We start from the raw sequence: 144,179 nt of genomic DNA, 5'->3' as shown, positions 1-144,179 counted from the left end.
ATTTCAACCAAACTTGGTACACAGATTACTTACCCTCTGGAAACAAATACTGTGGGGGTAAGACACTCCTAACACCCCTGAAGGTGCATGTTCTGTTAAGGTACAGCCTGTTGTGCTTTAAAATGGCTTCTATGGTACTGCCATAAAACGGCTTCTACAGTACAGCGCAGTGGAGTTGCCATGATAACGGCTTCACAGTATTTCACAAGGGGGCTCCCTCTGGTAAGGGGGAAAATCCAACATTAGAAATTACATTTGGTCAGGATATGTTCAACAACTTTGATTATTTTTTTAGGACAAATGTATGGCTTTTGGGGGCACAGGGAAAACATTTATAACTAATTTAATTGTCACTGAAATCAGGGTTTTTTCTGTCTAAAACAGGATTAGGATGAAGAAATACCCAGGCAACGCCAGGTTATCAGCTAGTTTAGAATACAAATCACATTGGGCTTGATCTTCCTTTGCTGTACTTGTTCTCATGCTTAAGTGTCATCAGAAATTCTAAGTAATAACACTGAAAATAAAGGATAAAGAGGAATCGGTGTACTTCAAGACATGGGGAAGATTTTATGATTCTCTAGAGAAAAGAAGCTAGAAAAGAAAGAAAGGAGAAGATACCAAACCCAGACAATGAAAAAAGGGGGGAAGAGGGGAAAAACAGAAAAGAAAATATTAAATATGGAAGTATATATTCAAGAGCGATATATAGAGGAGGGGAAATAAAACATAGTTAGGATAGATTAGCAAAGGTAAGGGAATAAGAAATGATGCTAAATTATATTTGGGTTTGCAGAAATAGCATCCCAAGAAAACATAAACTGAGATTTGAAAGAGACACCTATAATAACAGAAAAAGAAAGGGAGAAAGAAGGCGAGAATGAGAGGAAGAGAAGGGAAAGAAGAAAGGTAAAGAGAGGAGGGTGGAAGAGAGAGAAAAAGAAGGAGAGTGGGTAGGAAGGGGAAGAGGAAGGGTAGGAGTAGGGGAGAAAGAAGGGAAGAAGAAAGAGGAAGGAGAGGAGGAAGGAAGGAAGAAGAGAAGGGAGGGAGGGAGAAAAGAAAGGGAAAATAAAGTGGTGTTACAACAAGCACAAGGGATGGTAAATAAAGCAACCCAAAATTAATCTATTAAATGGAAAAACAAATGTATAAGAATGACAAACGTAAAGAAGAATAACAATTATGTGAATGTATACTTAAAATGGTATGTAAGAGAATAAAAAATTTAAAAAAATTGAAAAGAAATTCTAAATAATAGTTTTGTAGAGTCTGTCCTCCCTGGGATGTTTTCTCCCGCTTAAAGAAAAAATTACTTGTACTTATAAAAAATGAAGAAACAACAAAGCAAGTGAAAAGAAGGTGATAACAGCAGCAATCAGAATGCCAGCTGTAAAAGGTTCAGACACCCAGTCTTCCTCCAGCAATTTAGCCTCATCTTCTTACTAAATCTAACCGACATCTCTTTTTAAAAAACAGACAACACCAAATTGACTTGAAGTAGTTGTTTTGTTTTTATTAAAAGGGCAAATTTATGTTTGTGTCTGCCAAAGAATTATGTGCTAGTTAGGAAATAAATGTATGATTCCAAAGAACTGCACAAATATTTCTGAGACAGCCAGTCAGTTGAAAAATGTTTTATTAGTCATGTGTTATAATTGATGAAATATGTACAATGTTAGTGTGTGGGAGATTAATAACAATAAAACATTTTTAAAAGCATCATCTTAGACAAACTGTCATCTTTCTAATCAGCCTCCATGTTTCCAGTGTCTTTTTCCCGGCTTCGAACTGAACCAGTTTGATATTTCTTCCAACAGTCTCCTGGTTTCAGGTCTGATACCTTAATTTCTACAGCAGTGTTTCTCAACCTTGGCAGCTTAAAGCTGCGTAAACTTCAAAGTTGGCTGGGGAAATCTGGGAGATACCCAAAGTAAAATTAATTAACAAATAATATTATGGTTTGATATCAAGTGTCTGTCGGGGTTCCAAATAGCATCCAAAATTAAATCAGAGTGCGAGGCAAAGTATTGGTCAAAGTTCCAATTTATTAAGAGAGCCATGTTGGCACATCTGGAAAACCCAAATCTGAAAGCTTCCCGGTTTTCCCCACCCAGTTGAAAGTTCCAGATCTTGCACCCACGCCCACAAGTTCATCATATGGTCCAATCTTCCATTGGCACGCTGGTAGTTCCACCCATCCAGTTCCAGTCAGGTGTAGAGGTTCAAAGACAAAGGATGACCTTGGCTTTCTAGAAGGAATTTTGTTATGGCTACATATCATCTAACTCCATACAATCCCCCTTCCATTTTCCCACAATTGAAAATGCATAGTAGAATCATAGAAAGTGTGGCAGGCCAAAGATCCAAAAGAAAAGACGGCTGCAGGTCTGACAATGTCAGTGTATGCATACTGTATGTTCAGAAAGATCTGAAGTCAACCTCAGTATAGGTCATGGAGAGTTCCAGAAGGTGGAGGATGTTGGTTGGCTGGTAGTTGCTCTACCAGCTCATCATCTAAAAACAGGTAATTCATTTGCCTTCCTTGTGAAATGGCTCCAGCTAGCCCTCATCGGCAGTCCCAGAGCAAGAGCTATCTCCATTAAATAACCGCACCAGCAAAATTAAAGGAAAGCAATCACCGTTAATGAACCCTGAAGTGGAATCAATGAGCCAGCATCAAAGAGGCTTTGTCAAATTAGGGACGGGAGGGGTGGGGATGGATCCTCTGATCCAGTCTTCGTGACATCCTTTCAGTGGTGGTGATGTCCCGTGAAGAGAAATGCTCATGTGGCCGGTGGCATGAGGAATAGTTTGCCTCCAGAAGTTATGGTTGCTCCATCACTAGAGGCTTTGAAGAAGAGACTGGACAGCCATTGTCTGGAATGGTAGAGGGTCTCCTGCTTGAGCAGGGGGTTGGATCAGAAGACTTCCAAGGCCCCTTCCAACTCTTATCATTCTGTTCATTTCTTTTTACTTTTAAAACGTGTTATCTTTCGAAGCAGAAACTGTGCTTGTCCTTAAATAAATGTGGTCAGAATCAGGGTAGTGGAAGGGTGAAAAATCCCATTTTGTCCCTGCTGTTGTGATGGCCTGCTAGGGCTTAGGAGAGTTGGACAGTCCACAGAGGTTCACAGCATTGCTTATTTCCTTTTCTTTATTTGAAAATACTGGTTTGCAGAGCCGGTGCGGAGGCAGGGCACCTGGTAAGAAATGTTCTTGTGCTATACGATTACGCAATGCAGTCTACACAGGCAGAACCACCATGAAATGCAGCAGAAGTAATAACATGGTGCCTATGGAAACCGGTGTCTCCATGGTCACCTCTCTGCCATGCGCCCAGATTCCTGCTCCACCTGACTTGAGTTTTTGCTCGAGTTTTATGGGCGGGGGGAGGAAGCAGGCTGCAGCAACCCGAACAGCATCCTGTAGCCTGGGGTGGGCCACCTTTTGAGGACTGTGCTTTACACATGGGAGAAGTGGCCAAGAGCCACCAAATGGTTCAGAGCTGCACTCCACGTTGGTGAGGCTGGGTCTGTTGGAATTGCTTTGGGTGTATGTGTGTTTTGAAACAGGGATCATTCTGTTTTAAGAGTAAGGCCATAGTTTTTCCTGGAGGAGGAAGAGAAGGAAGAGGAGGAGGAGGAAGAGCAGTAATAGCAGCAGCAGCAAGATGAGAAAGAGGAGGAGGAAGAGGAAGAGGAGGAGGAAGAGGAAGAGGAGGAGGAGATGGAGGCAGAGGAGGAGCAGCAGCAAGAGGAGAAATAGGAGATGGAGGAGGAGCAAGAGGAGAAAGAGGAGGAGGAGGAGGAACAGGAGATGAAGGAGGAGGAGAAAAAGGAAGAAAGTAGATGATGACTTGGTGGCTTTCCCATCCCAGCTCTAGTTTGATCTCTAAGATAACGGAATGACTCATGAGACAGAAAATAAATATGGAGGATAGCTTGATATCAAGTATCAAATACTTGTTTGAAGGTAAGCCCAGCTACCCAGAAGAAGACAACTAAAAGCGATGAGATGAGCTGGTTGAGAAACTCCATGAATGGCAGGGAACCAACTTTCTAGTTCACTCCAATAAATAACTTGTGTTTGGTCACACCATCACACCCACACCTGATAGCGCAGCCATTCTGCAAAGAGACAAGTCAACCCCCAGGTATCCATTCTGCGAAAGCGTCTCCAGGGTGTTGAGGAATCAAACGATGACCCAGTAGCAGTTTGAAAGTCTGTTGTTCACCCTTCAGGGTTGCCTATCTATCTATGAAGCCCCACAAAGTCTCCAATCCTCAAGTTACATCTACTGAGTACCTGGTAATCCTGCACTGACGTCCACAATTGAACCCAAGATTTCTGTTCCTAAGTGGCACAATTGTTAAGTGCAATTTGCCCTGTTTTAAGCGAATACTGAAGTTTTAGTGAATACTGCAGTCGTTACGTTAGCAACATAGTGGTTAAAGTGACGCTGGCTTCCCCATGGCTTCTCAGAAGGTCATAAAAAGAGATCAATGGCCCCGGAGCACTTGCAACCGTCAGAAATACATGCCAGTTGCCAAGCATTTGAGTTTTGATCACATCACCACAGGGATGCTGCAAGGGTCATATGTGTGAAGCTGGTTATAAAAGTCACTTTCCCCCTCCCCAGTATCCTTCTAACTTCAAATGGTTCTTAAATGAAGGATTACCTATTGTGGCCCGCCAGCTGCCAGGGGAGCAGGCAGGAGACTCGGATGATGAGGAGGTTGGGGAGGAACCTGGGCCAGTTCTGCAGGCTGGGGAAGACTCTGATGGACGCTGTGCATCCGACGCAGAGATAGAGCCAGGGCCATCTTAACACTTTCCAGCTGCCTTTGGAATCAGAGATAAGTGGGAAAGAAGACCAGCTGGGGCCTGTTCCAGATGAGCGTATGCACAGAGCTGTCAGGAGAGGAGAACAACTGAGGAACAGGGGCTGGCTCTGGAAGAAAGGCACACGTAGACGCTGAATGGCATCTCCCTGCTGGGGAATAAGTAGAAGCAAAAGGGGAGTGGTGGTTGCAGGACACAACAGTTCGTATTTCTTTCAGAATTTCGTGCTTCAGAGACTTCTTGCCAGGAATTGAATTTACAGCTTTGCGACTGGAAGCGCTCGGCCTGGCAATTATCCAAGAACTGATAAGGTCCGTTATTGCAATTAACTCTTGGAAGGATTATTACCTGAACTTTTCTGTGCTTGAATGCCATGAATTCACAGTAGCTAAATAAAGAGGGTTTTTTGGGGACAAGGGGTCTGTTTCTTGGTTCTGTTAAGGCTGGGTCAGAACACGATCTATAGAGCAAAAGCAATTGGAACCCTCTTCAAGCTGAATTGCCTAGTAGCCACGGAGGAAAGAAATCAAAAAGTGAAAAATTTTAATTCAGACAGGATCAGTGGTGGGATTCAAATTTGTTTACTGCCGCTTCTGTGGGTGTGGCTTGGTGGGCGTGACCTGGTTTGGTGAGTGTGGTATGGCTTGGTGGGCGTGGCATGGTGGGCATGGCAGGGGAAGGATACTGCAAAATCCCCATTCCCTCCCAATCAGCTGGGACTCGGGAGGCAGAGAATGGATGGGGCGGGGCCAGCCAGAGGTGGTATTTACCGGTTCTCCGAACTACTCAAAGGTTCCACTACTGGTTTTCCAGAACCGATCAGAACCTGCTGAATACCAACTCTGGACAGGATGTAGGAAAAGATGCAGATGACTGAAGATACTGGAAAGGGATGGGCTGGGTGGGAGGGAGGGGGGTCAGGCATACCCAACCTGAGATACCGGCAGGAAACAGAATCCAGGTTATTGGAAAACAGACTTTGATCTCCTTCGATGTTCTCCGTGCACGTAGCAGGATGTTTTCCCGGCCTTGAGATGGAAGCCTGGAAAGCCTTACGCAGAGGTCCTGTGTTTTCATAAAAAATGACTCACACGGCCCTCGAATACACAAATATATAAAGAAAACAAGCAGGTGGCCAGGCTGCTAATGTCCTTTCCAGAATAGCTATTGAGAATTTATCCCGTTCCTTCCCTTGCAGCTATTTTGTTTTCCTCCCAGACAGACCCAAGAGTTCCTCCAGGTCCCTTGTGAGTGCTTTTGTTGCTGTTGTTTGGACGGGCATTTGTTGTGTGTTCTGGTGCCCCCAGGGCCCAGGGTTGGCAGATGCTGCTTCACGTTTCCCAGTTGAGCTCTTTGCTTTACAGAGCTTTCCATGAGTGCACTCAGTGTGGATTGATGATGTCATGGAATCGCAGACCAAGAACACTTTGGGGAAATAATCACTTAGCATGAAACTTATTCCCTAGATCAGGGATCAGCAAAATGCAGCTCTCGAGCCGCATGTGGCTCTTTCTTCCCTCTGCTGTGGCTCCATCACCGGTTGGCGCCACAATTTTGAGAGGAGCTTCCGGTGGGGGGGGGGGAGAGAAAAGCACAGTGCACCAGGAGAAGACTCTATGGCAAGGGGAGGGTTTTCCAGTTGTCTCCACAATTGATAGGGCTTTCGTTATGACAGGTAGGGGGAAAAGTACGCTGCACTAGGAGGAGACTCTATGGTGGGGGAACTGAACTTCCGGTCAGCTCCAGAATTGAACAGGGGGCTTCAGAATGGTCCAAAAAATTGAACAGGGGGCCTGCAAATGGTCCAAAATATGGCCAAAAAAGACATATGCATGCCGGCCAGCTAGTTTCTGGGTTTCCACTGCTCTGGCACATATACATGCATACACATTTCAGTTTGGGCACTCGATGCCGAAACGGTTCACCATCACTGGACCAGACATAGCCAATTCCCGTAACCGTTCTTCATATGCTTGAGCTCCCAATGGTTTTTAACCTTGCCAACTTGGAGAGGTGTGGACGTCACACTCCCAGAATTCCCCAGTCATCACAGCCAAGCTGGTTGAGGAATTCTGGGCGTTGAAGTCCACGCTTTTTCAAATCGCCGAGGTTGAGAAAAACTGATCTAAGGCTTTTTGGCTCTCACTCGCTCAAAAAGCTGTAGCATTAGCAAATGCTGTTTGCTGAAGGGAAGGATCAGCAGTAAAATTCTGGCCAAGGGCCCAAATGACAAATACTATACACAAAACACTGGAAGCTATATGCAAACATTTCTTTAAAAAAAAAATACTGATTTGCGATGTATGCTGGAAGGGATTTTGCTTAGCTGCAACCATCTTTGGACTTAGCATGATGATATGTCAGCTGTATGTGCCATGCCATCCCTGTCCGGTCCCGATACAGATGTGAACACATGCTAATCCAGAGTACAGATTCAAATTGTGTTTGGGGAAGGAAAATCTAATCTCCCTTCCCCAGCTTGTAATTGGTTCAAAAAAAAAACACCCCCCACTAGCACAGAGTTATTAAAGAAAAAATACATTAAAAATGAGTTTAAGGCTTACTCTCATATTCCTTGGTAAGGCCACACTTGGAATACGGCATTCAGTTTTGGTCGCCATGATGTAAAAAAGATGTGGAGACTCTAGAAAGAGTGCAGAGAAGAGCAACAAAGAGGATCAGGGGATTGGAGGCTAAAGCATATGAAGAACGGTTGCAGGAACTGGGCATGTCTAGTTTAATGAAAAGAAGGACTAAGGGAGACATAATAGCAGCCTTTCAATATTTGAGAGGCTTCCACAAAAAAGAGCGGTCAACCTATTTTCTAAAGCACTTGAAGGCAGGACAAGAAGCAATGGATGGAAACTAATCAAGGACAGAGCCAATCTAGAACAAAGGAGAAATTTCCTGTCAGGCGTGCCTCACTCAGTATCCAAGAAAGAAAACCCCCAACTCCATTTGAGTAGAGATAAAGGTACTTTTGCTGGACATGAAATGAAAACAGCTAAAGTGAAGCAGGATCTGAAGCGAAAAAGCGCGAAAGTGTACATATCAAACGTTTGCCCAAGACCCTCCCTCCAGTTACCCTAACCCAATGTCCCATCTGCAACTCCCAAAGGTGTCGTGTGGGGTGCATCTTCAAGTGGCCTCATTCATTTGGTATGCAGAGAGGGTTGACTTTGACCAAGCCCAAACACAAGCCATCAGCATGCGTAGAAGATGGTGAGAACAAAACTCCCTTCATGATAACTCCTCCAGTACCTAGTAATTTCCCCCCAAATACCACAAGCCTCCACCCTCCCCGATACTCTGGCAGCCGATAGCAAGCAAGCAAAGTAGAGGCTGACATTAACAATGAATCAGTGGAACCAACTGGTTCCAGAAGTTCTCGATGTTGCAACGCTGGAGGTTTTTAAGAAGAGATTGGGTCACAATTTTCTGAAATGGTATATAAGGACTCCTACTTGAACAAGGGGTTGGGCAAGAAGACCTCCAAGGCCCTTTCCAATTTTTATTTTATTTATTTAATTTAGCTGTTGGTATATTTTTGCATTTGTTTGTTTTTCCCTGATCTTGTCTTGCTCTTTTCGATTCTGCTGGTCATTGACTGAATAAATATGATTGAGTGAATTAAAGAAACAAACATCGTTCCATGCAATAAGATTCATCTATAATAATTCGAACTACTTTTAGAGTCATGCGTCAGACCTCACCTCGACGTTACGGCACGCCTTTATAAATTTGATGCAAAAATTTTGCCACCTGATAAATGACTTTAGGGTTTCTGTCTGTTAGCTGATAATTTAGGGAGGGGAAAAAAATCCATCTGAATGCCCAGGGAAAATTTTAATTAAAGGAAGCAGCAGCAGTTGAAACAGTCTGCAGCCTACAAACTGCAAAGCCAGCACCTATTTCTATCCTGATAAACATCAAATAATTAGGCCTCTCAACATGCCCGAAAATGTCTGATGATGCCTTATTAATTGGTTGGTCTTCATCAGTAAAAACTGATGAGAACAGGCAGGGGTGAAATCAACTGATCTTCGTTACTGGTTCACAAATGTGAGCTCAGTGTCCCAGGGTCACGTTCTCACAAGCCAAATCAATGGAGAAGCCATTTGCGCTTAACCACTGTGTTAACTAACGTAACAGTTTCAGTGGTCCATTTAACCACTGTGGCAAGAAAGGTCGTAAAATAGGGCAAAACTCACTTAACAACTGTTTCACTTAGCAATAGAGGTGGGCTCAATTGTGGTCGTAAGTCAAGGACTCCCTGTGTTGAGCTTGTCCCATAGTGGATACTTAGGAGGGACGTGGTGGCTAAGTGGCCAAGATGCTGAGCTTGTCGATCAGAAAGCTCGGCAGGCCAGCGGTTCGAATCCCTAGCGCCTCGTAACGGAGTGAGCTCCCGTTACTTGTCCCAGATTCTGCCAACCTAGCAGTTTGAAAGCATGTAAAACTGCAAGTAGAAAAATAGGAACCACCTTTGGTGGGAAGGGAACAGCGCTCCATGCGCCTTCGGCATTTAGTCATGCCGGCCACATGACCATGGAGACGTCTTCGGACAGCGCTGGCTCTTTGGCTTTGAAACAGATATGAGCACCACCCCCTAGAGTCGGGAACGACTAGCACATATGTGTAAGGGGAACCTTTACCTTTACCTTTATAGCGGATACTTATCACAGGCTAAGAAAACTTTTCCAGACTTGGTGTTTTAACACACACACACCCGCCCCCCTGGAGAGATAATCCTGATCTCTGCATTTTGCAACGCCTGTAATTACTTTGCTTCAGGGACCAATTTTTTTTTTGCCCACCTGTGACCTTCCTTCCATCACCAAAGGCATGGGAAAATGGCTCATTTGTTGACGTTTCTAAGGAATAGCTTCAAGGGAAGGGAAATGAGTACTGTCTGCCAATGATATTCTCTAACTTACCCTCCCCCAAATGGATTGAGAAACTCCAAGGACTCAGTGATGGCTGAGGGCTTGTTCTATTTACTGCTGTAATGATTTTGCCAAAGAATGTGTCAGAAAGGATGGCCAAGTCATCACACATAACAGAAGTACAAGAGTTGGAAGGGACCTTGGAGGTCTTCTAGTCCAACCCTCTGCTCAGGTAGGAGACCCTATACTGTTCTGGACAAATGGTTATCCAATCTCTTCTTCAAAATCTCCCGTGATGGAGCATGCACAACTTTTGAAGACAAACTGTTCCACTGGTTTATTGTTCTCACCATCAGCGAGTTTCTCCTAAATGCCAGGTTGCTTCTCTCCTTGGTTAATTTCCATCCATTGCTTCTTGTCCTGCCTTCTGGGGCTATGGAGAATAGGTTGACCCCCCTCTTCTTTGTGGCAGCCCCTTGTTCTCTCTATCCACTGCTACCAAAATATGGGTTTATATAAGCAAGAGAAGACTCCTGCGAGTCCCTTGGACTGCAAGGCGATCAAAGTCCTAGAAGAGATCAACCTTGATTGCTCTTTAGAAGGCCAGGTCCTGAAGAGGAAACTCAAATCCTTTGGCCACCTAATGAGAAGGAAGGACTCACTGGAGAAGAGCCTCATGCTGGGAACGATGGAGGGCAAAAGAAGAATAGGACGAGAGAGAATGAGGTGGCTGGATGGAGTCACCGAAGCAGTCAGTGTAAACTTAAGTGGACTCCAGAGAGGACACGAAGGCCTGGAGGAACATTGTCCATGGGGTCGCGATGGGTCGGACACAACTTTGCAACTAAAAACAGCAAATAAGAGATTGAAGACCCTGCAAACTTCACACAATTTTAGCAGAAGAAACCGAATGGCAGGATTGTTGCCTTCAATTCTTGTGTTTGGTTTCAATTTGCCAGTTTAATATCTGGCCTGTTTTTTGTCTGTAGCACCACAGGAAAAAAAACGCATCTCAGTACCAAACTGGAAATGTTTTACTTAATGCAATGCTAGGCTAATTACAACGGTGGGAATAGGGGGAAACTGATGCATAGGAGAACAGTGCTCTCCCCACAGAGGCATTCAATACAAAGTCTACTGCATTGCCATTTTCCACAGAAAATGCATTTGGTTCCGTGCCTTTGGAGTTATTGCTATTGACAGCTCACTCCCCCCCCCCCCCCCCCATGGTGCTCAATACTATAATAAATAAATGAAGTTTTTTTTTAAAAAAAAACAGCAACTCAGAATTGATATAAAACAGAATAAAACTGCAGGTTAGGAAATACGCGAAGTGAAGACAATTGTTAAGTGAGTTTTGTCCCATTTTAGGTCCTTTCTTGCCACAGGGGTTAAGGGAATCAGTGCAGCTGTTAAATTGGTCACAAGGTTGTTAAGTGAATTTGGCTTCCCCATTCACTTGGCTTCTCAGACGGTCACAAAACCGGATCACGTGACCTTTTGATCACATGATCCTGGGACAATGCAGCCATCCTAAATATGAATCACTTGCCCAGCAGCTGAATTTTACTCATTTGACCACAAGGATTCCGCCACAGTCATTATCATTAGTCACTATTTTCAGTGCTATTGTAACTTTGCTTCTCTCCTTGATTAGCTCCCATCCATTGCTTCTTGTCCTGCCCTCAGGTGTTTTGGAGTCAACCTATTCTCCAAAGCCCCTGAAAACAGAACAAAAAGCAACAGATGGAAACTAATCAAGGAAAGCCTTAATCAGACCACACTGAGAGTCCTGCATCCAGTTTTGGTCACCACACTATAAAAAAAGAAGTTGAGGCTCTAGAAAGAGTGTAGGAGAAGAGCAACCAAGATGATTAGGGGACTGGAAGCTAAAACATACGATGAACTGTTACAGGAACTGGGCATGGCTAGTCTAGTGAAGAGAAGGACCAGGGGAGACAGGATAGCAGTCTTCCAATATTTGAGGGGTTGCCCCAGAGAGGAGGGGGTCAAGCTATTTTCCAAGGCACCTGAAGGCCAGACAAGGAATAATGGATGGAAAATGACCAAGGAGAGATTCAACCTGGAAATAAGGAGGAATTTTCTGACACTGGGAACAATCAACCAAAGGAACCGAAGTTGCCTTCAGAAGTTGTGGGAGCTTCATCCCTGGAGGCTTTCAAGAAGAGACTGGACTGCCATTTGTCAGAAACAGTGTAGGGTCTCCTGCTTGGGTGGGTGGGGGTTGGTCTAGAAGACCTCCAAGTTCCCTTCCAACTCTTGTTATTCTGGTAGACAGCAGTAGTGCAGGTGACATTCACGGCAAGGCTTCTTCTTAAGTGTTGTGGCCCGCCAGAGGATCTGGCATCAGATTCGGACAGTGAGGAGGTTGGGGAGGAACATGGGCCAGTCCTGGAGTCTGGGGAAGGCTCTGATGAGGGCTCTGTGTCGGAGGCAGAGAGGGGACCAGAGCCATATGCCAGTTATCAGCTGCCTTCAGAGTCAGACATCAGTGAGGCAGACAAACAGCCGGAGCCTGTTCCCAGTGTGCGCATGCGCAGAGCTGCCAGATGAAAGTAAAGAAGCTAAAAAACAAGGGTTGACTTGGGAGTAGGGCCACAGGTGGACGGTGAATGGCCCCTCCCAGAGGAAACAAAAGAGGAGCGAAAGGGGAGTGGAGTTTGCAGGAGACAATTAGTTCATTCCTGCATTCTTGCCAAGTAGTCCGGCGTCTGAAAGATATCGGCCTGGCCATTCTCCAAGCCTGATAAATGTCGGTAATTGTGAACTGTCTTGAAAGACTGAGGGCCGGAACTTTGCTGGAGAGGAATTCATTGTAAATTAAATAAAAGGGGTTTATCGGCACAAGGACTCAGCTTCATGCTGCTGGGGAAGCCTCGGTCAGAACATTAAGGTCCCCTTCTCTTCAATTCTAAACCTATAAACCAGGGGTGTCCAAACTTGGGAACTTTAAGACTTGTGGACTTCAACTCCCAGAATTCCCCAGCCAGCCATGCTGGCTGGGGAATTCTGGGAGTTGAAGTCCACAAGTCTTAAAGTTCCCAAGTTTGGACACCCCTGCTATCAACCCTCAGCCTTCAGCTCTGTCCTGACTAAGAGAAAGCAATGGAAAAGTCATGTTTTATGTCTCTCGATGTGAGTGGCGGATGAGAGAGGACGCGCTTGGCCAAAAGGAGCGGCAAAACGGCTCTCCGCCATCCCTCTCTCTGAAGGAAAACAAACAGCCTAGTTAGATCAGGCTGAGGACGAGATTAAAAAGAGCCAAAATGTAGGTCACACAAAACTATTGCGACACAGTCGGGAGCTCTTTTTAGGCAGCTTCCAAGCCGAGGCTCCCATGTTCTGGAAACTCCATTCCCAGGGATTGTTCTCGGCTCCCCCTTTATTTTCAAGCAGGATGTCATCCTTTATCAGTGGCGGAGAGGACAGGGCAATTTGTCTCCCTTATTTTTCAAGATATCTACATCCTGGGAACGAACTACGTGGGAAAAAGAGCCTGGTTATTTTTTTTTCAAGGCACTTTATGTTTTTCAGTCCCACCCCCAAGTTGTTGTTATTGTTTGCTGTTTCTTCTTCTTCCCCTCCCCCACCCTCCCCCTTTTCCCTCTTCCTCCTCCTCTTCTCCTTCCTCTCCTTCCTCCTCTCCTCCTCCTCCTCCTTCTTCTTCCCCTTCCTCCTCCTCTTTTTCCTCCTCGTCCCCCTTCCTCCTCTCCTTCTCCTTCCTCCTCTCCTCCTCCTTCTTCTTCCCCTCCCCCACTCTCCCCTTCCTCTTCTCTTTCTCCCTCTCCTTCCTCATCTCCTCCTCCTCCTTTTTCTTCCTCTTTTCCACCTCCTTTTTTTCTTCCTCTCGTCCCCCTCCTCTTCTCCTCTGTCTTCTCCTCCTCCCTCCTCCTCCTCCTCCTCTTCTTCTTCCTCTTCTTCTTCCCTTCTCCCACCCCACCCTCCCCCTTTCTCTTTGTCCTCCTCTTTGTCCTCCTTTCGTCCCCCTTCCACCTCTTCTCCCTCTTCTTCTTCTGCCTCCTCTTCCTCTCCTTCTCCTTCCCCTCCCCCACCCTCTCCTTCCTCCTCCTCTTTTCCTTCTCTCGTCCCCCTTGCTCTTCTCCTTCTCCTTCTTCCTCTCCTTCTTCCTCCTCCTGCTCTTCTCCTTCCCCTTCCCCACCCCACCCTCCCCCTTCCTCCTCTTCTCCTTCTCCCTCTCCTCTTTTTCCTCCTCTCGTCCCCCTTCTTCCTCTCCTCCTTCTCCTTCTTCCTCCTCCTCCTCTTCTCCTTCTCCCTCTTCTTTTTCTTTCTTCCCCTTCTTCCCCCTCCTCTTTTTCCTCCTCTCATCCCCCTCCCACTGCCCCCCTCCTCCCTCCCCCTTTGGATTTTGAAAATATTTTCAAGCAAGTTGCATTGCAGAAGGGTGGAAAGATTTAAAGTGGCTCCTTTGATAGAGACAGCTGAGAGGAAGGTCCCACTTGTGTACTTAAACGTTCGAACGCGCCGTGAAAATAGCTGGAGCTGCTGGCACTCTCCATCCTTCATTCTTTTCATTAAAAGAGTTGAAGAATCCACTGGGGAGCAGGGAGAGAAAGAAAGGGGCGGAGGGGGAGGGGAGGTAGGAGAAAAGTGGGCCATTGTACTGCAAAGGCAATTCCTCCTCTCCCGTTGAAGAAGTAACTTTCCGGCTGCATTCCATCTTGTGACGCTTTGCTTCCTGATCCAAGAATGGCACGCGGGAAAGACAAGGCAGAAGGGGAAGGCTATTGCCAGATGCGAAACAAAGTGAAACATGCTGCCAGAAACACCAACGTGCAGAGACAAACGTGGAATTAAGAAGAAAAGCTGTCTTCGACTTACGGTCACAACTGAGCCCCAAAATTCCGCCGCTAAGTGAGACATGTGTTAAGTGGATTTTGCCCCATTTTATGACCTTTCTTGCTACCATTGTTAAGTCTATCACTGCAGTCGTTAAGTTAGTGGTATGGTTTTTTTTTAAGTGAATTGCTGCGGCTGTTTAGTGACATGGTTGTAAAAAGTGAATCTGGCTTCCCCAGTGACTTTGCTTGTCAGAGGTTTGTAAAAGGGGATCGCAGGACATTGTTAAGAGCCTCGGTGGCGCAGTGGTTAGAGTGCAGTACTACTTCTGCTGACTGCCAGCTGCCAGCAGTTTGGCAGTTCGAATCTCACCAGGCTCAAGGTGGACTCAGCCTTCCATCCTTCCGAGGTGGATCAAATGAGGACCCAGATTGTTGGGGGCAAGAGGCTGACTCTGTAAAATGTTAGGGCTTTAAAAGCACTGTGAAGGGGTATATAAATCTAAATTCTAAGCTCTATTGCTATTTTCATTTGAGCAAGGCTGCCTTGGGCTTCCATCCTTCTGAGGTCGCTAAAACGAGGACCCCGATTGTTGTGGGAGAGCGGGCATATGATGACTCTGTAAACTGCTTAGAGAGCTGCAAAACTACTATGAAGCGGTATATAAGTCTTAAGTACTAAGAGCTAGTGCTATTTTCATTTGAGCATTTAAGAGGACTCTGATGGCAAGCAACCAAGCTCAATTTGCTGACTCTGTAAGTTGCTTAGAGAAGGCTTTAAAAGCACTGTGAAGTGGTATATAAGTCTAAATTCTAAGCTCTATTGCTATTTTCATTTGAGCAAGGCTGCCTTGGGCTTCCATCCTTCCGAGGTCACTAAAACGAGGACCCAGATTGTTGGGGGAGGGGGCATGTGCTGACTCTGTAAACTGCTTAGAGAGGGCTGTAAAACCCTCTCTTGCTATTATTGTAGTAATATTAATTAAGGTTAGAGACAGTTTGGGATAATGTTATGGCTAGAAAGTGGGAGGCTGTGAGATCTATTCATACCATCGACACAAAGCCAGCTGGGTGACTTTGGGCCAATCTCTCTCTGTCTCAGCTCTACAAAGCAGGCAATAGCTGGCCACTTCTGAAAATGATGCCTAGAAAGCTTCAGAGCTTTGATGTATTGACAGCCAGTTTGGTCTAAGGGTGGAGGTGTTGGAGTTCCATTCCTGTATTAGGGATTAAGCCAACTGGATGACCTTGGGCCAGTCATTCTGTCTCTCAGCCAATGAAAGGAGGCAAGGATAAACCATTTCCTAAAATCTTGCCAGGAAACTGAAGAGAGAGGAGTTCAGGCAGTGCCAGGAGTCAAGATTTATAGGAAGAGGAGGAGGAGGAGGAAGAGCAGAAGCAGAAGAAGAAATAGAAGAAGTAGAAGAAATTATTTTCACATAATAAACGTTTGGGGCATTGATGAACAATCTGAAACTTCATGAAGGGATTGATAAGCAGAAAATAATTCAGGGCACCTCTGAGTCAGTAAATTTCTTTTTCCGAAAAGTTTTGCCCACAGTACAGACCACTTTCTTCAAACTCCCCACAGCATCTTTCCCTACCCCAGTTTTGTTCCTGTTCTTTTCAGTTTTCAGAGAGTTCTCCTGATGTGGAGGGAAGGAGGGAATCACAGCTCTTGTTACATATTTTTATTCCAAAATTCCTTTGAGCTGGAAAGGTTAAAAGCAGAATGGTGAATGAATAAACAGATTATACACTCCTTAAAGGAGAAATGACTTAAAAACTAAGAACCCCTTAACTAGAGATCCCTTTACTAATTTAAATCCTCAATATCTGCCACACATCATGTAATATTAAAGAAACACAGGGCATCATAAGAAATTGGGTTTAATTTAATAGCCTTTTAACTACAAAGATTCTTGCACAATTTCAGTTTGTTTGCAGAATCAGACTAAATGTGAGTATTTTGACTCTGATTCAGCTGTTCTTAACTGCGTATCTCATAAACTCAGCTATTCTGAAATTACACTCACAGTTCCTGCCCAAAAAGTGGCATTTAAGCTGAATTCATAATAATACACGGAGAGTAGAGTAGAAAAAAATCTGCAAATGTTTTTCCATTACAAGTGACAAAATCCTAAATAGGTATGCTTGTGTTTGGAAAACAGTAATTCTTTCTATAAACAAGAAATGAAAGAGCCAGCATTCATTTTAATACTCATGTACATATTTATAAATAAAAAATGTTTCCACAATTAATTTTAACAGCTTTACACTGGATACATTCTTTTTCACTGAAGAAACAGGCTAAAACATTATGTACAGTTGATAAAGAGGTCACCGTGACGGAGGAAGGCAGAGAGAAAAAAATGGGAAAAAGTAGAAAGTTCTATTTAATTTACATAGTAATCAGATGATGAATAAAGAGGAGAACTTTCATCCTATGTGCAAAATTTCCTAGCTGCTAAAATGCTCAAAATGTTGCATCAATAAATTGAAGCTGAAAAGTGAAGCCAGACGTAATGACACATTACATACTATTTGTTAGCCATCTTTTACATTATGATAGAAAGCCAGGGACAGATGTTCAGAATCCATTCTGTCAATAAAAATAAGAGAAACTTAAGTGTCCTTAAGTCCTGGAAAGTGAGATTGTATTAAGAAAAGGCTCAGGCTGATTCCTCCCTAATTCACTGGGATATAATAGGGAGGAGAGGAAAAGTGAAAAATTCTGCTGTGTAGCCTATCTCGATAAAGTACAATTGTACTATTCCCGTCGAGTCAATTGCCTGATCCGATTGACCATGGAAGACTGACAATCGTTTGCCTGTTAGTCTGTTTGCATCTCACATGTATTACTTTTACAAATATGGCATCTAATCCTTCTTCCTCCACCTACTTTCCCCAAAACATCCATCCATCCATCCATTGAATAATCCATCCAACAATCCATCCAACAATCCTTCCAACAATCCTTCCAACAATCCTTCCAACAATCCATCCAACAATCAATCAATCAATCAATCCATCCATCCATCAATCCATCCATCCAATAATCCATCCAACAATCCATCCATCCATCCAATAATCCATCCATCCATCCATCCATCCATCTATCCATCCATCCATCCATCCATCCATCCATCCATCCATCCATCCATTAGTTAGCTTTTAGGTATACTGTAGATTTGAAGCAGAGCCAATAGCATACCTGTTAGATAACTTTTGAAGTGTTTAGAATTCTATAGAATTCTTTATTGGCCCAGTGTGATTGGACCCACAAGGAATTTGTCTTTGGTGCCTATGCTCTCAGTGTACATAAAAGAAAAGATACATTTGTCACGAATCATAAGGTTCCACACTTAATTATAGGGTACAAATAAGCAATCAGGAAACAATATCAATATAAATCGTAAGGATGCAAGCAGCAAAGTTACAGTCGTGCAGTCATAAGTGGGAGGAGATGGGTGATAGGGACGATGAGAAGTTTAATAGTAATAGTAATGCAGACTTAGGAAATAGTTTGACAATGTGGAGGGAATTATTTGTTTAGCAGAGTGATGGCGTTCAGGAAAAAACTGTCCTTGTGTCTTGCTGTTCTGGTGTGCAGTGCTCTATTAGTTAAGACTTAGAAACAGGAATGGGGTGCAACAATAGAGGACCCTTTAGATAGGTTTCAAACAGTTTATTAGCCAATATTTCTTTATCCCGCCTTGAAAAAACTGTATAAAAGCTTGTTTAATCCTTTGTTCTGAGTCCTGGAATTTTTCTGGCTGGGGCCCCTTTTATCGAAGCACTTCAATACCAGCTATTATTATGGTGTAGTGAACAGATTTTCGTATTTCTTCGTTGTTTAGCAATATTTAGCCGTATCCAAACATATAACTTGATGAAAAAAGAAACAAAATCAACAAAAATAGCAATAATTTAAAAACCTCAAGAAACATTATAGGCACCGTTAAGCTAAAGTAAATCAAAGGTTAAAGGCTTATTGAAGCACCTCTGCTTTGGCCTCTGCCGGTAGAATTGCCTATTCCTTTATTTCATAATCAGGCCTGTCCTTTTGCACAGAGGAGAGGTAAGAAGAATGCAAAGGTGTTATTTGGCTAGTTCAATCTGGTGTTTGCAAACTGGTTGTTAAATTCTCCGGCTTCCTCCCTGGAGGTGACCAAGGTCTAGATTGAATACAGAGCATATGATTGCCTGCAACAGATCTGAGCAACTCCCCCAGGTCACTTGGCACTCGGTGCTTATATTCTCACTATCTGCATCAAACATACCTGTGACCCCTGTTAACACAGATATGTTGTTGTGGTCAACAGATATGTTGTTGTGGCGGCGCCCAGGAGTAGAGCCTTCTCTGTGATGGGCCCAACCCTCTGGAATGACCTCCCCCCCGATATCAGAACTACTACCGACCTCCGCTCCTTCCGACAGAAACTTAAGACCCACCTGTTCCAATTAGCTGGCCTGGCCCACTTATAGTCCCATTTATACCTCCTGGCAAATATTTTATCCCGGGATAGTTTTTAGGGGTTTTTAATGTATTTTTAAATTTTTTAAACTTTTAAATTTTAAATCTAACTTTAACTATTATTGTACAGTAAACTATATGCTACCTCCTCCAGCCACATCTATATCTATTTTATATTTATATTATGTATATTTATTGTTTTTAATATGACTGTACACCGCCCCAAGTCCCTTCTGGGAGAGGGTACGGTCTAGAAATCAAATAAAAGTTAAAAGTTAAAGTTAAAAAGTCTGGAGGAAGTTTAGCCCAGTTTCTCACCGGGCAAGATTCAAGAGGAGAGTTAAGTTAATGTTCTGGGCTAGGCTTCCCAAGAGCATGAAACAAACTCCTTGTCCCATTTTAAATAAACCCCTTTTATTAATTGACTGTGAATTCTGCTCATTCACATCCAGCAAAATCTTTCGAGGGAAGATTTACAGTCACAGACCTTATCTGGCTTGGAGAGCTGCCAGGCCGATATCTGCAAAACTTGGCAAGGAGTCCATTAGCATCTTACTATTATAACTGTGTTATTTGTATCTTATGGTTTATGTTGATTGCTTTTATTTAGTATCCTATGACTATCACTGAGTGTTGCACCTTATCATTTATGATCATTGTATTTTATGATTATGATCATGATTTATGATTTGTTGGTTGTATGTATAATGAGAGTTTATGCACTGGAGGCAAATTCCTTGTGGGTCCAATCACACTTGACCAATAAAGAATTCTATTCTATTCTATTCTATTCTATTCTATTCTATTCTATTCTATTCTATTCTATTCTATTCTATTCCATTCCATTCCATTCCATTCCATTCCATTCCATTCCACTCAGTTCAGCAGTTCAAATCTCACCAGTTCAAGGTTGACTCAGCCTTCCATTCTTCCGAGGTGGGTAAAATGAGGACCCAGATTGTTGGGGACAAATATACTGACTCTGTAAACTGCTTCGAGAGGGCTGTAAAAGCACTATGAAGCAGTATATAAGTCTAAGTGCTATTGCTATTGCTATTGCTATGGCTATTCTACTCTACTCTATTCTACTCAACTCTACTCTATTCTTAGTATGGGCGAATGTTTTTTTTTAAATCTTACATTAAAAATGTAGATAGATTGGGTGATGGGGTTTTTGCCTTCCAAGTAGGTCTTCAACTGACCCTCTGGCCCATGGATTCTCCACCAACAGTTCAAGAAGGGATTACAAATCAAGAAAGACACACACACCCCAGCACCCACCAAGTTTTGAATCCCGTCCCCCTTCACCTTCAGGCGCACCACAATTCTGCCTAGAACAAGTCCTGGGATTGAGCTTTCCAGAAGAGCAAGACAGTTGCTGGAAATAAGCATCTCCTTCTTGAGCAGGCTTTAGTCTGCTCTCATTTCACTCACCCCCACCCCCAAATCTGGTCCCTACTCATCAATTCCAAGACTCCCCCACAAGTCCATGGCTTCCGCGGCTCATCCGAAGTGCACAATTAAGTATCATCAGCATGCTGATGAAGCCTCATCTCAAACTGTTGGATGACCCTCTCAACAGTAGTTTCACATGCATTTGGAATTACATGTGGGAGAGAAATTGGAGAGCACGGGGGCTCAATCACTCTTCCCCCCATAGCCATTAACTGGAACTGCATGCTCAAGGTGGAATGAAGCCCCTGCAAAACAGCGTCCCTGACTCCCAACTCTATTACAGAAGGTGAACCTCCAAGTAGCTCATGCGTGAGAAGCATAATGGGGACACCTCAGATACGGTGGACCTTTCCTGCTGCTAAGGTGAAATGCTATCTACCCACCTCTGAGTCTGCAGAAAAGTACGCCAGCAGGAATCTGCCTGTCCCCTTTTCTCTTCCCTACTTTACTTCCATCAGCCTCTGTTTCCAGTCACTGCCACCAGTTGAGTTCCTCCTTGGCAGTGGGTTTCAAACCCAATAGACTTTGCGTATCTGGAGACTGTTCTTGGATGGGTTCCCAAACAAGAAGAAATATGCTATTTTAATCTGGATAGAACTAAAGGCCACTTAAACTTATCAACGACGGGCTGGCCTGGGAATGAGGTGAAGGCAACGTTAGCAGGATGTGGCAGAGGGGAAAAAAGATGTTGGAACTATGGAGAGGTACACATATGAAAAAGCCAATTAACGGAACAGCAGAGTTGGAAGGGACCTTGGAGGTCTTCTAGCCCAACCCCTTGCTCAAGCAGGAAACCCTATACCATTTCAGACAAATGGCTGTCCAATCTCTTCTTAGAAACCTCCAGTGTTGGAGCACCCACATCTTCTGGAGGCAAGCAGTTCCACTGTTTAATTGTTCTCACTTTCAGGAAATTTCTCCTTAAAAAAGATGTGGAGACTCTAGAAAGAGTGCAGAGAAGAGCAAACCGGATGATGAGGGGACTGGAGACTAAAACGTATGAAGAACGGTTGCAGAAACTGGGCATGGCTAGTCTAGTGAAGAGAAGGACCAGGGGAGACAGGAGAGCAGTCTTCCAATATTTGAGGGGCTGCCACAGAGAGGAGGGGGTGAAGCTATTTTCCAAGGCACCTGAAGGTCAGACAAGGAATAATGGATGGAAACTGACCAAGGAGATATTCAATCTAAAAATAAGGAGAAACTTTCTGACAGTGAAAACAATCAACCAGTGGAACAGAAGTTGCCTTCAGAAGTTGTGGGAGCTTCATCACTGGAGACTTTCAAGAAGAGATTGGACTGCCATTTGTCAGAAATGGTGTAGGGTCTCCTGCTTGAGTGAGGGGTTGAACTACATGACCTATAAGGTCCTTTCCAACTCTGTTAATCTGTTCTGCTCTAGTTCTTCTGTTCATTGAAGTTGTTGTTATTGTTAGTTGCGAAGTCGTGTCCGACCCATCATGACCCTATGGACAACGTTCCTCAAGGACCTTCACACTAGACACACCCAATTCCTGCAACCAGAAATTAACGGTGGACAAGAGCATGTAAGGTGTAAGTACAAGCTCCAGGTGAAAAAAAGAGCTGTAGCAGTGGTAGGATCCCTGCTTTGCATACAGAAAGCCCCAGGCTTGGTTCCTCAACATTTTCTAGATTGCATAAGGCACACCTGCCTGAAGCTTTTAAGACATACGGAGTCACCACCCATGTTGAGAGAGAAGCCATAAATAATTGAATAAACGTCCTGACAAAAACCCTTTTTATTAATTTACTGTGAATTCTGCTCATTCACATCCAGCAAAGTCTTTCAAGGGAGGATTTACAGTCACAGACCTTATCTGGCTTGGAGAGCTGCCAGGCCGATATCTGCAAAACTTGGCAAGGAGTCTCGGAGATCACGAACCAATTAAGGGACCTAATTGTCTCCTGCAAACTCCCCTCCTCTTTTATTTCCTCTGGGAGGAGCCATTCATTGTCCACCTGTGTCCTTACTCCTAAGTTGACCCCTGTTCTGTAGTTGTTCCCTTCATCTGGCAACTCTGCGCATGCACACACTGGGAACAGGCTCCAACTGTTAGTCTGCCCCATTGATGTCTGACTGAAGGCAGCTGATAACTGTCGGATGGCCCTGCCCCCCTCTCTGCCTCCGACACCAAGCCCTCATCAGAGCCTTCCCCAGACTCCAGGACTGGCCCATATTCCTCCCCAACCTCCTCACTGTCCGAATCTGCTGCTAGCTCCGCTGGCTGCTGGCAGGCCACAATACATCAATTTCAAGATACTGCCTTTGTTATGTCAATTGAATGTTTTCGAAATACTTTCCTGGTGTCTGAGTATCCAGAGCTCTTCATCAGGAAGATAGTTTACAAGCCAGAAAAAGGGAAAGTGCGGTCAAGGAAGTGTTAGGTCGTGATGGTAGGAAAATGTACTTGATGTTTAAAGCCATGCACCAGGTTAGTCTTTGATGGATAACTGGAATCTACAGAGATAAACACTGGGTGCTTTCATGACTCAAGGTTGAGGTAGGCTGGACTAAATTCTTTCCTTCAGGACGAACAACAAGCAATAATTATTGGTTGCCCATTTTTGGGAATATAAAAACCAGCTCTGTCAATACAGCTTCTTTGCTTAGCAAAATATATTTGGTCAGTGAAAAACAACAGATAGACTATAAGTCAGTAGTACCAAGCTGGATGGTCCATAAGAACTGGAGATAACTTTCTAGATCAGTGGTTCTCAACCTGAGGGTCGGGACCTCTTTCGGGGTCAAACGACCCTTTCACAGGGGTCGCCTAAAACCATCAGAAAACACATATTTTCGAAAAAATACGGAAAACATAAAATGATTTTATGGTTGGGGGTCACCACAACATGAGGAACTGTAATAAAGAGTCACGGCATTAGGAAGGTTGAGACCCACTGTTCTAGGTCAAGATAGTCTTCCATTTACAACCATTTATTTAGTGACTGTTCGGAGTTATAATGGCACTGAAAAAGTGACCGTGTTTCACACATGTCCATTGCCACAACCCTGTGGTCATGTGATCAAAATTCAGACGCTTGGCAACTGACATGTACTTATGACAGTTGCAATGTTCCGGGGTTATGTGATCACCTTTTGCAACGTTCTCACACACAAAAAAGTCAATGGGGAAGCCAGATTCACTGAACAATTGAGTCACTAACTTAACAACTGCCGTGATTCGCTTAACAACTGTGGCAAAATAAAAGGTCTTAAAAAGGGGGCTTAACAACTTTCTTGCTTAGCAATTTTGGGGTCAACTGTGCTTAAGCCGAGGGCTACCTGTACTGAAAAATGAGCAGGTTTCTCAAAGCTACAACAGTAATTGTGAATGGACTTGGGCTCCAAACATCTTGAGACTTGGAGTTTAATCAGTTGCTGGGGAAAAGATTGTGATACCTGTAGCACAATATATGTATGTATGTAGGTATGTGTGTGTGTGTGTGTGTATGTTCCAGTATAACTCTGGAACACCTCGAGCAATTTCAACCAAAGTTGGTACACAGATGACTTACTCTCTGGAAACTAATACTGTGGGGGTAAGACTCCCCTAAAACCCCTCAGGGTGTGTGTTCTGTTAAGATACAGCCTGTTGTGCCTTAAAATGTCTTCTACTGCACTGATGTAAAATGGCTTCTACTGTACAGCACAGTGGAGTTGCCATGGTAATGGCCTGATAGTACTCCCCAAGGGGGTTCCCTCTGGTAAGGGGGAAAATCCAACATTAGAAATTACATCCATTTTCACCCTATAAATAAATACCCGGGCAACGCCGGGTCATGACCTAGTAGTCCATAAAACAATAGACAGTTTCTCCAACAAGTAAGTCCACCGAACAGATTTAAACCCACCAGGCAAAACTGAAAGTACATCAAAGAAGGCTAACTTGGCAAGAGAAGTTCAGAGTCTCCAAAGCGCAAAGTCAAGCAGGAAGCACAAGGAACAAACACATGGCCATAAACCAAACACATTGTTCCCAGCAATGCCTCCCTCTGCCTGCTGTGATAAATAGCTTTCCGGTGCATCCCATCAAGAAGAGCGGGGTCTTCACTTGAGTAATCTGGCAGATCTCCTTTGCTCTCGTCTTTTCTCTGCCCTGCGTGCTCTTGGATCCACAATGCAAGGCAACTCTTCCTCCTTCTCCTCTTCACTGACCTGCAAACTGTCCCCAGCCCAAGCCCCCTTTTGGCCGGCAGTTCAGAGTCATTCATTAAACCAGTTCCTGATGTGCCAGGAATGAACTCATCCTCCCTCACTTCGAGGAAGAGTCCAAAGGAAACATCACATTACTAAAGAAACAGAAAGCCTATCAATGGATTTAAAAGCTGAAGATTCCCGAGCAGGAAACAATGAAAAAGAAATCAAATTCAATGGGCTGTTCCATGTCTCTGGGTATTTCTTCAACCACGCTTGCTATTCTCCAATGTTGAGTGGCCAGAGGGCTGTTTTATTCATGGAAGGATGCGGTTGATTCATTGGGCTTCATTAGGAGGCAGTTGTAGATTTTTGTGCACTTTGGAGGATTCAAGGAACACCCTCAGTTCACAGCACATCGAATCTATTGAGCTGGAGGGTTGCTCGGCTTTGTGTGAAAATGTGCTTAGAGCACAGACGAGTCTCTTCTCTGCAGCTCCAAGACTGGGAAATGTTATTTTCCAGTGAGATTCCCTGAACTAAATTAATTTGCTACTTGGGAGAATCAAAGTAAAGCTTGCAAGAGCTGATCAATCACAGCAAACCAAAGGACCTTGGATAAGCTTAATTCCTTGGCAAGCCTGCTATATCCCGATCCTAAACATATCTACAGGGACCTCTCTTTGTGCAACACATTTTAGCCTTCAGCCATGATTTATAAATCACAATGGCTGGATTAATGACATGCTAGGTCAAAAAAACCGAACCATGCACAAAGCGGGCACCAAACCAGTAAGAAATCCCTACTGGGAAATACTGTTGAACGTGTTTATTTCACTGGAGGAAGTGCCGGCTGCATGCGCATTAATGTTTGCATGCAATTCCAATTAACACAGAATACAGAATTATAGGACTAGAACAGGGGTCCTCAAACTTTTTAAACAGGGGACCGATTCACGGTCCCTCAGACTGTTGCGCGGCCGGACTCCGGCTAGGTGGGTGTGGCTAGGTGGTCATGTGACTGGGTGGGTGTGGCCAATTTAGCGGTCCGTTTTGCCTTTGCCCCTCCCCTGGATCACGTGGCAGTGAAAAACATCCTGAAAGGCTGTTTTTAAAGTGTTTTAAAAGACTTTTAAATCACTACTTTACAAGCTGGCAGCACAGCTGCTTTTCAAGCCAGCAGCAGCCCCTTCCCTACTCACCCACTGGCCCTGAAGCACGTGGCTGCACTGGCGAGATCACCCCTCAGTCAGCTGGCCCTCCCCTGCACCCTTCGGCAGCAGCCGTGGGATCAGAAGTGCAGCTCAACTGGTGAAGTAACTAACTGGAAGTGCAGCTGGAGTGGATGCTCGTTGGAAGATAAGGCCGATAGTGAGGGGCGGGGTGAGGGGTGGGCTAAATCCCACCACTCCACGGGCCGGAGACTTTGCATTGGCAGGCCGTATCCAGCCCATGGGCCATAGTTTGAGGATCTTTGATTTAGAAGGTACCTCCAGAAAAGGGATATTAATAATATTACAACCTTAAGTTTGTATTCCTGGATATAAATTCTATTGAATTATGGAGGGTCCCCCTATCCCGCTCCAATCCTCATGGAGGTTAAACCTTGATGAATTGTGTCACCTCACTTCAAAATGAGTATCCTTCTCAACAGTGGTGCTCAAGTTGTAGAATTTTGTTAACGGTTATATTATTTGTCATCTGTTTTTATTTAAAATTTCACTGATTATTATGCTATCTTCACAATTGTAGGAGACTCTGTTCGTTTCATTTGCAAATTCTATCCTTGTGTTTGGTTCTAAGCGGTCTTCTAAGATCTGCTGGGAAGTGAAAAAAAAATTTACTCCCTATTTTGAAGAAAGTGACATCCAACCGTTACTAAAAAATCACTTACAGTACAATACAATACAATAGTAGAGTTGGAAGGGACCTTGCAGGTCTTCTAGTCCAACCCCCTGCCTAGGCAGGAAGCCCTATACCGTTTCAGACAGATGGCTATCCAACATCTTCTTAAAGACTTCCAATGTTGGGGCATTCACAACTTCTGGAGGCAGGTTGTTCCACTGATTAATTGTGCTAACTGTCAGGAAGTTTCTCCTCAGTTCTAAGTTGCATCTCTCCTTGCTTAGTTTCCACCCATTGCTTCTTGTTCTACCCTCAGTTGCCTTGGAGAATAGTTTGACTCCCTCTTCTTTGTGGCAACCCCTGAGATATTGGAAGACTGCTATCATGTCTCCCCTAGTCCTTCTTTCTCTTACGCTAAACATACCCAGTTCCTGCAACCGTTCTTCATATGTTTTAGTCTCCAGTCCCCTAATCATCTCTGTTGCTCTTCTCTGCACTCTTTCTAGAGTCTCCACATCTTTTCTACATCATGGCGACCAGAACTGAATGCAGGATTCCAAGTGTGGCCTTACCAAGTGTGGCCTTACCACTTCTTTTTGTTCATCCATTTTAAGCATTCCATATTTTTTTTCTTGTCAGCGTTTGATGCAATACTGTCCAAAGGCTTTTGAGAAATCAAAATCAGAATGTTTTCAGCTTTGAACTTTGCTGAAACAACCAAATCAAGGAGCTGTGAACCTCATTTCTTGAAGGTATGGTATCCATGGGTATCCAATGGACTTCAGTAGGGGAAAGTTAGAGAAACTCAAATTCTTTAAAAGGATGGAGAGGAGGAAAAACAGGAGAAATTGAGGCAGACTTTTTTTTATATCCTTTGACCTTGTTTAATCTATCTATCTATCTAAAAATGTCTGTGTGTGTGTGTGTGTATGTTCCACCATAACTCTGGAATGCCTCGAAAACTTTCAACCAAACTTGGTACACAGATGACACCCTTTGGAAACAAATATTGTGGGGATAAGACACCCCTAAAACCCCTCAGGGTGTGTGTTCTGTTACGATACAGCCTGTTGTGCCTTAACATGGCTTCTACTGTACAGTGCAGTGGAGTTGCCATGGTAACGGCTTCCCAATACTCCACAAAGGGGCTCCCTCTGGTAAGGGGGAAAATCCAACGTTAGAAATTACATTTGGTACGGAAATTCCCCCCTCCCCCTCCATAAATAAATACCTGGGCAATGCTGGGTTATCGGCTAGTTAAAGATAAGAGAATGGGCTCTTGCATTCCTTTGAGAAACTGTCAAATCTACACAGGGTTAGAAAAAAAAAATGCCGTCATCTGGCATGTAAATCTATTGGGCATAGCCATTTCTACTTACAGCCGGTTAGCATTTTTTTTTGTTCTAGCAAAGAATCCCTAGAGACCTGGCAAAGACAGGATCATGTGGTATCTCACCATCTCTGAGATTCTCATTCAATTTTCCACCCACCCATCTACGGGAAGGAACAGACTCCGCTTGTTGTTGCCTTGCTTTCTGGAGCTTGTCCTTCTATGCTGGGAGCCAAAGGGCATGCAAGCATCCAACTCAAGGGCCCAAGCGCTCAACTCAGCAAGAACTGGTAGGAACCAGGCAGAAGTGTCGACAGAAGCTGGCACTAAATCAAAAGGGCTAAGGAAGGCCCGTTTGCTCTCCTCCTCTTCAAAAGACGCCAGGGAACAAGAGAGGATAAAACAGGAGGATGGAATGACAGAAAACACAATTCACTCGATACCAAAGTGTAAAACAAAAGACAACCAAAACTTGAAAAGAACAATGAGAGTTTAAATTTCTTAGCTTGACTAGTCCAGGTAGTTCATCTGTGACTTGTTCAGCAAAACCTTAAGCAAGCAAGCGATGTCTACTAAAATAGTAAGCAGTGTCGGTATATACATGCAGGGTAGAAATCCAAGCAAATTGATTTTCTGCCTTTCAGGGTGCCTTTGTTTAATATGGCCAACTTGCTATTTATGTTAATATTAAAAAACAAACAAACCTATGTTGGTCTATTTTGTTAAAGCTTCGAATCCAATTTCCCCTTCCTCTTTGGCTTTGAACAGCATCAACTTTGCAGTGAAGAAACGAACAATAGCCTCGTCAACGCGACCAGCGCTGTGTCTGTCTATCTACAATCCCAGGATGGCACAGTGGTTAGAATGCAGTATTGCAGGCTAATTCACTGCTCACTCCAGGAGTTTGATTCTGAGCGGCTCAAGGTTGACTCAGCCTTCCATCCTTCTCAGGTTGGTAAAATGAGGACCCAGATTGTTAGGGGCAAGAGGCTGACACAGTAAACCACTTAGAGAGGGCTGTGAAACACTGTGAAGCGGGATATAAGTCTAAGTGCTATTGCTATCTTCCTCCCTCCCCTCCCAGTGGTTAGAAGGCAGTATTGAAAGCTAACTCTGCCAACTGCCAGGAGTTCAATTCTGATCGGCTCAAGGCTGACTCAGCCTTCCATCCTTCCAAGGTCGTAAAATGAGGACCCAGATTGTTGGGGCCAATAGACTGGCTCTGTAAACAGCTTAGAGAGGGCTATAAAGCACTGTGAAACAGTATACAAGTCTAAGTGTTATTGCTATCTTATCAATATCTATCTTATCAACCTCTCTCTCTTCAGTATCTATCTCCTTAATATCTATCTCAATATCCCATCACTCTCTCTCTCAATCTCTCCTTAATATCTATCTCCTCTCTCTTCTATCTATATCAATATCTTCTTTCAATACCTCCTTAATGTCTACCTCATATCTATCTATCTATCTATCTATCTATCTATCTATCTATCTATCTATCATCTATCTATCTATCTATCTATCTATCTATCTATCTCTTTCTATCTGTATACCTCAATATTTACCTCATCTCTCAATATCCCTTCTCTCAATACCTCCTTAATATTTACCTTATATCGTGTGTCTGTCTGTCTGTCTGTCTGTCTGTCTGTCTACCTATCTCTTTCTATTTGTATACCTCAATATTTACCTCATCTCTCAATATCTTCTCTCATCAATACTTCCTGAATATTTACCTCATATCGTCTGTCTGTCTGTCTATCCATCCATCTATCTATCCATCCATCCTATCCTATGTAAACTATCATCTACTCATCAATATCTATCATCAATATCCCATCTCTCTCTCTCTCTGTCATCAATATTTATCTTCCTTAATATTAATATCTATCTATCTCATCAATATCTAAATATCTATCTATCTACCATCTATGACTACAGTCATGGATCCCTCTTACAGGATCAAGCAGTTTAAGAACGTAGGAGTTACTACCACCGGATCACAGGCACAAATCACAAACCTCCGCTGAATAAACCACTCCCAGAGTCGTTTTTTATCCTTGCTGCTAGCTCAGCCTTTGCTTAAAATCTCACGCTGGAACAAAAACGAAATCAAAAGGAGGTCTTCTTGCACCTTCATCTTGCCTGAAGGACAAACGCAGCTCTGAAGCATCCGAACCCTCTTAAGCTGCTTATGTCTTTCATTTGAACTTCAGAAGAGGCATTAAGCTCTAATGACTTTAGTGAAACATCTGAAAAGTCCTGGCTGCTGGCATTAATCAGGGCTCACACCTTTATTGGTGTCATAAAGACACCGAGATGTTAAGAGCTTGTCATCATCTGGATTTAAAAAAAAGCGTGTTTCTGTGCTTTTAAGGACTGTATCAAAAGGAAGAAGCGCGGTTAAAAAATGGCATCGCCCTGCGGTGTTTTTGGTTAGCTACACCAAGCTCCTTGTATTTCCTGCCTCTTTTTTTTTTTTGACCAATGTTCATTTGGAGGATAAACTTAAAATTTTTAAAAATCGTTGGAAATGAAAACGGAAAAACGTTTAGCAAATTCCAAACGAAAGAATCACCTTCAGAGAAGAAAAAGAGGCTTGTTTCCTAAATTCTTTTGAACCGCTCTTCTCTAGCTACACATCCTCCAGATGTTGTGGACATCAAAAACCACGCTAAGTAGCCCAAGACTTCTGTGTCAGGTTTTAAAAAATCAATTTATCATTTACTAAAAAAATTTTTTTTTGCAGTGCGCCATCAGAATGTTTCCTAGATTGACTATTTATTCCAGCTAAAGCGTATAGATCAGGGGTCCCCAACCCCGGGCTACAGACCAATACCCAGTCTGTGGCCAGTTGGAACTCTTTCAGTGCTGTTGTATCTTCAAACGGTCACTAAGAACCACCTGTAGTTCGTACTTACAAGGTTGAAAATTCCTCCAGCCGTATTGCTTGTGGCACCTTTCAAGAGCACATGTGATTTAGCATTAAGTCCTGCTGTAATTAAAGGCGATCATAAATCTGCCCATTTGCTTCAGCGTTTCTGAGAGACAAAATTTAGATGAACTTGGTTTCAGTTTTACAGAAAGACAATTTATTGACCTTGTTGGACATTTTCTTGTATTAGTGGCCCATCAGGCAGAAAGGATAGAACAAGGATGAATAATTCAACACACAAACATAAAGCACAACAGGTGATGGATGATTGGTTTGGTTTTATTCTGGGAAGGCTGCAATTATAGATAGCTGTGATGGCAGCCAAACTAAATATTTGGGCTACTTTATCTTTAAAATTAGGAATGCAGAGATGGATGGAATTGTGAGGTGGAGGGGAGGGGGGTGGGTGGGATGCAACCTTAAAGCTAGTTAAGGTAATGATGCATTTGGTGATATGAAGACCCAGGTGCGGAATGGTAGAACAGCAATCTCAGCCCTCCCATTTCCTCCCCAAGAGGAGAGCAAGAACTATGGGCCCAAAAACGACGGTGCAATGGTGTCCATGCACTGACTCAGCTAAAAAAAAAAAACGAAAGGAAGGATGACATGAGGATGATTTTACAAGCTGTTTGTTTCGTATTTCAGAAACCCCCAACGTGGGAATCTTTTAGGTATGAGAATTTTACTCTTCCAGTTCCTTCACTTTGGGCGGCGCCTGGATTGGGAAAGTTTGGTTAATTACTTTGATATGTCCAGAACCTGCCCACTTCTAGGAGAGCAGAAGGTTACAAAAAGGCGAGACAGCCAAGTTTCGCACTATTATTATGCTTTTCCTGTGTTCAGAAATATGGATAACATCTGGAGACACCTATCAAATTCTTAAGGCTCCCCTTGGGAGTAGCTGGAACAAGAACTTAACTCGTAACTGATAAGAGATGGCTGAATTTTGAAGGGTACCCATTTCAAAGTGCAGGCAGATACTTGTATTTTTTTACTGTACTTTAGAAAATACAGCCGAAAGGATTTGTGTTCCCCTTTAGCTGTTAGGTTTAGATACTGCTTTAGGTGGCACAGGTATGCTGTGTGTCTCGAAGACTTTGTAGCTCTACTGTTCAGAATTCTATCAACCAATTGTTCATAATATGCGCTTTTTAGCCTGAATTTCACGGCGCTGAAATTCTTCAAGGCAGCTTGAAAAGGTGAAAGCATAAAAGTAATGGGGTATTTCTTTTGGGCATCAAAAACACACATGTTCTCTCATTAACCCTTGCCATCCAGCTGATAGTGTTGTTGACCTTCTCCACCATGCCACTTCAAAAAAACAAAAACTTTTGTAATTACGAGCTATTAACAAACGAAGAATTCAACCGGTCAAACTTACAAGCGACTGCCGCTGATAAGGATGCGAACAACAAATGTTTTGAAAAATATTTGTAAACCCTTTAGGAGTTGAGCTTCTTATGCTCCCCCTCCCCCCCAAAAAAGTTTTAAATGGCAGATTTCTGAGCTGTTTTAAGTGCAAAGATTCTAAGAAGCAGTCCCCAGAGCAGAAATAATGTTGGCAAATTACTGAGGATAACTTAAAATGCCACCATAATAATGTAGGAAAAATGTGTTTGCTTCAACCCTTTTTGCAGCTTCTCAGATTTTAGACCATTTAGACGGGAAAAATAATAGTTATTGAAACAGGGGCTCCAAAGAGCACACAATACAAAACTTCTACAACGCAGGGCTCTCTTGGACTACAACTCCCACCATGCACAGCCCCCAAAGGCAATGGAAGGTGATGGAGTTCAACATGCACGGAGACTCTAGGTCCGTGTGGCACGCAGAGCCCTCTCTGTGGGCATGCGTGCCGTTGCCAGCTGCTGTTCTGGATTCTGGCACGGTGGCCAGCTGGTCTTTGTGGGCCCTGGAGCGCCAGAAAATTGCCCGAAAAATGGCCTGAGAATGGCCAAAAACCAAGCATGCGCACACCACCTAGCTGATCTTCAGGTTTCTGGTGCTCCAGTGTGAGCACATGAACGCGCATACACATGTGTTCTGGTTTGGGCACTCAATGCCGAAAAGGCTCACCATCACTGCTCTAGGCTTACATTAAAATATTAATAATACTGTATTCACAAAACTGTTTATATTTTAAAGTATGGAGGTGAGGCCAAAGACGACATGTGACTTGTACTAAGCCTACTGGCATTTAAAAAAACCTCATTAACACCTGCAATATCAAAGGTGAAAAATGTTTTATAAAGAGTCACCGAGCAAAGGGGAATCTACTTTCTGTGGCTGCCAATGCTGCTTTCTTCGGGACTTCAACCACCTATGAAAAATACCTGAAAACATTTACTTTTACCTACCCAACTGTATCAAATTAGGTTCAAAACAAACGTTTTTCTTCTTCTTCCTGCAAGTACATCTTTAAGTCACTATCAAAACATCAGATGGGGAGGGGGGGGGAAAGGGGGAGAGAGAAAGAAAATGCATTAGGCCCTTAATGGAAAGTAGGGAAAATCCTCGCTAGCATGAATAAATGGTTATCTGAAACGGTTGCTTCTCAAGAGAGCAGTAATAGGAAACGAAGCAGGGAAATAATTGAAAAAGTTACAAGGACTTGCAAAGGTATCATTAAAAAACCCACGCTAACTGATATTGCCCATGCAGCCCAAGTGAAGTATTAAAATGAAACTTGAGTCACATGTACAAGTTTTCAAAGGATCCGGGCAAGGTCTCCGCTCCCTTGTTGGCTTGCTTGATCTTCTTTCTGCCTGGGGAGGAAGAGGAAGATGTTAAATATTTTCTGAAGCTGGACAATCACGAATGCTTTCACCAGAGTTCCTGCCTTTTGTCCAGATTTGATAGGAGCGAGGGCTTGAAGTGGTTTCTTCGCCGTTCCCAGCCGGGAGATGCCTCCCGCTGCTTTGGCACATACACTCACATATTCCGGTCCGATCAGGAGCCACAGTCTAATGCTGCTTTGAAGCTGGCACCGCTCCTGAACAGCTTTAGGTATTTATCAGCTCAATAGGTCAAAGGTCTGCAGACACTGGGTGGAGCAGCAATATGCTACAAAACTGACTCTTGTCCTCCTGGAACACAAAGAAGGACACGAATAAAAAGGAGAGCAAGAGGCAACGGTTGTCTTCTCAAATGAAAATGCTGGCTCTAAAACATAAGTCATTTCAAATGATCTAAGCCCCAGAGCTCACTGTAACAGTATTGCCAAAAGGGCATTAGGAGTTGTTAACCTAATTTTGCAAAGCTTGTTCTCCGGCAACTTTGTATTATTAAATAGGGCATATAAAACCTTGGCCAGACCAATTCTCGACTAGAGCTCGTCTGCCTGAAATCCACACTGTATATCGGACATTAATATGATTAAGCAGGTCCGGAGGTATTTCACGTGAAGAGAACTCCACTCCTCTGATCACAATAGAATCCCTTACGCCACCAGGCTCGAAATTTTGGGCTTGGACAAAATGGAACTACACCACCTACGGTCTGACCTAAGCATAGTACACAAAATTATCTGCTGCAATGTCCTACCTGTCAATGACTACTTCAGCTTCAACTGCAATAATACACAGGCAAACAATAGATACAAACTCAAGGTAAATCACTCCAAACTCGATTGCAGGAAATACGACTTCAGCAACAGAGTGGTCAACGCCTGGAATGCTCTACCTGACTCCGTTGTTACATCCTCAAATCCCCACAGCTTCAACCTCAAGCTGTCTACCGTGGACCTCACCCCATTCCTAAGAGGACCGTAAATGCACCAGCGTACCTACCGCCCCTGTCCTACTGTTCCCATTTATTCGTACCCATTTCCTGTGTTCATGTCCATGTTGATACTTATACCTGTTATCTCGCATATGTTTGACAAACTAAATATATATATATAAAAATAGAAAATAAACAAGATACAACTTTAAAGACGGTTAAAAAGCAAACAAGAACTGAGTCCTGATAAACTAAGTACATATAATATTTGAGCTTGTAAAAAATAGCAAAAGGTTTTCTTCCTCGGTCAACATACCAAAAGGATCAGCTAATTATTAGTGCATATTTGAACCTAGCAAGAAAAGATCTGGAAAGATTTCCCTAATTTCTTAAAGGAAGAACATTTTTTTAAAAAATCCTGTACAATGGACTCTCAAATCTTTCATATTTGCTACTAAGTAATCTAAGCTCTATGTTGTGACTTCTTCAACGTGGTGATGGTAAAGGGAACATGATTTTTTTAAATGCAAAGATGTTTGCTTAAATAGAGGAAAAAAAGAGAAAGATTTGAACTGTTTTAACAAGTAATCTAAAAATGTATCCACATCAGTAAAAGCAACATTGGTAGCTTACAAAAAAAAACACAAAACCGGAATTACTGAATTAAAAATAATCAGCAATTAAAGTCCTATTTATATAGTCATTTATTGGCGTATGGAAAGGCCAACAATCACAGTGCACAAGACGGAATCTTAAGAACACAACCACGCTGAAAAGTAAGTTACACAACTATTTGCCTGCCAAATAATTTTAAATGCTTGGGCAAATATTGCTTGGCCCAGTGCCAAAAGGCAAACATCTAAAGAGGCATTCCTTTTACCTTAGTTCCACCCTGCCTTTGACTCCTAAATTCAAGTTCTGCTTTGATGGAAAGCTCACTCTGTCTGGAATTATTAGAAAATATTGTACAGATAGGGTACCAATGGGTTCTGGGTGCTTTTCGATTCAAAGTGTTATCCCTCCAAGGAGGATAATCAGGATAAGTTTTATCATCCTATCCCAGGGGTGTCCAAACTTGGAACTCTGGGGAATTCTGGGAGTTGAAGTCCACAAGTCTTAAAGTTCCCAAGTTTGGACACCCCTGTCCTATCCTATGTGTGGAAGTAGGATTCCACATTCTTAGCTAACGTAATATGTAATAATAAGGCATGTTCCTTATAGCTTATTTGGGATTTAGGGCAAGAAGTTGAATACAGGTGATTTGTACAGGAATTTACAAGGCAAAGATCAAGCACACAAGAGGAGAACATATATGTATTTGTATATGTGTTTCTATCAGATGGGGACTGCAGCCAAGAAATTAAAAGACGCTTGCTCCTGGGGAGGAAAGCTATGGCAAATCTAGACAGCATGCTAAAAAGCAGAGACATCCACCCTGCCAACAAAAGTGTGTATAGTCAAGGCTATGGTTTTCCCAGTTGCAATGGATGGCTGTGAAGGTTGGACCATAAGGAAGGCTGAATGCCAAAGAATGGAGCCCTTTGAACTCTGGTGCTGGAGAAGACTCCTGCGAGTCCCTTGGGCTGCAAGGCGATCCAACCGGTCAGTCCTAGAGGAGATCAACCCTGACTGCTCTTTAAAAGACCAGATCCTGAAGAGGAAGCTCAAATCCTTTGGCCACCTAATGAGAAGGAAGGACTCCCTGGAGAAGAGCCGGGAATGCTGGGAACGATGGAGGGCAAAAGAAGAAGGGGACGACAGAGAATGAGGTGGCTGGATGGAGTCCCCGAAGCAGTCAGTGTGAGCTTAAATGGACTCCAGAGGATGGTAGAGGACAGGAAGGCCTGGAGGAATGTTGTCCATGGGGTTGCGATGGATCAGACACGACTTCGCAACTAACAACAAACAACATATGTGTTTAGGCCAATTAACATTGGAGAAGATCTTGGAGTTAATCTATACTGATCTAGATGCTGATTACTGATGGAGAGGTCTTTTGCTTCTCTTTTGGGTTGGTTGATTGCTTCTTTTGCATAGTCTACATATGTTGTCATTGTCTATGTGTCTATGAATGGCTCATTTTCTGCTACTTAAGTTTTCCAGGCAAAGAAAAATACAATTGGATATTCAATTTGAAATGCTGCAATTTGGAATATAAGCGGCATCTTATGGAAAAGCAACCTCCTAATGGAGCTTTAATAACACACCGATACAAATGCACTTCTTCATTGGTAGGGGAGATTCTCATCAGACTCACAAAAGCCCAAGCGTTTGCCTTTGCGAAGGCCTTCTCTTCTAGCTGAAGCCCAGGCGTATGGTCTGAAACCACTGTGTAATTTACTCTGTTAATTACCCCTGATGTAATCCAGCCATCGGTGTCTCTCTCAAGGGGAAGAGCTTTGGGTAGACAATCGTGAACATGGGCTGACTGCAACGGTGGCAGTGTCCCAGAGGGCAGTGCAGCAAATCCAGGAGGCTTCTGGGTAATGAGATCGGAGTCATGAACTTCAAATCTAGAGAGGATTGGGAGAGGAAAAAAAGGATGGCGTCACAAACGATTCCAAAAACTTTGGAGTGTCCTGTGATCAATTTCTCTGACCTTCTGACAAGCAGAGTCAAAGGGGGAAACCAATACAATACAATAGTAGAGTTGGAAGGGACCTTGGAGGTCTTCTAGTCCAACCCCCTGCCTAGGCAGGAAACCCTATACCGTTTCAGACAAATGGCTATCCAACATCTTCTTAAAGACTTCCAGTGTTGGGGCATTCACAACTTCTGGAGGCAACTTCTGTGCCACTGATTAATTGTTCTAACTGTCAGGAAGTTTCTCCTCAGTTCTAAGTTGCTTCTCTCCTTGATTAGTTTCCACCCATTGCTTCTTGTCCTGTCCTCAGGTGCCTTGGAGAATAGTTTGACTCCCTCTTCTTTGTGGCAACCTCTGAGATATTGGAACACTGCTATCATGTCTCCCCTAGTCCTTCTTAGTCCAGATCCATTCAGTCCTTCCTAGTCCTTCCTAGTCCAGATCCATTCAGCAACCGTGTTCCTAATTTCACAACTGCGACAGGGATGAAATGCCACTGGTTCGGATCGGTTCGCCTGAACAGGTAGTAGAAACAAATGCTATCGGTTTGGGCCAACCGGTATTTCCGTCGATCAGCTGTGATGCCCGATTAATATTAGCTAGAAGCAGGATTTCCTGCTTTCTAGCTAATCTAAATCGTGTGGCACAGCGGATTCCCCCCCCCCCCACCGCTGTTCTATTTACCTTTCAGGCGCGCTCGGTAGCTTGCTCCGCCCACTCGCCCGTCTGTTTTTTGACGCTCTGTGCATGCGCGGGAGGTCCTGCGCATGCACGGAGGTGGCACGTGCGAGCGGAGCGAGGTAAGTAGATCACCCCTGAATTGCGGTGATTCCCTTAACAGCGGTGGCAAGGGAAGTTGTAAAACGGGGCAAAGCTGATATCTTAAGAACTATCTTGCTCAGCCACGTAAATTTCGGGCTCAATTGTGGTCGTAAGTTGAGACGCTCGATCGTCATCCAGCTACCTTTTAGAGACTGGCAGTATGTGTTATACAGGGTCCTCATGGCCGCCTCCTGCAAGGGGAGCACGGGGTCCAATTGCGTCCCTATTAACTTCACCTCTGCTGGGAGGAACACTGTCAATTGTCCCGAGGAAAAGGAAAGAAGCTGCACCTCTGTTTTCTGGATGGGAGAACCGCAGCTGGAGAGACATTTGAAAAAAAAAAAACAATGCATGTAAAGAAATGTAAAGTTGGTGTGATCTGTGATCTAAAGCAGGGGTCTCCAACCTTGGCAACTTTAAGACATGTGGACTTCAACTCAACTCTAGCTTAACACATTTATCACTTAGCAACATAAATTCTGGGGGCAATTATGGTCGTAAATTGAAGACCACCTGTATTCTAAGTCAAAATCAAGTCAGTTCCCAAATACGGATTAACTCAGTCTGCAAACCTGGCAACAATCTGAAAATGCCCCGTATATTTACAGGAGGTGCTCAACATCATGATTCAGGAATGAAAATTAACTTGCTGACAAGAAACTTGAAAAGTGTGACATCCCTGACTTGACTTCATCAATTTTAATCAGGCTGGCAGATGTCAAGCAATTACACTTCCAAGAGACAAGCAGAAGCTTGCTCCAAGGCCTGTAGAAGTAAATATGGCAACTGTACACAAGGGTGTTGATTCCAAAGTGTTTTAATCAACACAAGGGAATAAGGTCCCGACAGAAAATTACCAATAAAGGAGAATATTTATAGCTCGGGGTTGATGTGAGGGGTCCTTGCTGCTCTCTGAGCTTCGCTGCTTTCTTGCAGACAATTCATCACCCAACTAGGTAACATCATCAGTGTAAGAAGGAAACGGGGTGTGCAGGGAGGAGGAGTATTATGGGCTCCTTGGTGCTCTCTGAGCTTGGTTGCGTTCTTGCAGACATTTAGTTACCCATCTAGGTAACGTCATCGGTGCTAGAAGGGAATGGGGTGTGCAGAGAAGAGGAGGAGGAGGAGGAGGAGGAGTACTAGAGGGTTCTTGGTGTTTTCTGAGCTTGGTTGTTTTCTTGCAGATGTTTCATTACCCACTCTAGCACTGAGTAGCAAACTAACACCTAGTTTGGGTAATGAAACATCTGCAAGAAAACAACCAAGCTCAGAGGTGATCAAGGCTCTCCTTAAGAGAAAAATCAGAAAAAAAAAACCCGAAGTAAAGGTAGATTTCCAGAATCTGGTTACACTGACGAATTTCAATGATAGACGTGAATAGAAAAAGAACCTGATTCTGTAATTTGGTTTTGCACTGGATCTAGCAACTAAAATTTCAGATCATTAAAGGCATATATTTACTTACTTACATACTTGGCATTCTAAGCCGCAGATTTCCACGTGCTCCAGGTGGCTAAAAGGTATTGCATCACTTTGATCAGCATCTAACGCCAGCACCGTACCTGCACATCTCTCAAAGCCCTTGAGAGACAACCTGTGTTCGTTGGATCACGGAGAGGGGAAGGCTGGTTATCTTGTTATAAGCTGTTCCGCAGAGTATTTATTCCCGTGGTCTCAATGGGTGGCATTCTCTTAAGGAGGGGACCCTTATGCAATTCAATCGCTTTCTCAAAAAAAGTCTTAAAAACGACACCGAATTTGACACGGTATATTTTTTCCTTAAGCCCTTAGGATAACGGCAATGGGTAAGAAGTAGCACAGCACTCGCTTCGCTTATGCTTCTCAATCTTCAAGGCCTGCTTTGAGTGGAGAAATAAGGGTGTGTGTTTATTTTCATGATCCACCAAAAAACAAAGAGCCGTCGCTGGTTTCCATGTTGATGTTTCCTCCGGAATGTAATCCTTTTCCATTCAACAATTCCAAGAACATGGAATCTTTCAGCAGGCAGAAGTTGGGAACCCTTTCTCTTTCAGGTTCCACTCCTGGCGTGTTTGTCCCAACAGGGCGAAGGATTTCACTTCTGCGGATGGTGTTTATAAATATTGAACACCTGGAGATACTCTGCTTCCCTGAAAATAAGACCTCCCCGGATAATAAGCCCAATTGGGTTTTTGAGCGCATGTGCTAAAATAAGCCCTCGCCATTTCCTAGGGTGGAAGGGGGGTACATGCCCCAAGTGCCCCATATGTACTTGCCAGCTACGTGGTAAGGCCTTGCGGAGGCCGCTCCCACAAACCCTAGCTATCGCGCCCCTTGTCTTAGTAGCGGCCACAAAAAGAGTGGCAGGCCAAGCGATGCCAGGGCTGGCAAGAGTGTGCCAGAAACAGAACTTCCGGGCCTCTCTGGATCAGCTGATCTGCGGGCCGCGGTTAAGGAGCCTCCTGCACCTCAAATATAATAAGACCTCCGCGAAAATAAGGCCGAGCGCTTATTCTGGAGGGGGTCAAAAGAAAACAAGACTCTGTCTTATTTTCGGGGAAACACGGTAGAAATCTCTCTTTGTCCAATGTGAGCAGGACTGGCTGATCTATTTACAGAATCACCTGACAGAAGGCAATTCAGACCTAAGGGGATTATACCAGCAGTTGCCATGTCATCTCATGTGCATGCTTTCATGTTCTGCCAGCAGTGCCTAAAGCATACAGAGGGATGCTTTTCCAATTACGAAGCCATCCAAATTAAACAGAGAGGCATGTTATTCTGTTTGCTTGAGGGAATACATTTCGCTGCAAAATTGCCATCTTAACACGGAAAAGCAAGCAAGTGGTATCCAATGCACTTTTCGGAGGCAGAAAGAGAATTGGAATCACCCTCCAGATGTGCTACACTGTATTCCCCGTTGCAGAATGCTACTGGGAGCATTGGGAAGTGTATTCTAAAACACCCAGAAAGTGTGAAGCTCTTGGTGATTGAGCTTGGTTGCTTGCCATCAGAGTCCTCTTAAATGCTCAAATGAAAATAACACTAGCGCTTAGCACTTAAGACTTATATACCGCTTCGCAGTAGTTTTACAGCTCTCTAAGCAGTTTACAGAGTCATCATATCCCCCCACCCCCAACAATCTGGGTCCTCGTTTTAGCGACCTCAGAAGGATGGAAGGCTGAGTCAATCTTGCGCAAATGAAAATAGCAATAGAGCTTAGAATTTAGACTTATATATCCCTTCACAGTGCTTTTAAAGCCCTAACAATTTACAGAGTCAGCATCTTGCCCCCAACAATCTGGATCATCACTTTACCAACCTCGGAAGGATGGAAGGCCGAGTCTATCTTGAGCCGGTCAGGATCGAATTGCCAAATGGCAGTCAGCCGGCAGTCAGCAGAAGTAGCCTGCAGTACTGCACTCTAACCACTGAGCCACCACGGCTCATGAGCAATAAATCAGCCCTTCTCTCCGCCCAGAATGCAGTCTTCCAAAGAGGCCATACAGTGTTAAGACTGCACAGCCCTCCCTCCCTCAACAGAGGACGGGGATGGAATTGCACCTATCTCATGTTTACAATGCAATCCTTTCAACAGTCCCAAAAAGATTCCATACCTGTTTGCACTCTAATTCAGGCGACTCTGGAGGATACAGGTAAACCCCCAAGTGGCCTCAATGACTTTCAAAGAACTAATAACCAGATGACTGCAAAAAATATAAATCCTTCCCCACCAGGAACTTAGGGATGAAGAGGTTTGTTGGATGAGAAGCCAAACATTTTGAAAGAAAAACAAAATAAGGAAGTCTAGTTGCCTTTTGGAAAAAAAAAACACCTTTGGGACAACCATGGATGATTGAGAATCTCCATAGACTGACCAGGCAAGCCACTTGCATACTGTATAAATACAGAGCAAACCCCACCCTCTTCTAGCACTGATGATGTTACATAGTTGGATAATGAAATGTCTGCAAGCAGATAACTAAACTCAAAGAGCACCAAGGACCCTGTCATCCTCCTCCTTTCCACAAACCCCATCCCCTTATAGCACTGATGACGTTACTTAGTTGGGTAATAAAACACCCTCAAGTAGACAACTAAGCTCAGGGAGCACCAAGGATGCCATAATTCAACCCTGAGCTACAGAGATCTCTCTTCTATTGGATCTAAAAGGTGCCATTTTAGGAACTTATCAATATCATTCTATATAATACATGATCTTTAGTACTCCATAGAACTGTATGTTGGAAAGCACACTTAGAGAATAATGCCATAAAACACCTATGGAAAAATGCAGGTTTATCTCAACACTTCTATTTTATTCATACTAAATCTCAAGTTCAACATTTCCCTGTCTTATAAGATCAAGAAACAGCACAAGAATCATGCTGTACGTAATGGATGAGAATTTTTTAATGTTTTTTTTAATGTTTAAAAAAAATTAAAAAAAAGAAACAGCACAGGTAGCAAGGCTAAGCTCTACAAACAATTAATAAAGGTAAAGGTTCCCCTGGCACATACGTGCCAGTCAATCCCAACTCTAGGAGGCGGTGCTCATCTCCGTTTCAAAGCCAAAGAGCCAGCGCTGTCCGAAGACGTCTCTGTAGTCATGTGGCCGGCATGACTAAACGCCGAAGGTGCACAGAACGCTGTTACCTTCCCACCAAAGGCGGTCCCTATTTTTCTACTTGCATTTTTTTTACGTGCTTTCTAACTGCTTGCTCGGCTGGGACAAGTAACGGGAGCTGACTCCGTTACGCGGCGCTAGGGGATTCGAACCGCCGAACTGCTGACCTTTCTGATTGACAAGCGCAATGTCTTAGCCACCGAGCCACCGTGTTCCTTAGAAGCATTTAATAGTGAGAAAATCAATGCAGGAGATTTAATACAACTGAATGGAGCAAACATTATAGGTATAAATTCCTTTAAAGCATAACACTGTCATTCAACAGATTAAATAATCCATAAAGATAAAATTTATGAAAAAGATAGACAAGATAAAAGGATGCATGGCAATTTATATTTGTAGGCTTGATTTAAATTTGAGTACCTACCCATTACAACCAATGACTTTGTTATAAAGGTAAGAAGGGAGACCTTTAAGGTGAGCGTTGTTATCCACATAAACATATTGCAGTTCCCGAGAACGACCTAAATCTGGGTTTAAGAAACATTAAAAAGAAAACAAGTGATTTTCTTCCTGATAGACATGTTTAAACAAACACATACATGCATACATATACACACACTTTCCTGGTGTGTCGGTGAACATGCCTACCATCTGAGCACGCTAGGAAAAAAAAAAACCTTTTATTAAATAAATGAAAGCCCTATAATAGCCAGACAGGTTCTGCAATGAAAATTATCCCCTAATTTCCACATTTCTGTCTGGGAATATATGCAAATAAGATTCTTTCACAAGAAATAATAGAAGACTCATTAAATGGCTGGAAAAAGAACAATGCAGAGTTCCAATTTTCTTCTGTGACTTTTTTTTCAAGAAGCCTGCCAAGACTAAGCAGGGCTGTTTCATTCCAAGAAAAACAATGACATGACTAAGAATAAAAAAAAACATGCCTCTGCATTTCTCTTTGTGTGTGTGTGTGTGTGTGTGTGTGTGTGTGTGTGTGTTTGTGCGTGCAGGAACCTGTGAATGAAACGAAGCAATTTGATTTACAACGCTGTTGTTTTTTCTTAGCTCCGGGAGATGCAGTTTGCTTCCCTGAAATCAGCCAAAAAGCCCAGACAGTCCTCGACTTACGACCATAACATTTCTGTGGCTAAGTTACCAAGCGAATTTTGCCCCAATTTTGTAATCGTTCTTGCCACAGTTGTTAAATGAATCACCGCAGCTGTTAAGTTAGTCACACGGTTGTTAAGTGAAACCGATGGGAAATTAAAAAAGCCTTGGAAGTTCATCAGAACTTAATTTGCAAAGGTGGGATGTACCTCCCTAATTGAAGCTGCATTTTTATTTCTTTCTAAGCTAGTATTTTATGGTTGGTATGAATTTAATTTTGCCATTAAAACTTTCTCAGGTGTTACAAGATTTCTACAAACTTTCGCTAAACAGTGAAATGGCAGCCTAAACTCATTTAAAAATAAAGCAACAAATAGTTGGGAGTCCCCCCCCCCCCATGGTTCTTCTTTCAATCTTTCATCAATTGAGAATCATGATATATACATATCTGTAGCATCAACACATCCATTATGTCTTTGCTTGTTCCTTTCTCATGAAAACCTCCCCATGACTTAAAAGCTGAGCCAAGGGAAACGCAGCCAAACCACAAAAAGGCTACCTCAATGTTAGAAATGTTCAATCTTAGTAATACTGAGGCGGCTTTTCTCCTTAAAGCTTTAAACTTCTGCAACCAAGACGAGAAAGCAGGGGTGTCAAACTCAAGGCCCGGGAAGTGCTTAGATCTGGCCCACGGGGCCGCCTTGGAAATCGGCCCGCAGTGCCTCTGCCAGCAAAAAGGAAGCTCACATGGGCTGCGGGCAGCCCTCTCAGGCTCCGTTTTCCTTGGCAGAGGGTTGGAAGAGGCGATCACAGTTGAAAATGGAGCTCGGAGCCCGTTTTCGCTGGCAGAGTACTCGGGCCACCAAAGGCGTCCCTGACACGAGTGATGTTGAGCTGGCCATGCCCATCCTGGCCATGCCCCCCCTGGCCCTCCCGAGGTCAAACAGACCCCTGATGCACCGCTCAATGAAATAGAGTTTGACACCCCTGTGATAAAGGATCCGGAAGCTGAATTGTATGACGGATGGTTGAGGGAGCTAGGTATGTCTAGCCTACCAAACAGAAAGGATTAGGGGGGACATGATAACTGTCTTCCTGAGGGCCTGTCAAAGAGAAGAAGGTCTAGTCTCCAAAGCACCAGAGGGCAGGACAAGAAGTAACGAGGGGAAGCTTATAGAAGACAGGTCCAACCTAGAAGCAAGGAGAAATTTTTTGATAGTGAGAATAGTTAATCAATGGCATAACTTGCGTACTGGAGTTTGTGGGTGCTCCATCATTATAGGTTTTCAAGAAGACCATTTTGTCTGGGCTGGTATACTGCCTTGAGCAGAGGGTTGATCTCTTAGTTCCCTTCCAGCCCTACGATTCTATGATCATGTGAGAAACTCTCCCTCCCTCCCTCCCTCCCTCCCTCCCTCTCTCTCTCTCTCTCTCTCTTTCCTAAACATGTCCTTTTCAGACTTTGTAGAAAAAGGAAGGTGGCATCTGAAGTCACAAAAGGAAGTTTGCATGTAGCTTTTTTGCAATTTTTAAAGCAGTACAGTTTGTCTGCAACGTTTCCATTTTTTTCTCCTCCCAGTGTGGGAGATCAAAGACTTTTCACTTGAACAAACTCCATGAGTCCTAAACAAACCCCAATTCAACTATACTTTTGAAGAAACTGTCCTCAAGGCACCGGCATCTGCATTTCACGTGGTTAAAAATGGAACAAAAGGTCTTACATGTCTGCCTTGGTTCCTTTTTTAAAAAAAAAACTCTACCGTGAAAGTAGAAAAGCGATGCAATTCGAGATAATAAAGGAAGCCGTATTAACAAACGCAGAGATTCATTTTATGTCTGTGTGTGTGATTCTTTTTTTAAAACAAAAGGAGAATTGATACAGTCATCTACAAAGCATATGGGCTGGCATAGCAATATCCTAAGCTAGGGTGGCCGACTCAAAAGCCACAGGTGGTCCTTAGCACATTTGCAGTCGCATAGCTTTCCAAGAACACACTGCTAAAATTTGGCAGCAAAATGGCCAGATTCCTGAAGCTGTGATTTTGGGTTTTGTTTTGCTACGCTTTTCCTCCAAAATGAGGGTGAAAGTAAGAGAGAGAGTAAGAAAGTAAAACACTTGAATTCCCACCCTAAAGTGACCTTTAGTACTGATGGAAATTAGGCTGCCAGATTATGTTATTCACTGAATTTCAGCAGAATTTCTTGAGCTGTCTGGTGTGTTTGTGTGTGTGTGAGTGTGAGTGTGTGTCTGTGTGTGTTTTGAGAGGTGAAAATAGAAACACTTTCTTCACATAAGCTTTCTTCTTCCATATCACCTTTAACATCTGAGAAACAGGCCACCCAAACTCATTTAATAGAATAACGGAGCTGGAAGGGACCTTGGAGGTCTTCTAGTCCAACCCCCTTGCTTGAGCAGGAGACCCTATGCCATTTCAGACAAATGATTGTCCAATCTCTTCTTAAAATTATCCAATGGTGGAGTATTCACAACTTCTGGAGGCAAGCCTTTCCACTGGGTTGATTGTTCTCATTGTTAGAAAATTTCTCCTTAGTTCTATGTTGGAATTTCATTCTGATTTCAGACCCTTAAAGTGTCATAAAACTACCTGGCTGTGGTTTTATCTACAGTCCCTAATTTTTAGAAAGTTCCCATCCCTGCCATTCCTTAAAGGATAAAATAAATAGATTTTTATCAAATTTGGACTGGATTCATGCAATATGCTAAACCCTGGTTTGTTAAACTATATTGACTTGAACAAAGCCATTCCTTAAAGCAGGGGTGTCCAAACTTGGGAACTTTAAGACTTGTGAATTCTGGGAGTTGAAGTCCACAAGTCTTAAAGTTCCCAAGTTTGGACACCCCTGCCTTAAAGGATAAAGTAGATTTTTTTTCTGCCTGCCTGCCTGCCAGCCATCTTGCCATCCTGCCATCCATCCATCTACCCACCCACCCACCTATCTATCTATCAGAATAGAGCTGGAAGGAACCTTGGAGGTGTTCGAGTCCAACCCTCTGTTCAAACAGGAGACCCTATACATTTCAGGCTGTCTAGTCTCTTCTTAAAAACCTCCAGTTAACTTAAAAAACAACTTCTGATGGCAAGCTGTTAATTATTCATTGTTAACAATCAAATTTTGACTGGATTCATGTCAACATGCTAAACCCTGATTTTGTATTAAATAAAGTACAGGTCGGAGTCTCACAGCTTGCTATGCCACAAAGACCAGTTTATCAACAATATTGGTTGGGTTTATTTGCATAAGGTGAGAATCTAAAAACTGACATTGCTCATCATTGGTGGAAGGATGTAGGAGGCACCCTGAAAGGCTGAAAACCACATCTACAAGGTGGAATTCAGTGAAGTTGGCAAACTGTGAATTTGGGTTAAGCTTAGAGTTCATTAAAAATTAGCTAATAGGGAATGATTTTGCTGGATTTTTTTCTGTTTTGTTTAACCTGACTTGGGGATCTTGCCATCCTGGTTTATAACATGCGGTATTGTAACTCTCAACATTAGCCCATTCAATTGTTGGGTTCATATAAGCAAACTTTGGTTAGGTAAGGTAAAGGTTCCCCTCGGACATATGTGGTGGTTGTTCCTGACTCTAGGGGGCAGTGCTCATCTCCGTTTCAAAGCTGAAAAGCCAGAGCTGTCCGAAGACGTTCTCCGTGGCCATGTGGCTGGCATGACTCAACGCTGAAGGTGCACAGAATGCTGTTACCTTCCCACCAAAGGTGGTCCCTATTTTTCTACTTGCATTTCTGATCGACAAGCTTAGCAGCCACTGAACCACTGCGTCCCAAAACTTTGGTTAAGCAGAAAACATAAACCTAAACTATGTAAAACTGGAGGACTTTGATTAGTTATCTATCAGATACTTCTTGCTTTCTAATATAAAAATAATCTCAATTTTTCCTCTTTCGTAGCTAGTCCCCTGCCCGTATATTTTAGAATTCAATTCTCCAATAGCCAAAGCAGCACTCACCGAGAGGCAAGAAGGCAAGCTGGTTTCCCGCCATGGACAACTCATTGAGGCTGGGAAGCTGGCAAAGATGGCGAGGGACGTACCAGAGATGATTCTGGTCAGCAGTGAGGTACTGAAGAGAGAGGCACATGTGCAGCTTTTCAGGCAAGGTTATCAAATGATTGGTTGAGATGTCCAGTGTCTGCAGCTCTTTAAGGTCTCCAAGCTCTACAAACACAATGACAAAAACAGCCAAAAGATGTTACATTTCATACTTTACAAGAAACATCTCAAGGAAAATCCAGAATAAACAGAGTTGGGAGGAACCTTGTGGGTCTTCTAGTCCAACCCACTGTTCAAACAGAAGACCCTATAACCGTGATGATAAACCTATGGCACGCATGCCAGAGGTGGCAAGCAGAGCCATCTCTGTGGGCATGTGCGCCGTCATCCCAGCTCAGCCAGCTGGTTGTCGGATTTCCGAGGTGCGCATCTGTGCCAGCCAGCTGGTTGTTGGGTTTCTGGTGCCCTGGTGCAGGCACGCCTTCTGGTTTGGGCACTCTGTGCCTAAAGGTTTTGCCATCACTGCCCTAATGTCAGCATTCCAAATATCATCCAAAATTAAATCAGAATCCAAGGCAGAACTTTCCTCAAATTTCCAATTTATTAAGAGAGACATATTGGCCCAACTGTGGAAAACCTGAATCTGAAAGCTTCCTGGGTTTTCCACCCAGTTGAAAGTTCCAGATCTTGCTCCCATGCCCACAAGTTCATCATATGGTCCAATCTTCCATTGGCACGCTGGTTGTTCCACCCATCCAGTTCCAGTCAGGTGCAGAGGTTCAAAGACAAAGGATGACCTTGGCTTTCTAGAAGGAATTTTGTTATGGCTACATATCATCTAACTCCATACAATCCCCCTTCCATTTTCCCACAATTGAAAATGCATAGTAGAATCATAGAAAGTGTGGCAGGCCAAAGATCCAAAAGAAAAGACGGCTGCAGGTCTGACAATGTCAGTGTATGCATATTGTATGTTCAGAAAGATCTCAAATCAACCTCAGTATAGGTCTGTTTTAGAAAGGAATGTTTTATTTTGACAACAACATTCTACTCCAGTGATGGCGAACCTATGGCACGCGTGCCACAAGTGGCACGCGGAGCCATTTGTCAGGGCACGCGAAGTGCTGCCCTGTCAGCTGGCCAGCGTGCATGGGCGCGCTGGCCAGCTGAGTTCACCTTTTTAAAAGCCATTTTTTGCCCTCCCCATTCTCCAGAGGCTTTATAGGAACCCGGGGAGGGCGAAAAGAGCCTCCCCTGCCCCCCTGGAGGCCCTCCGGAGGCTTCAGGGACCGTCCGGACAGTCCCTGAAGCCTTCAGAATGCTTAAAACAACCCTCTGAGCAACCCGGAAGTCACTTCCGGTTTCCGAAGGCTTCAGGGAAGCCTCCGGACGGTCCCTGAAGCCTCCGGAGGGCCTCCGGGGGGGGGGGGGAAGAGGCTCTTTTCGCCCTCCCCAGGCTCCTATAAAGCCTCTGGAGTCTGGGGAGGGCGAAAAAAGCATGTAAAAATGGGGGGGGGGAGTCGTGCGTTGCATTATGGGTGCGGCATGCCCGCACTTGACCCCCCTGCGCTCCCCCCACTTGTGGCACGCGAGCCAAAAAAGGTTCGCCATCACTGTTCTACTCCTTACTATTCCCCCTCCCAATTCCCCACTAATGAAACAGCATAATAAAATAAGAGAGAGTGTGGCAGGCCAAAGATCCTAAAAGGAATATGACTGGAGGCCTGACACCTATACCATTCCAGACAAATGGATGTCCAGTCTCTTCTTAAAAACCTCCAGTGTTGAAGTAAGTACCCACAACTTATGGAGGCAAGTTGTTCCACTGCTTGTTCTAACTGTCAGGAAATGTCTCCTTAATTCTAGATTGGCTGTCTCGATTAGTTTCCATCCATTGCTTCTTGTCAGGGGCTATGGAGAATGAGTTGACCCCTCTTCCTTGTGGCAGCCCCTCAAATATTGCAATCCAAATTCAATTCAAAATCCAATTCAAGTTTTAAAAAGAGCATCTATATATATGAGAGGAGTTGCAGCAGCATCCATCAAGGGTATCACCAAACACCACAGGAGGATTTGCTGATGCTAAGGCACAAGTTGTGATTGACCTATGTTATTATTACTATGGAACTCCTGCATTATTTGACGTGACCTGCATAAATCAGGAATCCGGGAGTACCTTTTCAAGCTACCAAATTCTATTAAAAGGGCTAAACTTTTGCGAGTGTGAAAGCTTTGCATTTTAATAAAATGTAACGCTACCAGATTCCACCTGGTTTTTGGATATATAGATTAATATGGCTTTCCTCCTACAACAGGGGTGTCCAAACTTGGGAACTTTAAGACTTGTGGACTTCCACTCCCAGAATTCCCCAGCCAGCAGTGCTGGCTGGGGAATTCTGGGAGTTGAAGTCCACAAGTCTTAAAGTTCCCAAGTTTGGACACCCCTGTCCTACAAGGTTCACACAAGCTGGTACTGGCCTCTGTGAAGCGATTGGGATTCTGAGCTGTGGTGGCGCAGCGCTTAGAGTGCCTTATTGCAGGCTACTTCTGCTGATCACCGGGTGCCAGCAGTTTGGCAGATCGAATCTCACCAGGTATATAAGTCCAAATTCTAAGCGCTATTGCTATTTTCATTTCAGCAAGGTTGACTCAGACTTTCATCCTTCCGAGGTGGGTAAAATGGGGAGCCAGATTGTTGAGGGCAATAGGCTGACTCTGTAAACCGCTTAGAGAGGATTGTAAAGCACTGCGAAGCGGTATAGAAGTCCTAGTGCTAACTAAGCAAGAGAATGAGGACACCAAGCCCACCAATTCAGAACTAGGAACGGCTTTATGGCAAGAACAAACATTCTGGAGGGTACACAAGAACAAAATCAAATTAGAAGATGGAGGAAGGAGACCATCGAGCAAGGAATAGCCTTAAAGAAGGAGATGGCTGAAGGATCAGACCTCCCTTATAGCAATAGCACTTAAGACTAATATACCACTTCACGGTGCTTCACAGCCCTCTCTAAGAGGTTTACAGAGTCAGCCCTATTGCCCTCAACAATCTGGGTCCTCATTTTACCCACCTCGGAAGGATGAAAGTCTGAGTCAACCTTGCTCAAATGAAAATAGTAATAGCACTTAGAATTTAGACTTATATACCAGATGAGATTCGATCTGCCCAAACTGCTGGCAGCTGGTGATCAGCAGAAGGAGCCTGCAGTACGGCACTCTAACCCCTGCGCTACTGCGACTCTTATACTACTCAGAGGACCAAGAATAGGTTGAGCTGTGGCGGCGCAGTGGTTAGAGTGCAGCATTGCAAACTACTTCTGCTGTCTGCCTGCAATTTGGCAGTTCGAATCTCACCAGGCTCAAGGTTGACTCATCCTTCCATCCTTCCGAGGTGGGTAAAATGAGGGCTTGTTGGGGGCAAGAGGCTGACTCCGTAAACAGCTTAGAGAGGGCTTTAAAAGCACCGCAAAGCAGTATATAAGTCTAAGTACTATTGCTATTTTTCTGAAGTACAAATGTGGTGTAGCACATTTAACAAAGATTTTTTTCCGACTTTTTTCGCAGTAAGAACCGGAAGATGCTGTACTCTCAGCCATGCCAAATGATTTTATGATCGCTGTCCCTAACAAATAAGAAAGCAATTCTCTTCATTTGAAGCCCCATTAGACACAATAGTGAAAAAGATAGGCATAGGGAAAAGGCACATATCCCTAAATGGGAAACACTCGAAAAACAATATGGGGAAAAAAAAATTGTTTTCTGCAAGGTTTGCCATAAAGATCATAGCCATCACATCTTAATTGAAATCGGACAGTCCGCATTGGCTGTGTTATGGTGAAAAAGAAGCTCCAGGACACTAAAGTTCCAAACTGAAATCCCCGGGGGGAAAAACAAACGAGGGACCATTTTAACCGGATTCAGTAATATTTCAAGACACAGGAACAATAAATACAGCGACATTTGTGTTATACTAATTAGAAGATAGGAACAGATCTGGGTCTATTCTGCAGGTGCTGGAGGAGGAACGGGGAAGGGAGAAATGACAGTTCATTAGGAGGATGGTGTGTAGTACAGGATAATTGAAAGGAACCAGGTGGGATCCAAGTGGAAAGGTTTACATAATAGAAAAGCAGGAGAAAGAAAGAAAAGGTTTATGAGTAAAGTTTTTAGACAAATTTAAACGAGTGGAGTGGAGGAGATAGCAATAGCAATAACACTAAAGAAGGTGCTCATCTCCCTTTCAAAGCCGAAGAGCCAGCGCTGTCCGAAGACGTCTCCGTGGTCATGTGCCTGGCATGATTCAACGCCGAAGGCGCACGGAACGCTGCTACCTTCCCACCAGTGGTGGCCCTATTTTTCTACTTGCATTTTTTATGTGCTTTCGAACTGCTAGGTTGGCAGAATTTGGGAAAAGTAATGGGAGCTCACTCCATTACGTGGCTCTAGGGATTCAAACTGCCAACTTTTCTGATCGACGGGCTCAGCTCTTAGCCACTGTGTGTGTTTTAAGAAATCATTATTAGCTGCGAAAATGTTTTAAGAAAAAGGCACTGTGTCTTCTGAGTCAAATCAGACCAGATCTTTAATACAGACATAGATCAGCCTTCTGAGCCATCCCAAAGCACAGCCTACAAACTACTCAAACCTCAGACGGACAAGCCAAAGGCCCAGCTATTTTCAGACACAAAACATCAGTTTCAAGGCTATTTTTAGTCTCAGGGACCGCCCAGTTCAAAGCTGCCAGTTGGCAAACTGGCAAACATCCAGAAGCGGTGCTGATATAGGGCTTTCCCTCCCAACTCTTAGGGAGAGGCCAAGACAGTCTTCATCTTTGTTGTCTAGCCAGAAGAGTCCTCCTGCAAATAATCTCCACTTCTGCTTATCCTTGGAACGCCAAATGCTGGACTGTATCAAAGACAAACAGTGCAATCCGCCCTCAGGTTATTATGAGAGAGAAACAAGGGCTGAACTTTTAAAAACTACCTGTCCAAGTGGAATTATACTGTTTGTAGTGTTACATTTCAGACTATACTTGTACAGATGCTCTTAAAATTAATGTGGCTTCCTGGAAGGATATGTTATTCTCTGCTATTTAAAAGAAGATACAACAGCACTGGGCCTCTTCAGATCAAGCATTTATTTTAAAAAGCTTCTTCATTTTGTTAAGCTGTCTAGAACAGTAATAAAGCTGTCTTTAAAAAATAAGTCTAATAATTTGAACATTCTATAGGCATTTATAGTTGTTTACTTCCCTTCTTGCAGCAAACAGCCTGATTAGCAGAAGAAGAAAAAATCTGCTTCTGCCTCACAGCATTTTGCCTCAATAGCAAGTTTCACTTTCAATTTCAGCATGGGCTTCCCGATCATCAGCTGTTTCAGGTGCAGGGATTGCTATAGCCTATTGCAGCCCCTGGAAGCCCCATTTTCCCCATTTGCTACATGGAGGTAAATTGCTGGGAGGCAGAGGCCAAAGGATGGGGGGTGGGTGGGTGTACATTCAGTGTATGACACACCCAAATTTTCACCCTCCTTTGGGGGGGGAGGTGCGTCTTATAGTCCGAATAATATGGTAATTCTGCACCTCCAAGGAGCACAGACTGGTAGCATAGTCAGAATCCTCACCAGGTAGCCCTCGACTTGCAACCGTTTATTTAGTGACCGCCTGGAGTTACATCGGCACTGAAAAAAAGAGACTTACCACCATTTTTCATACTTATGACCTTTGCAGCATCCCCAGGGCCACATGATCAGAATTCAGACACTTGGCAATTCACTCATATTTATGATAGTTGGAAAGAGATGCGTAACTCTCAAGACTTCCTGGGATATTAAACTAGTGATATGCAGTGTCAGAGGGATGTGGTGGCTCAGTGATTAAGACACTGAGCTTGTCGATCAGAAAGGTCGGCAGTTCGGCGGTTCGAATCCCTATTGCCGCGTTAACGGAGTGAGCTCCCGTTACTTGTTCCAGCTTCTGCCAACCTAGCAGTTCGAAAGCACATAAAAATGCAAGTAGAAAAATAGGAACCACCTTTGGTGGGAAGGTAACAGCGTTCTCTGTGCCTTCAGCATTTAGTTATGCTGGCCACATGACCACAGAGACGTCTTCGGACAGCGCTGGCTCTTCGGCTTTGAAATGGAGATGAGTACCGCCCCCTAGAGTCTGGAATGACTAGCACAAAGGGGAACCTTTACCTTTACTTTATGCAGTGTCAATACACTGTTATACAGAGAACAGAACATATATAAACTCACTATCAACCAGACAGACCTTAAGGGGGAAAGTGTGATAGTTATGGGTGAACTCTGGGCTCTCAAAATACTGATTAGGGAATTCTGGGTATTGAATTCTAGTACTTTTTAGCAGTGTTTTTAAACTAGGGGCAATTATCTCTAATAATAATATTTATTTATTTTAGATTATAATTTTTTATTTTATTTTTATACAAACAATCCATTCTCTAACCACCAGTATAAAGATTCCCAAATTGTATAATAATTGGTTTGTTCTTTCTCTTTGATAGCCAGTGACAATCTTCTTATTTCTGCACATTCTAATATTTTCCTAATCACATTCTCCTCTGTAGGATCTCTTCACTTTTCCAATTTTGTGCAAATACAATCCTAGCTGTTCTTATAACATGAATAATCAAATATACATTATCTTTACTCTAATTTTCTGGTAAAATCCCCCGCAAAAATATTTCAAGTTTTAAGTCAACATGTTGTTGTATCATTTTTTTCCAGCCACGTATGTATTTTAGTCCAATATTTTTTTGCTTCTGTGCAGGTTCACCACCTCCAAGAATAATAGTGTTTGTGTATGTGTATGTGTGTGTGTGCATGTGTGCAACTAATGACATTATTTGAGACCATAAGGGGTCATTGGGTCAAATAGTTTAGGAACTCCTGTTCTGGAAAATTTTAGATTTGAGAAAATGGTATTTGTAGCTTCTCTTGAGCAGCAGAAACTTGGTACAATCTGTTTTGTGGCCAAAACACTGAAGTCAGACCTTAAGAGGGTAAGTTCGATGGAAAATGACAAGTAAAAAAAAAATGTGGTTCACATCCTCAGAAAGCTTCCAGCAATAAAAAAGATCACATTTTTTCCCCATTCTGCTTCTAAGATACTTCCATCATTTGTCTCAGAATGCCTTTTATTGAATGAGGATGCAGTATCACTGGGAGCCAACATGCTTAATAACAAAATAAGCTTTGCCGTGGTCGAGATCAAAGAAAAAAAAGTTACCAGGGATTAGCATTGGAGCTTATGCAGAAGGAGCTTCAAAGTGAATATTCTTTCTGTTTATAAACACTAACTTTCACTATTGCCTTAGGAAATTATGATTAATCAGGAGGAAGAGATTACGGTAACAAAACATGACAATGTCTTTGCTGTTCCGATAATTAAGTTGTCATAGTGTGTGTTATTGGTACTACTGGTGATTTGCACTGCTATGCCAAACAGTGCTCCATTAATCTTATCTCATTTTAAAAAAGACTGTCACCATCTTCAGTCATCCAGATTCCCTGTGTTCATTAATACAACTGGTCATAATACAGAAGAATCAATTCACAAGAACCAATCTATTTAACTAACTGGAAAATTCTGGCTAGGTTTTACAAGCCAGGCAATGGCATAATATGTTTACTGTTATTGAATTTATTTGCCACGGGGTTATTCTTGGCGGCTTAACTCTAGGTTATAATGTGCTTTATATTGTTAAGATTTAATGTGTGCTACACTTTTTTCAAGTCACGTTTCCTCAAGGCTGCTTGCTGACTCCTAAGTGTATTGCCAGGAGTTGTCAAATCCCACACTTGTAGCATCCTTTAAGAAAAATAAATAAATAACTGCCGGGTTTGCTTGTATCTTTTGATACGAGGTAGAGAAGAATTCAGACCATTTATCGTAGGACTAGTCAGTAACCCGGCGTTGAACGGGTATTTATTTATAGGAGGAAAATGTCCAGACCAAATGTAATTTCTAATGTTGGATTAGCCCCCTTATCAGAGGGAGCCCCCTTGTGGACTACTGTGAAGCCATTACCATGGCAACTCCACTGCGCTGCACAGTAGAAGCCATTTTACGGCAGTACAATAGAAGTCATTTTAAGGCACAACAGGCTGTATCTACAGAACACATATCTTGAGGGGTTTTAGGGGTGTCTTACCCCCACAGAATTTGTTTCCAGAGAGTAAGTCATATGTGTACCAGGTTTGGTTGAAATTGCTCGAGGTGTTCCAGAGTTATGCTGGAACATGCACACACACACACACACACGCACACACACACACACACAGAGAGATTGATAGATAGATGGAGCTGAAAGGCAAAACTGTTTTCCTCGCTATGGTTGACAACAGTGATGAGGAAGAGAGAACAGACTCTCTGTTATGCAGCATAACAAAGTGAGTTTGAAAGTTGCAAAATTTCAAAATCCCCTTTTATCGTGGGTTGCTCCATCAAGCTTCCGAAAGGTACCACAGAATCAAGGCTGTGCAGAAAAGAAAGCCAGTGGACTTGTTTTTTTGGGAATAACAGGCAAATTGATATCATTACTTAATGGACTGGGTAAAACGAACCCAACTCACGCACCTAAAGAACCCTTCGGGTTTTCTAAGGGCATTTGAGGATCTTCCCAAGCAACCTTGTAAGGCAGTTCTGCCTTGTGTATTGCCAATCTGTGGAACCCAAAGATGATGAAAGGCATTGGGCCAGATTACCCTGGACAACCCCTCTTTCCTCGCTGATCCCAGTAATCTACTTGGCTTACTGAGGAACTATGAAACATAGAACAAATGAAAAGATGCCTAGAGCAGTGGTGGAAGAAAACTAAGAGTGAGCCCAACTAACCACATTCCTACATTTGAGAATGTCCCAAAGGTGCTTTTTCAGGAGGCAACTGGACTTTCTGTTTTGTCTTTTCTTTTGAAGACATTTTGCTTCTCATCCAAGAAGCTTCACAATGCACATCACCTCCATCAGATTGGACCAGAAAGGATAGTTGACTTCTGAACTGGAGGCTTTATGTTCCTAGTATAGATGGGTTGAAACTTAGGTGGCTCCACTGTTGTTAACATCTGCTGTCCTCTCTTATTTGAATTTGAATGCTTACAAACTAACAACTGATTTTATATGTTAACTGTTTTATAGTATTATTGTACACCACATCACTTTTTTTGGGGGGGGGAGTGGCTGATCCTAGTTCCTCCAACAAGATATTCCAATCCAGGCTTATCTTCAGGTTTCAGACTACGCAAAGCAGCCCTGTGTGGTTGAGGCCCTGCGTTTTATCCCAACTTCAACAAATCACCCTGTCGTCTCATGTTCCTTATTCACTGCGTCAAAAAGTATCCAAAGCAATAACGTCTATGTTTGAATACCACAGTAATTAAGTTTGTAAACAATTATGTTTGCTGGTAAATTACATTTTACAGCTAATGTAGCCATAAAAGCCAACAGCCCATTGGTAAAGCTAATGCTTGAAAGGAAAATTGAAAAGGCACACATAGCTTTACACGTCAGCAAGAGATTAAAAAAAAAAACTTTACAGCTTCACTTGATTAGCATTTCCCAAGGGATGTTGGAGCATGCGACTGTCCAACACAACTTTTGCGGAATTCAAATATTTTCCGTAAAAGTAGATTTAAAATCCCACTGGTATAGTTCCCAATCTTACCCGATTCAGCATTTTCAACATCTGCATTTCCCCTCTATTATTCTCTCCAACCTCTTGATGAACCCTTCTCTGAAATGGGTTCATTCATTTTGCTACAGGATATATATATCTCTTAACGTACTCTAAATTAGTGTACTGCATTTTTTTTCTTATGCATGTCTGTACATCCCCCAGATTGACAGCATAGATCAACTATATACATATTTTTTTAAAAAATATGCATGCCCCTAATTCGTATTATTTATTGTTGAATTTGTATAAATTCCCAAATGGAATATTTCCAGTATCTGACTAATAGTAACATGTTGGATGATGGCTGCATAGATCTACATTCCTTAAGAACCATAGGAGTAATAGAATGAGAAAAGTGACAAATAAATTAACTCTCCCCTTATGTTTTTTTTTTTAAACCGAAGGAAATAATTTGCTATTTTCAATGGGAAAGCAGCCATAGAAAGATTAATTCTATACCAACAGCAGATATATACATGATAATGAGAGTTCATATTTGCAGAAACGTTTGAGGAAACGCTAATTGGTGCATAATTCTCCCAATCAAAGATCTATAAATGACACTGAAATTTAAAGAGGTTGTGTAGGTTTATACCATTTAATGCAGAAATACTGCTCTAAAACAGGGGTCCCAAACTTGTGGCCCATGGCCCATTACCAGACATGGTCTACTGGTGACTGGGCTGCTTGAGTGGCTGGACAGTGCGTGCACCTGTGCGCACACATCCCCCCATCATGCTAGCATCATGCACATGCTCGCGGCCCCATTCGCGCATGTGCATGCCCACATAAAGGCTAGAGGCACCACGTTCCACCACCACCACTCACTCTGTTCTTCGTTTCTGCATTTCCTTAACAGGTCAATCAGTGTTTTACAGTCTAAAGCAGTGGTTCTCAACCTGTGGGTCGGGACCCCTTTGGGGGTCGAACGACTTTTTCACAGGGGTCGCCTAAGACCATCAGAAAGCACGTATTTTCGATGGTCGTAGGAAACGAGACACCAATTTTATGGTTGGGGGTCACCACAACATGAGGAACTGTATTAAAGGGTCGCGGCATTGGGAAGGTTGAGAACCACTGGTCTAAAGGATGCAAAGGAGTAAGCAAACAAGAAATGTGACATTTCATTCACAAAGTTCCTTCACTTTCTAGAATAGAACAGAACAGAACAGGAATGGGAACGGGTATAGACTCGACTCGACTCGACTAGAATAGACCTTGCATGTCTTCTAGTCCAGCCCCCTTCTCAAGCAGAAGAACCTATACCATTTCAGACAAGTGACTGTCTAGTCCTGGGGTGTCCAAACTTGGGAACTGTAAGACTTGTGGACTTCAACTCCCAGAATTCCCCAGCCAGCCTGGCTGGGGAATTCTGGGAGTTGAAGTCCACAAGTCTTACAGTTCCCAAGTTTGGACACCCCTGGTCTAGTCTCTTCTTAAAAACCTCCAGTGATGGAACACCCATGGTTTCTGGAGGTATTCTGTTCCACTGATTAATTGTCCTCACTGCCAGGAACTTTCTCCTTAACTCCTAAACGTCTTTTGTAGTTTCTTCACTTTTCTTTCTGGCATGTAATGCCCTGTGGCAACACTTTTTACAGGGATGGTGCTACAGGGAATTGCATGCCAAACCAACAAGACATAAGATCAGTTCTTTTTCCTTGCTCAATCCATTGGCTGAACACCTGATTCTCGCAGTGCTCTCTGCTGTCTGTGTATATTGACCCATGTAGTATAGCTATAGTATTATCACTTATACTTCTTACTATCTCCTTTACTCTCCTCCTCTTAGTGATATCATGAGGAGGAGGATTTGGTTGCTTTGCATGTACGCATTGAGACTTTCTGCACTGGAGATACATTCCTTTCCTGTGTCTAATCACAAATAAAGTGTTCTGCTTTCCAATGCAAATTTAACCTCGCTACGTGAAGAGGTTATACTTAAAGCAAAGCGCGACAAGCCACGTGGAATGGAAAGGCATTTGTTTAAATGCCCTTGTCGAAAATGTAGCCATACTGTAGTTCTGAAAGTTTAAAGTATTTTAATCATTTCTTGCTCACAAGTCTCTTGGGTCTTTGCTGGTTTATGAGCAAAGTGGCGTAACACAGACTTTGCTTATATGGGATAGGTAAAAAAGTACTCAGATGAGGATGAATAAAAAACCCCACAACTCAATATTCTAACTCCAGTTTTTCATTTTATGACCAGTTTGGGGGGCGGGGAGAAACAGTTTGACAAATAGTGACACCTGCTTAACTCTGGATCTTTATTTGCAGCTTATTGCTAGAGCAGTTCCTAAATGCCAAATGAAGAGGAAAACCAGTGGTGGGAATCAGCCAGTTCGCACCTATTTGGGAGAACTGATAGTTAACTTTCTAAGCAGTTTGGAGAAGCGGTTGTTGGAAGAAATCTCCTTTTGTTTTTTCCCCACTTTACAGGGCTAATCCTGTAAGGAAGGCAGGAAGAAAACATTCTGGTGTTGTTTCTAGTCTCATCTTTATTGCCCTGTTTACAGAAACTGCCTCTCCGGTTAACCCTTATTACATTGTAACAGCTAAGGCGAAGCGCCCATCGACCTGAGTGACGTTGAGTTGGCTACGCCACAGAGTTACATGACCACTGAGCCCCCCTACCTAGCTGGTCATTAGGGCAGAGAACCGGTTGTTAAATTATTCGAATCCCACCACTGAGAAAAACCTTCCTTGATCTAATTTACTACAAAACCACCATTCCAAAAAAGACATCTCTATGAACAGCCAAACTATCACATTTTCATATCTAGGTATAATTAACTGCCATCGATGTATCAGTTTTGAAAGACATCACCGGTGCGTTATTTTTAAGCTGCAATATGGAGGGATTTTTTAAAATCTGAACTCTGTTACGCAGTATTCTAAGAAAATGTTCAAAGAAACCATGACAACTTAATATTCTTCCAAATGAACTGTTAACTTTTGTGATGCTCCTTTTGTTGCTAGCTTTTGGGGCCTCTGGCTCACTATCCTACATCAAATGTCACCATTCTAGAACAGAATGGCAGTTACAAAAAGGGGTAAATCTATCCAATGGATTCATTACTAGTAAATTAGATTATTTAATTAAGCTACTTAATCTTTAATTTTAAATGCGGCATGCGCTAATTCAAATAATGTTTTAAAGTATAGGAGATAAATGTCATATCACACAAGGAACATTATACTCCAAACCGATCTTCAGAATAATTTCACCCGCACATTATTTTGAAAGTTGCCTGAAATCTGTCAGAAAACAAACAATGGATTCTTTTGTCAGAAACTTGCAATGACCGTTTGAAGAAAAATAGTTTCTCAGCAAGGCATCCAAGCGGTATTTTGAACCAGCTGCTATTATAGTACTGTACTATACTTGAAGGAAGACCTGTCCAAAAAGGTGAATGACATGATAGAGTGGTCAGCTCTGAGTCGAAGTAAGTGAAGATACAACATGTGGATGTTGCAAAGGGTCAAGGTGAAAGTAAGACCTATAATGCTGAATCCACTTTTACTCACCACACTAGAAAAAAGATGTTGAGACTCTAGAAAAAGTGCAGAGAAGAGCAACCAAGATGATTAGGGGACTGGAGACTAAAACATATGAGGAACAGTTACAGGAACTGGACATGGCTAGTCTAGTGAAGAGAAGGACCAGGGGAGAAATGAGAACAGTCTTCTAATATTTGAGGGGCTGCCACAGAGAGGAGGGGCTCAAGCTATTTTCCAAAGCACCTAGATGCCAGACAAGGAATAATGGATGGAAACTAATCAAGGAGAGAAGCAACCTAGAACTTGGGAGAAATTTCTTAACAGTGAGAACAATCAACCAATGGAATAACTTGCCTTCAGAAGTTATGGATGCTGCATCACTGGGGACCTTCAAAAAGAGACTGGACATTTCTCTGAACTGAACTCCATTATGCGACGCTAGGGATTTGAACCGCTGAACTGCCAAGATTTCTGATCGACAAACTCAGCATCTTAGCTACTGAGCCACAGCATCACACATTAAACGACATTTATACATAGTAAGAGATTGCTTTCACAGTAAAAAAGAAGGAAGCCTGTTAGGAGAAATCTGATGTTTAAGCATGGGATGGTAAAAATGATTCTATATAACATATTAAGGATATCAAAACTGTGACTTAGGACATGTGGGAACAGATTGTCCTTGCTTGATTTTCGTTTGACAAAATTAAACTTGGAATGTGGAAAACAACTGATTACGGTTCCTTCACCTATCAAATTCAGCAAATCCAAAAGGTAACATAGAAAACTAATTATTAACATCAATAGTGTTCTTTGCAGGATCAGACACTGGGGCCAGGACCTGGTATTCCTAGCTAACTTTAGGTTGCAATATAGTTGATATTTTGAGAAGATATTTTACTCTGGTAGTCATTGCCAAAGTTGTTTAATTCATTTATCATGAAAGTTGGCAGAACATGAAGCTTTTCAATTATTAAATCTATAATTAATGCCAAATGCTCGCTGAGTTAACTTAGCTTGTTTTAATTAAATATTACATGATGCTACAACTTGTACATTTTATAAGTCACAAACGTCTAATACAAAAAAGAAAAATCCAGAACCTCCAAATCTTGTCAGATGTTTAAAAAATTATCTATTAAGTATGTGTTCGTAAAATGCCAAAAGTTAGTTCCAGGCATTTTTATTTATTTATTTTTTCTTGTAGAAAAATAAAACTCTTGATGGGGCTCCAACTTCTGTAACAAACATCAACAGAAGGCTATAAGATAATCAGCTGTCACTTTTACACATTTTAAAATTGCACAGATTAGAATCTGAGCTTCGACAGAATGATAATACCAGCAACACTAAGCTGGCTGTCATTGCATTTATACAAGAGAACATTCATGTTGCAGAAATGCCAAAATGTGGTGGGAGTTCAAAATTAATCTACGATTGCTCTCCTACTAAAACAGCTTCTGTTGTAAGAGCCCTTCAATCATCTCTCTTTAGCTAATTGCATGTTTTATCTACCGCTTCAGATAATATTAAGGCCAAAGTTTCCCTGTCCAATCGTGTCCGACTTTAACGCAGTGCTCATCTCAATTTCTTGGCCAAGAGAGGCAACGTTAAGACATTTCCGTGATCGTGTGGCCAGCATGTCTATACACCAAAGCTGCATGGAATACTATTACCTTCCCATCAAACTGGTACCTATTTAATCTACTCGCATTTGCATATCTTTCGAACAGCTAGGTGCGCAGGAGCTGGGGTGGGAATAGGAGCTCACCCTGTTGCATGGCGCTTGGGTCTCGAACCCTGTCTGTTTTCTAGCTGAGAAGCTTAGCATCTTTAACTGCTGAGCCATCATACCCAATAATATACCCAACAATAAACAGTAAAGGTAAAGGTAAAAGTTCCCCTAGCACATATGTGCTAGTTGTTCCTGACTCTAGGGGGCGGTGCTCATCACCGTTTCAAAGCCGAGGAGCCAGCGCTGTCCAAAGACGTCTCCGTGGTCATGTGGCTTTCATGACTCAATGCCGAAGGTGCAAGGAACGTTGTTACCTTCCCACCAGAGGTGGTTCCTATTTTTCTACTTGTGCTTTGTACATGCTTTTGAATTGCTAGGTTGGCAGAAATTGGGACAAGTAACGGGAGCTCACTCTGTTACGCGGCGCTAGGGATTTGAACCGCTGAACTGCCAACCTTTCTGATCAACAAGCTCAGCGCCTTAGCCATTGAGCCACCTCGTCCCTTTTACAATAAATAATATAACTGTATTAATAATTACATTGATGTGATTATTAACTTCATTCAAGCCAGAGCTCCTTAAAGTGGGGGGCCGTGCTCATCTCGAAGGGAGCTTTTTCCATTGGAGAGGTGCTATCTCAGCAAAATGCTTTGGAGGTGGTATACTATTACTTCTATGGACACGTGGTAACTAGAGGCTTATTTGTGAAAAGCAATCTCTTACAGAGTCTGGCCCCGAGCCATTGAAAGCATCTTGAATTGTTGTTAGAAATCCTCCTCCAAACAGTACAGCTTCTGCAGCAATTGTGTACTATGAGAGTGTCCCATGTCTGGGAATACCTGGGAAGGTATTTAAAACAGGTGCAATTTAAATTCTAAAAATGTACTCCTACCCCCTCCATGAAATTGTATTGTTGCTCAAGGCAATGGTGACAAAACCGCAGTGATAAGCCGCATCCAGCTCTTTGCTAGATCGGAATATGCAGTTATTTACTCACAATTACGAGACTCACAGCAATTCTTTAGAAGGGATTTATAAGTGAAGATTTGCAAGCATGAAACCTGCTCGGGAACTGCTGGCAAAGCAATACCAGAAAAGGTTCTACAGAAGACTCAGGGAAGCAGGTTTAGAGGCCAATTTCCTAACAGAGATGGAATTATTACAATCAGCAGAGGATGAATCCATAAACAACATTTGGGGGAAAGGAAAAGGTAGGGCACCTTAGGCAATTCGATTTTAAATCAGCAGTTTGACATCGACAGATATTTTAATGGTTAAAACCAGCAATATTTTTAGAGTCGGAAATATCACATACTTAAAGATTTTAACATACAGGAAGAAAAGGTTTAATGTCCCATATTTTATATAAATAGAGGATAAAATAAGCAAGCATCTTTATATACCGAAAAGGCCATTTCCCAAGTAAAGCACAAGAGACAGTCATTCTGTAATATAACTTTTTTTTGAATGCCCCCACTTTGGAATCTGTAAAAACCACGCACTACCTTCTAAAAAAACAAAGTTTTGCTTGAAAAATATCTTAATATATACTGCGGGGATCCCGCATGAATTGCAAGAGGCTTAATCATATCTATATACCTACTTTGGAATTAAATATTTTGAAAACATTTTGGACAATTTTCAGTCAGACGTTATTGATTTTATGAAATGCTCACCATTTCACATGTTCAATTACAGTCCATTTGAATTTCTATATTTGGAAAACTGTTAGGAGAAATAGTGTGTTAGGATTCAGCATTCACTATAATGTTCTTGCTCGATTAAAAAAAAAACCCTTTGTGTTTAAGATTGCACTGTATTCTGAAATAAAAATGAATAAGAATGATTCCAGGTAATCATGATTAGACTGTGTTGCATTTATTGTACTTCCAGCTAAACAATATTAATGAGTGGCGATTAAATTTTACCATCCCAAATTAATACCATAAAATGTAGTACTCGTGGCACAATATATCAGATTATCTGATATGTGGGAAATGAGGTAGAAGGTAATAAAGGTTTCAGTAATCATTCTGATAAGCCTGCAGCAAACTTAATGCATTTTAACACCATAACTAAGCATTTTAAGTCAGCAATAATGAATACAATTAGTGGAAGGAGTACACACACGTACACTAAGAACAGTTGACTAATATTATTTAACATAATTCAAAATTATATAACAGGTAAAAAAATTGTATACAGGGAGCCATAAGGCTTCGTGTGCCTTACCTGCTGGCAAATATTTTAGCTGATTATTGGCTAAGCGAAGATGGCGTAGAGATCGCAAACGCCCAATCTCTGGGCATACAATTTCAAGGGCATTGTCACTCAAGTCCAGAAACTGCAGTTTAACCAATGAACCAATTGCTTTAAGAAAAAAAAAAGGTAGTATGTTTAACTTAAAATGAGGCATCTGTTAATAATAGCTTATTCCCCTTTTATTAATTTACAATGAATTCTGCTCTTTCACATCCAGCAAAGTCTTTCAAGGGAGGATTTACAGTCACAGACCTTATCTGGCTTGGAGAGCTGCCAGGCTGATATCTGCAAAACTTGGCAAGGAGTCTAGGAGTGTCACGAACCAATTAAGCGAACTAATTGTCTCCTACAAACTCCACTCCCCTTTCGCTCCTCTTTTATTTCCTCTGGGAGGAGCCATTCATCATCCACCTATGGCGTTACTCTCAAGTCGGCCCCTGTTCTTTAGCTGTTCCCTTCCTCTGGCAACTCTGCGCATGCGCACACTGGGAACAGGATCCAGCTGTTCGTCTGCCTCACTGATGTCTGATTCTGAGGGCAGCTGATAATTGGCATACGGCTCTGGCCCCCTCTCTGCCTCCGACACAGAGCCCTCATCAGAGCCTTCCCCAGACTCCAGGACTGGCCCATGCTCCTCCCCAACCTCCTCACTGTCAGAATCAGCTGCCAGCTCTGCTGGCAGACCACAACAGTGGATTTATGTCCAGAATGTAAGAAGTCTCCAGCTATAATTCTCAACAGTTTTCTGCAATTACTTAATCTATTTGCATGAATGGCCCTGCACTCTGTAGAATCCCTACACAACTGAAGCAGTAAAAGAGGAAGTAAAGAAGAACTCTGCTGAAGCCATGCTAGAAAATCAAAACTAGTGCACCTCGGCTGAAATGCTTCCTTGATATTACTGACATATTTCCTTCTCTAAATGGCAATAAAGTTTTTTTAATCTCCCAGGCTTTTATATTTATCAAAGACAATTGCATGGTGTACGACTGTTGAATAAATAAATAAAAAATAAATGCTTTATAAATGAGGAATAAGGTTAAAAATCATGTGTTGAGTTGAAGCTGAATAGTACTTAATGGCATTTTGGCTGCCCCAGTACTCTAACTACAAGCCAAGTCAAAGGAACTAAGAATATATATCTGCACACTCACCTTCAGGAACAATAACAATATTATTTGAATGCAAATATCTGAGGAAAAAACAGAATATATTGTTATTTTCAGGAGTGGGTAAATAAAGCTCTATTTGTTTAAAGAATGTAAGTAGCTGTTTATCTCGTATAATGATCCTAGGTGGCACACAACAACCAAAAATCCTCAGAACTTCAGACCTTAAAACCCCATGACTCCATCTTGCCAGTTTGAGCTGAAGTCTGCTGTCCCTCATCCCTGATCTCAAATATCCAGGCACCGGGAAAAGAGCTTGAGAAGATTGCTGAATTGACTTAGAGAGGACCTAAGATCATCAGGCACCAGACCAATCAAACTATTATGTATCTAAACTACATAATGAATTACTGAGGGAACTGTGGTCGGTATGTCTAGCCTATTGAAACTAAGGACTATGGGTGACAGGGTAGCATTTTTTCATGGCTTGAGGAGCTGTCACAAAGAAGAGGAGGTTGACCTATTCTCCAAAGCGCCTGAGGGCAGGGCAAGAAGCAACGGATGGAAGATGATCAGGGAGAGCCAACTTGGAACTAAGCAGAAATTTCCTGACATTGAGAACAATTAACCATTGGAATGGCTTCCCTTCAGAAGTTGTGGATACTCCTCCGTCACTGGAGGTTTCCAAGAAGAGATTGGACAGTCCTTTGTACAGAACGGTATAAGGTCTCCTGCTTGAGCAGGGAGTTGGACTAGAAGACCGCCAAGGTTCCTTCCAACTCTGTTATTCTATGTCCAATGTTCTATTAATCTCCTGACTCAATCCCCAACCCATCCTAAAACCCCGGGGGAAGAGTCAAATGTTCAGGGCCTTTCAAAAACTTAATAGAATAGCTGCATACCCACCCTAAGGTGGCTCAGTGGCTAAGACGCTGAGCTTGTCAATCAAAAAGGTTGGCAGTTCGGTGATTCGAATCCCTAGCACTGCATAACAGAGTGAGCTCCTGTTACTTGTCCCAGCTTCTGCCAACCTAGCAGTTTGAAAGCATGTAAAAAATGCAAGTAGAAAAATAGAAACCACCTTTGGTGGGAAGGTAACAGCATCCCATATGCCTTTGGCATTTAGTCATGCCAGCCACATGACCACAAAGATATATTTGGACAGCGCTGGCTCTTTGGCTTTGAAACGGAGATGAACACCACTCCCTAGAGTTGGGAACAAGTAGCACATACAGTATGTGCAAGGGGAACATTTACCTTATACCCACCCTATGTGATCTAAGGCGGGGTCCCTAACCCCCAAGCTGCGGCCCACTACTGGGCCATGAGCTGTTTGGAACTTGGGCACAGAAGTTGCGGGCAAGCGCGCGCATGCGCATACATGTTGCCCACCACTCACGCGGAACCATCCCCTCCCGACCCCCCCCCCAGTCCACAAAGCTGGAAACGTTGGGAACTCTGATCTAAGGGATGAGCAGAAAACCCTTAAGGAGAAGAGATCCTGCAAATAACCTGGCTCTCTATCAGGTAAAGCTTTAAAGGTGATAATAAATTGCACCTGGAAAGCAATGAGATTCAGTGGGTTCATGCAACTGTGGTGTTATTTGGGGGAACTCTTGAGACATCCAGAATTGCAAACGCTGCTAGATTCCAGACTGTTTTCAAGAGGAACCCCATGTAGAGCTCATTGCAGTAATCTAATCAGGAAGTGACACATTATGAGTGACCGTGAGCAAGCCGAGTTGATAAAATATTGACTAAGTTCGTATCATTTTGTTAAAGTTTGGTTTAATGACTAGAAAACAGGAGACCACGAAGTCCTGCCTTAGCCATGAAAGCTGGCCGAGAGGGAGGGGGGAGACTTCAGGCCAGTCGTTCTCTCTCAGCCCAACCCACTTCACAGGATTGTTGCTGTGGGGGGAAATGGGAGGAGGAAAGTGTGTTACATACAGTATGTTAGCTGCCTTGAGTTATTTGTAAAAATAATAAAGACCGGATATAAAGAAACAAACAAATGCTTATGAAATAAATAAATCTCAGCCAGGTGCTTTGAACCCAACACCTACCAAATGTAATTTCCTATGTGTGTCATGACAGACACAAAACAGGAGAAATTAGAGAAAGTGGTGGATGTAAAATTAAATCAGTTGTTGTTAGTTGCGAAATCGTGTTCGACCCATCGCAACCCCATGGACAATGTTCCTCCAGGCCTTCCTGTCCTCTACCATCCTCTGGAGTCCATTTAAGCTCATGCCGACTGCTTCAGTGACTCCATCCAGCCACCTCCTTCTCTGTCGTCCCCTTCTTCTTTTGCCCTCCATTGTTCCCAGCATTGGGCTCTTCTCCAGTGAGTCCTTCCTTCTCATTAGGTGGCCAAAGGATTTGAGTTTCCTCTTCAGGATCTGGCCTTCTAAAGAGCAGTCAGTGTTGATCTCCTCTAGGACTGACCGGTTGGATCGCCTGGCAGTCCAAGGGACTAGCAGGAGTCTTCTCCAGCACCAGAGTTCAAAGGCCTCCATTCTTTGAGTTGTTGTTGGTTTTTTGAGTAATTTTTACTCAATTAAATCAGTAAATCTCACCTATTTCTCTTAGGCTTGTTATTCATTTTGACTTATGGCTTTGAACGTATCCACATATTTAAGTTGAATGCCACTTTAAAATGAGACTGTACAACTGTGGAAACAGGCATACTACCTGCTTCTTTTTATTCCCTCACTGTCAATAAAGGAAGTAGGTTACAATTAGTCAGTCATGTCAAATAGCTATTGCCCAATCAACATGAGATAATCTTAAATACACACAATTGTGGCTTACTCCCTGACTGAAACCAGGCCAAGGTCAACAGATTTCCAATCTGAGCTAAGACCTCTTTCTTGTGACTAATTCAGAATTAGACAGATTTAAATTGCCTTTAGAGCAGTTCCTGCAGAGGAAAGAATGACTGGAATTCTCTTTCAGAAATCACAGAGAAAGTAGCATTATGGTCTGTATTTGAAAAGTATCATTCACCCACCCCCTCCTACCCCAAGGAAATCTGTAACATATTTTTTGTTGAAATTCTTCTTTTGTGTGTGTGTGTGTGTGTGCTGATTTCAACTTTCACACAGTTTCAATAGCTATCCTTAGTAAGCTAGGTAACTTGAAACGGCTGAGCAAATACAAACCTACTTTTCAAGTAGACAGCTATTTGACGTTACAACTGGCAAAACATCTAAGGGAGATATTTATGGGAGTGAGATTCGAACACCTCAACGCAATGGTCAGATATGGGAGATTCCATTCTATACCCCACAATAAGCATCTCTGCATCTGCGGAGCATTTGCAGAGGTAGAAGCCCTGGCTCACATCCTATTGGATTCTTGCTTGTATAAGGGGGTGAGAGACAAGTACCTTGGTCCATATACCGAACGAAGGACCCATTGGGATCCCCATATCAAAACCACTTACTTTATGTGCGGCCAGAGCCTGAAAATAACATTTAACACAGCACAGTGCTTAAACAAAATGGTTCGGTTGAGATCTGCATACATGGGGTAGATTGTAAGGGTGGCACCGAAATATAATTTGATGGCGTTTTATTCTTTTTAACATATTTATGTATTAAATTATATTGTATCTTATCTGATGACTATTGTATTTTATCCTACTCTTATTATAAATTGTTTGTGTAGGATTTTATTGGTGATATCTGTTTGAACCTTGTGCTTTGATATGAGCTATAGGTTAATCAATAAAGCTATAATAATAATAATAATTAAACCTAACTTGATAAACTGATACTATTTAAATAATAATTTACATATTTTTTAAAAAAATATTTTTCCTTGTTTACTGACAAGCTCAAGCAGACTCAGACTAAGAATTACTTTAAGTACCACAAAAGGCCAGGATGTGTTCCATTCTATCACGCAATCTGGTTTTTAAAAAGTCGTCTTGCTTCCATTTTCCCCCTCCACTCCATTAGCATCAAAATAATTCTGGTGCCTGGAACTATTTGTGAGGTGCTTTGGATCCTGACTTATATTTATGATCAAGAAGCTGTCTTCTTTCACACAACATTAGCTAGAATTGTTTAAGGAGCTTCTGACACAAACAATTTTAATAGGGCTCCACTAATTCGAGGCTCTGGGTTTTCTTGTGACATTCATTTCAATGCCCGGAGTAATGAAGATAAACACAAGCACCATTACGGCTGCATTGTTTGAGGTTGAGATTATCTATTAATTATGCATGCAAAGTTGACAAGATGGTTATGCAACAGTAAAAAAAAAGTAGGGAGAACTGTCACTCAAAAATGGACAGCCTTATTAGTGTTTCCATGTTGGAGAGGCTTCCAAAGCCATGCTTTTTAAGGCTTGGTTAAAATATAACTGGGAAACAACTTCTCATCAAATCTCCTACAGAAAACTGAAGTGGCGGTTTGAAATCTTTTGAGCCCATCGCAACACAGAGTCACAGACAGAAGAATTTTTTTTATCTTATTAGCAGCTTCTGTAAATTTTGCTCTACTGCACCTCAACGTACGTTTTACAATCTAATAAAACATTAACAAGATTAACATATACCCAAATTGAAACCCTAACCTTCTAACGACAGAGTAAATTAGACCGGGGGCGGCGGGGGGGGGGGAGAGGGATTAAAGAGCGTAATATAATGTGGATGAGAAAACCTTAGTATGTGATCAACAAGCTTGCTGACTTTTTAGAGCTTCTAGAAATAACCTCTTTCAAATATTAAGAAGATTCTTGTGGCTTAATCAGATTATGTTTGAAACTGCATGGTGCCAAAAACATGCAACTCTCATGAAAGCTGTACTTTAAGTTCATTAAAAGAGAATTCCCACTAGATAAGATGAGGCACGATTATTCCTTAAAGAAGCTGCAGACTGCAATGACCTTCAAAAAATTAATAACTGCACTGCTGACACTCAAATTATAAATAAGGGACAGCTTGCCGTGGGCTGCTATGATGATGATGAGGATGAGGAGGATTTAAGTGGAGATTTAGACCACCGTTCTTAGTTATATGGGATCAGCCTGCATAGAACAGTGTCTCTATATAATATACATAAATAATTTCGCCTATATCCTTTGACCATGGAGAGGCTATAAAATATGACCTGGTTACAGACGTGCTTCTCTAATTATTTTAATCCACTAATGCTTACAGGAACTATTGCCATGACACTGTAGCTGAAAATTATTCCTGGGGTTGTGAGAACAATGCAAACCCTTTCAAAGCGATAGTTTGGAAAAATGAAGAAACAACTGAAGTAGCTAAGTCCTCCAGAAAGTTTTGGCACTATTGCTAATGAGGGCTTTCTCTTGTCCATATATGTGTGTCCAGACAACATTCCCACAGGATTGCTGCTGAAATATATTAACACAAATGAAGGCTAATTTATGTGTCCCTGGATAATGTTGCAGGGATCCAATCTGGGTCGGTCAGACTAGAGAGAAATCCCCTGAGGATGGGTTAGAAGGCAAAATTTCTGGTCCTGGTGATTGACCCAGATTGGATCCTGCAAATATATTAACTGTCAGATTTTTAAAAAAATGGAATTCTATTGCTCCGTACAAGATACAAGGTTCTTCCATTCCGAACTGAAGCACACAATCACACATTCTTGATCAAAAGAACTAATGATGAAATAGTTATTGAAGGTATTAGAATGCTGTGTTGTAAGAGGGACAGGACACACAATAGTAATAACAAGGTAAAATGTCGCTCTACATCCTTACAGAAGATAAGAATTAGATTGTTGCCAACTGTATTATTGTTAGAAAGCATATTCACAGATTTCCTGAGTAAATAATTAAGCTGATGTAGATAAAATGTAGCCACTCAGCAAGAACTGAGCATGATGATGTTTTCTAGCAATTTTTCACAGAATAATATTGATAGGTTTACAGGCACTAAGGCAAAAGTTCCCCTCGTACATATGTGCTAGTTGTTCCCGACTCTAGGGGGCGCAGCTCATCTCCATTTCAAAGCCTAAGAGCCAGTGCTGTCCGAAGACGTCCCCGTGGTCATGTGGCCGGCATGATTAATTACCCTATAATTATTTATAATTATAAAATTAATAAATATACTTATATAATTAATTATAGGCATTACCCTACAGCAGCGATGGCGAACCTTTTTTGGCTCGTGTGCCAGAAGGGAGGGGAGCGCAGGGGGGTCGTGCGCGGGCGTGCTGCACTCATAATGCAACACGCAAGCCCCCCCTCCCCCCCCGTGCCCATGCACGCATGAGAGGCGCTCCCCCCATTTTTTTCATGCTTTTTTCGCCCTCCCCAGGCTCCAGAGCCTTTATAGGAGCCTGGGGAGGGCGGAAACAGCTCCCCCCCCCCGAGGGCCTCCGGAGGCTTTCGGGAACCTTTAGGAGGCTTCCCTAAAGCCCCCGGAGGGTTAAAAACGACCCTACGAGCAAACCGGAAGTCACTTCCGGTTTGCTCGTAGGGTTGGTTTAAGCTCTCCGGAGGCTTCAGGGAAGCCTCCTGAAAGTCCCTGAAGCCTCCGGAGAGCTTAAACCAACCCCATGAGCAAACAGGAAGTACGTTCCCGAACTTCCAGTTTGCCCATGGGGCCGTTTTTTTCGTGCTCCAGAGGCTTCAGGGAAGCTCCTGAAGCCTCCGGAGGGCCTCGGGGGTGGGGGGGCAGGGGAGGCTCTTTTCGCCCTCCCCAGGCTCCTATAAAGCCTCTGGAGCCTGGGGAGAGTGAAAAATGTCTTTAAAAAAGGCTGATGTCAGCTGGCCAGCGCGCGCATGCACACTGGGCAGCTGACAGGGCAACACCTCGAGTGCCCTGACAAATGGCTCCGCGTGCCAACTGTGACATGTGTGCCATAGGTTCGCTATCCCGGCCCTATAGTATAAGAACAAAATTAGATGAGGTCCAATTTTGATCAAGAAAAAAGAGCTCATAATATACTGTTCCTATTCACTTAAGATATTTTCCTATAAAAGAAAGCCACTTTTATATATCTCAGCATGATTACTAACAAAAATAATATACTTACAGTTCCACAAGATTTGGAAGTTTCTGAGCAAGGTTTTCTGGCTAAAAAAAAAGAAAGAATATGGACAAAGTTATAGTTTCATTTTTATAAACTCAACATCAATTTGTTTCTTCTTTCAAGCTAGAACCAGGATGAAACTTTGGATACTAGAATCCTAAAGCTACACACCAAACTATGATACCTGTTCCTCTACCTGATTTGGCAATTATTGTATTTAGCCTTGCCTAACCAGCAACCACAAACTTCGCCGTGTGTGTCAAGTCAACAAGGGATGTTAGTAGCAGACAGCAAATAACCTTCCAATGTGAAACTGGGAATTCTAGAACAGTGGAGTTGGTTCACATTATTAATTCATGTAACCCAAAATCCTAACATATCCAAATTCAGTAACTAATGATGAGATTAGTAATGTATTTTCAAGCTATCCTTCACACTATGAAACAACAGAATAAAATTATATTGATTACTTCAGTCATGGTATTTTAATTACTTTATCAAAAACACAACCCGGGGATGGATTTGTTTTGAAATAAACACGTTACAGTTTATGCTGCTATATCTTTATTCGTGTATGTATAATAATCTGATTTTGCCACACTAAACAAGGAAACCACTTATCTTAATGTATATGCCATAAAAGTTGGAAGTCTCCTAAACTTGAAAGAGTGCTAACGTAGTTTTTTTAACCAACAGCCATTCTTACAGCAGCCAAGTCACAATACTTTAAATAGGACTATCCAGAAACTGACTGATTACCTATCCCCGTAGTTCTCAGCCTTTTTTATTCACCTCATACCTCCTTTAAATACCTTTTGTGACCACGAACCATAGCCACGGACCCCCTCAAGACTTAACTCAAGATTTAAATCATAACATTTCTTTTCAAGCCTTCGCAAATCCCGTGAGAACATTATGGTACATCCAGGGATCCGCGGACCACAGGTTAATAACCATAAATTTTTAAGAATATATGAGATAAGGATTCAAGAGTGAGTATGGTTTAAAGCAGTGGTAGGAGTCAGCCAATTCATACCACTTTGGCAGAACCGGTTGTTAACTTTCCGAGCAGTTTGGTGAACTGGTTGTTGGAAGACATCATTAGGGTAGAGAACGGTTGTTAAAGTATTTGAATCCCACCACTGGTTTAAAGCATATCTTAGAATTTTTTTTTATTCACTACTGTGTTGTTTACAGGAGGTGGGGAGATGCTTCTCTCAAAATGAGTTGCTGAAAGAAGCTTATAAAATATAAAAAGTGCAAAGACGAGTCGTATGTAACTATGCAAAGATAAAACCAAAGCAAAAACAAATCACAGCCAGCAACCACAGATGGTTAAATGACTTGGAAGGGTAGGATATTATTGACAAATCATTTCAATTCGTAATGCAAACAATCCCCTTAGACTCATCCCTTTCAGCTAAGCACATATGCAGAACTGTTCATACCTTCAGCCCTTTTTTCCAGTTAAGAAATACAGGAATTTGAGCTTGGTTTCCACCTACTGGGGAATTAGTGCTCAACACCCTGAAGCTGGGCAACAGTTTCTAACTGAATTCTAACCAAGGGCCAAGTTTTCACTGATTTGATAAGGTAGGTAGTATATGTAAAGGTAAAGATTCCCCTTGCACATATGTGCTAGTTGTTCCCAACTCTAGGGGGTGGTGTTTGTCTCTGTTTCAAAGCCGAAGAGCCAGCGCTGTCCGAAGATGTCTCCATGGTCACCTGGCCGGCATGACTCAATGCTGAAGGCGCACGGAACACTGTTACCTTCCCACCAAAGGTGGTTCCAATTCTTCTACTTGCATTTCTTGCGTGCTTTCAAACTGCTAGGTTGGCAGAAGCTGGGACAAGTAATGGGAGCTCACTCTGCTATGTGGCGCTAGGGATTTGAACCGCTGAACTGCCGACCTTCTGATCGACAAGCTCAGCGTCTTCACCACTGAGCCACCACGTCCTGTAGGCAGTATAGCCACCGTTAAAAAATAAAGGCTAACGTTTCTCTCCTTTTTTCCCCATTCTCAAATTAGAATGCCACCCTCAAAAGTCTTTTGTTGAAAACCACCTACATCTTGTAAGACGTGCTTGTCAGATTCAATCTTGCAGGTCTTGTGGGTTCCTTTGATGAAATAATTTCACCTGTCTGGACCCCGGAAGTTCACCTTTTCCATAGCAGTGCCTGCCCTCTAGAACAAGGCTCACCTCAAAATTTGGATGGACCTCACTCTGCAGGGACTGTATTCAGAAGAGCTGTGAAACTCTGCTCTTCCCTGAGGTCTTTGGTGAGGTAGAGTGAGACCCATTGCTGCATTGCACTTGCATTATTTTATTTTTTATCTTATGCTGTAGCAGGTGGTATCCGACCTGCTGCCTGCAGTGCAAATGGCCCTGGACAGCTAGTAATACGGCCGCCCAAAATCGTAAAGTTTTTATTATCTAGTTTTTTTTTTTTTTTTTTCAAAAAGTTTTATTGGTTTTTTTAAAAACATTTATGTGGAAAAGGGGTAGGTGGAATTACAAATTTTGGCAGTTGCAAATGTGGCAGACGCCCCCTCCCTCCAAACTCCTAGGTTACATCAAAATATCAAATCTTAATACATAATCATAAAAAATCAGCATCTTAATTCTAGAAAAAATAATTTTCAATCAATTTATATAATTATAATATATAGTCTAGTTATAAATTCATATTTACTTTCGGTCTGTTTATAACATTGTGATTTCCTTATTTATTTTTGTGATCTGAGTTTTCTTGGTGTTGCCCCTTCACCCCCCGCTGGCAGAGCTCCGGCCCCTCCCGTGTCCTGTATGACCGTTGTAGTATCTTCTGTTTTTTCTAGGTTGGCTTTGTTTTTTTCCATAAAGGCCTGTGCCTCTATGGGTGTATTAATTCTGATTCTTGTCTCCTCCCAGAATATTAGCATACCTTCAGGCATCAACCATCTAAACCACACCCCCTTCTGGTATAATTTATTCGCCAATTGCGAATAATTTTTCCTTTTTTCCCTAATTTTTTTGGGAATCTGCTTTAGAATGGTTATCTCCCTATCACAGTATGTCAATGTTTGCCCCCTTTGCACACCCAGTATTTCATCTCTTGTGGTTTTCCTAAGAAATTTAATGTGAACCTCTCTGGGTACATTATGTGTTCTGGCATATGCTGAATTCACTCTATAAGCTAGGTCTATCTCCCAATCCATCTGCTGTTTATCTTTGTGTATGTATTCAGCTAAAATATTAGTCATAATGTCCCTTATGTTTTCCCCATCTGCTTCTATTACATTTTGAAATCTAAGATAAAAGGACATTCTCTCAAACTCTATTTTCATTTGTTGGATATCAAGTTCTTTGTTCCCCTTCTGTAAAGCCTCTACCCCCCCCCTCGCCTCTGCCACCCCACCCTCCACAAGGTCCAGTCTCTGTGAGTTCTTAAAGATTTGAGCTTGGTTCTGTTTAATTTCATCTTTCATTTCCCTTAACTGTTTCTTAATTTCCTCCTGGCCCTGTAGAATTTGTTGAAGCATTTGTTGAAAGTCTATCTCTGTAGTCTTGGGTTGCATCAGTTCTGTTATCTTTGACTGTGTAGCTGGGCTAGACGTTGCAGACGTTGGGGCAGAAGTAGCAAATCCAGGCTTTCCAGGAGGTGGTCTTTTTGGAGGCATGGTTTTTAAAGCAAGGAAGTCTGTCAAAATAGAGACTGGGCAGCTGGAGAAGTAGAGCAGGCAGGCGAATCCAGAAGGCAGAGGATCCAAACAGATGGGGATTTCTTTAGTCAGTCTAGCAGTAGATGAAAAATTTTTTCCCCAAAGAGTTCAAAGAAGAACAATCCACAAAAGATTCCTCTGGGTGGCTCGGAGACAAAGACCGGAAGCCTGAATTTTAGAGGTGGAGTCAGGTTTCACAGTTCATGAAGACAACGGAAGTGTGCCATCTTGCCCTGCCAGCTTTGGGCTCAGAGGCATAATAAAGTTTTAAAAATTCAAAAAGTTCTCAGTTCACCCATAGATTCTGGAGCTAAGTCCGATGAAAGTCACTTTTATAAGGGTGAGGCATCATTAGTTGGCTCTCCCCCCTCCTCCTTCCCCTGAGGGCGAAAGCAAAATCTTCTCAAGCCGCTTGTCCAAGGGAGGGGGGGGAAATCCCCCTCCCTCTAGCCGCACCTCTGGCAAAAGTCCGAAAGTTTAACTTTTTTTCTTAAAAAGATGCTGAAGGGTCCATAAATTTAAGATAGAAGGAATGGAGAAGGGCAGCCTCTCACCACATTGCCGCTGCTTCGTTCAATAGCGCGTTCTCCGATCGGCATGGGGCGAGGCGCGCGCACACGGGCGCCCTCCGATACTGCTCCCCGGTGCCTAGAACGAAGCGGAGGAGCCCCCGCCAGCCGCCGCCGACGCCAGGACCCTCCGCGAGCCGTTCCCTCGGCAGGACACCTCTCCGGGGCGTCCTGTGCCCCCCCAGAAGCGGGGGAAGCCCACCGGGAGAGCGGGAGCAGGCAAAGGCTTGCCTGTCGCCGTAGCCGCCGGAACCGGAAGTCTTATTATCTAGTTTTTTATTAGTTTGTAATGTAACATACAAAGAGAATTCAAAAGCAAATATTAGGGAAATTAGGAAAGGAAAAAGGGAAGGGAATACTGGGGGAAAGGAAGGGAAAAAGAAAAAAAAAGGCATTGACTTCCTTTGGTGCAGTAAAATAAGGCATTAAGATCTACCCTCAACTTTTTACTTTTTCATAATAATAGAAACTAGCCATTTCCGTAACAACAAATCTATCTCATCGGTAAAACCCAAGGTCAACGTTTCATCTTTTTCCACCTCAAGCACAAAGTCCAGAAGTGGTTTCCAAGTCGAAGTAAAGGTGTTTGTGGTTTTTTTTCTTTAATCAGAGCAGTCATCTGCTAATTCCATCATTTTTTTTGCAGCGATTCATCCATTGTGGAGGTCGAGGTGACCTCCCATTTCTGCCATTTGTTTTCTATATTCACTTTAAGAATTTTCTGTAGTAGGATATGAATCCTACTCCAATATTTCTAATCTTTTTAGCATTATGTGATTTTATATACATTGAATATATTATATATTTTATATGCGGCTTAAGACAATTTCTCTTTACTCTTCACGCATGCCTTAACAGATTAACAGAGTTGGAAGGGACCTTGTTGGTCATCTAGTCCAACCCCCTGCCCAAGCAGGAGACCTTCAGTGAATAGGAGAACATCTGGAACAGTACTACTTAAACTGGACAACTTTAAGAGACTTCAACTCCCAGAATTCCCCAGCCAGCTCCTTCTCATCCCCAAGAACAAGTCTTTTTTATTCCATCAAAATACCCCAAAATAAAATAATTTAAAAAACAACAACAACTTTGAAACAGACACGATGGCTGGTTTAAAAGATCCGAATTCCCCCTCCACGCCCCACAGAATCAAAACCGATTCACCCCATTCGCGCCATCACGGTGAACAGCTCTGGATAAATTTATCCGGCTCATCAGCAAGGTTGCAAGGGAGAAAAAACCTGGCCTTGCGAGGTAGGCCACCGATTGCTTGCCTTACAGTATTTGTTTCCTGACTTGGCCTACCTGAACAGGTTAACATAGATCGTCCCAAAGGTGCTTTTTCAAGAGGCAACAGGACTTTCTACTTAGACATTTAGTTAACATACATCCTTTTGTTGCCCAACATAAAGAATAACGGACACTTCAAAACATAAATTCTATTTAATACAATAACAAATCTGTTGCTTATTAATTAATGAAATGACATACCAAGGTAGTTAAGGAGTTTCTTTTCATATATAATCTTTCCAAGTACTGCAGACCTTCATCCTTCAGTAATTCTAAAGGAAAATGATGAAGGTTTCGATAGTTCAGGAATAAATTCTTGTGCCTTTCCAGCTTTGCCTCTGATATCGTCTTACAAAGTTCTGATGCCATGGTGAATCTTGGTCCAGCCACCTTATTAGATCTCTACTCATGGCAAAAATGGATCATTGCTGAAAGAAAGAAAAAAACAGAAGAAAAAGATGATCAGTAATTCTCTTCATGGTTTCCAAAAGCAGTTCTTCAGAAGCATCGTTTTTTTTTTTTTAATCTATGAAACTTTGTCACGCAACGAAAGCAAAACACAGCAAGTTCTTTAACAGTAGAAAACAAACAGCAAAGCGCCTTGGAGTACAACAAAGTTTCAAGCAGTAAAACTAACATAGTAGCAACATTTAGGGCAACTGACCTGAGATATACTAATACAGTACTAAAATCTATGCAAATAAAGTAGGAAAATATTTGTCAAATATTAACTTAATTAACTTATTATACTTTACAACCCAACATTAGCATAACTGCTATGTGTATGAAAATAATGCCCACACAGGAGTGGGTGAGGTTTTAAAGATAGGAAGGCTGCTTGAAAACCTGCTTTATTATGATACTAGCTGCTAACCCGGCGTTGCCCGGAACCAATCCCCCTTACCAGAGGGAGACCCCTTGCTTTTTGTTTGCTTGCTTGTTTTTTAAGAACCAATCCTCTTTACTAGAGGGAGCCCCTTTGTGGGGTACTGTGAAGCAGTTACCATGGCAACACCATTGTGCTGTACAGTAGAAGTCATTTTAAGGCACAACAGGCTGTATCTTAACAGAACTTGAATCCAAAATGCACACTATCACTGTCAAAAGTACTGTGATTTGATACTATAGATATAATTCATTCCTTTTTGTTTCAGCGGCCAAGGCGTTCCAGAGTTATGCTGGAACACCCACCCAGGGACACCCTCAACCAACCACCCTTATTTATATATAGAAATAAGCAGAGATGAACTTAGCTAAGTTGGACACACATCCAAAAAAACAATGGGAATATTTATTTTATTTAAAGCAAAAAAGAGATAAATCTAAGTAGCACCGACAGCAATTATGTAAACCAGTGACAGGGAACTCTGATCCTTCAAAGGCTACCCTCTCCTAACATCTCACAACTGGCCAGGAATATAGGCAATATTAAGGATTCCATAACCACTAGGACCTGCTTTATCATTACAAGCAGCAACTGCTCATCAACTCACTTTAAACTCCCTCACTTACAACCCTGCAACCCCTTAATTTGGGGTAGAGTCATGATGAATGGAGGGAAGTGAGTGTTTACATTCAGCTATAAAAAGGACACAACTTTTAGACCAGATTATGTTGCCAGCTTTCCTTTCCCTCTCGGACTATTAAAAACCAAAAGCAGAATTCAATGAACTTTTGCCCCCAATCAGTGACCGATGACCCAACACAATATGTTAAATTATGCCTCACTGCAACATGCTTTACCCCACATGCTACAACTGAGAGTGCATAAAAGATAACCGTGACATTTTGCTGCATTACGGGATGATGTGCCACTGCCATCATCATGTTCGTTCCACACGAGATTGGCAAGAAGAATAGAAATCGAATATACCTGGAAGGGACCTGGGAGGTCTTCCAGTCCAGACAAGAAAAGCTCAGTCTGGCATGGGATCCGAGAATCAGCAGTCACCACCATCAGCTAAGCAGTGGTGGGTTGCAGGCGGTACGCCCCGGTACGGGCGTACCGGAGCCTGCCCGGAGCACCGGGTACCGTTCCGGTACGGTGCTCCGGAGGGCCCACCTGCCTGCCCGAGCTCCTTACCTGTCCTTTAAGCCTTCGGCACTTTGGCGCTTTGGCGCATGGTGCAAACGGCGCCTGCGCGATGCTCCACTGAGCAGCTGGAGCATCGCGGAGGTTTGCAGAAGCATAGCAGGCAAGTACGACGCATGCGCACACCGCACGCGTCCATGTGGGTGACGCCGGGGTCATTCCAACCGTACCAGTTGAAACAGAATCCGGAACCCACCACTGAAGCTAAGGCTCCCACATCAAGTCTGGAGAGATTCTCAACCATCCAGGTCACGGTTGTCCCAAAGGGGTTTTTTCAAGAGGCAACTAGACTTTCTTGTTTCTTCTTTGAAGATGTTTCACTTCTCATCCAAGAAGCTTCCTCAGTCCTGACTGGATGGTAGAGAATGGAATGATTTCACTCTTCGAATAGTGTGGGAGTATGAACCGATTTCCAGAACATTTGCAAATCCTTCCATTCCCCACTGTCCAGTTAGAGCTTGAAGAAGCTTCTTGGGTGAAAAGCAAAAGGTATTCAAAGAAAAAACAAGAAAGGCCAGTTGCCTCCTGAAAAAGCACCTTTGGGACAACCGTGACCTGGATGACTGAGAATCTCTACAGACGTTTAGCTATACAATTTGGGATGAACACCCTTTGAATGGTGTGGGATGCGGAATGAATTTTAAAAAATGTAGATTACGGGAACTAGGAGCACTACTCAGGTGACCCTGAGATAAACTTCCAAGTCCTTCAAGGACCCTCTAAAAACAGTGGTTTTAAACCTGTGGGTTGGGACCCCTTTGGGGGTGAACGACCCTTTCACAGGGGTCACCTAAGACCATTGGAAAACACATATTTTCGATGGTCTTAGGAACCGAGACACCAATTTTATGGTTGGGGGTCACCACAACATGAGGAACTGTATTAAAGGGTCGCAGCATTGGAAAGGTTGAGAACCACTGCTCTAAAAGGATGCGAAGGACCAGCTGTCTGCAAAGAATATAAATCCCTCCATGCCCCACCCGCCAGTCAGAGCCGAAGAAGCTTCTTGGATGAGAAGCGAAACATCTTCAAAGGAAAAACAAAAACCAAGAAAATCCAGTTGTCTCCTGGGGAGGGGGGGGGGGGAAGCACCTTTGGGACTCCCACATCAAGACTGCAAAAGCCCCATAAATTGTGCTTTGGTTCAAAAGGTGATTCGGCTTGACTGTGGTCAGTGTTTCTCCATCTGAGCAAATGACAAGTGTGTGGGCTTCAACTCCCACAATTCCTCAGGCAGAACAGGGAATAGATGGAATTGAATGGCTGGCTGGGGAATTCTGGGAGTTGAAGTCCGCACACCTGTCATTTGCACAGATGGAGAAACACTGACCTCAGTCAAATCGAATCACCTTTTAAACCAAAGCACAATTTCTTTTTTTTTTTTTTTAAGGAGGCAACTGGACTTTGTGGTTTTTTTTTCTTTTGAAGACGTTTCACTCCTCATCCAAGAAGCTTCTTCAGCTCTGACTAGACGGTGGGGAATGGAAGGATTTGCAAATGTTCTGGAAATCCGTTCATATTCCCACACCATTCGAAGGGTGAAATAATCCTTCCATTCCCCACCCTCCAGTCAGAGTTGAAGAAGCTTCTGGGATGAGAAGCGAAACATCTTCAAAGAAGAAAAAACAAGAAAGTCCAGCTGTCTCCTGAAAAAAAAACACCTCTCACCTTTGGGACTCCCACGTAAAGATTGCAAAAGCCTCACAAATTGTGCTTTGGTTTAAAAGGTGATTCGGCTTGACTGAGATCAGTGTTTCTCCATCTGAGCAAATGACAAGTGTGTGGACTTCAACTCCCACAATTCCTCAGCCAGAGCAGGGAATAGATGGAATTGAATGGCTGGCTGGGGAATTCTGGGAGTTGAAGTCCACAAACCTGTCACTTGCTCAGAGGGAGAAGCAGATGGGGGTTAGGCGCTGCAACAACGGCTGCCGACCGCAACGGGGCTGTCACAGCCCCAAATCCATCGGGGTTCCCCCCACCCCCACCCCGCAATCCCCATCCAAGGGGAGCAGCCAGGAAGCTGCTCCTCATCCCCCCCCCGTCCCGGTTTCTATGACAACCGAGCCCTCGGGTTCCACCTCGAGGTGGAAGGAGAGACCGAAGAAAGGCAGCTTCTCTCCCCGTGGGAGAAGCCGCCTCGGAGCCAGCGCGCTCACCGGCGGTTCCTGACCGAAGAAGGGGGAGGAATCTCCTCCCTCTATGCTAAAACATCGGCTCGCCCAAAGGGAACGCCTCCGCCGGCCGTTAACTTCCGGTTCAGCGGAGGCGGAAGTGACGTTCTGGAACACGTGACGTGGGCCTGCGCGGGAAGCGGGCTGAGTCTCGCGAGACTTTCGCTTTCGTCTCCCGTTTGCTGCGCGCTTTGCTCGGTCGCGCGGAACGAGGGAAGGGCGGCTTGGATTGGGGACCACGAGGAAATGTCTGTGGGAGGATTCTTTCAAGAAGATAATAAAATTAGGAAGGAAGGAAGGATGGATGGACAGGCACCTGGGACTCCAGAACCTTCATTCATCCAATGTTTCCCTCTCAAAAACTGGTACCAGCTGCCTTCTGTGTTTGACTTTGTTAAATATCTCAGACATTTGCTGGTCAGGAGAGGAGAAAGTATGGCAGAAGCCTCCCTGGGCAGATTCACTCAATGTTTCTTGTTCCTGTGAAATTAACCTCTCTAAGACAATGTAAAAGTAACTGTTTCTCTCTTTAGAGGGGAGGGGAAGGAAGGGAAGAAAAAAAAAGAAAAAGAAAGGAAAGAAGTGTAGGAAGTTATCACCCAGCCCTCTCCCAGAAAAATGAAATATCCTGGGAAATATTGAAAAGGCAGAATATTTCTCTGGATGTGAAAAAGAAACAGGGTTCAAAAAGACAAGGTAACTCTCCCTGCAGCTTCCTGCCCCCACCTTTTGTCCATGAGCCATTAAAGACTGAGCTAGTCCACTTTACATAATAAAAGACTTCTCCCCTTCAGCTCCAGGAGGATGGGAATGAAGGCATGGTAATATAAGCCTTTACTCAACTGACCACATGGCATCTGAGAACTCAACCAAACCTGGATTCAAAACTCAGCCTAGAGGATTGCCCTTGAATGGGCCCATGTGAGTCCGAAACCAATCAGAATACATTTCTTACACAGGAACAGGAAACATAGGTGGGGCTGAACAGATTATAAAAAGCCCTGCAAGCCCTTCTTCGACCCTTTTCTTCCCTTTTCTTCTTCATCACCCAACACCTGGAAGCATGTGATCGCCTTTTTCCCCAGGACCTCCAGCCATGCAGTCTTGTCCTCCATTAAAACATTAAACCATCTTTGTAAGCAGCCTCCATGCCTCCAGTGTATTTTTTTCCCACTTGGCTAACCCAGAAGGACATTTCTTCCAACAGAAGGAAGAGAGAGAAAGACAAGAAAGAAAGAAAGAATGAAAGAAAGAAAGAAAGAAAGAAAGAAAGAAAGAAGGAAGGAAGGAAGGAAGGAACAAAAAAAGAAAAAGAAAGAAAAAGAGAAAGAAAGGGGGGAAAGAAAGAAAGAGAAAGAAAGAAAAAAAGAGAAAGAAAGAGAGAGAAAGAAAGAAAGACTGGATGTGGTTGTGAACTCATTAGAAGTTCCAGATTGGCTCCAGTGTGCATTTCTTTCTTTAACCAAACCTTGGCTGAACTGCTGAGTTTTGAATCCCAAATCAAGAAAAAAAAGAAAGAAACGGGGTTGGACTAAATGACCTTCCAAGTCTATTATTCTAAATTCTGGGTTTTCTGGATGCTGAAAGAAAACTATGCTTGCATTGAGCTGTTTAGCTTAACTGGCTGCAAACTATACATCTCAGAGAGATATGGAATCTGTGTATTTTTTATAAGTTTCTGTTATAAGTTTTTATTCTGTGCTGGGTTTATTTAAATCCAACCCAGGTTGTTTGAAAGGGCAACAACTCGTTTCCTTATTTTTTTTTCTGTGGCCAGTAGATTGATAATGTAAATAAAAAGAGTCAGGGAACAAATGGTTATTAATAAAGACTATCCGTACCTCCTCTTAGATTAATGTAGTACAGGTTATCCTCTATTTACAACGGTTCATTTAGTTACAGCTCAAAGTTACAATGGCATTGAACAACAGTCTCACTTAGCAACAGAAATTTTGGACTCAGTTGTAGTTGTAACTTGAGTTGTTGTTAGTTGTGAAGTCATGTCTGACCCCACGCGATCCCATGGACAACGTTCCTCCAGGTCTTCCTGGCCTCTACCATCTTCTGGAGTCCATTTAAGCTCACACCTACTGCTTCTGTGACTCCATCCAGCCACCTCATCCTCTGTCTCCCCTTTCTTCTTTTGCCCTCAATAGTTCCCAGCATGAGGCTCTTCTCCAGTGAGTCCTTCCTTCTCATTCAGTGGCCAAAGTATTTTGAGTTTCAACTTCAGGATCTAGCCTTCTAAAGAGCAGTCAGGGTTGATCTCCTCTAGAACTGACTGATTTGATTGCCTTGCAGTCCAAGAGACTCACAGGAGTCTTCTCCAGCACCATAGTTAAAAGGCCTCCGTTGTTTGGTGCTCAGCCTTTCTTATGATCCAACTTTCACAGCCACACATTGCAACTGGGAAAACCATAGCCTTGACTATACTTGAGTACCTGTATAATAATAATGTTTTGGAATAGCATGTTGAGACACCACCTTGTAACATGTAACAAAATACAGGAAAAAGGCACAATCATATCTGTTTGTCAGACCCAGATTATCTTCTTAATACATTCTCTTAATACAAGAGCTTTGAAATGAAATTAGAAACAGCAAACTATCAGTTCTAATGTTCTCACCTGATTCCAGGATTTATATTGGTACTTTGAGTATTAGTTGACAATAGCCAGGAGATGGCGACCTTGTACATTTAATGGAATTTGGTACTTGGTGATCACTTTAAAATATAGGATGGCCAACCCAATTAATTTTGAACAATTGCACATATAGTAATATGACTCTTAATTATTGCTGCTTTAAATATGAACACGGTATTAGAGGCTCCTATATATTTTCATCACTCTCTTCCATAGGGTTTGCTTTTTATTTGTGGAGTGAAATGGGGAAGTCAATGGATTGTTCGTGGGTCAATTATTATTTGAGGCTCGAGGCTAGTTTGGAAAAAAACATCATCTGCTCACATATGACCCTAGGGACATGGTCATATATGGGCACTATGCAAAAGGATGTAAGCAGAAAGAAAATGTGTCTAGAGTACTTGTACAGTGGAGGCTTTCCCGAAGCCCGGGGAGGGTGAAAAGTGGCCCCAACGGGCCAACCACAAATTCAGAAATGACCCATTTCTGGTGTCCAGGGGGCCAGGGGAGGCCGTTTCCCCATCCCCCAGGCTTCAGGGAAGCCTCTGGAGCCTGGGGAGGGGCTGTGTGCGCATGCGCAGAAGGGCGGAGAGGATTTAATTGGTATTGGCAATTGTGTGCGTGATAGCAAGCGCACAATTTGGGCACGACGTAAGAAAAAGGTTCCCCATCACTGATATAGTTGTAACATACCTTGACTACAATCGTTTTCCAGTTAATGCCTTCCATTTGCAAGTGAAAGTGAAAGTTTTAAAATGTTATTAGAAATGTGGTATTATTCAGGCAGTCTTTCCTATTTCGATTAGCTGGCCTGGCACATTCTTAGTTTTTACCTCCCGATGGATATATTTTAATGGGTAATTTTGGGTAATATTTTAACTCCTGGGTTATTAGAGTTTTTAATGTACTATATTTATTATTCTATATACAGTCTTGCAACCTCCTCCACCTACGTATTTAATTATTTAACTGTTTTATGTATGTATTTTATAACGCATTTTAGTGACTGTACACCGCCCCGAGTCCCTTTCGGGAGAGGGGGCGGTCTATAAATACGAATAATAAAATAAATAAAAAAATAAAATAAATATGCAGTCCATTATGTTTACTTATTTTCCACAATGAGACTGTAATGCTTCATTGGGCCACCTAGAGTAATCTAGATTTCATTATACTGTCCTGTTGAGCTCATTGAGACTGCAACATCTCATTCTACCAGAAGGTGATGACATTTTGTATACATTCTATTATACTGCTCTCCCCCCCACCCCCATTGAGGCTGCAAAACTCTACTTCTGAAATCTGTAAAAAATAAAGGTCCTTGTCTCCCAGCTCAACCGACCTCGCAGAGCAATTATTGGGAGAATAAAATCAAAGTATGCCACTTTGAACTCCTTAAAAAGAAACAAGGGAAAGGGAAAGGTTTTTCTGCACGAGAGTGGTAGTTGTTTCTAGGAGGCATTGCTCATCTCCATTTCAAAGCCGAAGAGCCAGCGCTGTCTGAAGACGTCTCCGTGGTCATGTGGCCGTCATGACTAAACGCTGAAGGCGCATGGAAGGCTGTTACCTTCCCACCAAAGGTTTTTCCACTTGCATTTTTACGTGCTTTCGAACTGCTAAGTTGGCAGAAGCTGGGACGGGGCTCACTCTGTTACACGGCACTAGGGATTCGAACCACTGAACTGCCAACCTTTCTGATCAACAAGCTCAACGTCTTAGCTACTGAGCCACCGCGTCCCGTTTAAAGGAAACATAGGATATAATAATAAGGTTTCAAAACATCTGGAGAATCATTTGAAGACCATCTACACTGACAAATTCACCACCAGTCAATTGAAAAAAGCAAATTTACTTGGGACGACTTACATCTTGAGATGATATCTTCAACACCATCAAACAACCTCTGCGCAACCCAGGTCTTTGAGAAGGGCTTGCTAAGTGGATCTAAATGCCAAATCCAGTCATCTGGCTGACAATATGACCAACCATAATAATAACAAGAAGAACATCTGCTTAACCCAGAGAAGGGTCTGCTAGGTGGATCAAAGCGCCAAATCCAGTCTAAACATCTGGCTGACGATACGATCAACTGTAGTAACAAAAACATCTGCTTAACCCAAGTTTTTGAGAAGGACTTGATTGATGGGTCAAAATGCCAAATCCAACCCAAACATCTGGCCGACTGTGCAACCAACCGTAATAATGCTTGTAAAGGAAGATTCCGTGAAGAATGTTTAAGAATTGTGCCATAAAAAAATAATAATAGAAACCATCATGTAAAGTTCCCCAGAGCAGACATGGGACAATGAGATGCTCTCAATTCCACATCATCACCCCATCCTCTTTCCTCTGCCAAACATTCAGACCAACATTCATGTAATGATGATGATGATGATGATGATGATGATGATGATGATGATGATGATGATGATGATGATGGAACATAAGCCTGAAAAAGTCACCGAAAATCAGATGGTCAAGATCCTATGGGATTTTTGTACACAAACAGACAAAATACTGGCACATAACACACCAGACATCACACTGGTTGAGAAAAATAAGGTTACAATCATAGACATCGCAATACCAGGCGATAGCAGACATGGGACAATGAGATGCTCTCAATTCCACATCATCACCCCATCCTCTTTTTTCTGCCAAACATTCAGGCCAACTTTGAACCACAGCATCAGCGTATCTGCCTGTGATTGCAGATCTGTTCAGAGACAACTGTTAACTGTTAACAAGGAAGAGAAATCCAGAGAAGAGGCAACATTATTCTGAGTTTTATTCTTTAGTCCTCCCTGTACAGCATGGAAATCCTCCTTTTCTTTGGTGAAGCCCACTTATAACCTCATTTATCTGATAACAACAACAACAACCTAGGACACTGGCAGCAACCCATATCAACCATCACTGCCAGTCAATGCAGTGTTCCGTGATTATGACAAGTACAGTCAATGCGGGAGCTAGATTCACTTAAGAACCATCTTACTAATTTAACAACTAAAGTGCAAGTCAGTCCTGGAACCAGATACTCTTCTGAAGCATTTCCCACTCTTGGAGGGTGACGGTGCTGCCTGAGAATTTTTCCACACCATCCAGTGAATGTTGGTTTTTCCAACAGCCGCTTTGGGCTCCCCTCCCTCCCTGGTGCCCTTCCTGACCTGCCAATTGCAAAGAATTTCAGCTCAGCTGCAGGAAAAACGGCTTGGTTCAGACTTGTCTGAGTGTATCCTTGCGGGAGAGCCATACTAATTTGTCACACCTTTAGATCAGACAGCAGATACGGCCTTGGGAAGGGTGCCAGATTCTCAGCTTCTGCCATTTTAGCTTTCTGGGAAAAGAAAGCTGAAGAGATGGGTGGGCTTTTCCAATAGTAAGAAGAAAACTACTTAGAAGAGTCTTCCTCCGCCGCCCTTCTTCCTTCCCCTCCCTCTCCTTCCCCCTCTCCTCTCACCCCTTCTTCTCTCCTCTTCCTCTCCCTTCTCTTCCTCTTTGCACCCTTTCTCTCCTCTCCCTTCTCTTCCTCTTTGCACCCTTTCTCTCCTCTCCCTCCTCCTATCACCCTTTCGTCTGCCCTCCCCCTCTCCATTTCCCCCTTCCTCTTCCTCTCCTCCTCCCTTCCTCCCCTACCCCTACTCTTCCTCCCCTTCTCCTTCTTCCACTTTTTTCTCCTCCTCCCCCTCCTTCCACATCTCCTCTCACCCATTCTTCCCCCCTTCTACTCTTTCTCCTCTTCTCCCTTCTCTTCCTCTTTGCCCCTCTCCCTCCTCCTCCAATCACCCTTTCTTCTCCCATCCTCCTCCCTCTTTCCCTCCTTCTCCTTCCCTTCCTCTTCCTCTCCCTCATCTCCCCCTTCCTCCCCTCCTCTTACCCCTTCTCCCTCCTCTTCTTACTCCTCCACTCCTCTTCCTCCCCCTCCTCCCCCTCTTTCCCCTTCTTCCAGAGCATTCATATTCTTTCTCTGTGCGTGTGTATGTGTATACACAGACACCAGTGGTGGGTTCTGGATCCCGTTCCAACTGGTACAGGTTGGACATATGGACCGTGCAGTGCACGCATGCATCTTTGCACCTCCGTGAGCCTCTGCGATGCTCCAGCTGCTCAGCGGAGCATGTGCAGGTGCTGTATGCACCATGTGCATGTGCGGAAGTGCCGAAGACTTAAAAGACCAGTAAAGAGTTCGGGTGGGTGGGCCCTCCGGAACGGTATCCGGGGCGTACCATGTGCAACCCACCACACACACACACATACACACCCACATCAAGTGAGACAGAAAACAAGAAAAATGACAAAAGAGGTGTCTATAAACGTACCGAAATGAAAAATGTCATACACCCTAGAGATTAAAAAAATGCACACTGGGGAGCTGAAAATATACGGCGCTTAAAGAATCTGATCTAAGGAAACTCAAGGACACTAATCAGTTTTCCTGCTTTTCAGAATACTAAAAAATATGGGGAAGAGGGAAAAAGGCTAGTATTTTGTTCCAATCAAAGCAATGGATCATTAAAAGTAAATAACATTAGGTCAGTTGGATTGGCTACGCAAAGAGCAACTTTGCATTTTGTTACAGAACTTTTATCTTAATAGTCGTTTTATCAGCCAGAGGACTGATAAGATTAAAACTGCAGCTACCATTAAGAACCACACTTAGAAAAAAAAAAGGCTTGGGACCAATGTGTCTCGTATCTAATAGCTATTGTTCCCCTTAATAGTATTTCTACAAGATGCCCATCTATGGAGAATTAAAGCTGTTTATTTGGGATTTTTTCCCCCCTGTTAAAAGGTCCCCCCCCCAATTTCTTTTTCTTCATTATCTGCATCTTTCATGGCAAGCAACCTATGTCCCTGTTTGGGGTTGTCAGCTGAGACCAACCAATTCATTTTCCTGTTTTCTTCTCGGAAAAGCTGTGGCCATAATGAAGTTGGCTTGACACGAAGGAGCTTTGTAGCTGTTCCACACCTGCTACCCTTCTCCTTAATTATTCCATACTATGGAGAGGTCATTAGGACAGCATTATTATTTTTTAATGGCTCTAGGGTTGGATGTAACCAGCAATAGTTCTCCTCCAACCTCCAATTGGGCAAGCCTTATAATGGCAGATTCAGGCTTATTTAGTATCCTATGACTATCACATAAGAATCACTTATGATTCTTGATGAATTTATTCTATTTAATTTTTCTTTATGTACATTGAGAGCTTATGCACCGAAGACAAATTCCTTGTGTGTCCAATCACACTTGGAAATAAAGAATTCTATTCTATTCTATTCTATTCTTGTCTAGTCTAGTCTAGTCAAGTCAAGTCAAGTCTAGTCTCATCCAGTCCAGTCCGTTCCGTTCCATTCCATTCCATTCTATTCCATTCCATTCCATTCTTCCTGGATTGGAGATAGACGAGTAGGGAGGAATCCAATACAGATAGGCTGTGAAATGCTTCACTTAACAACTCTGGCAAAAAAAGGTCATAAAACCAGCTCTGACTCACTTAACAACCGCCTTGCTTACCAACAGAAATTCTGATCGTAGTTGTGATTGGAAGGCGAGGACGTTATGTATTTGAAATGATGGAAAGGATGCCCTTTAAGAATCGCTTATCACCTTTCTCTGCATTACCAACCCATAACTTTCTTCCTGGCCCACCACTGGACTGGCCAGAGAAGAGAGAACACAGCCTTCTTGTCTCTCAGTGTCTCTAAGCCCAGAGAAACACCAGGAACACTGCCATTTGTCGGATAAAGAGTCAGCCTGGAATTGCCTGTGTTGACAGGGCTGCCAGCTCAAAGAAAACACATTTTCAACATGGCTAGTAGCCAAAAACACTAGCTGTGCCAAAGGCTAAACACAGAGTGTCTGCCTCCTTTCAAAATAATCCTGCCACCAACCCAAGGCTTACCATTCTTCAGTTTTCCAGGAACACAGTGTGCAAATTTCTCGTCAGAGGAGAGAGATTCAAGAGGAGCAAACTGCACAACTAATCCTTCCTTCCTTACTTGGGAAAGTGACTTACACTGTTGATCCACCAAGCTCATTAAACGAGACTTCCTCAAATGTGTGATCTCTTCTGTCTCCAAACAAAGTCTCCAAATATCTGCTTGGCCATCTTGGCTGAAGTTGTTGTTGTTGTTAGTTGCAAAGTTGTGTCCAACCCATCGCGACTTCATGGACAATGTTCCTCCAGCCTTCCTGTCCTCTACCATCCTCTGGAGTCCATTTAAGCTCACACCTGCTGCTTCAGTGACTCCATCCAGCCACCTCCTTCTCTGCCGTCCCATTCTTCTTTTGCCCTCTGTCTTTCCCAGCATGAGGCTCTTCTCCAGGGAGTCCTTCCTTCTCATTCAGTGGCCAAAGTATTTGAGTTTTTTCTTCAGGATCTGGCCTTCTAAAGAGCAGTCAGGGTTGATCTCCTCTAGGACTGGCCAGTTGGATCACCTTGCAGTCCAAGGGACTCGCAGGAGTCTTCTCCAGCACCAGAGTTCAAAGGCCTCCATTCTTTGGTGCTCAGCATGGTCCAGCGTTCACATCCATTGCAACTGGGAAAACCGTAGCCTTGACTATATGCACTTTTGTTGGCAGGGTGATGTCTCTGCTTTTTAGTATGCTGTCTAGATGTGCCATAGCTTTCCTCCTCAGTGTTAATTAAACTGAAGTTAATGGGTGCTAAAGTTCCAAACATGTGAAGGACATGAATTTGATGAAGTTGGTGGACTGGGTGATGTCAACAATGTAAACTGGGACCTTCTTGAAAAGACAACTGCAGTTTTTGGCTGCTTCAACAGATGCTCTTTTTCAAATTGGAGGAAGCAATAATTCCGCCATATTTTGCATTGACCAGATCCCACTTGAGTATCAAATACAATTCAGGGAATTGTGCATCAGCAGAATTGGAACCGATTCAAGGCAAGACAACAGGGATGAGTAGAGGAGAAGGAAGTAAATCTTACAAGGAGAGACAGAGGGAAGAAGACAGCTAAGCAGGGATAGGATAATGCTTTTCCAATATGTGAAAGTTCTGCTCTAAAGGGTGCAGCATGGAAGTCCACTACTTATTAAAAGAATTTGAATAAAGAACAAGTAGTAACTATTTCCAGACGTTGTGGGTGCTTCATCATTGGAGGTTTTAAAGAAGAGACTGGACATTCACTTGTCTGAAATTGTATAGGATCTCCTGCTTGAGCAGGGAGTTGGACTAGAAGACCTCCAAGGTTCCTTCCAGCTCTATTCTGAGTCTAAAGATTTCCTCACTCCAAAACACAATCGTATGGTCTTTCTGGGACTGCATAATGGGACTTTGCAGTATTGTATGAAACTGGAGGGCTTGGTTTTGCTTAGTCTTGATCGAAATGATATAGGGTTTCCTGCTTGAGCAAGGGGGTTGACTAGAAGACCTCCAAGATCCCTTCTAACTCTATTATTCTGTTAGAATCCAAACAAAATTAGCATCTCATATAGCAGAGAGGTTGAAGGGCACCAATGGAGTTGCCAACAAGAACAATGAAACTCATAGCTACCATTTGCTTGCTCTTGGTATGTTCTGGCTGACAAATGATTTCTCACTGTCAGGCCTTCCTTCGCTCAGAACCCAAGAAAGAAAACCCTCGATTCCATTGATATAGAGAAGAGGTACTTTTACTAAGCTTGAAATGATAGCGGCAAAAGCAAGGCAAGATCTGATTCAAAAAGCGCAAAAGTTACAGGTTGAAAGTTTCCCCAAATGCCCCCTTCCCCAGTGTCCCAGGCTGAATAGCCAATCCATGTCCTGCATAAATGCCATGTGAAGCTCATCTTCAAGTATTTTCGTCCATCCGGAATGCTAGGATGGTTAGCTTTGACTGGGTGTAAACAACTCCATTCAAACAGCGCAGTAATTCTTGAGAGCAAATCTTTCTTTTAGTTCACACAGGCCTTCACCTCACCTGCTCACTGTCAGCCCTGCAGCCATATTTTCTTTTGGATCTTTGGCCTGCCATACTTTCTATCATTCTACTATGCATTTTCTATTGTGGGGAAAAAGGGAGGAGGGATTGTACAGAGTTAGATGCTATGCAGCCATAGCAAAATTCTTTCTAGAAAGCCAAGGTCATCCTTTGTCTTTGCACCTGGCCAGAATTGGATGGGTGGAACTGCCAGCACGGCAGTGGAAGATTGGACCATGTGATGGACTGATAGGTGTGGGGGCAAGATCTTGAACTTGGGTGGGGAAAACCGGGAAACTTTCAGATTCAGGTTTTTCCAGATGTGCCAATACGGCTCTCTTAATAAATTGGAACTTTGAGCAATACTTTGCCTTAGACTCTGATTTACATTTGGATGCTATTTGGAACCCTGACATTAACCTGAATCTGAAAGCTTCCAGATTTTCCCCATCCAGTTGAAAGTTCAACTCTGACACTCACTTCCAGACCCAAATGCCATGTCTCCCCCTCCCCATTACTATGACAGCCGATAGCAAGCATGCATCAAAGGAGAATCCCATGCTGGAGATCCGGCTGACACCCCCACTTTCACTTGGAGAACTTTCTTACTCAACCTAAGCTGTCCAGGAGAAAGTTTGCTGTGGAAGTCTGTTGCTGATATTCCAGCTTTACGTGTTGACAATTCCGGGTGCAGAGCTGCTGCCCAAAATAGCGGCTCCTTCATCAAGTCTTTGGAAAGCGGCCCTCAAGTCATTGGAAAGCCCCATAACCGTCAAAGGCATCATGTCAGGTTGATCTGCTTTAAGCAGAAGTTGGCATGGAAAGTAGACAAACAGGACTTTTTAGAATGGCTTTTTTTTTTCTATACAGAAGCCGAGAGACGACGGCTGTTTCGTTTTTGTTTATTTACTCTCTGCATCTGCTTCTAATGATGAAAAGCAAAAAGATGTTTTCTATAATGAGAAGAGGAATGCACTGACAGACCGCTGGCACTTTGCTTCAACCACAGGCATTGCTTTTTGGAGGACAATTCCACCCAAAGTGAACGAACCCTTTGCCTACAAGAATCAGATAAGACTGAAGCAGCAAAGAGATCTAATAAATATTCCTCTTGATGAAAGTATATCACAAAGTTGTCCAAGTTGCTAGGAGCTCGGATTCAAGGTAGCTAAATTTATAGCAGGTCCTTCTTTAATAGTACATTGCCATCACTGCACTTATAGCAACTCATTTAGTGAGCATTCAAAGTTACAACGGCACTAAAAAAAAGTGACCTATGATCGTTTTTCACACTTGCGACTGTTTGCAGCATCTCCAGGGTCAAAATTCACACATTTGGCACCTGACTCATATTTATGGCAGTGTCTCTTGTCATTCCCTTTTGCAAACTTCTGACAACAAAGGCAGTGAGGAAGCCAGTTTAATTTAACAACCCTGTTACTAACTATGCAGTGATTCACTTAACAGCTCTGGCAAAGAGGTTGTAAAATAGGGCAAAACTCACTTAACAACTGTCTCATTTAGCAGCAAAACTTTTGGGCTCAATGGTGGTAATAGGTCGAGGGACTGCCTGAACTTTGTACCAGCTCTAACATGAAACACACTTTTAACTTCAGTTTTCTCAACTGTTGTGAGTTTGACTATCCTGAAGTGGGTTTGTGTGGGTTTCTAAATACATGAGTAAAAGCATATGCAGAACCATTGTTTCACTGCCTACAAAACATACTTGGGACATTCAAAAGACTATTCAGATATAAATCACTTAAGAACAATGTCCAAACTTAGAAAATGTTCCTAGGAAGTTCCAGCCCTTCCAAAGAAAGTAGAATGATAAAATAGAATCCACAACACCAGCTTTTCCCAACCTGATGCATTGGATTATAAATCCCAGCACTGTCAACCGATTTTGTCACTCGAGATTGTAGGCATTGTGGTTTGTGACACCCCTAGGTCAAAGTGAAAGTAAGACCTAGAATACTGAATCCACTTTTGATCACGACACTATAAAAAAGATGTTGAGACTCTAGAAAAAGTGCAGAGAAGAATAACCAGGATGATTAGGGGTCTGGAGGCTAAAACATACAAAGAACAGTTGCAGGAACTGGGCATGGCTAGTCTAGTGAAGAGAAGGACCAGGTGAGACATGATAGCAGTCTTCCAATATTTGAGGGGCTGCCACAGAGAGGAGAGGGTCAAGCTATTCTCCAAAGCACCTGAAGGCCAGATAAGGAATAATGGGTGGAAACTGACCAAGGAGAGATTCAACCTCAAAATAAGGAGGAATTTTTCTGACAGTGAGAACAATCAACCAGAAGAGAAGTTGCCTTCGGAAATTGTGGGAGCTTCATCACTGGAGGCTTTCAAGAACAGATTGAACTTCCATTTGTTAGAAATGGTGTGGAGGGGAGGGGGGTTGGACTAGATGACCTACAAGGTTCCTTCCAACTCTGTTAATCTAATCTAATTGGAAAAAAGGGAACAAAAGGGAACAAAGGACAAGAGATGCAAGAGATCAAAGAAAGAATACATAATCCATACCATCACTGCACTTTTGCAGCTGACGTATACAACCTCTGATAAGTCAGGCTGCACTCCAAGCCTGCAAGAGAGAACCTGTTTAACCCAGCAAGATGTTTCAGCAGGTTATTATACCCCAAGAATTCGGGAAACCACTCCCAGGAGGGAACTGTAAACAGACATCCATCCTTCCCCTCTTGCCTTCTCCCCCTCCCCCCCCACTTTTGCTGATGCTTTGTTATTAATATTGTCAATGGGAGGCAGATGGTTCCCATTAAAGTTAGGAAAAAGAAGTTTATCTTAGGAATTACACACAAAATTGAGGCGTGGGCTGAGGGAATTAGCTATTTGCACTTGGCCGAAGTTGGGAATTTAGATGGTGCATTAATCATATCCACGAGGGACAAAGTTTCTCCTCTTTCCATTTTAAAGTGGCCCTACTGGAGACCGGATGGACACCTAGCAAGGTTGGTGTCTCCCTAACAGTGTCTTTTCCTGTGTGTATGACTGGGTGCCTTTGAATCAGCATTGACTCCTGGTGATTGCTGGAGGGGTCCCTGTAGTTTCCCTGGCAAGATTTCAGAAGTGGATTTGCCATTGCCTAAGTGTCTCTGGAGATTCTCAGTAATCCAGGTCATAATAGATTCAAAGGTGCTTTTTCAAAAGGCAACTGAACTGGGTTTTTTTTTTCCTGAGGAGGAGAAGGTGATGAGGATAGCGAGGAGGAGAAGGACAAGAAGAAAGAGGAGGAGGAGGAGGAGGATGGAGATAGTGAGAAGAAGAAAGACAAGGAGGAAAAGGGTGATGGAGATAGTGAGAAGAATGGCAAGAAGAAAGAGGGGGAGGAGGATGGAGATAGTGAGAAGAAGAAGAATAAGAAGAAAGAGGAGGAGGATGGAGATAGTGAGAAGAAAGACAAGGAGGAAAAGGGTGATGGAGATTGTGAGAAGAATGGCAAGAAGAAAGAGGGGGAGGAGGATGGAGATAGTGAGAAGAAGAAGAATAAGAAGAAAGAGGAGGAGGATGGAGATAGTGAGGAGAGGAAGAAGAATAAGAAGAAAGAGGAGGAGGATGGAGATAGTGAGAAGAAGAAGAAGAAGAAGAAGAAGAAGAAGAAGAAGAAGAAGAAGAAGAAGAAGAAGAAGAAGAAAGAGGAGGAGGAGGGAGATAGTGAGAAGAAGAAGAAGAAGAAGAAAGAGGAGGAGGAGGGAGATAGTGAGAAGAAAGACAAGAAGAAAGAGGAGGAGGATGGAAATAGTGAGAAGAAAGACAAGGAGGAAAAGGGTAATGGAGATTGTGAGAAGAATGGCAAGAAGAAAGAGGGGGAGGAGGATGGAGATAGTGAGAAGAAAGACAAGGAGGAAAAGGGTAATGGAGATTGTGAGAAGAATGGCAAGAAGAAAGAGGGGGAGGAGGATGGAGATAGTGAGAAGAAGAAGAACAAGGAGGAAAAAGGGTGATGGAGAAAGTGAGGAGAAGAATAAAAAGAAGAAAGAGGAGGAGGATGGAGATAGTGAGAAGAAGGACAAGAAGGAGGAAAAGGATGGAGAAGATAATGAGAAGAAGAACAAAGAGGAGGAGACGAGGAGGAGATAGTTCCGCTTCTCATCCAGCAAACTTCAGAAGCTTTTTAGCTGAGAAGAACTTCTTCCTCCTCAAGAAAAAAACAGTCCAACTCCCTTCCAAAAAAGCATCTTAGAGATTTGCCATTGCCTGCTTTCTAGGGGTGTGAGAGAGTGATTGGCTTAAGACCACCCAGCTGATGTCTTCCCCAAAATGGGACTGGAACTCATGGTCTCACCGTCTTTCACCTGCTAGCCTGATATCTTAACCATTACGGCCAACTGATTCTTCTAGCAATGTCTAGACTATGAATATAGATCAGTGTCTCCAAAGAACCACAGCAGATAGTGGACTTTTAAATATTTAGACATTGAATTTATGATTGATGACACCAATCTTTGTAGCTATTTATGCCAGCTTTATACCATTTGACTTCTCACAGATCCCCAGCCGCTCTGAAATTTGGAAAACAAAACTTTGCTGAGGTGCTAAGAACTCTCCACTGCCGATTCCACATATTTCAGTATATACTATAGCCACCTTACAGTGCTCGGCATAGAGAGGGATTATAAACAGTTTAAATCTGTGAAATGTAAGCAAATATAGATTTACCTAACAGAGGTCAATTACACAACGAAATGAGGGGATTACTATACTGGCTGAGCACATTTTGTAAACATGCCTTCTAAAATGTGCACTTTCTAGAGATGTTGGTTGGGTTCCACCATAAAGTCGTCATTTAAATGTGGCTGTATGTTTACATTGCTTTTTAAAACACATTGGGCCTCGCCAGTTAGTTTAGCTTCCATTTCTGCACTTCAAACACACACAAAATGTTGGCTTAAGATAAGTGTAAGCAGGCCCATAGAGGGACGCAGTGGCTCAGTGGCTAAAACACTGAGCTTGTTGATTAGAAAGGTTGGCAGTTCGGCGGTTTGAGTGCTGCGTAATGGAGTGAGCTCCCGTTACTTGTCCCAGCTTCTTCCAACCTAGCAGTTCGAAAGCATGTAAAAATGCAAGTAGAAAAATAGGAACCACCTTTGGTGGGAAGGTAACAGCGCTCCATGCGCCTTTGGTGTTGAATCATGCTGGCCAAGTGACCACGGAGATGTCTTCGGACAGCGCTGGCTCTTCGGCTTGGAAACAGAGATGAGCACCGCCCCCTAGCGTCGGGAACGACTAGCACATGTGTGTGAGGGGAAACTTTACCTTTACTTTAAGCAGACCCTAGATAACAGAAGTCAAATGAAATGGTGCTCTTTTTTCTACTTCTTGTTCTTCAGGATGTCCCTCATTACTTTCAGACTATCATTTCTATCTCAGCATAGGGGGAGCACACTTCCAACCACAGCAAGGGTCTGCAGTGACTCCCCATCATTTTTATGATTAGGGGACTGGAGGCGAAAACATATAAAGAACAGTTGCTGGAACTGGGTATGTCTAGTTTAATGAAAAGAAGGACTAGGGCTGACATGATAGCAGTCTTCCAATATCTCAGGGGCTGCCACAAAGAAGAGGGAGTCAAGCTATTCTCCAAAGCACCTGAGGGTAGAACAAGAAGCAATGGATGGAAACCAATCAAGCAGAGAAGCAACATAGAAGTAAGGAGAAATCTCCTGACAGAACAATTCACCAGTGGAACAATTTGCCTCCAGAAGTTGCAAATGCTGCCACACTGGAAGCTTTTAAGAAGATGTTGGATAACCATTTGTCTGAAGTGGTGTAGGGTTTCCTGCCTGAGCAGGGGGTTGGACTAGAAGACCTCCAAGGTCCCTTCCAACTCTGTTATTCTATTCTATTCTATTTTTATTCTCTAAGAATGTTGTTGAGGATGACAGAAAGAAAGACGATGTTTGAAACTGGAGCTTTCCTTTCAATTTGTCCTTTTGTTTTGATGATTAAAGGATTCAACAAGCAACATCAACTTTGGGAAGGGAAGGAGATTGGCAGCTGCTAAGGGAAGTGTCTAAAGCAGTGGTTCTCAACCTGTGGTCCACAAATCCCTGGGGGTTTGTGATGTCATCGCAGAGGGTCTGCGAAGGCTTGAAAGAATGTTATCATTTAAACCTTGAAGTAAGTCATGGTGGTCTATGGTCACCAAGAGTATTTAAAGGGGGTTTGTGGTGCAGAAAAGGTTTAGAACCAGTGAATTATATCTTGAGTTAAGTCTTGGTGGCCCGTGGCCATGGTCCGTGGTCCCAAACGTATTCAAAAGGGCTCTGTGGTCAAGAAAAGGTTGAGAACCACTGGTTTAAACCATATTGATACCTGTGGGGAAAGCCTCCCTCTCTTTAGAACCAGACAATATTGAAATCCTCACTCTTGATGCTTCTCTCTGATGCTCTGATGTAGAACATGGCAATCCATGCTCTGTCCTGGAAGCGATCTCTTTATCTGTGAGGAAGTTATGAAGCTCTTGGTTCCACCACGAACATTACTCTTCAGACAAAGGTACCAACAGCCCCCAACTCTGGTCCACCCCCTTTGCGTGAAACAATGGATAAAGGGTGTAGAGTTGTGTCGGAATCAACTCAACTCAACTCTCATTCTACATCCTGTTGGAGAAGATCCAAACCAGCAACGCCATTCTCCTACCCACCATGAGAACCTCTCGAGCCAAGTACAGTATGCGCTTCCCCCTTTTTTGCTCCAAGAATCGGAATGCAGAACATTTTTATGGAGTGGGAGTCTTCTCCCCTCCCCAAAGGGGCCCAGCTGTCTTTCCTGTCTTTGAAAGAAACTTCTAACAGAGGACAGATGTTTGCTGCTAGCGGGAACTTGCCCAGAGAAACGACGGGGCGAGCAACGAAAAGTAGAACCTGAACAAAGACGTTAAAAAAAAGTGCCACTAAGTCAGCAAAAGGGAAAATCCAGACGTTTCCTGCACTGCAGAACGGGCCCAAGCGAGGAGAGAAAGAATAAGAAATGCAAAGTCACTTTCCCTCTCCCCTCTAGTCTTCCAATCCCTTAGGAAGGTTACGGCCCCGTGCAAACCCCGAGGAACACGATCAGCCCAGCTGCAGGAGAAATGAAGCAATTTGTTAGGGAGATGACAATTTTAATGAGAAACACTTGCTTGGAGAGAACAAAAGGCCTTGTTTGCTTGGAAAGATGCTTGTGCTTTCCTCCTCCCCCACCTCTGAAGTGCATGAAAAAAAGCCAAGCAGCTGAGTTTCCTGAGGCTCCAGATGTTGTCCAGACAGAGATGGGACAAATGGAACTCCATCCGGGCAGATTAAAGAGAAAAAAAGGGGGGAACAAAGCATCGGGGGAATTGACTGACTGTATTGCTGCAGGGAAGAATGCAGAAACTTGTCCAACTCGGTCAATATTTGGAAAAGAACCTATAAATACATTTTAAAATATTTTGGTGAATTACCGAGGGGGGGAGGGGCGGTTTGAATTTGAAATTCAGAGCTTTTGAACATTCATCGTGGAAAGAAAAAAAGAAAGAGAGAGAGAGAGAGAGAGAGAGGTAGTTAGATATACATAGATGATAGATGATAGATAGATAGATGATAGATAGATAGATAGATAGATAGATAGATAGATACATACATACATACATAGATACATAGATACATAGATACATAGATAGATACAGACAGACAGACAGACAGACAGACATAAATATAGATAGATATACACAGACAGACAGATATAAATATAGATATAGATATAGATAGATGATAGATACATAGATAGATAGAAGATAGAGAGAGAGAGAGAGAGAGAGAGAGAGAGAGAGAGAGAGATAGATAGATAGATAGATAGATAGATAGATGATAGGTAGGTAGGTAGGTAGGTAGGTAGGTAGGTAGGTAGGTAGGTAGATAGAGACAGACAGACAGACAGACAGACATAAATACAGATATAGGCAGACAGACAGATATAGATATAGATAGATGATAGATAGATACATAGATAGATAAATAGATAGATAGAGATAGATAGATAGATAGATAGATAGATAGATAGAGACAGACAGATAGACAGACAGACAGATATAAATATAGATATAGACAGACAGACAGATAGACAGACATAAATATAGATGTAGATATAGAGAGATAGATAAGATAGATAGATGATAGACAGATGATAGATGATAGATAGATAGAGATACAGAGACAGATTAACAGAGTTTGAAGGGATCTTATAGGTCATCTAGTCCAACCCCCCACTCAAGCAGGAGACCTTACGCCCGTGATGGTGAACCTATGGCAGAGCCATTTGTTAGGGCATGCGAGGCGTTTCCCTGTCCCCTTCAGCGCTCACGTGCACACTGGCCAGCTGACTTCGGCCTTTATTTTCATCCATTTTTTACCCTCCGGAAGCTTCTCTGAATATTCATGAATATTCTGACACTAAGGACCTGCCAAAAAGAAGAAGGGATCACAACCTATCCTCTAAAGTATCTGAAGACAGAGCACGAAGCAATGGATGGAAGCTAATCAAGGAAAGAAACAGCCTAGAATTAAGAAGAAATTTCCGGACAGTTAGAACAATTCATCAGTGGAATGACTTGCCTCCAGGAGTTGTAAATGCTGCAACACTGGAAGTCTTTAAGGAGATCGGACGTTCATTTGTCTGAAATGGTATCGGGTTTCTTGCCTGAGCAGGAGGTTGGACTAGAAGACCTTCCAACTCTGTTATTCTGCTATTTTTTTTTAATGAAAATCAGTTCGAAAAGGGGAAGAAAAGTATGTTAGGGCATCGCTACTCCAATTTCAGCCAAAGGCCAATTCTTACTGGTAAATCTGATTATTGCAGCTAGAGAAGTGGCCTCAAACCACATCAGATTGTCTCACGGATGCCTCTGGCAGATTTAGCACAAATGTACTCTTGACTTTTAAGCAATGGTGTGTGCCTCAAAATAAACCAGCCATAAATCTGTCCTGCCTCATCAGCTCCCAAACAGATGGATGGTGCTCATCAGTCAGCCTAATGGCTTATTTTTCTGTGTGTGCCTTTCACAAAAAATAATTGTAACACATGTGGTTTAGGAGCCGTAAGAAGTCAATGAGATCTTACGTTGTGGTCATAAACAATAGATTGGAGCCTTCAAATAAAATAAAAAAAGAAAAACCTTGACTTATGTTGACTGCATATGTTGAGCTGGGCTTGGGAAGTGGTTGGGATTTATTGAAGTTGTGCCATGAAGGTGGGTTTCTTAATGAGGTAGGAAATGACAGGGGTGAAAATTAATTAAACATTAACTAGAGATGTTTGGCACGGTTAGTATTCAGAGGCGTTATTAGAAAGCGTTCTTTGTTCAAATAACTGGGCTAAGTCTTAAAACTGTAGCAATAGCAATAGTACTTAGACTTATATACCACTTCACAATGCTTTTACAGCCCTCTCTAAGCAATTTACAAAGTCAGCCTACTGGCCCCAACATCTGGGTCCTCATTTTACCCACCTCGGAAGGATGGAAGGCTGAGTCAACCTTGAGCCTGATGAGATTTGAACTGCCAAATTGCAGGCAGCCGGCAGGCAGCAGAAGTAGCCTGCAGTACTCCACTCTAATGGTCCATCATGCACCAAAAGTGGGGGATGGGGTGGGAGTCATGCACACATGCACGCTGATGGGGGTCGCGCACACATGCATGTGGGGGGGGCACATACATTGCATTATGGGTGTGGGCACACCCACTCATGACCCCCCTGCACTCCCCCCGCTTTTGGCATGCAATGGGCAAAGCTTAGCATCACTGCCATAGATCATCAGTGTAGAAGGAGAAGTATATTAGGGCAACAGCCATAGATCTGTGGTAGCTATCAAATTTCTTTGGTTTGCTTAATTTAAACTTTGCAAGGGTTGTTGCATAGTTTAAATTAAAGTACTGACAGCAACAGGTGTTGTCAGCAGTTATATTCAGCCTTCTGTGCAGAAGTGAGAAGAAGTGCTTTCCTTTCCCTTTCCAAATAAATGAATTCATGTTCTTTTTGAGAAACATGGCACAATCTATATACATTTCTTGCAATGAGGCAAAAAAAATATTGGAAAATGATTCAATCATGGTTAGAACAAATGGTGGGAGAACAAATGACGTTCAAACCAGAAACTTTTCTCCTAGGCATAATACTGGAGGGGTTTAAGAAAGATACACTTTATCTAATCATACATATACTAACTGCAGCGCGCATAACCTATGCACAGCATTGGAAAAAAGAAAATACACCACCAGAGCTAGATATAATCAGAAAAGTGTTGGCCTGTGCAGAAGCAGATAGGCTCACTCTTGAAATTAAAAATAAAAGGGAACCAGAATATTTTGAAGTATGGAATAGATTTTATGATTGGTATAAGACAAGATGACAAGACTGGAACAGTTGTATATATTGGGATTGGACAGAAGGATAGACAATGTATTAAGTAGATTAATTGTTAATGGTTGAAACTAGCTGTATATAATATGAATGTACGGTCACTCCGACTCCGCGGTATTGCACTGTTTTAAATGTAAAAATAATAAAAATATATTTAAAAAAAGAGAGAAACATGGCACAATCTATATACATTTCTTAGCTTATCCAGCCGTCTTGGAAGTTAGAACGAAGCTCCTATTTCAATGGAGTAGAAGAAGTAAAGCACACAGACAGCCATTTTTAATATATTTAATATAACCTGTTTCTTTGAAAATAAGACCTCCCCCAAAAATAAGCCCTCCCCAAAAATATGTAAGCAGATGTGCAGCCGGTCCCTGCCATTTCCTCTGGTTGCTTGCCATGCAAACAACATGAGGTGAGGAGATAAGGGAGGAAAGGGAGGGGGGAACATGGCCCATGCACCCCACATGCCCTTACCTAACAGCTGCTCCCGTAACCCTAGCCATGATGCCCCTTCTGTCATGCTAATGGCCACCACAAAAAGAGTGGCAGGCCCAGTGATGCGCAACGCAGCAGCAGCCATGAGGAGCTCGCTGCCTCCTGCACCTCAAAAATAACAAGACCTCCCCGAAAAAAAGGCCAAGTGCTTATTTCGGGAGTCAAAAGAACATAAGACCCTGCCTTATTTTCGGGGAAACACGGTATTACTATTTTTGTACCCAATCAGGCAGGTGGGTTGCAATTTCAGGATTTTCTGAAATGCATGTCCAAACAGCCTGAGTGGTTTGGCATCAGGATGGGTGTCTGCAAGGGTGAATATCTGCAGCAGGTGGCAGTACCAAGCCATGTTTGGCTAATTCAAAAACAAGTTAAGTCGGAGAAAAGTTGGTGAGAACCTGGGTGGGGAATTACCAGGAAATCCCATAGAAGTAGGCAGCAGCAAGCCACTTCCTAGCTGTTGCCAAGAAAATATTGAGGACATCTCTAGGACTCAAGCCCGACTCAAAGGAGACTTCTAATAACTGTAATAAAATTAGCAAATTATAATTAAAATGATGAATGAGTGGCCATTTCTTAATAATAATTTAAAAAGTAGCAAAATTTACTGTTCCTTATATTAAGAACTGAGCAATGAAAACGTGGCTAGCAATAGCGATAGCACTTAGACTTATATACCGCTTTGCACTGCTTTACAGCCTTCTCTAAGTGGTTGACAGAGTCATCCTCTTGCCCCCAACAATCTGGGTCCTCATTTTACCCACCTCGGAAGGATGGAAGGCTGAGTCAACCTTGAGCCTGGTGGGATTTGAACTGCCGAATTGCAGGCAGCCGGCAGGTAGTAGAAGTAGCCTGCAGTACTGCACTCTAACCACTGTGCCACACGGATACACCACGGATACACCACTACTTAAATCCCTGGCCTTCCCATAACTATAGTAGGAATCCACTGATGAAACATTTTCTTCTCCTTCATGTCTGTCAATCTTCTCTTTAGTGTGCTCCCCTCCCATATATGTATGTAAATGTCGGAGAAGAGCAGGCAGGGCTGAGGGGATGGAGTTAAGCAAACCATCAGTGTAGAGTCCTTATGTTGCCACGAATGGTCCAACTCCAACCCCTCTTGAGCTCCATTGTCCCTCATCTGGGGCCAGTTTAGTACTGAACTTTAGCTAACGAAATTCTTGCCTCTAGGCTTGAGCAATAAATCCTTTGTGAACCTCAACTTAATACATGATCTTTTGCACATGGCAGCATTGTAGAAAAAGGAGAAAGAGAAGGAAAGCAACTTCTTAACCATCGTCCTGAATGTGAATGGTTGGAGGAAATGCAGATGGTGTGAACACCATCAAAATATTTGGCATGCTCCCAAACTACCTATTCATTGAAGAACCTCTTGCAATTTCCAAAGGGTTCCTGGTGTGTATGTGTGTGTCAGGATTCCAAGCAATAATTCCATAGGAAAAAAAAAACTCTGAGGCAGACAAGTTCCTCAAAGAACAATGTTATTGGAGATATCGTATCGGTACAAGCTGGTGAAAACCGACTCTGAATGTTCTGTAGTTTTCACCTGATTAAAAGTGAAAGTTTGCCCTTTTCCTAAGCAATCAGTCACATTGTCCAATCAAGGTGGTGGCTGGTTGCCTGGATACGGTGCTCCTCTTCCATCCATCCACCTGTTGGAATGACCTTGGTTCCCACAGAAAACTATTTTGTTTTGGCTACAAATCGTCTGTGTCCCCACTCCCTATCCCTTCTTCACCCTGTGGCAAACCCCGAAGCCTTCAAAATGGCCCCAGCCAGGTTCGCTTCAGAGTTAACCGGGGGTTTAGAAGCAACACTCAGAGGCAACTGCTGGGTAAAACTATTCTGAGGCATGTGTCAGCCCTGGAAGCCATCTTTAGCTTTGGAACTTGAGCGGCTGCCACACTTGGTGGATGGGCATGCTGTGGGAAATGGGAGGGGAGTGGATGGAGACGGGGTGAGATGTATAGCCATAACAACATTCTTTTCCCTGGGAATCAAGGACGTTCAGCCTGCACATGGAGAGGCATGACTGGGAAACAACTCCAGTTGAGAGTGGGACCTGATTGGACCATGTGATAGAATAGAATAGAATTCTTTATTGGCCAAGTGTGATTGGACACACAAGGAATTTGTCTTTGGTGCATATACTCTCAGTGTATATAAAAAGACAAGATACATTTGTCAAGAATCATAGTTTACAACACTTAATGAAACTCATAGGGTACATATAAGCAATCAGGAAACAATCAATATCAATATAAATTGTAAGGATACAAGCAACAAAGTTACAGTCCTGTAGTCATAAGTAGGAGGAGATGGGTGATAGGAACGATGAGAAGACTAATAGTAATGCATGGTAATGCATAGTAATTAGTAAATAGTTTTGACAGTGTTGAGGGAATTATTTGTTTAGCAGAGTGATGGCGTTCGGGGGAAAACCTGCTCTTGTGTCTAGTTGTCTTTGTGTGCAGTGCTCTATAGCATCTTTTTGAGTGTAGGAGTTGGAACAATTTGAAGAATTAACACTTCCCATGAAACAATTTATGTCCAGGATGTGAGGGGTCTGTAGATGTATTCAGGCCCTCTTTTTGACTCGTGCAGTATACAGGTCCTCAATGGACGGCAGGTTGTCAGTAATTGTTTTTTCTGCTGTTCTAATTATCCTCTGAAGTCAGATGGACATGTGGGTACAGGGGAAGGAACTTTGACTTTATTTTGGCTGGGGAAAATCTGGGGGCCTTTCAGATTTGGGTCTCTGATGTGCCCAATTTGACATCTCTAATAAAATGGAACTTTGAGGGAAATGCCCGCCTTGGAGTTTTACTTCTGTTGAGGGTGTTAATTGGAACACTGACATTATGGGGATCTCTGTATACAGTACGTGGAGAATCAATTACCTCTGGATACACAAATGTCTGTTGATTCTCATCGATGGATAGATCAATTAGTCCGTTTAAGTTGCTGAGCTAACGGAGGAAAACTTTTTCACCAGGCCTCTGACTGCTTCCAAGGGAAGCTTGTGGACATCTTCTTTTCCTTAAGCAAATCCTCTCCACGATGTGAGGCCCAGGGGGAAAAAACACAAGGTGGCTAGAGAAATGTTGCAGATTTATGCCTCTCATGCCTCTCTTGCACATCTCCCCTCCACATCTGTTGCGTAAATTACCCTCCAATGATATGGGGATGTAAGGCGGGCAGAAATAAATCCAGCCCTTAATGAAAGGCATACGGACAACATCTGCGCCACGCATGGATTCTCAATGGGAGACATCAGCCCCATCTGGTCCCTTTCTGAGCGGTGGGATTTTTCCACGTTCTAATCATTCTTCCCATATTTTCATGCTCCGATTCAAAGCACTCCTCTGCTCCATCCACTGGGTCTTTCGGGGAACAGGTGAGTTCAGGTGCTATAGAGGAGGGTTGTTCCCATTTCGGCCCGATTTGGGTGAACTGGTAGTAGCAGCGGAAGGAGGTTCCGCCCACCCACCACACGCAGACGCGTCGCAAGCACGCTCAAACCAGTGCTAAAAAAAAGTGACAACCCAACACTGATGTGCTAGTTGTTCCCGAATCTAGGGGGCAGTGCTCATCTCCGTTTTTAAGCTGAAGAGCCAGTGCTGTCCGAAGACGGCTCCATGGTCCTGTGGCCGGCATGACTAAATGTCAATGGTGCACAGAACACTGTTACTTTCCCACCAAAGGTGGTCCCTATTTTTCTACTTGCATTTTTTACATGCTTTCGAACTGCTAGGTTGGCAGAAGCCAGGACAAGTAACGTGAGCTCACTCCATTACGCGGCGCTAGGGATTCGAACTGCTGAACTGCCAACCTTTCTGATCAACAAGCTCAGCGTCTTAGTCACTGAGCCGTCTTCTAGTCCAATCCCCTGCTTAGGTAGGAAACCCTACACCACTTCAGACAAATGGTTGTCCAATCTCTTTTTAAAAACTTCCCGTGTTGGAGCATTCACAACTTCTGGAGGCAAGTTGTTCCACTGATTAATTGTTCTGTCAGGAAATTTCTCCTTAGTTCTAAGTTGCTTTTCTCCTTGATTAGTTTCCACCCATTGCTTCTTGTCCTGCCTTTTGATGCTTTGGAAAATAATTTGACTCCTCTTCTTTGGGGCAGCCCCTGAGATATTGGAAGACTGCTATCATGTCTCCCCTAGTCCTTCTTTCTCTTACGCTAAACATATCCAATTCCTGCAACTGTTCTTCATATGTTTTAGCCTCCAGTCCCCTAATCATCTTTGTTGCTCTTCTCTGCACTCTTTCTAGAGTCTCCACATCTTTTCTACATCATGGCGACCAAAACTGGATGCAGGATTCCAAGTGTGGCCTTACCAAGGCCTTATAAAGTGGTATTAACACTTCATGTGATCTTGATTCTATCCCTCTGTTGATGCAGCCTAGAACTGTGTTGGCTTTTTTGGCAAGTGCTGCACACGGCTGGCTCACATTTCAATGGTTGCCCACTAAGACTCCAAGATCCCCCACACAGTTACTACAATTGAGAGAGGTACCACAGATACTGTACCTGTGCGTTTTGTTTTTCTTGCCTAAATGTAGAACCTTATTTTTTTTTCACCATTGAATTTCATTTTTTCATTTCATTTCATTTTCCTAGATGGACCTGGGGCTGAATCAGTGATGGCTGAAGAATTGTACATGTGCCTGTCATTCAGTCAGTGTTTCCAAATTTTGGAAGCTTTGAGATGTCTTGCTGTAGAATTCTGGGAATTGAAGTCGACACATCTTAAAATTGCCAAGGTTGAAAAATACTATCCTAGAATGATTCCCAGCGCTTTTAATTTTAAGGATGCAAAGTGTCCAGGAACCTATCTTCTTTGAAACACAACTGCCCTACAGGGCCAGAGGTGTAGGTCAAGCCCTCTTTTATCCCCAGTTATTTTAACTAGGGACTGGGGTTGATTGCATGCAACAGCCTGCCTCTGCAAAATTAGATTATGTTCCAGCAGTGCTATCTAGACCTTCTCCCCTCTTGTGTTGCCTTCAGTCTGAATGATGAAGAGTGGATATTTACAACCTGACAATTTACAAAGATCTCTGCTTTATCCTTGTCTCCTGGGCTGATTATTTAATCTCCTAGCTGGCATTAAGAAACTGATGGATAATTGTCCTCACTGTTAGGAAGTTTCTCTTTAATTCCAGGTTGCTTCTCTCTTTGATCAGCTTCCAGCCATTATTTCTTGTCCGGCCTCTGGTGCTTTGGAGAATAATTTGACCCCGCCTGTTGCAGCCCCTCAAATACTGAAATACTGCTCTCGTGTCTCCCCTAGTTCTTCTTTTCTTTAGACTAGCCAGACCCCAAATCTGCAGCCATTCTTCATATGGTTTAGTCTCCAGACCTTTAGTTGCTCTTCTCTGAACTTTTTTCAAAGTCTTAACATCTCTTTTTGTAGCATGGTGACCAAAATTGCTTGAAGTGTTTTAGGTGTGGTCTTCCCAGGGTTTTATAAAGCTGCACTAATACTTTACGTAATCTTGATCTTGATAGAAGCTATCGTCTCAAATTGGCAGAGCAAAGTTGGTTTCCTGGGCTGGTTTCTTCAGAAGAACGGTTAGGTTAATGGACTTGTGATCCTTGGTAGCAGAAACTCTTCTGCAAAATTGAAGATGCCTTTACATCAAGGTCTGAACACAGTTTTGGCAGCTGATGGGGTGTTCTGATGGGTTCCTGTGGAAGGTCAAGCAGCCCGATTAGAGTAGAGGGATGGGTGGGACAGGAGTCATTTGGGATATATATTTTTTTGCAATGCTTTTTATTGCTATCAATTGTCTGAAGGCATTGCAACCATGAAGCGTAAAGACCGCCAAGGTTCCTTCCAACTCTATTATTCTATGTCCAATGTTCTATTAATCTCCTGACTCAATCCCCAACCCATCCTAAAACCCCGGGGGAAGAGTCAAATGTTCAGGGCCTTTCAAAAACTTAATAGAATAGCTGCATACCCACCCTAAGGTGGCTCAGTGGCTAAGACGCTGAGCTTGTCAATCAAAAAGGTTGGCAGTTCGGTGATTCGAATCCCTAGCACTGCATAACAGAGTGAGCTCCCGTTCCTTGTCCCAGCTTCTGCCAACCTAGCAGTTTGAAAGCATGTAAAAAATGCAAGTAGAAAAATAGAAACCACCTTTGGTGGGAAGGTAACAGCATCCCATATGCCTTTGGCATTTAGTCATGCCAGCCACATGACCACAAAGATATATTTGGACAGCGCTGGCTCTTTGGCTTTGAAACGGAGATGAACACCACTCCCTAGAGTTGGGAACAAGTAGCACATACAGTATGTGCAAGGGGAACATTTACCTTATACCCACCCTATGTGATCTAAGGCGGGGTCCCTAACCCCCAAGCTGCGGCCCACTACTGGGCCATGAGCTGTTTGGAACTTGGGCACAGAAGTTGCAGGCAAGCGCGCGCATGCGCATACATGTTGCCCACCACTCACGCGGAACCATCCCCTCCCGACCACCCCCCCCCACCAGTCCACAAAGCTGGAAACGTTGGGAACTCTGATCTAAGGGATGAGCAGAAAACCCTTAAGGAGAAGAGATCCTGCAAATAACCTGGCTCTCTATCAGGTAAGGCTTTAAAGGTGATAATAAATTGCACCTGGAAAGCAATGAGATTCAGTGGGTTCATGCAACTGTGGTGTTATTTGGGGGAACTTTTGAGACATCCAGAATTGCAAACGCTGCTAGATTCCAGACTGTTTTCAAGAGGAACCCCATGTAGAGCTCATTGCAGTAATCTAATCAGGAAGTGACACATTATGAGTGACCGTGAGCAAGCCGAGTTGATAAAATATTGACTAAGTTCGTATCATTTTGTTAAAGTTTGGTTTAATGACTAGAAAACAGGAGACCACGAAGTCCTGCCTTAGCCATGAAAGCTGGCCGAGAGGGAGGGGGGAGACTTCAGGCCAGTCGTTTTCTCTCAGCCCAACCCACTTCACAGGGTTGTTGTTGTGGGGGGAAATGGGAGGAGAAAAGTGTGTTACATACAGTATGTTAGCTGCCTTGAGTTATTTGTAAAAATAATAAAGACCGGATATAAAGAAACAAACAAATGCTTATGAAATAAATAAATCTCAGCCAGGTGCTTTGAACCCAACACCTACCAAATGTGATTTCCTATGTGTGTCATGACAGACACAAAACAGGAGAAATTAGAGAAAGTGGTGGATGTAAAATTAAATCAGTTGTTGTTAGTTGCGAAATCGTGTTCGACCCATCGCAACCCCATGGACAATGTTCCTCCAGGCCTTCCTGTCCTCTACCATCCTCTGGAGTCCATTTAAGCTCATGCCGACTGCTTCAGTGACTCCATCCAACCACCTCATTCTCTGTCGTCTCCTTCTTCTTTTGCCCTCCATTGTTCCCAGCATTGGGCTCTTCTCCAGTGAGTCCTTCCTTCTCATTAGGTGGCCAAAGGATTTGAGTTTCCTCTTCAGGATCTGGCCTTCTAAAGAGCAGTCAGTGTTGATCTCCTCTAGGACTGACCGGTTGGATCGCCTGGCAGTCCAAGGGACTAGCAGGAGTCTTCTCCAGCACCAGAGTTCAAAGGCCTCCATTCTTTGAGTTGTTGTTGGTTTTTTGAGTAATTTTTACTCAATTAAATCAGTAAATCTCACCTATTTCTCTTAGGCTTGTTATTCATTTTGACTTATGGCTTTGAACGTATCCACATATTTAAGTTGAATGCCACTTTAAAATGAGACTGTACAACTGTGGAAACAGGCATACTACCTGCTTCTTTTTATTCCCTCACTGTCAATAAAGGAAGTAGGTTACAATTAGTCAGTCATGTCAAATAGCTATTGCCCAATCAACATGAGATAATCTTAAATACACACAATTGTGGCTTACTCCCTGACTGAAACCAGGCCAAGGTCAACAGATTTCCAATCTGAGCTAAGACCTCTTTCTTGTGACTAATTCAGAATTAGACAGATTTAAATTGCCTTTAGAGCAGTTCCTGCAGAGGAAAGAATGACTGGAATTCTCTTTCAGAAATCACAGAGAAAGTAGCATTATGGTCTGTATTTGAAAAGTATCATTCACCCACCCCCTCCTACCCCAAGGAAATCTGTAACATATTTTTTGTTGAAATTCTTCTTTTGTGTGTGTGTGTGTGTGTGCTGATTTCAACTTTCACACAGTTTCAATAGCTATCCTTAGTAAGTTAGGTAACTTGAAACGGCTGAGCAAATACAAACCTACTTTTCAAGTAGACAGCTATTTGACGTTACAACTGGCAAAACATCTAAGGGAGATATTTATGGGAGTGAGATTCGAACACCTCAACGCAATGGTCAGATATGGGAGATTCCATTCTATACCCCACAATAAGCATCTCTGCATCTGCGGAGCATTTGCAGAGGTAGAAGCCCTGGCTCACATCCTATTGGATTCTTGCTTGTATAAGGGGGTGAGAGACAAGTACCTTGGTCCATATACCGAACGAAGGACCCATTGGGATCCCCATATCAAAACCACTTACTTTATGTGCGGCCAGAGCCTGAAAATAACATTTAACACAGCACAGTGCTTAAACAAAATGGTTCGGTTGAGATCTGCATACATGGGGTAGATTGTAAGGGTGGCACCGAAATATAATTTGATGGCGTTTTATTCTTTTTAACATATTTATGTATTAAATTATATTGTATCTTATCTGATGACTATTGTATTTTATCCTACTCTTATTATAAATTGTTTGTGTAGGATTTTATTGGTGATATCTGTTTGAACCTTGTGCTTTGATATGAGCTATAGGTTAATCAATAAAGCTATAATAATAATAATTAAACCTAACTTGATAAACTGATACTATTTAAATAATAATTTACATATTTTTTAAAAAAATATTTTTCCTTGTTTACTGACAAGCTCAAGCAGACTCAGACTAAGAATTACTTTAAGTACCACAAAAGGCCAGGATGTGTTCCATTCTATCACGCAATCTGGTTTTTAAAAAGTCGTCTTGCTTCCATTTTCCCCCTCCACTCCATTAGCATCAAAATAATTCTGGTGCCTGGAACTATTTGTGAGGTGCTTTGGATCCTGACTTATATTTATGATCAAGAAGCTGTCTTCTTTCACACAACATTAGCTAGAATTGTTTAAGGAGCTTCTGACACAAACAATTTTAATAGGGCTCCACTAATTCGAGGCTCTGGGTTTTCTTGTGACATTCATTTCAATGCCCGGAGTAATGAAGATAAACACAAGCACCATTACGGCTGCATTGTTTGAGGTTGAGATTATCTATTAATTATGCATGCAAAGTTGACAAGATGGTTATGCAACAGTAAAAAAAAAGTAGGGAGAACTGTCACTCAAAAATGGACAGCCTTATTAGTGTTTCCATGTTGGAGAGGCTTCCAAAGCCATGCTTTTTAAGGCTTGGTTAAAATATAACTGGGAAACAACTTCTCATCAAATCTCCTACAGAAAACTGAAGTGGCGGTTTGAAATCTTTTGAGCCCATCGCAACACAGAGTCACAGACAGAAGAATTTTTTTTATCTTATTAACAGCTTCTGTAAATTTTGCTCTACTGCACCTCAACGTACGTTTTACAATCTAATAAAACATTAACAAGATTAACATATACCCAAATTGAAACCCTAACCTTCTAACGACAGAGTAAATTAGACCGGGGGCGGCGGGGGGGGGGGGAGAGGGATTAAAGAGCGTAATATAATGTGGATGAGAAAACCTTAGTATGTGATCAACAAGCTTGCTGACTTTTTAGAGCTTCTAGAAATAACCTCTTTCAAATATTAAGAAGATTCTTGTGGCTTAATCAGATTATGTTTGAAACTGCATGGTGCCAAAAACATGCAACTCTCATGAAAGCTGTACTTTAAGTTCATTAAAAGAGAATTCCCACTAGATAAGATGAGGCACGATTATTCCTTAAAGAAGCTGCAGACTGCAATGACCTTCAAAAAATTAATAACTGCACTGCTGACACTCAAATTATAAATAAGGGACAGCTTGCCGTGGGCTGCTATGATGATGATGAGGATGAGGAGGATTTAAGTGGAGATTTAGACCACCGTTCTTAGTTATATGGGATCAGCCTGCATAGAACAGTGTCTCTATATAATATACATAAATAATTTCGCCTATATCCTTTGACCATGGAGAGGCTATAAAATATGACCTGGTTACAGACGTGCTTCTCTAATTATTTTAATCCACTAATGCTTACAGGAACTATTGCCATGACACTGTAGCTGAAAATTATTCCTGGGGTTGTGAGAACAATGCAAACCCTTTCAAAGCGATAGTTTGGAAAAATGAAGAAACAACTGAAGTAGCTAAGTCCTCCAGAAAGTTTTGGCACTATTGCTAATGAGGGCTTTCTCTTGTCCATATATGTGTGTCCAGACAACATTCCCACAGGATTGCTGCTGAAATATATTAACACAAATGAAGGCTAATTTATGTGTCCCTGGATAATGTTGCAGGGATCCAATCTGGGTCGGTCAGACTAGAGAGAAATCCCCTGAGGATGGGTTAGAACTTAGAAGGCAAAATTTCTGGTCCTGGTGATTGACCCAGATTGGATCCTGCAAATATATTAACTGTCAGATTTTTTAAAAAATGGAATTCTATTGCTCCGTACAAGATACAAGGTTCTTCCATTCCGAACTGAAGCACACAATCACACATTCTTGATCAAAAGAACTAATGATGAAATAGTTATTGAAGGTATTAGAATGCTGTGTTGTAAGAGGGACAGGACACACAATAGTAATAACAAGGTAAAATGTCGCTCTACATCCTTACAGAAGATAAGAATTAGATTGTTGCCAACTGTATTATTGTTAGAAAGCATATTCACAGATTTCCTGAGTAAATAATTAAGCTGATGTAGATAAAATGTAGCCACTCAGCAAGAACTGAGCATGATGATGTTTTCTAGCAATTTTTCACAGAATAATATTGACAGGTTTACAGGCACTAAGGTAAAAGTTCCCCTCGTACATATGTGCTAGTCGTTCCCGACTCTAGGGGACGCGGCACATCTCCATTTCAAAGCCTAAGAGCCAATGCTGTCCGAAGACGTCTCCGTGGTCATGTGGCTGGCATGACTAATTACCCTATAATTATTTATAATTATAAAATTAATAAATATACTTATATAATTAATTATAGGCATTACCCTACAGCAGCGATGGCGAACCTTTTTTGGCTCGCGTGCCAGAAGGGAGGGGAGCGCAGGGGGGGTCCTGCGTGGGCGTGCTGCACTCATAATGCAACACACAAGCCCCCCCCCGTGCCCATGCACGCATGAGAGGCACTCCCCCCATTTTTTTCATGCTTTTTTCGCCCTCCCCAGGCTCCAGAGCCTTTATAGGAGCCTGGGGAGGACGGAAACAGCTCCCCGCCGAGGGCCTCCGGAGGCTTTCAGGAACCTTCAAGAGGCTTCCCTAAAGCTCCCGAAGGGTTAAAAACGACCCTACATGCAAACCAGAAGTCACTTCCGGTTTGCTCGTAGGGTTGGTTTAAGCTCTCCGGAGGCTTCAGGGAAGCCTCCTGAAAGTCCCTGAAGCCTCCGGAGAGCTTAAACCAACCCCACGAGCAAACAGGAAGTCCATTCCTGAACTTCGGGTTTGCCCACGGGGCCGTTTTTTTCGTGCTCCAGAGGCTTCAGGGAAGCTCCTGAAGCCTCCGGAGGGCCTCGGGGGTGGGGGGGCAGGGGAGGCTCTTTTCGCCCTCCCCAGGCTCCTATAAAGCCTCTGGAGCCTGGGGAGAGTGAAAAATGTCTTTAAAAAAGGCTGAAGTCAGCTGGCCAGCGCGCGCATTCACACTGGGCAGCTGACAGGGCAACACCTCGCGTGCCCTGACAAATGGCTCCGCGTGCCAACTGTGGCATGTGTGCCATAGGTTCGCTATCCCGGCCCTATAGTATAAGAACAAAATTAGATGAGGTCCAATTTTGATCAAGAAAAAAGAGCTCATAATATACTGTTCCTATTCACTTAAGATATTTTCCTATAAAAGAATGGCACTTTCATATATCTCAGCATGTTAACTAACAAAAATAATATACTTACAGTTCCACAAGATTTGGAAGTTTCTGAGCAAGGTTTTCTGGCTAAAAAAAAAAAAAGAATATGGACAAAGTTATAGTTTCATCTTTATAAACTCAACATCAATTTGTTTCTTCTTTCAAGCTAGAACCAGGATGAAACTTTGGATACCAGAATCTTAAAGTTACACACCAAACTATGATACCTGTTCCTCTACCTGATTTGGCAATTATTGTATTTAGCCTTGCCTAACCAGCAACCACAAACTCCACCAAGTACGAGTGTGTCAAGTCAACAAGGAATGTTAGTAGCAGACAGCAAATAACCTTCCAATGTGAAACAGGGAATTCTAGAACAGTGGAGTTGGTTCACATTATTAATTCATGTAACCCAAAATCCTAACATATCCAAATTCAGTAACTAATGATGAGATTAGTAATGTATTTTCAAGCTATCCTTCACACTACGAAACAACAGAATAAAATTATATTGATTACTTCAGTCATGGTATTTTAATTACTTTATCAAAAACACAACCCGGGGATGGATTTGTTTTGAAATAAACACGTTACAGTTTATGCTGCGATATCTTTATTCGTGTATGTATAATAATCTGATTTTGCCACACTAAACAAGGAAACCACTTATCTTAATGTATATGCCATAAAAGTTGGAAGTCTCCTAAACTTGAAAGAGTGCTAACGTAGTTTTTTTAACCAACAGCCATTCTTACAGCAGCCAAGTCACAATACTTTAAATAGGACTATCCAGAAACTGACTGATTACCTATCCCCGTAGTTCTCAGCCTTTTTTATTCACCTCATACCTCCTTTAAATACCTTTTGTGACCACGAACCATAGCCACGGACCCCCTCAAGACTTAACTCAAGATTTAAATCATAACATTTCTTTTCAAGCCTTCGCAAATCCCGTGAGAACATTATGGTACATCCAGGGATCCGCGGACCACAGGTTAATAACCATAAATTTTTAAGAATATATGAGATAAGGATTCAAGAGTGAGTATGGTTTAAAGCAGTGGTAGGAGTCAGCCAATTCATACCACTTTGGCAGAACCGGTTGTTAACTTTCCGAGCAGTTTGGTGAACTGGTTGTTGGAAGACATCATTAGGGTAGAGAACCGGTTGTTAAATTATTTGAATCCCACCACTGGTTTAAAGCATATCTTAGAATTTTTTTTTATTCACTACTGTGTTGTTTACAGGAGGTGGGGAGATGCTTCTCTCAAAATGAGTTGCTGAAAGAAGCTTATAAAATATAAAAAGTGCAAAGACGAGTCGTATGTAACTATGCAAAGATAAAACCAAAGCAAAAACAAATCACAGCCAGCAACCACAGATGGTTAAATGACTTGGAAGGGTAGGATATTATTGACAAATTATTTCAATTCGTAATGCAAACAATCCCCTTAGACTCATCCCTTTCAGCTAAGCACATATGCAGAACTGTTCATACCTTCAGCCCTTTTTTCCAGTTAAGAAATACAGGAATTTGAGCTTGGTTTCCACCTACTGGGGAATTAGTGCTCAACACCCTGAAGCTGGGCAACAGTTTCTAACTGAATTCTAACCAAGGGCCAAGTTTTCACTGATTTGATAAGGTAGGTAGTATATGTAAAGGTAAAGATTCCCCTTGCACATATGTGCTAGTTGTTCCCAACTCTAGGGGGTGGTGTTTGTCTCTGTTTCAAAGCCGAAGAGCCAGCGCTGTCCGAAGATGTCTCCATGGTCACCTGGCCGGCATGACTCAATGCTGAAGGCGCACGGAACACTGTTACCTTCCCACCAAAGGTGGTTCCAATTCTTCTACTTGCATTTCTTGCGTGCTTTCAAACTGCTAGGTTGGCAGAAGCTGGGACAAGTAATGGGAGCTCACTCTGCTATGTGGAGCTAGGGATTTGAACCGCTGAACTGCCGACCTTCTGATCGACAAGCTCAGCGTCTTCACCACTGAGCCACCACGTCCTGTAGGCAGTATAGCCACCGTTAAAAAAAAAAAGGCTAACGTTTCTCTCCTTTTTTCCCCATTCTCAAATTAGAATGCCACCCTCAAAAGTCTTTTGTTGAAAACCACCTACATCTTGTAAGACGTGCTTGTCAGATTCAATCTTGCAGGTCTTGTGGGTTCCTTTGATGAAATAATTTCACCTGTCTGGACCCCGGAAGTTCACCTTTTCCATAGCAGTGCCTGCCCTCTAGAACAAGGCTCACCTCAAAATTTGGATGGACCTCACTCTGCAGGGACTGTATTCAGAAGAGCTGTGAAACTCTGCTCTTCCCTGAGGTCTTTGGTGAGGTAGAGTGAGACCCATTGCTGCATTGCACTTGCATTATTTTATTTTTTATCTTATGCTGTAGCAGGTGGTATCCGACCTGCTGCCTGCAGTGCAAATGGCCCTGGACAGCTAGTAATACGGCCGCCCAAAATCGTAAAGTTTTTATTATCTAGTTTTTTTTATTAGTTTGTAATGTAACATACAAAGAGAATTCAAAAGCAAATATTAGGGAAATCAGGAAAGGAAAAAGGGAAGGGAATACCGGGGGAAAGGAAGGGAAAAAGAAAAAAAAAAGGCATTGACTTCCTTTGGTGCAGTAAAATAAGGCATTAAGATCTACCCTCAACTTTTTACTTTTTCATAATAATAGAAACTAGCCATTTCTGTAACAACAAATCTATCTCATCGGTAAAACCCAAGGTCAACGTTTCATCTTTTTCCACCTCAAGCACAAAGTCCAGAAGTGGTTTCCAAGTCGAAGTAAAGGTGTTTGTGGATTTTTTTTTCTTTAATCAGAGCAGTCATCTGCTAATTCCATCATTTTTTTGCAGCGATTCATCCATTGTGGAGGTCGAGGTGACCTCCCATTTCTGCCATTTGTTTTCTATATTCACTTTAAGAATTTTCTGTAGTAGGATATGAATCCTACTCCAATATTTCTAATCTTTTTAGCATTATGTGATTTTATATACATTAAATATATTATATATTTTATATGCGGCTTAAGACAATTTCTCTTTACTCTTCACGCATGCCTTAACAGATTAACAGAGTTGGAAGGGACCTTGTTGGTCATCTAGTCCAACCCCCTGCCCAAGCAGGAGACCTTCAGTGAATAGGAGAACATCTGGAACAGTACTACTTAAACTGGACAACTTTAAGAGACTTCAACTCCCAGAATTCCCCAGCCAGCTCCTTCTCATCCCCAAGAACAAGTCTTTTTTATTCCATCAAAATACCCCAAAATAAAATAATTTAAAAAACAACAACAACTTTGAAACAGACACGATGGCTGGTTTAAAAGATCCGAATTCCCCCTCCACGCCCCACAGAATCAAAACCGATTCACCCCATTCGCGCCATCACGGTGAACAGCTCTGGATAAATTTATCCGGCTCATCAGCAAGGTTGCAAGGGAGAAAAAACCTGGCCTTGCGAGGTAGGCCACCGATTGCTTGCCTTACAGTATTTGTTTCCTGACTTGGCCTACCTGAACAGGTTAACATAGATCGTCCCAAAGGTGCTTTTTCAAGAGGCAACAGGACTTTCTACTTAGACATTTAGTTAACATACATCCTTTTGTTGCCCAACATAAAGAATAACGGACACTTCAAAACATAAATTCTATTTAATACAATAACAAATCTGTTGCTTATTAATTAATGAAATGACATACCAAGGTAGTTAAGGAGTTTCTTTTCATGTATAATCTTTCCAAGTACTGCAGACCTTCATCCTTCAGTAATTCTAAAGGAAAATGATGAAGGTTTCGATAGTTCAGGAATAAATTCTTGTGCCTTTCCAGCTTTGCCTCTGATATCGTCTTACAAAGTTCTGATGCCATGGTGAATCTTGGTCCAGCCACCTTATTAGATCTCTACTCATGGCAAAAATGGATCATTGCTGAAAGAAAGAAAAAAACAGAAGAAAAAGATGATCAGTAATTCTCTTCATGGTTTCCAAAAGCAGTTCTTCAGAAGCATCGTTTTTTTTTTAATCTATGAAACTTTGTCACGCAACGAAAGCAAAACACAGCAAGTTCTTTAACAGTAGAAAACAAACAGCAAAGCGCCTTGGAGTACAACAAAGTTTCAAGCAGTAAAACTAACATAGTAGCAACATTTAGGGCAACTGACCTGAGATATACTAATACAGTACTAAAATCTATGCAAATAAAGTAGGAAAATATTTGTCAAATATTAACTTAATTAACTTATTATACTTTACAACCCAACATTAGCATAACTGCTATGTGTATGAAAATAATGCCCACACAGGAGTGGGTGAGGTTTTAAAGATAGGAAGGCTGCTTGAAAACCTGCTTTATTATGATACTAGCTGCTAACCCGGCGTTGCCCGGAACCAATCCCCCTTACCAGAGGGAGACCCCTTGCTTTTTGTTTGCTTGCTTGTTTTTTAAGAACCAATCCTCTTTACTAGAGGGAGCCCCTTTGTGGGGTACTGTGAAGCAGTTACCATGGCAACACCATTGTGCTGTACAGTAGAAGTCATTTTAAGGCACAACAGGCTGTATCTTAACAGAACTTGAATCCAAAATGCACACTATCACTGTCAAAAGTACTGTGATTTGATACTATAGATATAATTCATTCCTTTTTGTTTCAGCGGCCAAGGCGTTCCAGAGTTATGCTGGAACACCCACCCAGGGACACCCTCAACCAACCACCCTTATTTATATATAGAAATAAGCAGAGATGAACTTAGCTAAGTTGGACACACATCCAAAAAAACAATGGGAATATTTATTTTATTTAAAGCAAAAAAGAGATAAATCTAAGTAGCACCGACAGCAATTATGTAAACCAGTGACAGGGAACTCTGATCCTTCAAAGGCTACCCTCTCCTAACATCTCACAACTGGCCAGGAATATAGGCAATATTAAGGATTCCATAACCACTAGGACCTGCTTTATCATTACAAGCAGCAACTGCTCATCAACTCACTTTAAACTCCCTCACTTACAACCCTGCAACCCCTTAATTTGGGGTAGAGTCATGATGAATGGAGGGAAGTGAGTGTTTACATTCAGCTATAAAAAGGACACAACTTTTAGACCAGATTATGTTGCCAGCTTTCCTTTCCCTCTCGGACTATTAAAAACCAAAAGCAGAATTCAATGAACTTTTGCCCCCAATCAGTGACCGATGACCCAACACAATATGTTAAATTATGCCTCACTGCAACATGCTTTACCCCACATGCTACAACTGAGAGTGCATAAAAGATAACCGTGACATTTTGCTGCATTACGGGATGATGTGCCACTGCCATCATCATGTTCGTTCCACACGAGATTGGCAAGAAGAATAGAAATCGAATATACCTGGAAGGGACCTGGGAGGTCTTCCAGTCCAGACAAGAAAAGCTCAGTCTGGCATGGGATCCGAGAATCAGCAGTCACCACCATCAGCTAAGCAGTGGTGGGTTGCAGGCGGTACGCCCCGGTACGGGCGTACCGGAGCCTGCCCGGAGCACCGGGTACCGTTCCGGTACGGTGCTCCGGAGGGCCCACCTGCCTGCCCGAGCTCCTTACCTGTCCTTTAAGCCTTTGGCACTTTGGCGCTTTGGCGCATGGTGCAAACGGCGCCTGCGCGACGCTCCACTGAGCAGCTGGAGCATCGCGGAGGTTTGCAGAAGCATAGCAGGCAAGTACGACGCATGCGCACACCGCACGCGTCCATGTGGGTGACGCCGGGGTCATTCCAACCGTACCAGTTGAAACAGAATCCGGAACCCACCACTGAAGCTAAGGCTCCCACATCAAGTCTGGAGAGATTCTCAACCATCCAGGTCATGGTTGTCCCAAAGGGGTTTTTTCAAGAGGCAACTAGACTTTCTTGTTTCTTCTTTGAAGATGTTTCACTTCTCATCCAAGAAGCTTCCTCAGTCCTGACTGGATGGTAGAGAATGGAATGATTTCACTCTTCGAATAGTGTGGGAGTATGAACCGATTTCCAGAACATTTGCAAATCCTTCCATTCCCCACTGTCCAGTTAGAGCTTGAAGAAGCTTCTTGGGTGAAAAGCAAAAGGTATTCAAAGAAAAAACAAGAAAGGCCAGTTGCCTCCTGAAAAAGCACCTTTGGGACAACCGTGACCTGGATGACTGAGAATCTCTACAGACGTTTAGCTATACAATTTGGGATGAACACCCTTTGAATGGTGTGGGATGCGGAATGAATTTTAAAAAATGTAGATTACGGGAACTAGGAGCACTACTCAGGTGACCCTGAGATAAACTTCCAAGTCCTTCAAGGACCCTCTAAAAACAGTGGTTTTAAACCTGTGGGTTGGGACCCCTTTGGGGGTGAACGACCCTTTCACAGGGGTCACCTAAGACCATTGGAAAACACATATTTTCGATGGTCTTAGGAACCGAGACACCAATTTTATGGTTGGGGGTCACCACAACATGAGGAACTGTATTAAAGGGTCGCAGCATTGGGAAGGTTGAGAACCACTGCTCTAAAAGGATGCGAAGGACCAGCTGTCTGCAAAGAATATAAATCCCTCCATGCCCCACCCGCCAGTCAGAGCCGAAGAAGCTTCTTGGATGAGAAGCGAAACATCTTCAAAGGAAAAACAAAAACCAAGAAAATCCAGTTGTCTCCTGGGGAGGGGGGGGGGGAAGCACCTTTGGGACTCCCACATCAAGACTGCAAAAGCCCCATAAATTGTGCTTTGGTTCAAAAGGTGATTCGGCTTGACTGTGGTCAGTGTTTCTCCATCTGAGCAAATGACAAGTGTGTGGGCTTCAACTCCCACAATTCCTCAGGCAGAACAGGGAATAGATGGAATTGAATGGCTGGCTGGGGAATTCTGGGAGTTGAAGTCCGCACACCTGTCATTTGCACAGATGGAGAAACACTGACCTCAGTCAAATCGAATCACCTTTTAAACCAAAGCACAATTTCTTTTTTTTTTTTTTTAAGGAGGCAACTGGACTTTGTGGTTTTTTTTTCTTTTGAAGACGTTTCACTCCTCATCCAAGAAGCTTCTTCAGCTCTGACTAGACGGTGGGGAATGGAAGGATTTGCAAATGTTCTGGAAATCCGTTCATATTCCCACACCATTCGAAGGGTGAAATAATCCTTCCATTCCCCACCCTCCAGTCAGAGTTGAAGAAGCTTCTGGGATGAGAAGCGAAACATCTTCAAAGAAGAAAAAACAAGAAAGTCCAGCTGTCTCCTGAAAAAAAAACACCTCTCACCTTTGGGACTCCCACGTAAAGATTGCAAAAGCCTCACAAATTGTGCTTTGGTTTAAAAGGTGATTCGGCTTGACTGAGATCAGTGTTTCTCCATCTGAGCAAATGACAAGTGTGTGGACTTCAACTCCCACAATTCCTCAGCCAGAGCAGGGAATAGATGGAATTGAATGGCTGGCTGGGGAATTCTGGGAGTTGAAGTCCACAAACCTGTCACTTGCTCAGAGGGAGAAGCAGATGGGGGTTAGGCGCTGCAACAACGGCTGCCGACCGCAACGGGGCTGTCACAGCCCCAAATCCATCGGGGTTCCCCCCACCCCCACCCCGCAATCCCCATCCAAGGGGAGCAGCCAGGAAGCTGCTCCTCATCCCCCCCCCGTCCCGGTTTCTATGACAACCGAGCCCTCGGGTTCCACCTCGAGGTGGAAGGAGAGACCGAAGAAAGGCAGCTTCTCTCCCCGTGGGAGAAGCCGCCTCGGAGCCAGCGCGCTCACCGGCGGTTCCTGACCGAAGAAGGGGGAGGAATCTCCTCCCTCTATGCTAAAACATCGGCTCGCCCAAAGGGAACGCCTCCGCCGGCCGTTAACTTCCGGTTCAGCGGAGGCGGAAGTGACGTTCTGGAACACGTGACGTGGGCCTGCGCGGGAAGCGGGCTGAGTCTCGCGAGACTTTCGCTTTCGTCTCCCGTTTGCTGCGCGCTTTGCTCGGTCGCGCGGAACGAGGGAAGGGCGGCTTGGATTGGGGACCACGAGGAAATGTCTGTGGGAGGATTCTTTCAAGAAGATAATAAAATTAGGAAGGAAGGAAGGATGGATGGACAGGCACCTGGGACTCCAGAACCTTCATTCATCCAATGTTTCCCTCTCAAAAACTGGTACCAGCTGCCTTCTGTGTTTGACTTTGTTAAATATCTCAGACATTTGCTGGTCAGGAGAGGAGAAAGTATGGCAGAAGCCTCCCTGGGCAGATTCACTCAATGTTTCTTGTTCCTGTGAAATTAACCTCTCTAAGACAATGTAAAAGTAACTGTTTCTCTCTTTAGAGGGGAGGGGAAGGAAGGGAAGAAAAAAAAAGAAAAAGAAAGGAAAGAAGTGTAGGAAGTTATCACCCAGCCCTCTCCCAGAAAAATGAAATATCCTGGGAAATATTGAAAAGGCAGAATATTTCTCTGGATGTGAAAAAGAAACAGGGTTCAAAAAGACAAGGTAACTCTCCCTGCAGCTTCCTGCCCCCACCTTTTGTCCATGAGCCATTAAAGACTGAGCTAGTCCACTTTACATAATAAAAGACTTCTCCCCTTCAGCTCCAGGAGGATGGGAATGAAGGCATGGTAATATAAGCCTTTACTCAACTGACCACATGGCATCTGAGAACTCAACCAAACCTGGATTCAAAACTCAGCCTAGAGGATTGCCCTTGAATGGGCCCATGTGAGTCCGAAACCAATCAGAATACATTTCTTACACAGGAACAGGAAACATAGGTGGGGCTGAACAGATTATAAAAAGCCCTGCAAGCCCTTCTTCGACCCTTTTCTTCCCTTTTCTTCTTCATCACCCAACACCTGGAAGCATGTGATCGCCTTTTTCCCCAGGACCTCCAGCCATGCAGTCTTGTCCTCCATTAAAACATTAAACCATCTTTGTAAGCAGCCTCCATGCCTCCAGTGTATTTTTTTCCCACTTGGCTAACCCAGAAGGACATTTCTTCCAACAGAAGGAAGAGAGAGAAAGACAAGAAAGAAAGAAAGAATGAAAGAAAGAAAGAAAGAAAGAAAGAAAGAAAGAAGGAAGGAAGGAAGGAAGGAACAAAAAAAGAAAAAGAAAGAAAAAGAGAAAGAAAGGGGGGAAAGAAAGAAAGAGAAAGAAAGAAAAAAAGAGAAAGAAAGAGAGAGAAAGAAAGAAAGACTGGATGTGGTTGTGAACTCATTAGAAGTTCCAGATTGGCTCCAGTGTGCATTTCTTTCTTTAACCAAACCTTGGCTGAACTGCTGAGTTTTGAATCCCAAATCAAGAAAAAAAAGAAAGAAACGGGGTTGGACTAAATGACCTTCCAAGTCTATTATTCTAAATTCTGGGTTTTCTGGATGCTGAAAGAAAACTATGCTTGCATTGAGCTGTTTAGCTTAACTGGCTGCAAACTATACATCTCAGAGAGATATGGAATCTGTGTATTTTTTATAAGTTTCTGTTATAAGTTTTTATTCTGTGCTGGGTTTATTTAAATCCAACCCAGGTTGTTTGAAAGGGCAACAACTCGTTTCCTTATTTTTTTTTCTGTGGCCAGTAGATTGATAATGTAAATAAAAAGAGTCAGGGAACAAATGGTTATTAATAAAGACTATCCGTACCTCCTCTTAGATTAATGTAGTACAGGTTATCCTCTATTTACAACGGTTCATTTAGTTACAGCTCAAAGTTACAATGGCATTGAACAACAGTCTCACTTAGCAACAGAAATTTTGGACTCAGTTGTAGTTGTAACTTGAGTTGTTGTTAGTTGTGAAGTCATGTCTGACCCCACGCGATCCCATGGACAACGTTCCTCCAGGTCTTCCTGGCCTCTACCATCTTCTGGAGTCCATTTAAGCTCACACCTACTGCTTCTGTGACTCCATCCAGCCACCTCATCCTCTGTCTCCCCTTTCTTCTTTTGCCCTCAATAGTTCCCAGCATGAGGCTCTTCTCCAGTGAGTCCTTCCTTCTCATTCAGTGGCCAAAGTATTTTGAGTTTCAACTTCAGGATCTAGCCTTCTAAAGAGCAGTCAGGGTTGATCTCCTCTAGAACTGACTGATTTGATTGCCTTGCAGTCCAAGAGACTCACAGGAGTCTTCTCCAGCACCATAGTTAAAAGGCCTCCGTTGTTTGGTGCTCAGCCTTTCTTATGATCCAACTTTCACAGCCACACATTGCAACTGGGAAAACCATAGCCTTGACTATACTTGAGTACCTGTATAATAATAATGTTTTGGAATAGCATGTTGAGACACCACCTTGTAACATGTAACAAAATACAGGAAAAAGGCACAATCATATCTGTTTGTCAGACCCAGATTATCTTCTTAATACATTCTCTTAATACAAGAGCTTTGAAATGAAATTAGAAACAGCAAACTATCAGTTCTAATGTTCTCACCTGATTCCAGGATTTATATTGGTACTTTGAGTATTAGTTGACAATAGCCAGGAGATGGCGACCTTGTACATTTAATGGAATTTGGTACTTGGTGATCACTTTAAAATATAGGATGGCCAACCCAATTAATTTTGAACAATTGCACATATAGTAATATGACTCTTAATTATTGCTGCTTTAAATATGAACACGGTATTAGAGGCTCCTATATATTTTCATCACTCTCTTCCATAGGGTTTGCTTTTTATTTGTGGAGTGAAATGGGGAAGTCAATGGATTGTTCGTGGGTCAATTATTATTTGAGGCTCGAGGCTAGTTTGGAAAAAAACATCATCTGCTCACATATGACCCTAGGGACATGGTCATATATGGGCACTATGCAAAAGGATGTAAGCAGAAAGAAAATGTGTCTAGAGTACTTGTACAGTGGAGGCTTTCCCGAAGCCCGGGGAGGGTGAAAAGTGGCCCCAACGGGCCAACCACAAATTCAGAAATGACCCATTTCTGGTGTCCAGGGGGCCAGGGGAGGCCGTTTCCCCATCCCCCAGGCTTCAGGGAAGCCTCTGGAGCCTGGGGAGGGGCTGTGTGCGCATGCGCAGAAGGGCGGAGAGGATTTAATTGGTATTGGCAATTGTGTGCGTGATAGCAAGCGCACAATTTGGGCACGACGTAAGAAAAAGGTTCCCCATCACTGATATAGTTGTAACATACCTTGACTACAATCGTTTTCCAGTTAATGCCTTCCATTTGCAAGTGAAAGTGAAAGTTTTAAAATGTTATTAGAAATGTGGTATTATTCAGGCAGTCTTTCCTATTTCGATTAGCTGGCCTGGCACATTCTTAGTTTTTACCTCCCGATGGATATATTTTAATGGGTAATTTTGGGTAATATTTTAACTCCTGGGTTATTAGAGTTTTTAATGTACTATATTTATTATTCTATATACAGTCTTGCAACCTCCTCCACCTACGTATTTAATTATTTAACTGTTTTATGTATGTATTTTATAACGCATTTTAGTGACTGTACACCGCCCCGAGTCCCTTTCGGGAGAGGGGGCGGTCTATAAATACGAATAATAAAATAAATAAAAAAATAAAATAAATATGCAGTCCATTATGTTTACTTATTTTCCACAATGAGACTGTAATGCTTCATTGGGCCACCTAGAGTAATCTAGATTTCATTATACTGTCCTGTTGAGCTCATTGAGACTGCAACATCTCATTCTACCAGAAGGTGATGACATTTTGTATACATTCTATTATACTGCTCTCCCCCCCACCCCCATTGAGGCTGCAAAACTCTACTTCTGAAATCTGTAAAAAATAAAGGTCCTTGTCTCCCAGCTCAACCGACCTCGCAGAGCAATTATTGGGAGAATAAAATCAAAGTATGCCACTTTGAACTCCTTAAAAAGAAACAAGGGAAAGGGAAAGGTTTTTCTGCACGAGAGTGGTAGTTGTTTCTAGGAGGCATTGCTCATCTCCATTTCAAAGCCGAAGAGCCAGCGCTGTCTGAAGACGTCTCCGTGGTCATGTGGCCGTCATGACTAAACGCTGAAGGCGCATGGAAGGCTGTTACCTTCCCACCAAAGGTTTTTCCACTTGCATTTTTACGTGCTTTCGAACTGCTAAGTTGGCAGAAGCTGGGACGGGGCTCACTCTGTTACACGGCACTAGGGATTCGAACCACTGAACTGCCAACCTTTCTGATCAACAAGCTCAACGTCTTAGCTACTGAGCCACCGCGTCCCGTTTAAAGGAAACATAGGATATAATAATAAGGTTTCAAAACATCTGGAGAATCATTTGAAGACCATCTACACTGACAAATTCACCACCAGTCAATTGAAAAAAGCAAATTTACTTGGGACGACTTACATCTTGAGATGATATCTTCAACACCATCAAACAACCTCTGCGCAACCCAGGTCTTTGAGAAGGGCTTGCTAAGTGGATCTAAATGCCAAATCCAGTCATCTGGCTGACAATATGACCAACCATAATAATAACAAGAAGAACATCTGCTTAACCCAGAGAAGGGTCTGCTAGGTGGATCAAAGCGCCAAATCCAGTCTAAACATCTGGCTGACGATACGATCAACTGTAGTAACAAAAACATCTGCTTAACCCAAGTTTTTGAGAAGGACTTGATTGATGGGTCAAAATGCCAAATCCAACCCAAACATCTGGCCGACTGTGCAACCAACCGTAATAATGCTTGTAAAGGAAGATTCCGTGAAGAATGTTTAAGAATTGTGCCATAAAAAAATAATAATAGAAACCATCATGTAAAGTTCCCCAGAGCAGACATGGGACAATGAGATGCTCTCAATTCCACATCATCACCCCATCCTCTTTCCTCTGCCAAACATTCAGACCAACATTCATGTAATGATGATGATGATGATGATGATGATGATGATGATGATGATGATGATGATGATGATGATGGAACATAAGCCTGAAAAAGTCACCGAAAATCAGATGGTCAAGATCCTATGGGATTTTTGTACACAAACAGACAAAATACTGGCACATAACACACCAGACATCACACTGGTTGAGAAAAATAAGGTTACAATCATAGACATCGCAATACCAGGCGATAGCAGACATGGGACAATGAGATGCTCTCAATTCCACATCATCACCCCATCCTCTTTTTTCTGCCAAACATTCAGGCCAACTTTGAACCACAGCATCAGCGTATCTGCCTGTGATTGCAGATCTGTTCAGAGACAACTGTTAACTGTTAACAAGGAAGAGAAATCCAGAGAAGAGGCAACATTATTCTGAGTTTTATTCTTTAGTCCTCCCTGTACAGCATGGAAATCCTCCTTTTCTTTGGTGAAGCCCACTTATAACCTCATTTATCTGATAACAACAACAACAACCTAGGACACTGGCAGCAACCCATATCAACCATCACTGCCAGTCAATGCAGTGTTCCGTGATTATGACAAGTACAGTCAATGCGGGAGCTAGATTCACTTAAGAACCATCTTACTAATTTAACAACTAAAGTGCAAGTCAGTCCTGGAACCAGATACTCTTCTGAAGCATTTCCCACTCTTGGAGGGTGACGGTGCTGCCTGAGAATTTTTCCACACCATCCAGTGAATGTTGGTTTTTCCAACAGCCGCTTTGGGCTCCCCTCCCTCCCTGGTGCCCTTCCTGACCTGCCAATTGCAAAGAATTTCAGCTCAGCTGCAGGAAAAACGGCTTGGTTCAGACTTGTCTGAGTGTATCCTTGCGGGAGAGCCATACTAATTTGTCACACCTTTAGATCAGACAGCAGATACGGCCTTGGGAAGGGTGCCAGATTCTCAGCTTCTGCCATTTTAGCTTTCTGGGAAAAGAAAGCTGAAGAGATGGGTGGGCTTTTCCAATAGTAAGAAGAAAACTACTTAGAAGAGTCTTCCTCCGCCGCCCTTCTTCCTTCCCCTCCCTCTCCTTCCCCCTCTCCTCTCACCCCTTCTTCTCTCCTCTTCCTCTCCCTTCTCTTCCTCTTTGCACCCTTTCTCTCCTCTCCCTTCTCTTCCTCTTTGCACCCTTTCTCTCCTCTCCCTCCTCCTATCACCCTTTCGTCTGCCCTCCCCCTCTCCATTTCCCCCTTCCTCTTCCTCTCCTCCTCCCTTCCTCCCCTACCCCTACTCTTCCTCCCCTTCTCCTTCTTCCACTTTTTTCTCCTCCTCCCCCTCCTTCCACATCTCCTCTCACCCATTCTTCCCCCCTTCTACTCTTTCTCCTCTTCTCCCTTCTCTTCCTCTTTGCCCCTCTCCCTCCTCCTCCAATCACCCTTTCTTCTCCCATCCTCCTCCCTCTTTCCCTCCTTCTCCTTCCCTTCCTCTTCCTCTCCCTCATCTCCCCCTTCCTCCCCTCCTCTTACCCCTTCTCCCTCCTCTTCTTACTCCTCCACTCCTCTTCCTCCCCCTCCTCCCCCTCTTTCCCCTTCTTCCAGAGCATTCATATTCTTTCTCTGTGCGTGTGTATGTGTATACACAGACACCAGTGGTGGGTTCTGGATCCCGTTCCAACTGGTACAGGTTGGACATATGGACCGTGCAGTGCACGCATGCATCTTTGCACCTCCGTGAGCCTCTGCGATGCTCCAGCTGCTCAGCGGAGCATGTGCAGGTGCTGTATGCACCATGTGCATGTGCGGAAGTGCCGAAGACTTAAAAGACCAGTAAAGAGTTCGGGTGGGTGGGCCCTCCGGAACGGTATCCGGGGCGTACCATGTGCAACCCACCACACACACACACATACACACCCACATCAAGTGAGACAGAAAACAAGAAAAATGACAAAAGAGGTGTCTATAAACGTACCGAAATGAAAAATGTCATACACCCTAGAGATTAAAAAAATGCACACTGGGGAGCTGAAAATATACGGCGCTTAAAGAATCTGATCTAAGGAAACTCAAGGACACTAATCAGTTTTCCTGCTTTTCAGAATACTAAAAAATATGGGGAAGAGGGAAAAAGGCTAGTATTTTGTTCCAATCAAAGCAATGGATCATTAAAAGTAAATAACATTAGGTCAGTTGGATTGGCTACGCAAAGAGCAACTTTGCATTTTGTTACAGAACTTTTATCTTAATAGTCGTTTTATCAGCCAGAGGACTGATAAGATTAAAACTGCAGCTACCATTAAGAACCACACTTAGAAAAAAAAAAGGCTTGGGACCAATGTGTCTCGTATCTAATAGCTATTGTTCCCCTTAATAGTATTTCTACAAGATGCCCATCTATGGAGAATTAAAGCTGTTTATTTGGGATTTTTTCCCCCCTGTTAAAAGGTCCCCCCCCCAATTTCTTTTTCTTCATTATCTGCATCTTTCATGGCAAGCAACCTATGTCCCTGTTTGGGGTTGTCAGCTGAGACCAACCAATTCATTTTCCTGTTTTCTTCTCGGAAAAGCTGTGGCCATAATGAAGTTGGCTTGACACGAAGGAGCTTTGTAGCTGTTCCACACCTGCTACCCTTCTCCTTAATTATTCCATACTATGGAGAGGTCATTAGGACAGCATTATTATTTTTTAATGGCTCTAGGGTTGGATGTAACCAGCAATAGTTCTCCTCCAACCTCCAATTGGGCAAGCCTTATAATGGCAGATTCAGGCTTATTTAGTATCCTATGACTATCACATAAGAATCACTTATGATTCTTGATGAATTTATTCTATTTAATTTTTCTTTATGTACATTGAGAGCTTATGCACCGAAGACAAATTCCTTGTGTGTCCAATCACACTTGGAAATAAAGAATTCTATTCTATTCTATTCTATTCTTGTCTAGTCTAGTCTAGTCAAGTCAAGTCAAGTCTAGTCTCATCCAGTCCAGTCCGTTCCGTTCCATTCCATTCCATTCTATTCCATTCCATTCCATTCTTCCTGGATTGGAGATAGACGAGTAGGGAGGAATCCAATACAGATAGGCTGTGAAATGCTTCACTTAACAACTCTGGCAAAAAAAGGTCATAAAACCAGCTCTGACTCACTTAACAACCGCCTTGCTTACCAACAGAAATTCTGATCGTAGTTGTGATTGGAAGGCGAGGACGTTATGTATTTGAAATGATGGAAAGGATGCCCTTTAAGAATCGCTTATCACCTTTCTCTGCATTACCAACCCATAACTTTCTTCCTGGCCCACCACTGGACTGGCCAGAGAAGAGAGAACACAGCCTTCTTGTCTCTCAGTGTCTCTAAGCCCAGAGAAACACCAGGAACACTGCCATTTGTCGGATAAAGAGTCAGCCTGGAATTGCCTGTGTTGACAGGGCTGCCAGCTCAAAGAAAACACATTTTCAACATGGCTAGTAGCCAAAAACACTAGCTGTGCCAAAGGCTAAACACAGAGTGTCTGCCTCCTTTCAAAATAATCCTGCCACCAACCCAAGGCTTACCATTCTTCAGTTTTCCAGGAACACAGTGTGCAAATTTCTCGTCAGAGGAGAGAGATTCAAGAGGAGCAAACTGCACAACTAATCCTTCCTTCCTTACTTGGGAAAGTGACTTACACTGTTGATCCACCAAGCTCATTAAACGAGACTTCCTCAAATGTGTGATCTCTTCTGTCTCCAAACAAAGTCTCCAAATATCTGCTTGGCCATCTTGGCTGAAGTTGTTGTTGTTGTTAGTTGCAAAGTTGTGTCCAACCCATCGCGACTTCATGGACAATGTTCCTCCAGCCTTCCTGTCCTCTACCATCCTCTGGAGTCCATTTAAGCTCACACCTGCTGCTTCAGTGACTCCATCCAGCCACCTCCTTCTCTGCCGTCCCATTCTTCTTTTGCCCTCTGTCTTTCCCAGCATGAGGCTCTTCTCCAGGGAGTCCTTCCTTCTCATTCAGTGGCCAAAGTATTTGAGTTTTTTCTTCAGGATCTGGCCTTCTAAAGAGCAGTCAGGGTTGATCTCCTCTAGGACTGGCCAGTTGGATCACCTTGCAGTCCAAGGGACTCGCAGGAGTCTTCTCCAGCACCAGAGTTCAAAGGCCTCCATTCTTTGGTGCTCAGCATGGTCCAGCGTTCACATCCATTGCAACTGGGAAAACCGTAGCCTTGACTATATGCACTTTTGTTGGCAGGGTGATGTCTCTGCTTTTTAGTATGCTGTCTAGATGTGCCATAGCTTTCCTCCTCAGTGTTAATTAAACTGAAGTTAATGGGTGCTAAAGTTCCAAACATGTGAAGGACATGAATTTGATGAAGTTGGTGGACTGGGTGATGTCAACAATGTAAACTGGGACCTTCTTGAAAAGACAACTGCAGTTTTTGGCTGCTTCAACAGATGCTCTTTTTCAAATTGGAGGAAGCAATAATTCCGCCATATTTTGCATTGACCAGATCCCACTTGAGTATCAAATACAATTCAGGGAATTGTGCATCAGCAGAATTGGAACCGATTCAAGGCAAGACAACAGGGATGAGTAGAGGAGAAGGAAGTAAATCTTACAAGGAGAGACAGAGGGAAGAAGACAGCTAAGCAGGGATAGGATAATGCTTTTCCAATATGTGAAAGTTCTGCTCTAAAGGGTGCAGCATGGAAGTCCACTACTTATTAAAAGAATTTGAATAAAGAACAAGTAGTAACTATTTCCAGACGTTGTGGGTGCTTCATCATTGGAGGTTTTAAAGAAGAGACTGGACATTCACTTGTCTGAAATTGTATAGGATCTCCTGCTTGAGCAGGGAGTTGGACTAGAAGACCTCCAAGGTTCCTTCCAGCTCTATTCTGAGTCTAAAGATTTCCTCACTCCAAAACACAATCGTATGGTCTTTCTGGGACTGCATAATGGGACTTTGCAGTATTGTATGAAACTGGAGGGCTTGGTTTTGCTTAGTCTTGATCGAAATGATATAGGGTTTCCTGCTTGAGCAAGGGGGTTGACTAGAAGACCTCCAAGATCCCTTCTAACTCTATTATTCTGTTAGAATCCAAACAAAATTAGCATCTCATATAGCAGAGAGGTTGAAGGGCACCAATGGAGTTGCCAACAAGAACAATGAAACTCATAGCTACCATTTGCTTGCTCTTGGTATGTTCTGGCTGACAAATGATTTCTCACTGTCAGGCCTTCCTTCGCTCAGAACCCAAGAAAGAAAACCCTCGATTCCATTGATATAGAGAAGAGGTACTTTTACTAAGCTTGAAATGATAGCGGCAAAAGCAAGGCAAGATCTGATTCAAAAAGCGCAAAAGTTACAGGTTGAAAGTTTCCCCAAATGCCCCCTTCCCCAGTGTCCCAGGCTGAATAGCCAATCCATGTCCTGCATAAATGCCATGTGAAGCTCATCTTCAAGTATTTTCGTCCATCCGGAATGCTAGGATGGTTAGCTTTGACTGGGTGTAAACAACTCCATTCAAACAGCGCAGTAATTCTTGAGAGCAAATCTTTCTTTTAGTTCACACAGGCCTTCACCTCACCTGCTCACTGTCAGCCCTGCAGCCATATTTTCTTTTGGATCTTTGGCCTGCCATACTTTCTATCATTCTACTATGCATTTTCTATTGTGGGGAAAAAGGGAGGAGGGATTGTACAGAGTTAGATGCTATGCAGCCATAGCAAAATTCTTTCTAGAAAGCCAAGGTCATCCTTTGTCTTTGCACCTGGCCAGAATTGGATGGGTGGAACTGCCAGCACGGCAGTGGAAGATTGGACCATGTGATGGACTGATAGGTGTGGGGGCAAGATCTTGAACTTGGGTGGGGAAAACCGGGAAACTTTCAGATTCAGGTTTTTCCAGATGTGCCAATACGGCTCTCTTAATAAATTGGAACTTTGAGCAATACTTTGCCTTAGACTCTGATTTACATTTGGATGCTATTTGGAACCCTGACATTAACCTGAATCTGAAAGCTTCCAGATTTTCCCCATCCAGTTGAAAGTTCAACTCTGACACTCACTTCCAGACCCAAATGCCATGTCTCCCCCTCCCCATTACTATGACAGCCGATAGCAAGCATGCATCAAAGGAGAATCCCATGCTGGAGATCCGGCTGACACCCCCACTTTCACTTGGAGAACTTTCTTACTCAACCTAAGCTGTCCAGGAGAAAGTTTGCTGTGGAAGTCTGTTGCTGATATTCCAGCTTTACGTGTTGACAATTCCGGGTGCAGAGCTGCTGCCCAAAATAGCGGCTCCTTCATCAAGTCTTTGGAAAGCGGCCCTCAAGTCATTGGAAAGCCCCATAACCGTCAAAGGCATCATGTCAGGTTGATCTGCTTTAAGCAGAAGTTGGCATGGAAAGTAGACAAACAGGACTTTTTAGAATGGCTTTTTTTTTTCTATACAGAAGCCGAGAGACGACGGCTGTTTCGTTTTTGTTTATTTACTCTCTGCATCTGCTTCTAATGATGAAAAGCAAAAAGATGTTTTCTATAATGAGAAGAGGAATGCACTGACAGACCGCTGGCACTTTGCTTCAACCACAGGCATTGCTTTTTGGAGGACAATTCCACCCAAAGTGAACGAACCCTTTGCCTACAAGAATCAGATAAGACTGAAGCAGCAAAGAGATCTAATAAATATTCCTCTTGATGAAAGTATATCACAAAGTTGTCCAAGTTGCTAGGAGCTCGGATTCAAGGTAGCTAAATTTATAGCAGGTCCTTCTTTAATAGTACATTGCCATCACTGCACTTATAGCAACTCATTTAGTGAGCATTCAAAGTTACAACGGCACTAAAAAAAAGTGACCTATGATCGTTTTTCACACTTGCGACTGTTTGCAGCATCTCCAGGGTCAAAATTCACACATTTGGCACCTGACTCATATTTATGGCAGTGTCTCTTGTCATTCCCTTTTGCAAACTTCTGACAACAAAGGCAGTGAGGAAGCCAGTTTAATTTAACAACCCTGTTACTAACTATGCAGTGATTCACTTAACAGCTCTGGCAAAGAGGTTGTAAAATAGGGCAAAACTCACTTAACAACTGTCTCATTTAGCAGCAAAACTTTTGGGCTCAATGGTGGTAATAGGTCGAGGGACTGCCTGAACTTTGTACCAGCTCTAACATGAAACACACTTTTAACTTCAGTTTTCTCAACTGTTGTGAGTTTGACTATCCTGAAGTGGGTTTGTGTGGGTTTCTAAATACATGAGTAAAAGCATATGCAGAACCATTGTTTCACTGCCTACAAAACATACTTGGGACATTCAAAAGACTATTCAGATATAAATCACTTAAGAACAATGTCCAAACTTAGAAAATGTTCCTAGGAAGTTCCAGCCCTTCCAAAGAAAGTAGAATGATAAAATAGAATCCACAACACCAGCTTTTCCCAACCTGATGCATTGGATTATAAATCCCAGCACTGTCAACCGATTTTGTCACTCGAGATTGTAGGCATTGTGGTTTGTGACACCCCTAGGTCAAAGTGAAAGTAAGACCTAGAATACTGAATCCACTTTTGATCACGACACTATAAAAAAGATGTTGAGACTCTAGAAAAAGTGCAGAGAAGAATAACCAGGATGATTAGGGGTCTGGAGGCTAAAACATACAAAGAACAGTTGCAGGAACTGGGCATGGCTAGTCTAGTGAAGAGAAGGACCAGGTGAGACATGATAGCAGTCTTCCAATATTTGAGGGGCTGCCACAGAGAGGAGAGGGTCAAGCTATTCTCCAAAGCACCTGAAGGCCAGATAAGGAATAATGGGTGGAAACTGACCAAGGAGAGATTCAACCTCAAAATAAGGAGGAATTTTTCTGACAGTGAGAACAATCAACCAGAAGAGAAGTTGCCTTCGGAAATTGTGGGAGCTTCATCACTGGAGGCTTTCAAGAACAGATTGAACTTCCATTTGTTAGAAATGGTGTGGAGGGGAGGGGGGTTGGACTAGATGACCTACAAGGTTCCTTCCAACTCTGTTAATCTAATCTAATTGGAAAAAAGGGAACAAAAGGGAACAAAGGACAAGAGATGCAAGAGATCAAAGAAAGAATACATAATCCATACCATCACTGCACTTTTGCAGCTGACGTATACAACCTCTGATAAGTCAGGCTGCACTCCAAGCCTGCAAGAGAGAACCTGTTTAACCCAGCAAGATGTTTCAGCAGGTTATTATACCCCAAGAATTCGGGAAACCACTCCCAGGAGGGAACTGTAAACAGACATCCATCCTTCCCCTCTTGCCTTCTCCCCCTCCCCCCCCACTTTTGCTGATGCTTTGTTATTAATATTGTCAATGGGAGGCAGATGGTTCCCATTAAAGTTAGGAAAAAGAAGTTTATCTTAGGAATTACACACAAAATTGAGGCGTGGGCTGAGGGAATTAGCTATTTGCACTTGGCCGAAGTTGGGAATTTAGATGGTGCATTAATCATATCCACGAGGGACAAAGTTTCTCCTCTTTCCATTTTAAAGTGGCCCTACTGGAGACCGGATGGACACCTAGCAAGGTTGGTGTCTCCCTAACAGTGTCTTTTCCTGTGTGTATGACTGGGTGCCTTTGAATCAGCATTGACTCCTGGTGATTGCTGGAGGGGTCCCTGTAGTTTCCCTGGCAAGATTTCAGAAGTGGATTTGCCATTGCCTAAGTGTCTCTGGAGATTCTCAGTAATCCAGGTCATAATAGATTCAAAGGTGCTTTTTCAAAAGGCAACTGAACTGGGTTTTTTTTTTCCTGAGGAGGAGAAGGTGATGAGGATAGCGAGGAGGAGAAGGACAAGAAGAAAGAGGAGGAGGAGGAGGAGGATGGAGATAGTGAGAAGAAGAAAGACAAGGAGGAAAAGGGTGATGGAGATAGTGAGAAGAATGGCAAGAAGAAAGAGGGGGAGGAGGATGGAGATAGTGAGAAGAAGAAGAATAAGAAGAAAGAGGAGGAGGATGGAGATAGTGAGAAGAAAGACAAGGAGGAAAAGGGTGATGGAGATTGTGAGAAGAATGGCAAGAAGAAAGAGGGGGAGGAGGATGGAGATAGTGAGAAGAAGAAGAATAAGAAGAAAGAGGAGGAGGATGGAGATAGTGAGGAGAGGAAGAAGAATAAGAAGAAAGAGGAGGAGGATGGAGATAGTGAGAAGAAGAAGAAGAAGAAGAAGAAGAAGAAGAAGAAGAAGAAGAAGAAGAAGAAGAAGAAGAAGAAAGAGGAGGAGGAGGGAGATAGTGAGAAGAAGAAGAAGAAGAAGAAAGAGGAGGAGGAGGGAGATAGTGAGAAGAAAGACAAGAAGAAAGAGGAGGAGGATGGAAATAGTGAGAAGAAAGACAAGGAGGAAAAGGGTAATGGAGATTGTGAGAAGAATGGCAAGAAGAAAGAGGGGGAGGAGGATGGAGATAGTGAGAAGAAAGACAAGGAGGAAAAGGGTAATGGAGATTGTGAGAAGAATGGCAAGAAGAAAGAGGGGGAGGAGGATGGAGATAGTGAGAAGAAGAAGAACAAGGAGGAAAAAGGGTGATGGAGAAAGTGAGGAGAAGAATAAAAAGAAGAAAGAGGAGGAGGATGGAGATAGTGAGAAGAAGGACAAGAAGGAGGAAAAGGATGGAGAAGATAATGAGAAGAAGAACAAAGAGGAGGAGACGAGGAGGAGATAGTTCCGCTTCTCATCCAGCAAACTTCAGAAGCTTTTTAGCTGAGAAGAACTTCTTCCTCCTCAAGAAAAAAACAGTCCAACTCCCTTCCAAAAAAGCATCTTAGAGATTTGCCATTGCCTGCTTTCTAGGGGTGTGAGAGAGTGATTGGCTTAAGACCACCCAGCTGATGTCTTCCCCAAAATGGGACTGGAACTCATGGTCTCACCGTCTTTCACCTGCTAGCCTGATATCTTAACCATTACGGCCAACTGATTCTTCTAGCAATGTCTAGACTATGAATATAGATCAGTGTCTCCAAAGAACCACAGCAGATAGTGGACTTTTAAATATTTAGACATTGAATTTATGATTGATGACACCAATCTTTGTAGCTATTTATGCCAGCTTTATACCATTTGACTTCTCACAGATCCCCAGCCGCTCTGAAATTTGGAAAACAAAACTTTGCTGAGGTGCTAAGAACTCTCCACTGCCGATTCCACATATTTCAGTATATACTATAGCCACCTTACAGTGCTCGGCATAGAGAGGGATTATAAACAGTTTAAATCTGTGAAATGTAAGCAAATATAGATTTACCTAACAGAGGTCAATTACACAACGAAATGAGGGGATTACTATACTGGCTGAGCACATTTTGTAAACATGCCTTCTAAAATGTGCACTTTCTAGAGATGTTGGTTGGGTTCCACCATAAAGTCGTCATTTAAATGTGGCTGTATGTTTACATTGCTTTTTAAAACACATTGGGCCTCGCCAGTTAGTTTAGCTTCCATTTCTGCACTTCAAACACACACAAAATGTTGGCTTAAGATAAGTGTAAGCAGGCCCATAGAGGGACGCAGTGGCTCAGTGGCTAAAACACTGAGCTTGTTGATTAGAAAGGTTGGCAGTTCGGCGGTTTGAGTGCTGCGTAATGGAGTGAGCTCCCGTTACTTGTCCCAGCTTCTTCCAACCTAGCAGTTCGAAAGCATGTAAAAATGCAAGTAGAAAAATAGGAACCACCTTTGGTGGGAAGGTAACAGCGCTCCATGCGCCTTTGGTGTTGAATCATGCTGGCCAAGTGACCACGGAGATGTCTTCGGACAGCGCTGGCTCTTCGGCTTGGAAACAGAGATGAGCACCGCCCCCTAGCGTCGGGAACGACTAGCACATGTGTGTGAGGGGAAACTTTACCTTTACTTTAAGCAGACCCTAGATAACAGAAGTCAAATGAAATGGTGCTCTTTTTTCTACTTCTTGTTCTTCAGGATGTCCCTCATTACTTTCAGACTATCATTTCTATCTCAGCATAGGGGGAGCACACTTCCAACCACAGCAAGGGTCTGCAGTGACTCCCCATCATTTTTATGATTAGGGGACTGGAGGCGAAAACATATAAAGAACAGTTGCTGGAACTGGGTATGTCTAGTTTAATGAAAAGAAGGACTAGGGCTGACATGATAGCAGTCTTCCAATATCTCAGGGGCTGCCACAAAGAAGAGGGAGTCAAGCTATTCTCCAAAGCACCTGAGGGTAGAACAAGAAGCAATGGATGGAAACCAATCAAGCAGAGAAGCAACATAGAAGTAAGGAGAAATCTCCTGACAGAACAATTCACCAGTGGAACAATTTGCCTCCAGAAGTTGCAAATGCTGCCACACTGGAAGCTTTTAAGAAGATGTTGGATAACCATTTGTCTGAAGTGGTGTAGGGTTTCCTGCCTGAGCAGGGGGTTGGACTAGAAGACCTCCAAGGTCCCTTCCAACTCTGTTATTCTATTCTATTCTATTTTTATTCTCTAAGAATGTTGTTGAGGATGACAGAAAGAAAGACGATGTTTGAAACTGGAGCTTTCCTTTCAATTTGTCCTTTTGTTTTGATGATTAAAGGATTCAACAAGCAACATCAACTTTGGGAAGGGAAGGAGATTGGCAGCTGCTAAGGGAAGTGTCTAAAGCAGTGGTTCTCAACCTGTGGTCCACAAATCCCTGGGGGTTTGTGATGTCATCGCAGAGGGTCTGCGAAGGCTTGAAAGAATGTTATCATTTAAACCTTGAAGTAAGTCATGGTGGTCTATGGTCACCAAGAGTATTTAAAGGGGGTTTGTGGTGCAGAAAAGGTTTAGAACCAGTGAATTATATCTTGAGTTAAGTCTTGGTGGCCCGTGGCCATGGTCCGTGGTCCCAAACGTATTCAAAAGGGCTCTGTGGTCAAGAAAAGGTTGAGAACCACTGGTTTAAACCATATTGATACCTGTGGGGAAAGCCTCCCTCTCTTTAGAACCAGACAATATTGAAATCCTCACTCTTGATGCTTCTCTCTGATGCTCTGATGTAGAACATGGCAATCCATGCTCTGTCCTGGAAGCGATCTCTTTATCTGTGAGGAAGTTATGAAGCTCTTGGTTCCACCACGAACATTACTCTTCAGACAAAGGTACCAACAGCCCCCAACTCTGGTCCACCCCCTTTGCGTGAAACAATGGATAAAGGGTGTAGAGTTGTGTCGGAATCAACTCAACTCAACTCTCATTCTACATCCTGTTGGAGAAGATCCAAACCAGCAACGCCATTCTCCTACCCACCATGAGAACCTCTCGAGCCAAGTACAGTATGCGCTTCCCCCTTTTTTGCTCCAAGAATCGGAATGCAGAACATTTTTATGGAGTGGGAGTCTTCTCCCCTCCCCAAAGGGGCCCAGCTGTCTTTCCTGTCTTTGAAAGAAACTTCTAACAGAGGACAGATGTTTGCTGCTAGCGGGAACTTGCCCAGAGAAACGACGGGGCGAGCAACGAAAAGTAGAACCTGAACAAAGACGTTAAAAAAAAGTGCCACTAAGTCAGCAAAAGGGAAAATCCAGACGTTTCCTGCACTGCAGAACGGGCCCAAGCGAGGAGAGAAAGAATAAGAAATGCAAAGTCACTTTCCCTCTCCCCTCTAGTCTTCCAATCCCTTAGGAAGGTTACGGCCCCGTGCAAACCCCGAGGAACACGATCAGCCCAGCTGCAGGAGAAATGAAGCAATTTGTTAGGGAGATGACAATTTTAATGAGAAACACTTGCTTGGAGAGAACAAAAGGCCTTGTTTGCTTGGAAAGATGCTTGTGCTTTCCTCCTCCCCCACCTCTGAAGTGCATGAAAAAAAGCCAAGCAGCTGAGTTTCCTGAGGCTCCAGATGTTGTCCAGACAGAGATGGGACAAATGGAACTCCATCCGGGCAGATTAAAGAGAAAAAAAGGGGGGAACAAAGCATCGGGGGAATTGACTGACTGTATTGCTGCAGGGAAGAATGCAGAAACTTGTCCAACTCGGTCAATATTTGGAAAAGAACCTATAAATACATTTTAAAATATTTTGGTGAATTACCGAGGGGGGGAGGGGCGGTTTGAATTTGAAATTCAGAGCTTTTGAACATTCATCGTGGAAAGAAAAAAAGAAAGAGAGAGAGAGAGAGAGAGAGAGGTAGTTAGATATACATAGATGATAGATGATAGATAGATAGATGATAGATAGATAGATAGATAGATAGATAGATAGATACATACATACATACATAGATACATAGATACATAGATACATAGATAGATACAGACAGACAGACAGACAGACAGACATAAATATAGATAGATATACACAGACAGACAGATATAAATATAGATATAGATATAGATAGATGATAGATACATAGATAGATAGAAGATAGAGAGAGAGAGAGAGAGAGAGAGAGAGAGAGAGAGAGAGAGAGATAGATAGATAGATAGATAGATAGATGATAGGTAGGTAGGTAGGTAGGTAGGTAGGTAGGTAGGTAGGTAGATAGAGACAGACAGACAGACAGACAGACATAAATACAGATATAGGCAGACAGACAGATATAGATATAGATAGATGATAGATAGATACATAGATAGATAAATAGATAGATAGAGATAGATAGATAGATAGATAGATAGATAGATAGATAGAGACAGACAGATAGACAGACAGACAGATATAAATATAGATATAGACAGACAGACAGATAGACAGACATAAATATAGATGTAGATATAGAGAGATAGATAAGATAGATAGATGATAGACAGATGATAGATGATAGATAGATAGAGATACAGAGACAGATTAACAGAGTTTGAAGGGATCTTATAGGTCATCTAGTCCAACCCCCCACTCAAGCAGGAGACCTTACGCCCGTGATGGTGAACCTATGGCAGAGCCATTTGTTAGGGCATGCGAGGCGTTTCCCTGTCCCCTTCAGCGCTCACGTGCACACTGGCCAGCTGACTTCGGCCTTTATTTTCATCCATTTTTTACCCTCCGGAAGCTTCTCTGAATATTCATGAATATTCTGACACTAAGGACCTGCCAAAAAGAAGAAGGGATCACAACCTATCCTCTAAAGTATCTGAAGACAGAGCACGAAGCAATGGATGGAAGCTAATCAAGGAAAGAAACAGCCTAGAATTAAGAAGAAATTTCCGGACAGTTAGAACAATTCATCAGTGGAATGACTTGCCTCCAGGAGTTGTAAATGCTGCAACACTGGAAGTCTTTAAGGAGATCGGACGTTCATTTGTCTGAAATGGTATCGGGTTTCTTGCCTGAGCAGGAGGTTGGACTAGAAGACCTTCCAACTCTGTTATTCTGCTATTTTTTTTTAATGAAAATCAGTTCGAAAAGGGGAAGAAAAGTATGTTAGGGCATCGCTACTCCAATTTCAGCCAAAGGCCAATTCTTACTGGTAAATCTGATTATTGCAGCTAGAGAAGTGGCCTCAAACCACATCAGATTGTCTCACGGATGCCTCTGGCAGATTTAGCACAAATGTACTCTTGACTTTTAAGCAATGGTGTGTGCCTCAAAATAAACCAGCCATAAATCTGTCCTGCCTCATCAGCTCCCAAACAGATGGATGGTGCTCATCAGTCAGCCTAATGGCTTATTTTTCTGTGTGTGCCTTTCACAAAAAATAATTGTAACACATGTGGTTTAGGAGCCGTAAGAAGTCAATGAGATCTTACGTTGTGGTCATAAACAATAGATTGGAGCCTTCAAATAAAATAAAAAAAGAAAAACCTTGACTTATGTTGACTGCATATGTTGAGCTGGGCTTGGGAAGTGGTTGGGATTTATTGAAGTTGTGCCATGAAGGTGGGTTTCTTAATGAGGTAGGAAATGACAGGGGTGAAAATTAATTAAACATTAACTAGAGATGTTTGGCACGGTTAGTATTCAGAGGCGTTATTAGAAAGCGTTCTTTGTTCAAATAACTGGGCTAAGTCTTAAAACTGTAGCAATAGCAATAGTACTTAGACTTATATACCACTTCACAATGCTTTTACAGCCCTCTCTAAGCAATTTACAAAGTCAGCCTACTGGCCCCAACATCTGGGTCCTCATTTTACCCACCTCGGAAGGATGGA

At 42.9% G+C, this 144,179-nt stretch overlaps 1 protein-coding gene and 1 long non-coding RNA gene across 5 annotated transcripts; both read right to left on the bottom strand.

Annotated features, from left to right (window-relative positions):
* Window positions 1-30,877: 30,877 nt before the first annotated feature.
* Window positions 30,878-82,852, bottom strand: LRRC28 (leucine rich repeat containing 28). Of its 2 annotated transcripts, XR_014176373.1 has the most exons (11): window positions 82,753-82,852; window positions 78,703-78,929; window positions 72,942-72,982; window positions 65,965-66,002; window positions 64,781-64,918; window positions 47,576-47,782; window positions 42,903-43,005; window positions 38,012-38,187; window positions 36,817-36,976; window positions 33,101-33,829; window positions 30,878-32,054 (listed from the first exon to the last, which is right to left on the bottom strand). XR_014176373.1 is itself a non-coding variant. In XM_081964962.1 (10 exons), exons 2-10 carry the CDS (start codon window positions 78,868-78,870, stop codon window positions 33,757-33,759), a joined length of 1,104 nt encoding a protein of 367 aa, XP_081821088.1. In that variant the 5' UTR covers window positions 78,871-78,929; window positions 82,753-82,852; the 3' UTR covers window positions 30,878-33,756. The 2 variants fall into 2 exon arrangements, 1 of the variants encoding a protein (XP_081821088.1); XM_081964962.1 differs by having other exon boundaries at window positions 30,878-33,829.
* A 1,718-nt stretch (window positions 82,853-84,570) lies between these two features.
* Window positions 84,571-124,179, bottom strand: LOC309397956. Of its 3 annotated transcripts, none has more exons than XR_014176336.1 (4): window positions 124,081-124,179; window positions 120,035-120,261; window positions 116,367-116,407; window positions 84,571-85,208 (listed from the first exon to the last, which is right to left on the bottom strand). It is a non-coding gene; the product is annotated as an uncharacterized lncRNA (long non-coding RNA). The 3 variants fall into 3 exon arrangements; XR_014176337.1 differs by lacking the exon at window positions 84,571-85,208 and adding an exon at window positions 87,242-87,861; XR_014176338.1 differs by lacking the exon at window positions 84,571-85,208 and adding an exon at window positions 111,967-112,063.
* Between the last annotated feature and the right edge of the window lie 20,000 nt (window positions 124,180-144,179).

This window comes from Natrix helvetica, assembly GCF_964273705.1.
Source record: "Natrix helvetica genome assembly, chromosome: 12".
Classification (NCBI taxonomy): domain Eukaryota; kingdom Metazoa; phylum Chordata; class Lepidosauria; order Squamata; family Natricidae; genus Natrix; species Natrix helvetica.
The sequence above is the reverse complement of the archived record's forward strand: the minus strand, read 5'-3'. Positions and strand labels throughout refer to the sequence as shown.

What these genes read in the sequence shown, in the direction of transcription:
- LRRC28 (XM_081964962.1), bottom strand. Translation starts at nt 78,870, where the DNA reads ATGGCATCAGAACTTTGTAAGACGATATCAGAGGCAAAGCTGGAAAGG. An exon ending in AAAGTCATTGGTTGTAATGG is followed by an intron (nt 38,188 to 42,902) that starts GTAGGTACTCAA and finishes ATGTCTCTCCAG; the next exon opens with CTGCGGTTCTCCCATCCAGA. An exon ending in ATGGCTGGATTACATCAGGG is followed by an intron (nt 33,830 to 36,816) that starts GTAATTAACAGA and finishes TTTGTGTTCCAG; the next exon opens with GAGGACAAGAGTCAGTTTTG.